At 40.8% G+C, this 132,061-nt stretch overlaps 2 protein-coding genes across 2 annotated transcripts; both read right to left on the bottom strand.

Moving 5' to 3' along the window:
- Window positions 1-26,412: 26,412 nt before the first annotated feature.
- On the bottom strand, window positions 26,413-111,650 carry MIPEP (mitochondrial intermediate peptidase). The gene is made up of 19 exons (XM_075714177.1): window positions 111,462-111,650; window positions 105,203-105,376; window positions 102,300-102,388; window positions 100,060-100,146; window positions 99,062-99,125; window positions 97,054-97,236; window positions 94,250-94,406; window positions 93,749-93,797; window positions 93,051-93,111; window positions 92,321-92,373; window positions 75,162-75,315; window positions 74,135-74,212; window positions 72,912-73,116; window positions 69,242-69,351; window positions 61,641-61,715; window positions 55,646-55,765; window positions 36,350-36,471; window positions 35,495-35,568; window positions 26,413-26,632 (listed from the first exon to the last, which is right to left on the bottom strand). The coding sequence occupies exons 1-19, from the start codon at window positions 111,648-111,650 to the stop codon at window positions 26,538-26,540; spliced, it is 2,139 nt and encodes a 712-aa protein (XP_075570292.1). The 3' UTR covers window positions 26,413-26,537.
- A 2,024-nt stretch (window positions 111,651-113,674) lies between these two features.
- On the bottom strand, window positions 113,675-119,939 carry LOC104024514 (uncharacterized). Its single transcript, XM_075720483.1, has 3 exons — window positions 119,719-119,939; window positions 116,182-116,244; window positions 113,675-114,480 (listed from the first exon to the last, which is right to left on the bottom strand). Exons 1-3 carry the CDS (start codon window positions 119,882-119,884, stop codon window positions 113,675-113,677), a joined length of 1,035 nt encoding a protein of 344 aa, XP_075576598.1. The 5' UTR covers window positions 119,885-119,939.
- Window positions 119,940-132,061: the final 12,122 nt, after the last annotated feature.

The following is a 132,061-nucleotide window of genomic DNA, read 5'->3' as shown; positions in this document are numbered from 1 at the left end:
GTACTGGGGTTGTTACTCAAGGGTTATGCAGGCTGTGGCTGGAAAGCTGAATTAGTCTCCAGTGCATGTACACAGAGGCAGGAACAGAAGCCACTAATATTAATAATCCACCAAACTTAATTAACAAAATTACGCTATCTGTAATTATGAAAATTTTGGGTCATCTGCAGAAATAAAACTGCCTTCCTTTGATCCTCTTCCATTTGGTTTGCATGCCACTTTCATATTGTTCTTAAATGAGAAGTAAAAGTAATTAGTATTTAACACAAAATACACATATTCTGAAAACATGTAAGTGCAATAGTTAATTCTTTGTAAATCAAGCCTTAATTCTTTAGGTGATGTTTTCAAGAGGAGGAAAGGGAGGTAAGCAGACTGCTAAGTCAAGAATTTTTTGCCATTGACTTCAATGGAATTTATGTATCACCCTGAAAATCTACTGCTGTCACTGAAAATATCAACCTTATCTAGGTCACACATATTTTTCTCAATATGTTATATACAATATATAGTTTGGTCTGTAACAACATCTGGTACTAACTGCCCATGTGTCAGATAGCAGTTGCCATACTTTCATTTTGGTATATGCCAAATATCATTAGGTGATAGTCGTATTCTCTAGGTATATATAGGATGAGACAAGGACATGGTTATGATGCTGCTAATTCCCAGTTTTTCAGCAGTTATCAATGGAACTTGAATGCTGTCTTGATGTTTTAAGGGAATATATTTCCATATTAACAAGATGTAAAAAATCAAAAGTTTGTGGGTTTTCTTCCACTAAACCATGTATCAGCTTCCGAAGTATGTGATTAATATTACTTAGAGTTTTTCTAGATGAAAGGAGCCACAGAATTTCAAAATATCACTATAAACATTAACTTACATTTCACCATACTTGTTATGGTATATAAATTGTAAATTTTGCTACTGATTCCTATGTGTATGTAGCCATCTTTTCTGACATTTCAAAATCCTGTATTCTTTGATGGTTTTGTACTGTCATGTATTACTACTGAGATTTGTGTATAATTCTGAATAAGCAAGATGGTTTGGGATGGATAGGTTTTTCTTCTTTTTTTTTTTTTTCTTTAATAGGCTTTACTGATTCATTTTATACAATTTCTCCATATTCAGACTCTACACTGCATCCTTATGTATGCATCTTTGGTGGAGAAATTTAAGTAGCATTTGAGGGACAGGACCAGGACTGGCTTACCTGAGATGTGTTTTCAGGCTGAACTCTGACCAGCTGTACAACTCGAAGAAAAATATTTCATCTCAGTCTACCCCATTTTTTCCATTTGCCCTTCATCTTTCTTGTCTTTTTGAAATATTCTGAGGGAAGGATCATCTTTTTAGTACGGGTGGATACATTACAGTCTTGCATAGGGCCATACTTCATTATTATATGACAAAATAAATAATGTGATAAAATCAGAAGACAGCATATTTTTGTTTATTGGCACATAAATACAAGTTTTTTAATGGGTGTTTTAATACAGGGTCAGTCTTCAGGTTTAGGTGAATTTTTACAGTAGCTGCAGAATAGCTGTATTTTGTTAGTGTGTAGTCAAGTATAGAAGTGTATCCACATTTTTATGAGTTTATGTAACCACTGTTCTATCACTTTCTTTTAGGAAACCAAGCTATTTCTCTCAGCACTAAAGCTGAATGCTTCCCTTATGCTCCTCTGATGATTCTCATCAAACTTAGTCTGGTCTTCAATGTTGCATGGTTTCAAAATCAGCTGGAAAAAAATGGCATCATTTCACATCTTCTGAGCAGTTGCATCTGAGCCGTAACAGCTGTAAAGTGAAACTTCAAGGAGCATCCTAGGAGAACCCTGAAAGTGGATTTATGACCTTTTGCATCTCTCTAAAAAAGAACCTTCTTTTCCCTCAGATTCTTAAAAAGTCTAATAGAGTGAGCTTAAAAGTATATGTAAATACAGCGAGAAATATAAATACTTCAGTGTGTTTAGGTGGGTATCTTAAATATGGCTACAGATGTCAGAAGGCGTGGGACAAGACGTTGCCAGTAATTCTGCTTGCAGATTTATGCATGCATTAGGATTTTTTTGGCTGGTTCTAATTTTAAATCAGTTTCCTGCTGTTGAAGGACTTAAAAAATAAACATTTCTATTTATGCAAGGATCATCTATTGCTAAACTGAAGTTTTTGTTATATATTACACTATAGTCAATAAGCTAGTTTGGGGAGTTAAAGAATTTGCATGTTACAGCATGTATGGTTGAAGTCCCCTCCATCCAATTATTACATTTGTGGGAGGGGGCATTGTTTTGTTAAATATAGCAGGAGATTAGCTTTAAATTAGATTTAGTTTAATGAGAGTCAGCCGTATAGATAGGGATGTTGTGTTTAATTGGTAGTATCAGTATTGGAATACAGCACTTGTTCTTATAGCATGTAATTTTTTTTTAAATAAATGTAATCAACTGTCACATCAAAATGTCAAATTATAGCAGGTGTGCCATGAAAGTATTCATACAATGAGACTATTACTAATACTTTTTAGTAATGCATTATTTTTAAGGGTCAAGCTTCATGGTGCCCTAATTTGTTCATTTAGCAGGCCTTTTCATTCATATCACTCTGTCCTTCTCACTGTAGTATTGTGTAAATTCGTTTTTTCCACACAAAATATAAAAATCAATTCATAACATTTTTTTAAAATACCTCTGAGTTGAATCCTCAAAGTTGCATGCATGCCTAGTAAATTATCAACTCTCTGCCTTCATTGCTGTTCTTTAAGATTTTTTTAACTGCAGTTTGTTGCACCGCATCCCATAATACCATTTGTTCTGCTGCCATTTTTATCCCTAAAATAGTTTCCACTTCTGTGAGTAATCCCAGTAACCTCTGCTGATTCATTCCATTCAACAGGCTCCAACTTGTCAGTGATGAACTCTAGCAATTATTCTTTAAAGTACCCGATGTGCCTTGACAAAAGCAAAGCAATCAGCAAAACAAATGCAAATTTGCTATAAATATTACTCATCTTTCAACACATGGCTTGTGTGGCAATGGAAATGTTGAGACAGTATTCATATTCCCTAATGGAAAAAGACTTTTGCTTTGAAGCACCCAGTAGAAGGTTGAACCTGCGCAAGAATAGCTAAAGCCAGTATAGGCAGCCAGGGCAGTTAAGATGCTTCAGCTAAAACTAGTGAGATTATTCACATATGCAGAAATCATGAATAACAGTTACCAAATTCAAACCAAAGTAAGTGAAGAAATTAAGTGATTTTTTTTTAAAGTAGCAAATACCGCCATTTGGTCACTGGCAGAAGAATATGCAGTTACACAGGGAGTACAATGACTCAGCTAAATACTTAAGAGTATATAGTCAAATAAGAGTAGTTTTGAATAATTTCTTTGGATACTTTAATACATTTAAGAAATGACAAAATGTTATTTTTCACTATATGTGCATGAAGAGATGTGTGCTTCTTTGTATATACTTTGTAAATAGAAAAAACCCAATGTGCATTTCCGTAAATGGCAAGGTATTTTTAGAACATATGGAGATTTAACTTTTCATTAATAACAGTTCTTTGAAATGTTACATTCAAAAGTTTTGCCAGCATCTGCCACAGTAAGTATGTTTTCCCATTGGAATTTACACTTTGTATAATTGGTTTTGTCCAGCAACTCTAGAGAAAAATACTCATTTCTTTAAATGAGTGACAGATAGCTTGAGAGCAAATTGGGAGGAAAAAATGAAGAGAGTGCTTTTTAAATATATGTGTATATTGTGTATATACTTTTTTCCTTAATTTAACCAAATTGGTCTTTTTTATATTGCCTGTGGCAAGCAATGTTGTACATGCCAATAGAAAACATACACTACCACTGCATTTAGACTGCCCACATCTAGAGACTCATAGTGCTGTTTTAAATGCTCTTTTAAGGAATGTAAATTACAATTTTGTATAAATCGTTTTGTAATACTTTTTCTACTTGTGAATAAAATGTTACGTGAACCAGTCTTGGTTTGTTGATCTCAAATTAATAATAGCATTCTATACAAAGTTAGTGATCAATGCTTTTATTATTTTTAGAATTCCATAATGGTTTAATTGTATTAAAATTATGGTATAATTTGGTACATCTTTGTCTTGAGATGCATGCTGTTTAACAGTAGCATCATTCTTCAAGCTGGAGGAACTTGAAGAAGCAGTAAGTTAACATCAATCCTTAATGTCATAGTGCTTCAAAATCTTTGCAAAATTTTGCTTCTCAAGAAAGAAAAAAAATAAAGCTGGTGAGCACAACAGATTGCTGTCTGTATAATGTCTTTGAAAAGAAAACCAAGTACTCCACAGAGTAGACTGCTTCAGACAAGATAGGTACATAAATAGAGCAGCTGTATTTTTGAAACAGAAATGGATGCCCTAATCATGGCCCCTGATTAGTACCAACAGAGCCTGCACTCGTGTTGCACTGCAGCAGCCAAGAGTGGTTTCAAACCTTAGTTGAAGAAAGAGGGAATTAGAGAATACCAATAGAGAAGACTAATTACCTGTGATTATTTAGGCCATTTTTCAAACATTGTCCAGAAGGTTTAGATGTTGAAAAGATTCAGGAAAATGTTACTCAAACAGGATGCTGTACAATTTAAATGATTAAGAAAGGGATGACATGGTTTGACTGACAAGTAGAGGACTGCAAAGAAAGAGTAATTTGATAATTGCATATAATTACATGACTTCTTATGGTAAAGACATAAGAAGCAGTGACTGGAAATTGAATCCAGATAAGGATGGCAGGTAACATAAAGCCAGGTTGTGGTGGAGAATTTGTAGCACTGCTGGTTTTTTGGGGAAAGTTTGAGAGAAATTGAAAGCTACTCTGTCCCTGTCACTAGTTTATTCTAGCAAATTTCACATTAGCTTGTGTCTGTGTATTGCTGTTATTTCTCCAGTCTTTAAGTACATAATTCAGAGCTTACCCAGCGAACGCCTTCCCAAATAGCAAGGTCTCCTTATATGACTGTGTCCATGTGCTGCATTCCTGAGTAGTCTTCTACTTGTCTTCTGCTGAGTGGCAGAAGTCCACATCCCCAGCCCACCTAATCACCCTTCTAGTTCACTTAAACGCTTGCAGGTCTGCAAAGCAGTACATGGCATGTTTGGTGGTTCACTTCGTGTCAATAAAGGTAGCAAGTCTCAGTGCTCCTAGGGTCACGATAGTGTGCCCCTGCCAAAAATAATCAAGAAAAAATAGGAATTGAAAACCAGGTATTTATTCTATTTTATCTGGAAACAAAGTACAATTTAAAACAAATTAGGTATGTGATCATAAAACTTGCATAGACATTTGATCATATTAGATATAATATAAATGTCATTAGCAGGGCTGCAATTTTCTATCCAACTATCTTTCTAAAAGAATCATAGAATCATAGAATGATTTAGGTTATAAAGGACCTTTAAGATCATCAAGTACAGCCCGTACATACAGTACTGCGAAGTCCACCACTAAACCATGTCCCTAAGCACCACATCTACACGTCTTTGAAATACCTCCAGGGATGGGCACTCACCCACTTCCCTGGGCAGCCTGTTCCAATGCTTGACCACCCTTTCAGTAAAGAAATTTTTCCTAATATCCAATCTAAACCTCCCCTGGTGCAACCCGAGACCATTTCCTCTCGTCCTATCGCTAGTTACTTGGGAGAAGAGACCAACACCCACCTCACTACAACCTCCTTTCAGGTAGTTGTAGAGAGCGATAAGGTCTCCCCTCAGCCTCCTCTTCTCCAGACTAAACAACCCCAGTTCCCTCAGCCGCTCCTCATAAGGCCTGTGCTCCAGACCCTTCACCAGCCTTGTTGCCCTTCTCTGAACACGCTCCAGCACCTCAACGTCCTGAAAATTCTCCTAAGTATAGGACAGAATATACCTAAAACTTGTCTGTAATCAACAGTTTAAGGGAGAGCACTGATTTAAAGCTTAGAAAAAATTAAACCATTGGAATTCAAGAAATCACCTTGATTTGCCCAAGATCTATATCAGACAGTTCCTTGGAGCATAATGATAAACATTTATAAATACAGAACGTATATGTGTACATGAAGATACATTCTACAGTAGAATAAAATGATAACCAAATTTAAAAGAACCAGTCATCTTGCATGCGATCTGAGGCAGGGCATTGTCCAGGCCAGTTAGTAATTTTATTCCTAAATCCTTAAACATGAGGAAATTACAGAATGCTATGGACCAATTCAGATGAGACCTTTACACTACACAAGCATTTATTCTGCATGTGGCAGAGGTTGCAAAATTAATTGAGATTTTTTTAAAAAAAAAAAAATAGGAAAGGCTCTATTTCAATGTTTTTTAAATGCCAGTACTCTATGGCTTCCTTCCAGGATTTTTAGAGCTGCAATTTCTTGCTCTTCAATAGCAACATACTGGTATATTCACTGAGCGAATGCAATTTCTCTGCTGGGTCGGTAGCATCTGAAGGCCCTGGCTGGCCCCACCGGAGGAGCTGAGAGTGCAGCAGCAGCTCTAATGCTTTTCAGCTGGTGGGGATCTCAGCAGGACATTTTGTAATGGGGATGCTCTGTGCACGCATGCGCGTGCACTTCCATGCAATGGCCATTTAAGAGAACAATATTCAACAAAACAGGAATGGTAGAGGTTATTCATTATGAAAATAAGAATAACGAGGAAAGGACATTTAGCTATTAGTGCACCAAAAAAGAGCAAAACCAGCCATTATGTTGCAAAGTAATCACATTTTAAAAGCCAAAATAAAGATCTAGTCTACAGCCACCTTACTTCTCTAACTTCATTTTCACTTAAACTCACATAAACTCTGCACCTGGCCAAAACAAAATGAGGAAGATCTGGAATCAGCAGAATAATAGCATTTACTGCGCCAATTCTGTTCACACATTGCAAATGTGCTTTCTTGTATATTTATGTTGATGCCTGCAACTTATGGTAGCTGAGTGTAACCTGAGGCAATTCAATGGCAAGTATCAGTTTGGCCATTTGGTTCACTCTGTTCCAAGAGAAAAAAGAAAGTTGTTGACCAACCTGATGCCCATTTTATGTTGTTGTTAGACACAACAACAGCTGTGTTCCTTTATCACAGCTTCAGCTTTATTAAACCTTATTCCTAAGGATGTTCAACTATAAAAGTTAAGGGGACAGCACACCAATGCAAGAGTGAGACTATCTTTCTGACTGAGATACCAAAACAGAACCATAATGTGCCACCAAAAAACACTTGCAGTACATTTTGTCAAAATTAATCACCTTTTTTTTTTTTTTTGAGACTACAAATAGAAAACAATGACAAAATGCTATGAGATCTCACATGAGAGTATTTTCTCCAGGATGGTTTGTGCAGCTACCCTCCATGTTAAACACTCAATAAATTGAAACGCTCAAGATTAATTTAAGTTGTTAATCAGATTTTAAACTTTGGAGGATTTGTTGGTTACTCAAGGAGGACTAATCCATTTGTATGGGCAAGAACTACCTCAAAGTTATTTTCATACACTGTTTTTTAACTAGCAGGACAGATGGATTCAGGCAGAAGAAACTCTAAATCCTTTAGATGATAAAATACCTATTTTATTGATGGGTTAAAAAAAGCAAGCCCTGTGGGTTTAGCCCTCTTCTCTCATTAGTTCAAACAGGCTACGGGATCTGCAGGGAAGAGCTGAAGAATGCCATAAATTACATCTCCCATGGCTTTCAACAACAAATAGATAGCATTGGAGTTTACTTAAGGTATTGGCGAGTGCTGTAATAGGGATTCCTGAAAATATCTGTCTGCCAGATGATATTTCCTAATACACAGAATGTCATTGAGGAGGTCTTGTTACATTTACAGCCAGATGCTTTCTCTTCCTAGAGAAGTTGTCTTTTTATTGCCTCTCTGCAGTAGGTGGACTGGGGGCGCTGGGGGAAGCAACGCCTGCAGAAGCCAGAGGAGAGCAGGGTGCAGTGCTGATACATCCAGCACACACTACAGCCTGTTACAGCTGATTTCCCTCTGCAAGGCTCCCAGCTGTGCAGAGATTAGGTGTAAATGTGCTTGGAAGCCTAAAAAATCCCCGAAGATGCAATATTGCACCTTCTGCACATGGATCAGTGTTGTAACTACAGTAGCTGAAAGCTATAAGTAAAAAGAAATTAATATCATCTGTTAGTTGGGGGGGGGGGGGGGGACCAAAAATAACTAAAAGGTTTGGGCTCAAGGCCTTCTTGGATCTGCTTTCTAATGTTTGCTTGCACACTTTGCATCAAGTTAAAGGTCTACAGCTGCTGTGGCTCTGAGGATGCTCCTGCGATTCTTACCTGATCTTAGGGAGCAGAAGTTACCTTTCAGTTTGGCTTTGTTCTACCTCATGCTGCAAGAGCTGGAGGGTTTAAGTGCCTGACAATCTCTGTTCTTTTCCCAATTACCTCATTTTTTGACAAAAAAAAAAAAAAAAGATTCTATTGAAATTTTGCTTAAGTTGCAAAGACTCCGATTTCATTTTCTCATGGAAAAGAAATGCAGTTACACTAATACCACCCAGAAGACAGCCCGGGAATCCGATGCTGATTCATGCTGTTGCCAGTGTCTCTCTCGGCTGCTCTGTCCCCTAGCCCAGGAAGCAGGCCAGAAGAAAATCAAAACACCTCTTTGACGAGAGCAACCCCAAGCCACACCAGCAACGCATTCTTTAAAAACCTGTTATTCAATCGCAGCTTATGGGCAGTTCAAACAAAACAAAACAAAAAAGAAGACAGAGACCGGAGAAAAAAACTGCATAAAGAATTATACTGGAGAGTCATTTGGCAAAATTCCCATTTGTGTATTAAAAGCTTAGCGGCACAGGAAAACAAGTAGGAAGGAAAACTCTTCTGATCTTATAATCACCCTGCCCCTCGAGCATACCAGGCATTTTATCTCTTTAGCCTCATTAAAAATTGATTTTGTGAAGTAGACGTGCAGCACTTACCTCATTCTTGATGCAGGAGGGTTTGCCCTCCCCATCCCCTGCCCAGTGTCAGAAATAGTAACACACGACTGGCACTGAAGGCTCTTTCCAGTCAGGAAATCTCTTACCCCCTCTCCTCCTGTTTTATGGCTCTTCCCTACAATTCTGCCTTATGTATCACTGCTGCAATTTCCAGGTATTTCTTTGCCTTCTTTCCTCCAGGCCCATGTTTCCCATTCTCCTGCCGTCACACGCGGATCTGCTCCCCCGTTGCCACGTGAAAGCAGAATTGTGGATTTCATTTCATGAACCTGGAAGATGTAACACAACGTATGCAAGCATCTCTAAGGCTTTGCTCTGTTCTTACATACAAGCAAAGGAAATAAAAGAGAGGGAAACAAAAGTACCCAACCATAGTATGCAAATGCTGGCCAGTGCGACACTGGGTAAAGCTTACCTTCAGAAAGGCAGTGAGCTCAAATTCAAAGCCAGCCTACCCAGGAATTTATTTGGTGGGATTCCTTCCTGTGGACAGCTGCTTCTAAAATGGAAGATAATGGCTGAGTGCTTAAAACGGTGATTTTTAAGCACATGCCCTGATGAGGATTTTTCTGCAAGAACCCTCTGTCAAAACTAGAGACAAGGAACTGGTCACAGAGGCAAGTGAGACAGAGCTATCCATGACAGTATGTAAAAATTGCTGATAATGGGACTTATCCTAAAATGCCGCAAAAAATTTATCTATTGAAAAGATTACAGGCAGGATAGTTGGGAATTACAATGGTTTAAATTGACTGGAAACAAATGCCTGCCTTCTTTTTTTTGTCTGAAACAGTCATTTTCTCTTCCCTGACATAATCTTACCACAAAATATTATAACAAAATAAACAATCATTCATATCAGATCTACTTTGCACACTCCTGACCTGGTGTTCGATTTAATTTCCTGAATGGGTGAGTCAAAGCACCTTGGACTGACCTGTAAGTTGAAGCACGAGGGCATTCCCTGCTGCGTGCTTAGCAGGTTGGTGGAAAACAGCATCAGCGTGGCAAAGGAGTTACTGCAGAAAGGACCACGCAATTAGACTTAGTCTCCTGCTTAGAACTGCCAATTATAAATTAGCCCAAATCACACATAAGTTATTTGCTCAACAATGTATTTGTTCAACAAGTTATTATTTGGTTCAACAGAAAACTAGAGTCAAGATTATTTTAACGCTAATGTTTTGAAACACCTTAAAACTTACAAACAGCAAGATGGAAGAGGTGGAACAAAGAATCCCATATAATTTGGTCTGAAACGGGCAACGGTCCCCACGGGCGCCGGGAGGGGATGCCGGGAGGTGGTACACCCACCACCCCCTCCCCGCAGGCTTGCTGACAGCACCGCCACTCCCGTCTCAAATCCTCACCTTTGGAAGCTCACCAGCTATTGCTGGTTAACAGATCAGCCGTAAATGATAGATTTTTTTTTTTTTTAATATTATGCTGTTACGATCTTTACATTCGCTTATGGGAGAAAACTATAGGGCCCTACAAAGGGCTTTCAAGAGCCCCTACAGCTGCTCATCAGGGCAGGGCTCTGGCGGATTCGGCCCCTCTACAGCGCGGTGCTCCTCACCTGCGTCCAGCCGAATGCAAAAGTGATGCCATGGCCATTGCACACAGCGGCCCCTCCATCCGGCCCTGCAGCAGAAGCAATATTGTACTGTATTGACGTCTGCCCACCCCCATTTTGTTTTGCTAAGTATTTTGTTGGTGTTTGCTCAAAGTCTTCCAGTAGGTAAATGGATTTTATACAGGAAACATACACTATGTTACAATGTACTGCTGCATTATGAAATTTGACCATAAAGAAGCATTTGCACTTGGGTCTGTTTGGCTCTGGCTCTTTATTAGGTGATGGAGTGGGAAACTGCAGACTAGTTTCAATGAGTGAGCCATTGCTTAGCACTGCTCATGGACTTCCAGCAGCTGAAGGATATATTCCTGGCTGCAATTAATTCATCAGTTTGCAGTATGTGAAAAGCCAGATTCAGAAACAGATGAAAACACTGCCACCATGGTGCTGCAAGCTCTTGCAATACTGTTCTGGATGGGGATTTCTGTCTAACAACTTTTTGTTGGGGGATCCCAGCTGAGGACCCATCAATCTATTTGTAACATCCATGAAGCGGGCAATGATGGTGGCCAGAATGACTGCGCAGAGCCCTGAGTTCAAGCCAGGCTAAAGAAGTCCCTGCCGGTACCCTGCCCAGTGGAAAAGCCAGAGAGTGCACCAGGAAGAGACGCGAGACAAGAAGGTGATGTATGAAGCTGGGACTGGCCTTTTAAATCCCATTTTCTCCTTTAGATTGAGAAGGTAAAATTCAGAGGTGGCGAATTGTATTGGGTTTGTGTAGCAAGGTTTTGGTAGTGGGGGTCTACAGGGATGGCTTCTGTGAGAAGCTGCTAGAAGCTTCCCCTGTCTGATAGAGCCAATGCCAGCCGGCTCCAAGACGGACCCGCCACTGGCCAAGGCTGAGCCCATCAGCAACAGTGGTAGTGCCTCTGGGATAACATAGTTAAGAAGGGGAAAAAAATCCTGCTGCGTGACAGCAGCCAGAGACAGGAGTGAGGATATGAGAGAGAAACAACTCTGCAGGCACCAAGGTCAGTGAAGGAGGGGGAGGAGGTGCTCCAGGCACCGGAGCAGAGATTCCCCTGCAGCCCGTGGTGCAGACCACGGTAAGGCAGCTGTGCCCCTGCAGCCCATGGAGGTCCACGGTGCAGCAGATATCCACCTGCAGCCTGTGGAGAACCCCATGCCAGAGCAGCTGGATATGCCCAAAGGAGGCTGTGACCCCATGGGAAGCCCACGCTGGAGCAGGCTCCTGGCAGGACCTGTGGCCCTGTGGAGAGAGAGGAGCCCACGCTGGAGCAGGTTTGCTGGCAGGGCTTGTGACCCTGCGGGGGACCAACGCTGGAGCAGTCTGCTCCTGAAGGGCTGCACCCCATGGAAGGGACGCCACGCTGGAGCCGGGGAAGAGTGTGAGGAGTCCTCCCCTGAGGAGGAAGGAGCGGCAGAGACAACGCGTGATGAACTGACCCCAACCCCCATTCCCCGTCCCCCTGCGCCACTCGGGGGGAGGAGGTAGAGAAAACTGGGAATGAAGTTGAGCCCAGGAAGAAGGGAGAGGTGGAGGGAAGGTGTTCTAAGATTTAGTTTTTATTTTCTCATTATCCTACTCTGATTTGATTGGTAATAAATTAAACTGATTACCCCAAGTTCAGCCTGTTTTGCCTGTGACAGTAATAGTCAAGTGATCTCCCTGTCCTTATCTCGACCCACAAGCCTTTCATTTTCTCTCCCCTGTCCAGCTGAGGAGGGGGAGTGATAGAGCACTCTATCGCTGGCGTCCAGCCAGGGTCAGCCCACCACGTGAGCAAAGGATGGGCAAAGCCACAGATACAGCAAGTGTGGGTGTAAAAATTCATGTAACCGGAATGATTTTAACTTTAAGGAGCCCAGAAGAATATATAAATTATATGAGCTTAGCCTCACCCCTGAATTCGGTGCAACACCTGGAGGCTAATTTGCCCTATGTTGGCTTTCCATAGAGCTATAGAACAAAACGGGTTGCGATACCGTGCTGCAGCAAGAGGTCCGTGCCGGGCAGCACGCCTGTCCTGGGAGGGCTGGAACAAGAGCAGGTCAGAACCTAGTTCTGGCTTTTGCTAAAACCGGTCCTGGGACTGCACTAGAGACCTGTCATCTTGCTTTTCCTTTTTAATATTTGTGAGCACAGGGAGCACTAATTCGCAGGATAGCAGACACTTTTCGAACCAAGGCACCATCAAAAGCTGAGAAAGAGCACATTTGCCAATCAAAATATGCTGAACTGTGAAATGAAACTGTACTACCTGCCCTTTAACCTTCCCTGCACAGAAAGGAATATTCTGCAGCCTCACAGACTGCAGCACGCATCCTGGGTGCGATCTGCAGATCCACATACCTCAGTCCTCTCTTCATTTTTTTCCTGCATGCAGTTCTGAGTGCAAAATACAGCCTTACCTCCTACCTGTGCAGGCACAGCAGCCATGTGTGGGCATCACTGTACATGAAACCCAAGGCCAAAGGCTGCCCACACTTCTGATTCATTCCACACTGGGCTTCAGCAGCAAAACGCGTGCTCTGCGAGAAGCAACGTTTAGCACAGCGCATCCGGTTAGGAATCACACTCCTCTGCTCTGTGTTCACCCGCACTGATGACCTTGCTGGGTACATTGCAGACCTCGCGAGGTGCGTGGTGTGTAAAGCACGCTGGGTACATTCACTGGTGGAGACAGAAGATAGTATTTTTAATTTCATCCCCTAGAGAAAAATGCATCCCCCCACTGATTCACGCTGCAGTTCATGGGGGCTGCAGAGAGACGTAGGCAGCATGGGGTGGGCAGCAGCCACCCATCATGTGTGCCACAGCCCCACTGGCGGCACGGGGTCCAGCAGCGTGCTGGGGGGAACTGTGAAGCCCCTGGCAGGGCTAAGATGCTGCTTTCCACTGTCACAAAACAGATCCCCTCTTCCCCATACAGCTCTACAGCATTTGTTCACAGGCTGAATTGTGCCTGTGCAACTGGGAGTTGTACCATAGAATCATCGAATCGTTTAGGTTGGAAAAGACCTTTAAGATCATCCAGTCCTACCATTAACCTAACACTACCAAGGCCAACACTAAACCAGTTAAGGGTAGAGTAGCAATTTCATGTTTCCTGGCTTGGTCACTGGACTATTTTTTAATGGAAGTAAAAACTAGGAATCATCAAGGTTGGAAAGGACCTCTAAGATCATTAGTCCAACCATCAACCCAACACCACCATGCCCACTAAAGCATGCCCCAAAGTGCCACGTCTACACGTTTTTTGAGCACCTCCAGGGATGGGGACTCCACCACCTCTCTGAGCAGCCTGTTCCAATGCTTGACCACTCTTTCAGTAAAGAAATTTTTCGTAATATCCAATCTAAACCTCCCCTGGCACAACTTGAGGCCATTTCCTCTTGTCCTATCGCTTGTTACTTGGGAGAAGAGACCAACACACACCTCACTACAACCTCCTTTCAGGTAGTTGTAGAGAGCAATAAGGTCTCCCCTCAGCCTCCTCTTCTCCAGGCTAAACAACCCCAGTTCCCTCGGCCGCTCCTCATAAGGCCTGTGCTCCATACCCTTCACCAGCCTTGTTGCCCTTCTCTGAACACGCTCCAGCACCTCAATGTCTTTCTTGTAGTGAGGGGCCCAAAACTGGACATAGTATTCCAGGTGCGGCCTCATCAGTGCCAAGTACAGGGGGGACAATCACCTCCCTGCTCCTGCTGGCCACACTATTCCTGATCCAAGCCAGGATGCTGTTGGCCTTCTTGGCCACCTGGGCACACTGCTGGCTCATGTTCAGCTGGCTGTCAACCAACAACCCCAGGTCCTTTTCAGCCAGGCAGCTTTCCAGCCACTCTTCCCCAAGCCTGTAGCATTGCATGGGGTTGTTGCGACCGAAGTGCAGGACCCAGCACTTGGCCTTGTTAAACCTCATCCAGTTGGCCTCGGCCCACTGATGGTTCAGCCCGGTGGCTTTGGGCACCTGAGGCAGCTTGTGGCAGGAGATGCTGCTCTGTATTTGGGAGGATACTAGCACAGGCCCCACCAAGGGCTGCAATAATGCAGAAAAGCAGATACTGGGGAGGGGCCTTGGTCCCTTGATGCCAGTGTGTTACACCAATGCTACTCTTCCACTTGAAATAAGCCAAAGCGCAGTCTCAGGCAGATCTGAACGAGAGGTGAGGATTCCCAACAGAGCAGACAGCAAGGAAAGCTCAGCTGGTGCAGCCTGAGAGCCGGCGGCCAACGCAGCACAGCACTGAGGGGTGGAAGCTGTGGGAATTTGAAACAGATGCATCAGCAAGGCCAGAGGGTGGGGAGAGGACACAATGCAATGCAGAACGTACAAAACTGCCCAAAGATCAGCTAAAGAAGGTAAACAGATCCTAGAAAAGAGTATAATGTCTATCATGCCAGCTAGGAACATATGGGGACAGTGACAGCAGGTTGTGCCTGTAAAAACACTTCTGAAAACAGTTTTTAAGTCTGACTCAGGTATGCAGGTGATTTATATGTTTTCACTCAAAATAAAAGATCTCAACATTTTCTTGGCTGGCCTCAGCAACGTTTAATTCCTTCCTTAAAGCTTAAGATATTTTTCCTTTTTGAATGAACACATTTTAGTTCAAACTGACTCGTAAGAACACACTTCACAATCCCTGAATTCAGAAAGGCAGCAAACCTGCCAGGTATGGCACTCTCCTAGAAAAGCCACCAATTATTGACCTCTTCATCCCCTCTGTGCTGCCAATGCCCAGCTTCTTACGAACATCTTCCAGCCACCGCAGGAGGGATGGTATTTCAGCAGCCCCACTGGTGATGACCCTGAAAGTGGAGCAAGACATGGAGGCCGCAGCTGCTGCCAAACACTCCAGTGTTCCTGAACAGTAAGAAAATACCAGTTTGGCTGCCACATGCCCTGCCAAGGGATGTTACGTGACTACTAATTGCCCCAAATGACCTCTGGGCATATTAACACCTACTCTTTTCTAAACAGTGGTCACTGCCAGATCCAGTGCCTCCTTCCAGTGCGAGCTGGTTTATTCACATTTCAATTGCTCAGAGATTCATCTACGGACAGTAATTTGTAATCTGCCTCCGCAGCTGAAACCACATCTTCTCAATCCCGCTGGCAGGTGCCAGCAGCCTGTTGGCAGCGTGCTGGCAGCCAGCCCTTGGACAAGCAACGTAGGTCTGTGGCAAAACGCTGCCTTCTTGGGGATTCAGGAAGGAGAAACTTGGATCAGCCACCTCATTTCATCGCCTGAGTATGTTGCCACTGTAGAATTACTCCTACTAGGCACATTCGTACTCATCTGCTGTGTGCATTGTCTAACAGATGGGACGTGTCCTACTACCGGTCTGTTCTGGGATGGTCTAATGCGAACCACAGCATACTTGCAGCGTACTCCAGCCAGCCGAGCTGCTCACCCAGGGTGCATCCACAAAGCGTGTCTGCAACTCTTTGTCCTTTCATTCTTTTCTATATTTAGGAGATTCAAGTGTACGCAACAGGCAGGCGAAGCGTGGGAAGGGCAAGCAAATATCAAGACAAGTTTTGAGTTCAGGAATCCCTTGGGACTGTCAACAAGTCACAGGGAGGTGCTACAGGAGCAGCTAAAATAATGAGGGTGTGATGGCAGCTGTATCTGTAATGGTTCTGTCCCAAGGAGCAAATGGTTATATACTTTGACTTCTAAAGACATACTCGAGCTCATCGCCTCGGGTAGTGTTTTCAAAGTCCCACCTGCAGAAGCAACCCGGGCATTAGCAGCTCTTTAGGCTCCCAAGTCACTCACGCAGTCCTGAGCGTAAGGTAAGAAGGGACTCCTCTCGAGGTGCGTGCTTAAATAAATGACTCTCCATGAACAAGAAACCTCGAGTGAGTTAAAAACCCCATGGCTCAGTTATGCCCATTCTCCGGCAGCTGCTTGAGCGACCTCCCAGGGCCAGGAATGAGTGCCAGAGAAATGCTGCGGCAGCCTTGTTGCCAGCCGGGGTTAAACCATGACAGTGATGTAGCAGGCGAGATGCAGCAGCTCCAAAGAGGCCGCAGGGCACTGCCCGGGGCAGCTGCGCCGATGTGCGCACAGCCTGTGGGGCAAGGCTGGCTTGCAGCACAACTTCACCTGCTCCATCGCACCTATCTGCTGGGAGTCAGAAATGGCTGCTCATATAAACAGGCCACCTGCAGGTGTAGTCAATCGGCTAGCCCTGCACAGGTAGATACGGTGCAGCTTGGTCACCATAATGCTGCTGAGTTTCTCTGTAGCTTCAGGCAGGCTTTGGCTGCAGTAGGAAATTTGCAAAAATGTTAAGTGCCAACAAAGAGTTAGGATAGATTTCAGGGAAAAATAAAGAATCAACTGATCTATCATTTTTACAAAAATAGTTATTAAAAATTTAATTTTAAGAACACCTCATATTCTACAAAAGTACAAATATTGATATTACAGTACCTTTTGTGTTACACAGATAGAAATAATTCCAGTGAATTTCACCCAACCCACAGTTTTTGACTGCAAATGCTTCTACACACGTACAAAGATAATGCAATCATACCTCCACTGAAGTGAAATTTTAATGCATAGTCCCACAAGCTTTCATAAAAATGGGACTGCATCTTGCTCCATCAAGCACTGAACTTAATACACATCAAATAGTTGTCATAGAACAGCATCCACAGTATCCTCACAATCAAATATCAATACTAGATCCTCATTATTAAAATCCAAACATTTTCAAGTGCAAAGCTGGGGCTCTCTGAAGCCCCACTGCAACACCTAAGACACCAACCTCCTCATTTTCTGCAGTACTTCTGAACTGAATGTCCCCCGCATTACCAGAAGTCAGAATACCAGTTAAAATTTCTTTGATACTCTGTACATTCCTTGTTTAATTTTTTTAATAGCATTTACAACATTAGGGCAGTACGACCGAAGAGAGAGATTACAGACAGATGCACATCGGCCCTGCCAGACACTCACCTACCCTTCTGTTAGTATTTGTACAAATAGCAATGCATAGGAGGGTGCAGGATTTATGGTGCAGGTAGAAAAAAGCAAATAAAAGGTGGGAGAATGAGTTGCCCGCAGAGCCAGTTTGTCTCTCTCAGCGTTAGCCTCACCAGTGGGGTGGTGGGGCTGGAGAGCAGCACCCTGAATCCTAATGGGATTCCTCTGTAGATTAAGTCAGCATAAATGGAGTTAATCTATCCAGGGGATTTCCTGCACTTGGGGTATTCCTTGGCAGAGAGAACTCAGATCCTCTGAATGGATTCTGAAAGAAAACATACTCAAATCTAACCTAAAAGATCAATAAAATACAGTTTCCGGGTCAGCGGAGAGTGGTGAGAAGCAACAGCAGTATAAAAGAGAGGGCCCAAAGCCAGCTCAGATGATATGGCATAACGAGAACTTTTCTCCAATACGCAGAAAACAAACTTTTCACCCACCCCATCATTTGCCCCAACATTTAGGGGGAGATAAAATGAAGTTCTGGGATGTCAGCCAAGCCACCAGCTCCAACTTCATATGTCCCCCATTTCCATGTTCATACTGCAACCGTTGTTTTGGGTCTTGATAAATAAATAAGCTATCCAGGCGGCTCTCGCTTTTAACAAAGCCTCTCAAGAAATCACAGAAGCACCACACTGACTTTGGCACTTAAATACTTTTTCAGAGGACCAGAGCTAGTAAAACATACACGTGCGTGTCCCTTGGTTGACTGAGAGCACTGATGGATCTTCCACCCAGAGCTGGAGTGCCAAAGGGGACCCTGGCCAAGGATAATGTCAGGTCAGACTGTCACCTTTCCCGGTCCCGACATTGATACAAGGTGCACAGCCTCACTTCTCCAGCCTAAAAACTGAGGTGAATAATGAAAGAGTAAGAGAAAAACTCAAGGGTCCAATATATTTAAACAAGACCTGCACTTCCTAACAGGTTACACCGAAGTGACTTGTTACGTAGGGTGGGGTGACTGGGATATGAAGTGTTCTCAGCTGGCACAAAAAGGGTCCCAGCACACAGAAAACGAGTTATTAAAAGCATTTAGCTTTTACTGAGAAACAAACATGAAGCAGGGACAAAATAAAAAAATCAGAGTAAAGCCAGCGAGGCACAGGCGTCAGATCAGCCAGCAGATACTTCCGACAGACCAAGGGAAAGGCGTGGAAAACAGAATAGCTCACAAAGTAAGAAACTGAATGTCAAATTAGCTATTTCCCTGTACTCAGCCAGCCTACATCAGTTTTTCACACACATTTGAGACCATCAGAAACCAAAGAAAGAAAAAATAAAAGCAGACTTCCTTGGAAAACAGAGATTACAAACCGAACAAACTACTAAAACCGCCTTGTCTTGGGAATTTGGCTTAAACACCAGATTGAATCAAAGATAACTAATTTGATTAAGTAGAACAAGTTATCTAAATCACTATTTAGGGAAAACACCACCAGCAATTCAGCACTATTTTGCAAAGGGCCTTCCATGTTAAATACTTTCAGTGGGAGCAATACCTACAGATGCATGGCACTTCTCAATGCATGAAGGACACATTTGTTGGGCAGGCGTCAAGGCAAGACAACAAATCAAACTTACAGAAAAATAAGAAGAAAATTTGCCAGGACGGCGAGGAATCGGGTCTGATCAGAACTCACCTGGTCTCTGACAGCTGAGTTGAGTTACAGATCCCAATAGCACTGTCTCTTTCTTGCAGCATGCAATTACATCTCCAGTTCTTAGAGAATTCCTTTTTCAACCTCAGCACGACTGTGTGTGCTATTTGCACAAATGTTAAGAGACAGTGAACTGTGATTTCAACTCTTATTTGTAATGAATGGGATTTACTATGGCTAGCATGAATCATTTTGATAACACATTTAATTAGTTTTATAGAAGCTTTGGTGTGTTAGAAAAGTTGCTGTATCACTTGTATTCCCCCAGGGCTCGCTTATAAAATGATTTTGTTACAGCTGTATTCTTCTGGGAACTAAAGTGTAGACAACTGAGCACATCTGTATATCAAGAGAAGCATTGTAAGCCAAGACATTCGAGGCAATTTTGCTGCCTTTGTCGTTTCTAAAATACATGTGAAGAAATGCACTCACTTCTGGACTCCAGCATTATCAGCTGTTCAAAGCTGAAGATACTCGTTTCCTCCCAGGCCGTCAAAAAGCTGCCTCCGTGCAGCTCATAGCTGCCAAGAGCAAATGCTGCGGCTCAGCTACCAGGAGCTGCGATGCCTCTCAAATGACCCTGGGGGAAAATGCTCCCCAGGTATAAATAACATAAGTCTTTAATAACTTCATTTGAGCTATGGAAATTTATCCTGGATCAGGATTTGGCTCCGTACAGAGGGCTGCAAAGTGAGTTAACTCGCTTCCACGTTCATGAGGAAGAAAAGTGGGGTTGGTAGGCATGTGCACTATGTTCCACCGGCAACCCCTTCTGACTTTATAAGCATTTTTTCTTTCATATGTATTTTGAACACTGAAAATAGGCTATGACTGAGCCCTTGTGACTACTTCTGAAGGGTACCGTTAATAAACGGACTTTAGTTTTAACAACTGCCCTGCTAACCTGCTGTGAGTATGCCAGAGGAGCTCAAAGAGCTTGCCCAGCCCTTACATTAAGGACTGCTGCAAACACCAGCCAAACACAGGCTTCTAACCGTGCTTAAGGGACAACCCAATATTCAAACACCTACTTGATAAACTACTATTATTCATGAGGTCCAGCTGCCTGTTTTGGGAGCTGCTGCCCCGTGGCGTGCAACCTAAAGAAGCTCGTCCATCCCAACTTGCCCCGGCTTGGCAATGCTTCGACTTCTGAGTGGGTCACGTTTGGGGCATTTCCCCACGGCCCCACTCTCCCAACACCCATCTCCCGTGACGCAGGGAAGGTGGGTGAGGAACGCTGTTCAAGCATGAGATGCGCTCCAGGCTCTATGGGCACGTGTCAGTGGCAGCTGGGGGCAGGGTGGGAAGAACCGACCGTGCTGCCATTTTGCTTTTCCTCTGACATGATCACAACCACCAGGTCAGAGTCACAGTCCAAATCGCCCCTCGCCTCCTCCTACCCCTTTGGGTCATGCCCCGCTGCAGCTGTAAGAGCAGAGGGAGAAGGGAGACATTTGGAGGTGTCTAAGGAGTAAAGTAAGGGATCTGTAAGGAGTCAGAGGGACAACTGCCAAACGCCACTTCATAAATAATACACTAGGATTTCCCTGGGAGAAAGACCAATAATATATATCCTGAAGATTAATTAAAAGTATCTTCTGCAACTATTTTAATATTGTACTACATGATACCATCATTAATGCATAAACTCAAACTCAGGCATCTATGACAGGCAGGAAAAGCAAACAATGGTGGCATTTGACGACTGAAAAATGGTACTGTCAAAAAAAAAAAAAAAAAAGAGTACTTTTGGTGCTTTGAGGTGTTCTGAATTTAAAACAGGATTTCTGACACATTCTAGCCATCTGTGCTCTCTCTATAGTTACTGGAGCAACAAAAAGTCATGTGCAAGAGCTGCTTCATCCCATCCTAAGACAGGTAGGATATGTCTCATTTTGAAGGCGCCTGTTTCTTCTCATCAAGTATGAAGGCACCCGGAATGGCAAGCTTTAGCCATCTACAAGTTGCCTTAGAGGCTACAGGCTCATAGGCAACTGCCTGGCAAGAGGCGCCCCATTCCCTTTCCTCTGTGTTTTTAAATCTACACACCAGCAGAGCACCAAAGTTATCCTGTCAGATCTTTATCGGCACTTTGCTTCTGGTTTAAGTATTTTGTCTTTAACAGATTTTTTTTGGATAATTCCTCTAAACAACAAGCCATAATGATTTCCTACAACTGTGCAGCTCCGGCATGCCGCAGCGCTCCATTTAAAGAGCCATCTGTTGAAGAGCAGCCGCAGCAGACTTAAAAGGTAAACAAATCTCAGCCTGGGGAAGATCAGAAGGGCCGACAGGCAGTCCTGCTGGTGCTGATTTATACTTCCTTATCTTTTATCTCCTTCCCTCTGCTCCCCGAGCACACTAGCTGTTCTCCCACGGTCCTTCTCCCAGGGAAATCCATGTGCTTGCTGTCTGCAGTCGTGCATTTTCAATTCTCGAGTTCTTCTAATTCTCAAGTTCAAGTTCTCTAGTTCTCAAATCTTCTAATCTTAATGTAATATTCCCCTTTTGGTACACTGCAGATCTGCCAGGGTAAAGCACTCACTTGAACTCACTCCCAACACCTCGTAAATAAATCCCTGGCTCTGCGAACAGAAAATCTCCAATACTTTACCCAGAAGCAATCTGAAATAGCAGAGGCACAGCACCTCCCACTTAACAGCAAGCAGAGGAGGCACTTTGGCTCACGCCGCTTTCCCAGCTCTCCACTCACGAATTCCTCCCTAGCCGTGAAGCCGTCAGCAGGACAGTTACCCAGCGAGCGTGGACTTGCTGCCCTCATGGCAAAACCTCCTTCCAGAGACACTCTCTTCATTCATAGCTCATAGGACCAGAAAAGACGGCTGTCCCCTCATGTAACTAAAGCTGTGGGGCTTCTCTGAATTAATCTGAACTAGGGCATATTTTTGAGAAAATAGTCCGGTTTTGATGTATATTTCTAGTGCTGATCAGTCAACCCCAGCACCACCCTCCACGTGTGTTCCAGTGCTCAGTTGTTCCTGCTGTTTCAAAAAAATAAACTAAAAATTAGGGGCAAATATGTCTAATTTCAGCTTTTAGCTACCGGCTCTTCTTAAACATTTGTTTTCAGACCAGTGTTCAACCTTTCAAATTTCTGCTTCTGTATCACAATTAAGATATTTTAATCTTCTGATAAACTGAAATGCATGTTTCAATCAATATTGCTGTGTTACAATCATCTATCTTCATTTCCATCTTAGTATCATCTCTGATACTAAACTCCATTACCTTGATATATATTAATTTTTAATTTTTGCACACTGTTTTAAGTCTGACCCACTGTACAAGCTGGTATTTAACATCTGTAGAAAGGAAAGTATTTTATCAACATATGATATAAATTCTTCCATCTGGCTTCCCACTGAAGAGAAAGCAGAAATATTTTTTAACATCTCTGCCTTTGCTGTTACTGACAGTGCTGTAATTTCCATTTTAGACTTACTGCTTTGGAAAGAAAACCCTCTTTCACTCTCCCCAAGTTTTGAACTCAGAGGTCATTTTGCTTCTGTATCAACCCTTTTTCATGCCTGGTTTCTAATCTACATTCAATTCTTCCTTGCCCTATTTCCCTTCTCTTCCCTGCCTTCTTCACTGAACTGCTCTCCTCTGCTCCTCTCATCTTTGTTGGTAAGGTGTTTAGAGAACTCCATGCAGCATCAGCTGCATTTATGTCACCAGAAAGCAATTATTAAGCAATATTTCCGTCTGTCTTAAGTTAATCAGAAGAACAATCACATCAAATGTGAAAAAAAGCAGAGCTGACACCTCAGACTATCAAACGTAACCCACGTGTGTTTTTCTGATGTCTTAATTATGTGTTATTATTTCAGGATTGCATAAGGGCATAATTTCTTCTGAAGATGGTCACTGCTTATTTTCTATAGCAGCTAAAATCCAAAACATAGCACAATTTCAGATTAAAAGCATGACCCTGAGTTACAGTATTATAAAACCAACTTTTGGATAGCTGGCTCAGCAGCCCCAGTGGGAAAATATGGAATGCTGGAAAAGGATTACAGTGGTTTTTACACTGAAGAAGAGTTACACTGCTGGTCACAAGCGAGGTCTCACATTACTGAAAGTATACATATTTGCTGGAAAATAAAGTCTCTCAAAAAGAAAAGAAGAAAGGAAAAAGCACCCGACATTTGAACAGCTGGAAGCATTTTTAGAAACTACCAAAAAAGACAAAAAATCATTTAGAATAATATTTCCCTTTCTGTAGTAAGCATCGTAGTGGTGATATAATATGTTCTCAAGAGGCTTAATCATGTCTACTGTTAAATCCTCAAAGGTTATTTCAGAAAACAAAAATTAGTGGAGTCAACAAAGTTTCTTCACAAAAATAATGAAGCTGTCGTTCTGAGTTATATTTATTTTTCTACAGCTCACATCTTTTTCAAATGTCCCAAGAGCTATGAATCTATGACAGTAAGCTGAAGTCCACTGTGCTCTGGAAAAAGACAAGATTTTCTTCCTTTCTTTGCCTATATCTGATTTTAGTATTAAGAAGGTGCTGTTTGATGCCACTCTGATAAAAACTGGAAAAGACTGTTACTTACAGAAGGATCAAATGAGACCGTGAATTAAGGAAGTAATTAACAGCCATGGGCATAAACCAGTGACTACTACATATATTTTGATAAACTATCTACATTCTAGAAGCAACATCACTTGAATTTCTTTCACATTAAAATAAAGAGGCAACCTCTTAATTTTAAATGCTCTGCTTATTCTGCTAATTATGATGCTTTATTTTCTTTACCGTAGTGCTCCCATGGTTGTGTCAACACTAGGATTTCCTTTTGCTAAGCTCTTTTTGTCACAATGAATCTTTCAACATGTGCCAACCCCAGATAAACGTTATTGGTAGCTTGCTCCAGTACAAAAAACAGGCAACAAACAACACAAGACTCCCTTAGCAACACCTTTGATTTCCCTTTAAAACATACTTCCATTAAATACTCTATGAGGCGTTGTTAAATTTACATACATGAGCTATTGCATCCTTTTAAGAACTTCCCATCTTCACATGTGTTTTTACTGACACGTAAATTTAAATTTGTTTCATTCTTGTGGTTTTTTTAATCACTTAACTTACAGCAAAATACCCACCTAGTTTGTTAAGCAAAGCCATTAATTCTTTCCTCGTAGAGACGAACTGAAGATGCAGAGTGTAGCCATTCAGACGTACAGCACAGAAGCCTGGTTGTGGTACATGTCTGAAAATATGCTTGCTATTGTTTAATCAAAACATTTCATGTCTAATAATGTCTAAACCCAGTTCCAATAGAATGGCAGTGCTATTCATACAAGACAAATTCCCACCATGCAAAAACAAAGTGAAAAAATAGGGTAAAAAAATCAAACGATACCCAATAGCCCAAATTCTGCTAAAAAATAGGGCCCAATCATCCAATCAGCTCTTACTTTTCTTTATCCCTTCCCAAACATCCACTTTTTCTGGCTCAGATTTTATCTTTATTCTTCACGTGCTTCCCTCCCAGCTATTTGCCCTCATCTCTTAGCCTTGGTTCTCTTGTCTCTTGCTTCTTTCACTGCACTTGTGCTGAGCAGGACATTTGCGATACCTTTTGCAACAACCTACAGAGGACCCCTGAAAGACAGGGCCATTACTCTAGAGAAAAATTAATCTCTTTTTTTTTTTTTTTTAAATAGGCACTCAAATACCATTTTGTAATTTACTTCAAGAGAAAAATAAAACCCCACTGATAATGTTTCCTTTGTTTGTCACCCGCTATATAATGTGCAACCTTAAACTACTCCAGCCTATCCTGGAAAAACGTCTCTGTTTCAAATGATTTTTGTCCCCCCAAACCTGCTCTCCTGTACTTTAAACAGCTCCCCAACACTTGTCCGCTCATTATTAAAAGGAAACTATGTGAACAAACACGCAGGGAACAGATTCAGGCTGTCCCTAAGCAGCCAAGTTTGTCAACATATTTCCACAATAATTGTTCTCTGTGATGGAATCATCAAAATGCCTGCACACCCATATTCACCGAAACATGATATACTTCATCCTGTAAAGCCCTTAAAGTAATGTGGGCAAAACTAAACCGCCACTACACAATAAACCAAACACTCCCAGATAACAGATAAAAGGACAAAAGGGCCTGGTTAATGGGAGAATACTCCTCAGAAAAAAACTGCTCTATTCCTGAACTGTGAGTGCTGAAGGTCAGTGAAAGACCTCCAAAATATAAGCCTAGGAACAAAAATTCTGACACTGTTGAATAAAACCTACTCATTCAACAGCAATACCAGTTTTATGGCACCTTGTAAATTCCACTCCTCCTCCCAACCATTTTATGCACACGATACAATGAACGGTCCATCTTCTGTATTTAGCTTTAAAGTTTGCTACTTTTGTTCCAAACCTGAAGAAGACCTGCTCAATGGCTTTGTGTAACAAAAGATGCTACTTTTACTTACAAACGTGGCCATACATATACCCACAACTGGGTCATCGCAGCTACAAGAGCATGACTACTTTTCATGTTATCCTCCACTAGGAAACATTTGTGGGGTACCTATTTTACTCCTTTGTCTCTTTTTGTGTTGCAAGATATCCCTTTCCTCCACACCTTCATGTTTTCCATCACCTACTTTTATGACTACCATTCTTCTTCTCCCATCTGTCTTTTTGTTCCCTATCTCAAATACAGTTCCTAATTTTCCACTTCGTCTTTCTTTCCAACTTACCCTCTCACTTGCAAACACAATTTGCTTTTCCCCAATGCAGAACTCCTGCAAGGGATAGGATTAAACAAGTTTAAAGAATATCCATGAGCATGTGAGAAAGACTCATGCAAACAGTTCTGGGTCATGACACTTTTCAGGTATGTCCTAATACTGAATCCAATGTGCATACCAAAAGACCATTCATACCACTCCAACCACCCTGAGGATGAGTTCAATTCCCATTTAACCAGCTGTTCCTACAAGATGAAATTTTCTACCAGTACATGCTAGAGGATTTGTTCTCTCAAATTCCATGCTTAAGCTCCTATGCAATGGAAAGCCATCATCTTCACAAACAAAACAAGGTGATTCAATGAAATTATTTATTACTGTTCCACCAACATGAATATTCAAACCTTTACAAGTGTCCACCAAGAAGCAACACCAGTCACAACAATATTTTATCCACAATTATTAAGATGTATGCAATCTTCCATAAAATAATTCAGTTCTGTTGAACATTTTTATGAGTCCATGATAAATGTTTCGAAGTCCTGGTCTAAGTCTGAAACAAGGGCATCCACAAAATCTTCGACTGAAGGTGATTTCTGAAGCATACCTATAAATCCAAGACAACAGACTCTTAGCAAGAATACTATGACCTTGAAAGCTTTGTCAATAATAATGCTTATTGCCAACTAACTTTTAATGTCACAATGTGACAGAAACACCTATCATGTTTCTTTGCCAAGACATAAATGCAGCTATAGTGCATAGGGATTATTTAATTCCTTCAAGCTACCTGTTACGCATTATCACAGAATTGACAAGTTTCAAGACTGTGAACTGATTTTTATCATTACAGTCTTGCTTAAGCCGGGAAATATATTCATTTTAAAGCAATGTAACCATAGACTCAGTCATTTCCAAATGACTGAAATAAATCAGTGATTGAGTGGGTATCTAAATCCTTATCTGCTGAGTCTCAGGTATGACAGAACCAGAAAAACCAACATATTTTCTCAAAGTGTTACACACCTTAAAAGCATTTAATTTAGTAGTTATAGTACAAATACCTCTAAAATGTATCATAAGGCATGAAACATACCCAAACAAATGCATTTTCAGTGCACTGCAGGTTTAGTTTTGCTTTTTTACAGTACCAGGATTTACCTTTTATTAAGAATTTTAATTAGTGTGTATGTTAGCTGTAGCATATGGCTACAGAATAACAGACAGAAAAATTAGCATAATGCATGCTCAAGTACTTTGTCAGGTAATTCTACAAGCAGACCAACTAAAAATCTCACACCTTCCTCCCCAGAATCCCAGATTTTAGAAAGCATAAGAATATATCTTGTAAATTATTTTCAGATGTTTCTTTGTACTAAGTGTTACCTTAATGTTGGTCTTTTCACTGTTATTAACATTTTCAAGATTATATATGGAAATGTACTGCATTACTTGTACCAGAAAAAAAACCCCAGTATAGCTGCCAAATAATGTAAAATTTAATCTTCATACTTCTTTGAAGTGATCTGTTCTTTCTGACAACTGCCAATGTAAATATAACCTTGTTCTACCCTTTCTGATCAGCGTACCTACTGAACATAATTTTATATTCTTTCACATCCCCAACAATATTTGTTTTCAGTGGAAATTATAATTGCATGCTGCTAAAAGACCAGAATCTTTTACTATAACACAATGATTCAAAACCCACCAGGAAACAGAACAGCTCGAGGTAATTTTGTGTGAGCAACCAAAAAGAATTTTCCTGCTAAGACCTCACAGAATCCCATTTCAATCTGATTTAAACATGTTGCAAGTGTCAACACAAACTGCCATGACCCAGTAGATTAATACTGAGCACCAAAAGGAAAACAAATCTCATACTATATATAGGTTGACTGAAATGCTGTTAAAATGAAGTTTGCATCAAGCTATTTTCAAAATGGAAGAGAACAGAATTAGTATTTCCAAATAATTGGTAAACTTGTCATCTACTCTAATCTTAGCAAAATTGCTGTGGAATTACTTCTAGTTCACAATGAAAAATGGCTTGCTGTATGCTGGGCCGAGAAACAGATGTGCCCAGATACCAGCTACTAATCTAACCTCCCCAGAGAGCCATGGCCTCTTGAAGACTCCCTCTCTCAGGTTCCTGAGTGGGCTGGCTGGGGGACGTGCGTATTTGCTCTCTAACAACCTTGGAAAAATTCCAGTTTAAACTCATATTATTTTCCTGCAGTTTTCTCAGAAGAGGAGAGAATGCTTTAAGAAAGTGACATGGATGGCAGCCCACTGGAACATGTACTGTCATGCATGACTACATCTTAAACTCAGCTGGAGCAGTCCAGTCCCAACAGTGCAATCCATTTTGCCTTTTTTTGGCCTCATTTTGCCTCAGACATTTACATTTGAACTAACTGGCTCTATTTCTACAGACTGAACAGTAGGAAGACCTTCATGGGTGCCACCCGTGACCTTTTTCAGAGGTCTAATTTATGATGAGTTGTGCCTGTGAAGAGCCTACTTTTCCCTGTATCCCAGAATGGAAACCTGGATGACTAGCTCAGGTATAAAAATTTCAAGTTGGTGAAATCATTCCTTCCTTCCAATTTTTAAGATGTGGCTCTATAAAAGAACCATATTTCTATAGCCAATAATGCCCTTTTCTATTAGATATCAATATGGAGGGATGACTGTAATGTTGCATAGACATTATATAAAGATGGCCATAATAGACATAACCACCACTGCCCAAGCCCCAAAATACAAAACCCTCTTCCAATACTGACTTTATAAAAAACAGCCAGCCCAGGTGATGTTTAGCCAATTCTTTTGGCACACTAAAATTTATTCTGCTGTGGATAATTCTTAAAACTATGATTATCAATACATTGCAAAAGAAGAAAAGCTAACAGTATAATGATTAGGGGGAAGAGACTGATGCTGGGATTATCTTCAAGTAGACTTAATTTCCCTGTTACATAAAAATGGCAAATCATGCAAAAACATTCCAACCCTGGATATTACAAAATGAATAAAAGAAACATAATTAACTACAGTACACTTGGATGTATTTTAGTGCAGCTGAACAGTCTTACCAAATCTCACTCAAAACTTGTCACAAATTACATTCATTTAGACTCCACATGGTTTGTTTTAAATATGTAGGAGAATTCAAAATCGTTCTGGCAATAGTGATGTCAAATTACCTCCTACACAGTAGTTCCAACTTTTGATAATACAGATTTCAGTTTTCTTGCATTACTATTTTCCCATCACTGACATCAAAAGCAGACACTAGCAGAATTTGCTTTTGCAGGGAAACGATGAAGAGTAACTGAGGTCATTGCTTAAGAACTCCTACTGTAGTAAAATGATCGTGCCCTTATGAAATAAATAACTACAGATTTTAGAGTAGACAACTCCAAAGAAACAGACATTGAAGGTATTTCCGTGTTCTAACCTCTTACTCTATACAGATGTGTTAAGAATGGTCATGTCTCCCTTTAAACTCCATTAAAATATATCAAAGCAAGATCAGCTTTGATATATTGTAAGTACTCAGCACTTCAGTCTAAATGATTTAGTAAGAAGTCCACAAGGTCTGATGGTTACAGTTTTAAAATCTAGGAGTGTATTTTATATGTTCAGCCCAACTCCTATTTCAGCTCAGTCTCTCCCAAGCCTAAGGCAACTGCATAGTTTATCTTCTCTGCTTTGAAGTTTTCTTTCACATTACAGCACTGTGGTTAACCACACCCTTTTGAGAGATGGCTAGCTGTAACCTACAATCACTGAAAACTGGGAGAAGAATAAAGCCTGCGGCAAAATTTGGCCTCTGCCCCTTTGGAACACTAATTATTTTGGGTCCGTGTAGTTTGAGTTAACAAATAGTTGCCATTCACATCACCTTTTAGGATTTATGCACATTTCTTATACTTTCAAAGAGACATCCAATCATTATCTGAAGATTCTTACGGCCTCTTCAAATCATAATTATTCCACAAAGTACAATTTGAAGCATGGAAAAACAAATTTTCAAACTCCATTGGAGCAAATGCGTGTTTATTTACAGATTCAGTTTGATTACCCTGTACGCACACAGCTGAGTATGCCTGTCTGCAATATAATACAGTATTAAAAAATGAGGAACACAACTTCACATGTATTTTGCACAAGGACTTCTTCAGAGACACAAAGGGCAATGTGACTGCATCAGAACTGCAGGAGAAGTGCACTCCAGGATATGTTCCATGCTCTCAGTTCCCAGATCATCCAACCCAGTACTTTTCACACTGCAATTCACTTTCTGCCTATGCACCTGGCGTTCTTTCCAGTCAGGGAGTGCCAAGGGAGAGAGGGAGGGATGGTGCACACCTGAATCTTGTTCAGACCTGCAACCAGCACACAACTGGACCTGGAAGGGACACTTGGGTTATGTATTTTTAAAGGAATTTGGAATTCCTAATACCACGTAGTCCTGGGAAGAAGAGGGTCTGAAAGAGCCATGCAGCCAACCCAAAATGACAGAGGAATCAAGTTCTTCTCAAACTGTATTTCCTCTCTAAGGAAAAAAAAAAAGCCAGCCTCTTGGACAAAGCATTGTTCGCTCATTTTCAATTGTTCCTGCTATCTGTATTTGTGACTATTTCTGTATTTTGGAGGTTATCAAAGGGGTAAAAGGGGTCACTTCGGAAAATGTCAAAAAAGGTTTCATAAAGCCTTTATGTTTTGGTTTTTTTAATGGAAACAAATGCCAAGAGAATCAAATCCAAACAACAAAAAACGTTTATTGTGTTTTCTAATTAAAGACTAGTCCAAACAGGAATCTTGTCAGTAACTCCACTGGATGGCAGGTCAGATCCTTTATCTTCCCTAATCAGTACATCTGCGGAATCATGTGGGAGAAAGATGAAAAGCTAGGGTCATATCCAAACACAAAAGACAGACAATAGATAGCTTCTGAGAAGAAAATCATAACAAAGAAACTGTATAAATGAAATGCGCTTGTGAAGTTATCTCTTATAAAACAGTCAATGAATACGGCTAACTTCACAATGAGATACGGAAGCACTTCAAGGGTGAGGCTACATACGTGCATCCAGAAGTCAGACTTGTACAAGCGCATTTCTTTATATTAAAAAAAATGCCTGAAATAACAGCCTACGAACTTAAGGTTTTTGAAATATGGCACTAGTGAGCAAAGAATCTGGACTGTTTTCCTGAAGAAGAGTAAAAGCAACAAGCTTTTAAGTTTGGTGGAATCTGTTTCTAATCAGGAATCTGTTCGGTTATCTGCTATGGGAGCGCAGTTTTGCAACTGATGAAAACCAACAAAAGATGGAAGTCAAGTATTCTGGAACATCCATAATGAAAAGGAAAAAATGCAGCAAAAGGAGTCAGAAGCTGACTGAACCTAAACAAATTAAAGAACAAGTAACTTCTTACTTTTCTTCTTAAATTCTACATTTTTGTAATAAATACGGAGCAATTAAGTATAAACATATAATAAGCTTTTCCATCATGTGTGTTCTATGATTTAACCTCAAATAATCCCAAGCAAGCAATCAAATTATAAACTTGTCAGAAGACCTGAGTCACCTCCATTTCATTTTTCAGGGAGTCATTCAAGCATGGTTGTCTAAGTTTTGCGCTGTCTACTGATGAACATCACAATATGCACAGGCAAGGAATCTACTGATGAATTCTGATTATTTTTATTATTTTGAATCCATCTTCTAAAACTTCTCTTTAAAGTAATATTAAAGAAATTCAGACTATAAAAGTGGCTAGTGTGATAATCTGAAGCAAGGAAGATGTACCCTTGGTGACAGAGGATCAGATCAAGGAATACTTCAGAAACCTGGACATACATAAGCCCACAGGCCCTCATGGGATGCTGAGTGCTCAGGCAGCTGGCAGATGGCATTGCAAGGTGACTCAGTAATCTCTGATCAATCATGGCCACTGTGAGAAGTGCCAAAACACTGCAGAAAAGCAAATGTCAGTCTGATCTTCAAGAAGGGCAAGAAAGAGAACCCAGGGAACTACAGGCTGGTTAGTCTCACCTCAATCCCTAGGAAGGTGGTGGAGCAGCTAATCCTGGAAACCATTTCCAGGCTCACAAACAACAAAAAAAATCATCAGGAATAGTCAGCATGGACTCACCAATCGCAAGTCATGATTAACCAACTTGATAACCTTCTATGATGAAACAACTGGCCTAGGAGATAAGGGGAGAGCTGTGGGTATTGTCTACCTGGACTTCAGTGAGGTTTTTGACACTGTCTCCCATAAGATCCTCACAGAGAAGCGGTTGATGTATGGGCTGGATGACCAGACAGTGAGGTGGATTAAAAACTGGTTGAATGGCTGGGCCCAGAGGGAGGTGATCAGTGCCACAAAGTCTAATTGGAGGTCAGTGACTAACAGGGGTCAATAGTGTGTCCAGTCCTGTTTAACATCTTCATTACTGACCTGGATGATGGGGCAGTGTTCAACACAGAGAAGTGCAAAGTCCTGCACCTGGGGAACAACAACCCCAGGCACCAGTATATGCTGGGGGCCACCCAGCAAGAAACCACTTTGGGCGGAAAAGGACCTGGGGGTCCTGGTGGACACCAAGTTGAACATAACCCAGCAATGGGCCTTTGCAGCAAAGAAGGCAAATGGCATCCTCGGCTGCATTAGGCAGAGCATTGCCAGCAGGCTGAGGGAGGTCATCCTTCCCCTCTACTCGGCACTGGTGAGGCCACACCTGGAGCGCTGTGTCCAGTGCTGGGCTCCTCAGTACAAAGAGAGGCATGGACATACTGCAGAGAATCCAACAAAGTCCCACTAAGATGACCGAGGGACTGGAGCATCTCTCCTATGATGAAAGGCTGAGAGAGTTGAGACTGTCCAGCCTAGAGAAGGGAATGCTCAGGGGGATCTTATTAATGAGTATCAATACCTGAAGAGAGGGTGCAAAGACGACAGAGCCAGAGTCTTCCCAGTGGTGCCCACTGACAGGACCAGAGGTAACGGGCACAGACTGAAACACAAGAGGCTCCCTCTGAACATCAGGAAACACCTTTTCCCTGTGAGGGTGACTGAGAACTGGCACAGGTTGCCCAGGGAGGCTGTGGAGTCTCTCTACTTGGAGATATTCAAAAGCCATCTGGACATGGTCCTGGGCACCCAGCTCTAGGTGGCCCTGCTTGAGCAGGGGGTTGGACCAGATGACCTCCAGAGGTCCCTTCCAACCTCAACTATTCTACGATTCTGTAATTCTGTGAAAACAGCTTGAAAACTTCTGCCAGTTTTTGTAAATCATAGTCTGTGCTCTTATCACCAGTATCACTCATGCTAATGCTGACATGGAGGAGTTACTGCTGCCTGGTTCTCCTATTAAACATGAACAAACACACCAGCAGGTGCACTACAGTTACTGACCTTAAAGTGACACACAGTTCTGTTTAGTGGTGTATGGATTTACTGATTTAAAGAAAAAAATTAAAAATCAAACTGAATATCTTTTATATGTAGATTTTTTGGTCACATCATAAAAGATCCCATTATTCTACCATTAACGTCAAGTTCATTGCCCTGCAGTATGCACAAGTATTCCTTAAACATAGCTTGCTCTCTTCTTTAAACACAAGACTGCACAGCTATCGCCTCTTCATCACTCACCATTGGTCCTGACAACTCACTGATGAACTATCTGCACTAAATGAATTAAGGACTATAAGCATGAGGACTATGAATATTGAAATGCCTAAAACATTTAATTACTGCATTACAAGAGTTAAACTTGTTTGTGTGCTTTCACTGTACCTTGCCAGACTTCTTCATATTTGGATTTCCTTTAAACTTAAAATAAACTTAAATATTTTTTTTTTTCTGGACTATGATGCTACTTTTTCAGATTAATTTCAGTAACAAGTTTTATCCAAAATAACCGATGCATACTCTCAGCCCCAAACTGATTGTACCATGTTCCACTGTGTTCTCTCACATGCAAGGGGAAAAGGCAGTTGTACTTCCATAGATTTTATGTAAGTCCATCCACAGATGAATTTTGCAGACTTCGCTCAAATATTTGGTTCAAGGGAGCACACTACCAGCAACTTCAACATAGCCTCTAAGACATTCCAGGAGGATTCCATGCTCAGTAAAATTAAAAATACATCCCAGAAATAGAAGAGATGATAAGCATAACTAGTGTTTAAAAACATTCTTTCTTTCTCTACCATATGACTTACAGTACAATAATTGGATTTGTGTCTAAAGATGTACGTTCCTGTCCTGCAACTACTTAATCCACAATTTTGTGCTACAGTTTTTTGAGGTTACAAACACAGATGCTTCAAGAACAGTAAAGAAAGGCAAGTTTGCAAACTCAGGCTGAATGAAAAGTAACTCTGCAGATCAGAAATATAAAAAGACTAATCTAGAGAATATATAGTTGCTTAATATATGTTGACTCTGAGGAGAGCAGAGGTTACAGCCTCAAACATAAACAGATGGGTCAAAGAACTGAAATGCTCTATTTATGAAACTGTGCCAATCTCATAATGAAATACAGATACATATTACCACTGTCGTCTTTATCTGTAGAAAAAAACTCCACAACTTCCAGTCTATCAAACTGGAGTGGACAGAGGTCAATGAATTAATATTCACCTTTAATATTAAGACTTTCAGAGTGAATTGAAAGATGCCCCATTGGATGAAGTACTTACCAAGTGCTCATATGAGGAACAGCGACACTAATGCAAAAATATTTGGTCTGAATACTGCAACATTACAGAGGAAAGTCTTTATCCTGATCCCATTGATAGATTTGAGATAAAGTCAGCAGTTTCTCAAACTTGTTTCATTCTCCTGACATTGTTTTAATATATGAAGTATAATATTTTTGCTATCGCTATGAATGATTTTTAAAAGTTATTTTTCAGATTCAAAAGGCAAATATGGTATCGAGAGGAATAATGAACGATGTCTCTTTATTACAGTCTTCAGACTTCCATTTCATGAGAATGTATACTCAAAGTACTGATACAACCAATGCTATTTTGATGATGCTAAAATGATGTGGTCAAAACAAGTTCAAATTCTTGTATGCAAAATAACCAGATCTATTATGAATTCCATGTATGTAAAAGTTACTCATTTTTTCTATCCAAAACCAGTGTCATCTATCTTCCTTCAAGCATGTGATACTCTTATTCTGAATTCTTTAGACAGCCTTGTAATACAACCCCTTCCAATACTTCACCCCAATTATCCGTGTGTTTTTTATTCTGTGCATCAGAAGTTCTACTGACCATGACACAAAGTTGATGACCAGTCCTCTTAACTAAATAAATGAGCAAGTTTTCTTTCAATGAAAATCATAATTAAACTAAAAAGACCAAATTGGGAAATGCAGTTAAATTATTTCTTTCTTGAGCAAGGGAATAAAACAGTTCTAATTTTTTTCTACCTTGAACCATAAGTATGGGCTCTTTTCCACCGCCGTGTGCCAGCATCTCTCTACGATAACGCTCACCCATTGCCCTGGAGAAACACAGATGTTAGAGCCATCTGCAAACACAACCTATTCAGCTTTCAGTCAATTTTCTTCTAGGATCTTTACAGAACTCAAGAGACAGAGATCACAGGAAATATTCCACCCTGAAACAATGACTGCCTTGATGTCATGTTGACTCCTCAAACTCAAATTACATTTAAAATTATATTATGAGTAACTGAACTAGACAAATTTTATACATATGAATATGTGTTGGTGTTTATAGAAGTTAATTTGTGAACAACATTTCAGCCTTCATTGCTCCAAGGGGAGAAGTTGCTCTGTTACAATGCTCTGAACATTCACCTAAGGTACAAGAACACTTACAATTTGTGATCTCACAATTTACTTTTTAATTTCAGAAAGCAAAATAAGTAGGGTAGCTATACTTAGCTTTGAAGTTGGTGACATGAAGCTTGTTTAATACCCACAGTTGTTTTGATTTCAATAGAAAATTACAAGTAATTAGGCATCTGTGAAAATCAGCCTCTCTAATTACATCTAAATATGGATTTCAGTGCCTCCTAACTGGCACACCTGTATTTTAAAACATTGACACGATTTTTTTTGCACCAATGAACATGTCCCAAAGTACACGTTATACCTGTGGTTATTTCCTGTTTTGTAATCCTCTTAAAATCAAGAAAAAGGCTAAAAACTAATTGTCATTAAAAAAGCCCATCAACCTACATGGCCCCATTTGTTTCATGTTTTCCAGAAGCAAGTAGCATGACACTTCATTCTACTTAATATTTTCTCTGTTTTTACCTATCAAATGGGTCCTGAGCAAAACACTGTTTCCACACCATGGAGGCAACAGCCCTAGACATGAGGTAGGAGTAATATTTGGCACCATAGCCCACAAGATGACTAAATCGCAGCTGCCAGGCCTGTAAGGAGAAAACAAACAAAAAACAGAACAGAAGTAATCTTTTAAATCCTATAAATTGTTCGGCATTTTCTGAACTATGACGGGAGAAATCTGATACTGCTAATGACAAACAGTTATAGAAAAAAGAAAAAAAACCCAGTCACCACCAGAAGTCCCAGAACGAACACATTCCTTATTATAAGAAGCATTTTTCAACCTAAATACTGTATATCCAATATACTGATCATCACAGTTGAAATTACACATAATAGGGTCAGAAGGAAAGAAAACCAAGCAGTAAAAAAATGTATTCATATTCAGTAATAGCTGTGTTGTTCTAATGGCCTTGAAAGAAAACCACAATTAACTTATTACAAGTAACACCACGTTTTATCATTTTCCATGTGGATAAGTGCAGTGTCACACTTGGAAAAGTTCAATCTATAAACTTTTGCCACAAACAAAATAATAGGGACTTGCATTTAATACTATAAAAAGATACAGCTTCCCATAAGCAAAAAGACTCAGAGGTAGACAAATTATATCCACATGCAATGTCATTGTGCACAGATTTGTTTGCACATTTTTAAATGCATATATATAGCAGATTATCATCTGTAATTATATTGTTATTCATTTATGTATTGTTACTTGGCTTTATGACTCACTGGACTCCTTTAATGCTGTTCGGTGTTGACTGTTTACTTCTGTTTTTTTAGTAGAGAAAGTCAGAAGTATCAGCCTTACTTTCACAGAAATAAAAATACTTTTTTATTATTTCCCTGACTGTAACAGAGTAAATTGGGAGACACCTCCAAAGGTCATCTGGTCCAGCCCTTGCTCAAAGCAGAGCCAACTTCGATGAGGTTTCTCAGGACTCTGTCTAGAGTCTCAGTATCTCCAAGGATGAAGATTTCATCACCCTTCTGGTGCAATGTGGAAAAGCAAGCAGGTCCAAGTTGAAAAGACATTGTTTCCCAACAGATTTGGGCATATTCTTTGAACTGAAGACGGATGAATGTATAAATGAATGAGTGAGAAAGTTACTGTGCCCTTTCAGCTCTCTGAGGAAACCACAGAGGAGACAAGTCCCATATCTTATTTGTGCTCCTATCCAAAGTGGAAGCTCTTAACAGTCTTCTGATATGACTGTTGTCAGTATTTTTGTAGGTACTATAGAAAACAGAGTTTTAAAGAGGAACTAGAAGATAAACAATATAGTAGCATAACAGATGTTTTAAATTTAAATCCATGGGCTGTCAGATGCTTGTTCTCATCCTAGAGTCAATGACTGAAATTCTGAGGCAGAGAAACAGAAAAGTGAAGGGGTGTTAGCAACTTTCCAGAACTAGTAATCTTTGACCGTGATTCTTTATCACACTGTAACAGTCTCCTGATTTTTGACAGCTGAAATAAACTATGTTTCTTTATTCAAGAAAGTACTGATCATCATCTTATTCTCCATTAGCCAAGTCAAAGATGTATGTGTATGTTAAAAAAAAGACCAACTGAGAAAGTGGAAAAATAAAGTATTTGGCTTTTAATCAGTCTTTTTACCTTAAGAAAGGTAGCAAACAGTGGCCTATAATCTAGATCACTGTGAACAGCTGATGAGACACAACATTGTTAGCTCCCTTTTCTGAGCAACACCTACAAATAAAGTTCTCAAATTTAGCTGTAATTCACCCATTCAAAAGCTGCTTTTAACAAGATGGTTATCTCCACCCTAAGACTGGTCGCCAAAACAGATGGAATTTGCCATGGGTGAGCAATCTAGCCTCTACTGGTAGCCTACACAACTAGTTTAAAGTAGGAGCAGCAAAGTTAGAGGAGATGAAAAAATGTCTCCAGTCTTCAATTTTCCTGTGGGACTTGATGCATGATGCAAATTCTTGAGAATTATTACTTTTTTTTTTCTTTTCTTTAAAGTAAATGCCAACTGTACCATATCTCATTGTAATGCAAGTATGCAAAAACATTCAGCTTAGATACAGATTCTCCAGCTTCCTCTGAAAAGTATTGTGGTTGCCATGTTTATACTTTATAGCTACAGTTTTTCTAACTAGTCCCTCAATTATAACCATAATCACTAAAATAAAAGCACATTTTGAAACAGATCAGAGAGCCTACATTTTTAGAAGACTGAGCAGGAAAACATGTCAGTTTTTATTTTATTGTACAGTAAGTTTTCAAAGTTAGGATTAAAAGTTTCAACTTGAAAGTACAACTCTCTCATGAATGTGGAAAGCTTTACTGAACTCATACTCAGAAATTTAAATAATTTCCAAATAGATCATTTCAGTGAAAAATCCAAGTTGCTTTTTCTTCTACAAACAAAAATAATTTCTATGAGCTTGACATAGGGAAAAATATTTCCACCTCTCCCATCAGAAAGAAATTATTTTAATGCATCATATAAGCTGTAACTAGGACAGTATGTCTTCCTCAACAGCTCAGATTACATTGTTCGCATCAAATGCTCTTGCATTTAATGGTCTGCACCTAAAACAGCTCATATGCGCTTCCAGGAAAATTGACTATTCTATTCATCAGGTTTGTTGAAACTCTATCACAAGTATGCAAGGAGAAAAGAACATCTCCTCAGCAACCTGTCCAAGACTAAAAGCTTGTTTCAGAGTCTGCACCTAACACAGGCCTCAGTACCCTCTGTTCAAATATAAGACATTTTGTTTGACCTTGTCTTTGCTAATATACTTAAGAACCTTCACATTGCTTCCTTTCAAAAGAGAAAGGGAAAGGCTATAGAAAGACCAAGGAAAGACACCGCTCATCTCTCTCTGCATTTGGGGAGGTTCTCAAATATGATGAAGTTGGGAATTCAAAAATCCATTGGCAACAGTACAGTCTCCAAAAAAGGAAACAAAAATAGAGGATGAGTCAATCCATCTTAAGATAGATGCCTAAGACAGATAAGGTATAGATGACTGTCTCTTCCTTCACTGGAATACATAAGGAACACACTTTTAGGTAGCTCAAGTTATGCAAGATGACTACCATCCTCAAAGGCATACTGCAACTGAGATTGTTTTCATACTGCAAACAGCAATCAAGGAAATCTGATTATAAACACTGCTATTCCCTAGTGAAGTTTGAAGCCTATATTCGATTTTAATTTTTTTTTTGAACCAGTACAGATTTTCCCCACTCTCGAGTATGAATAACTCGAGCATGTCATCATTCCCTGTCACTACTTTTTTCTTAGTCCTCACCCAAAGTTTCTGATCAGGAACTTCCAATCTTCAATATTTCACCGTTACCCAGTACCTATTACATTACTCAAGTACATTTTCTGATTCTATGCTGTTCTAGCAATTAACTTTCCAGAACTGGACTTTGCTATCTGTAAAGTAATATTTAAACATTAAGACACATCCAGTACCCTAATTCACAAGGGGCTACCTGCCTGCATTAAAAAACTCTTCCTACTTTATACAGATGAGATTATGATCTAGGTAATAAAATGTTCAAAAAGCCAAAGAATATATAGGCTAATACCCCTTTAAAAATTTCTATCATCAATAAAAAAGAAACACATCACTGTAAATGTGTTTAAAACTAAATGGTTCACCTTTTTACACAAAACTGCATTTTAATAACATTAGCTATAGATGCAAAATGACTTGATTTCTTGTGTTATTTCCAATGCCGAATGATTTCTCCACATTAAAAGAAAGAAAAAAGACGTATCAATTTCCCTTTTTGGAAACAATAAAGGCTAGACATGAAGAACTAGGGCACTCTCCTTATTAAATGTTGTATTTTTGGTAAGCCGCTAGAAAGTTAATGAAGACTCTGAGTAATCACCTACTTCAAAAAGTTCCATGAACCCATTCCAGGGGTTTATAAAACAGTGCATTTTACAGCATAGCTCATGGGTTATGATAATAAGCCATCCACAGGTCGTGTTCATGCCTGCTTTTTATCCAACACAACAAACTGAAATAAAGGTGTGCGACTGATCCGCTGCAGTTACTAAAGGGGCCTTTTTTCCACCATCGTTATCAATCTTCCCTTATAACCATGTCTGAAATATTTCCAAAATTCCATGTGCAATGGTGTTCCATCCAATCCCGTAACAAACAAAAATACCTCACTGATACTTTTGTATTCTTATACTTTATCAGGAATTTTTTAAAAAGTCCTTGTAGGATACATTCTTATGGTAAGATTCAGTTCATTTTACTTTAGCTACCTTAAGCTAGATGTCTTGCCCAAATTAGTCACATAGGCTTCCTTTGTAGTCAGAGGACAGAGGTATTTATCCTGCTATCTTTGGAGAGGATAGGACTACTGCTCTAGGAGAAATTTGAATAATTTACTAAAACTTCTATCTTCTATTTAAAAGTTAAGCAAATTTAACAATACGGTAGGATCAGTTAAACGAAACTGTTTTGAAGACTACATAAACTAATTTAGGATTCAATTATTTGAATTCTAAATTTAGAACTGTTTAGATTATCATAAAAATAATCTGATATAAAAATTTAGATGCGATTCTAAAAGAATACAACCAAAGACAAAAAATGCAGGTAGCTTAATATATACTACCCTAGATCTGTTTCCATGGAGCTCCATATGGAATCAGTGCTACAAAATCCTACTACATCTTTTGGAAAGAAAAAAGAACCCTACAGAAAGTCTTGACTAGTGCTTGGGACTTTTCCAAATGCTCTTCCATCAGTTTATTCTGTGACTTCAGGTACTTCAAAGTATATTTAAGTCCATTTTGCTTTGCATCTTAAGACAAAAAACACAAGTGAGAACCTGAAAAGACCCAACACTAAATTAAGAGAAGTATTTTCATCATTTAAGTGTTCTAATTACAAAATGTGTGCTTCAGTAATTACATCAATGAGCAAGTTGTTGAATAGTTTCCATGAGGAACAATATTTGATGGAGATGATATTTGGCACCCTCCCCCTTCTTAATTAAATTCTTATTCTGGCAGGAAAACCAATAGAGGAGCAGCCAACTTATCTCCTTCAGGGGCTACTGGGTGGAGAACCCCTGGGTCTGGCACTAACTAGATATTATTGCTCCTAATGCCCTTGAATTTAGCTATCAGCATGGGTGGAAAACTGAGAGTCAGAAAGAAGCTCCAGGCTCTGGTAACTTGGGAGCCAGGAGAGAAACGCGATTAGCATAGAAGTCAGTACAGGCTGTTTCCCTAAGACCAAGTTTTATCAGGGCTAGTGGAATTCCAGGACAACACCGCTCTGGCATGCAAATAAGCACACTGAAAGTTAGCACAGGCAATGTTTTCTTGGCACTGTGTCAGCCACTCATACAGCAAGAGCTGGAGGTGGGACATAAAGAGCTGCAAGTTACAGGTCAAGAACTATGAGGCCATTTCTCAGCAGAGAAAAATGGTAAATTTACTATGGTGTGCAGATCGGAGTGATGCTCCACATTTAGCTTAGTAAGTTTCCCATTCCGATGTACTAGCTGCGCAGGCATCATTTTAAAATGTCAGAGGGAAAAAGTGCTTTTAGCAAAAGAAAAAAAAATGTATTATCTGACGACCAGGAGATCTGGTCTCACTTTTCTCCTTCGACTCCACTTTGCATTTTCATGCTCTTCACACCCATGTTCTGTCCCAGACGGAAGATCACTCTTCTCAAAATTCAAGGAAGATGCTCAAGAGATTTCACAGCACAGAACTGCAACAACATCCAGTCATCATGTACAGAAAATCTTAGTCTCATTCCTCCATTGCAGTGACTCCCAGAATTAGTGTGCTAATCTACTTGAATTAAATGCTCTTCCCTGAACCTCTTCTATGCTCCTTTTCCCAAAAGAACTGAGCCTGCAGTTAGACAAGCTAAGAAGCTTCCTCGTAACGCTCCTCTTTTTTTCTTGCCCCCGCACAGTAATGGGAGCAAGCAGCCCAGCACTGCTAGCAGAAGCCTGGGCTGTGGCTGCCAGGCTCTGAAGCTCAAGCTCTGCCACTGGGTGCATTTATTTCAGGGAGGCCAAATTGTCATATAGCAGAATTTATTCTGCTATACTCATATATATTACTCATTTACTTTATGAAACGAGAGAAGGATTTTCATATACGCTCTGCAGCTTAAAGAATTCTCTCTTTTGTTCTGTAACAAATCACAGATTTTTTTTCCTTATTGTACTGGTTTGTTACATAAGTTTACAGTGTGCTTTGAAGACATCCTCAATTCATTCTCACTTGAAGAAACAGTTTAATGAGTTTCAGAGTGCAGCGTTTGCAAACTGTGCCAGTAGCCACCTCTGGGGAAAAGCTAGAGCACTCCCTGACTAGCAGAAACAACTCTCTCCATAGGTATGTAGCAGCTTGCTCGGTCAACTTACTTTCTGTATTTTTGGCCTGAGCCCCTCTAAGTTTTATAGAATTACATCATCATCATTCTGGAGTTTCACAATAATAAAAAAATCCAATAAAGAGCTTTAAAGCCACTTCCTTTCCTGCAGTTTCTAATCTTGTTTAGAATAACAGAAAGTTAATTTCAAGAAACCACCCCTAACTTGCTTAACGTCAATACTCTTCAGTTTTTCGGTGTCATGCATTTCTGTGTCAGGGGTGGGAGAGCACACAAAGTAAACCAACCCAGAGACATCGCTGACATTTTAGAAAGCGAGTCAAGCAAGAGATTAAGATTTCAATTTATAACACTTCTGTGTTTTTATTATAAAATGATAAATAAATCTAGCAAGGCAGGGAATGTAAATATTTTTGCAGTTGTTTACACTAGGGAAGAGGAAAGGAATTTAACATGCAATTAACCACTTAGGTGATTCTAGATATGTACCATATGGTCTTTGAATTACTTAAAGACAAATATTTCATTTTTATTTATAAACTATTAATGCATTTGAGCTGCTTATAGGAAAATCATTTAAAACTACTTATTCTTCACGCTCTACTCTCCTCCCCACAAAGGGAGTGGTGGAAGGGGGACATGGGAGATAACAAAGAATACTGACATCAAAAAGCTGTATGTATGATCTGCATTGCTTCACAATCCTTAAAACTTGGATTAAAAGACACAGAGATATGAAAATTGAGTCTATATTGTGTCCTTTGACTGACCTTATTTGGACAAGTTGAGAGACAGTGTTATTTGTAAACATTATAACTAGTCTTTAAAGTAAAATATAAGAAATATGCAATCAGACAATTTCCAAACAAGTCCTTCATGTTGTAACACGTAACTCTACATACACATGCAACACACACACGCCATTCTATTAGCAATTAATAATTTCTATTACTGCCTAAGCTTTAAAGATTCATAAGCCCAACATAAATAGAATCAGATCATCATAGTTTCCTTCAGGTACACGCTCACACTGAAGCCCAAGGCTTTTATTCTACTCTACTGATTAAACCTCATTTTAAGTATTGACCTATTCTTTTAAAACAAACATCATGAATGCTGCTTAAGGTAAGCTCTTAAAAAAACAAGAAATATCTTAAGCAACGTAGTAACTGCAAAACATATTTGCCAGTACAGCTTAATCACATAAATTATCTGTACCTACACTGGAAGATGAAATAGCTACTATTCTACAGTAACACTCATTTACTACCTTTTGCCAGAGCCACTCCACACAGGGATTTAGGGGATCATGATTCTAATCCTGAATCTGCCACAAACTACAGCATGAACTTGAAGAAACTACTTTTTTTGCCCTCTCAGTCTAACTGCCACCTCCTGTTAAGTGACGGTGATAACAGTTGCTCTCTCTCTCTTGTTCTTTTCTGTTTTGACTTCAAGCTTTTCATAGAAAGGACAATCTCCCACAACATTTGAAGAGCATTTCATTACAGGCCCTCTAGCCTGTGTTTATGGCAATAATATATTCAGTTATATCTATCCCTATCAAAGACAGCTCCAGTACTGCAATCCTGGGGAAAAAAAAGGACATGTGAGCTGTGAGAACAGAATTGTATAAAACTAAACAAAGCTATCTGTGTTTTTACATATATATATATATATATATATAAAAAAAAAGATATATCTAAAGCACATATAGCCACTTCAAAATGTTACCAGGAGATGTATGCAACTACTTCCTGCACTGTTCCTTAAAACACTCTACTACACGGTAAATACCATCACTAAAGTTTGTTTGAGTTTCATGAGGCTAACACTTGCAAAAAGAATTTCCCTAAAAGTCCTTCATATCTTATGATATCTGTAAACACTCTGCTGCTGTAGATAGTTGCCCAGTGAATAGTCTCATATTACCACCAGGAAACAAATCTTCACAGTATTTGCTATCAGCATTTTCTTTATCATAAAATGAACTCAACTCCAGAAAGACAGAAACCTAAACAAACCTTGAAGGGTGACTTTAAAAGCTTTTGAAAGTCCCAGCATCTACTTTAATACTGACCTCAGCAGGGCACCAATCTTTTTGAAATGGCTTTTAGCTATTAATTATTTATACAACTATCACTTCCCCGGAGTTCACTGTGCACTCCTTTATTAATCTTTTCCTCAGACCCAGACTCTTCAACTTGATTTTATAGTCTACTTTTAAGAAGGTTCATATGAAAACTAATCCAAGGATTTGCACTTTGTGTAAACAACTTTCGTTGCCAACATGGCAAGGTAAAAAATTACTTTGAAGGAGTTACACAAACTTCAAGAGGTTGAGTAATGACTTCATCTCTCTTCAAAACACTCCAAAAAGTGGAATATGAGCAACATCAGTGTCTCTTCAAGTAACTGAAGAGAAAGAAAAAGTGGAAAAGCAATCTTCTATGAAGGGTCTCTGCCTTTACTATGAAAATTATGCCTCTGTGATGTACAACAGTGGTTTCTCTAAAACTCCCTTTAAGGGACATCCTAGACCTACTGGGTGTCTGCTTCCCTCTTTAACAAATTAGGGAAAAGACTGACAAGAGTTTAAAACATTAGGTACTACCCGCCATCACATTTGCTGTAAATTAAACCATTTTTTCCTCCTACTATCTGCTCACTCATAAGAAACAAATGATCCCAGTCTCAATTCCAATTATATTTTCATAAAGGTTTTCAATACCAGAATATACTCATGTGTGCCCACATAGTTTTCTCTTTGTTAGCCAAAAAACTCCATTTCCTCAACCTTCCTCACAGGCCATGTTTCCAAACTTGTTATCTGTCTGAAACTGCTTCTCTGTATTTCTTCCAGTTTTTCTACATCTTTTTAAGAGGTAGACACCTACTACAGGACACAACACTACCCACTGCAAAGTCCCCAACACTAAATACTAAATTATATAAAAAAAACCCACATATGATTTTCTTTAACAGCATCCAATGAATAAAAGCACGCTCTTTTGGCATTTATTGTTCTTTAAATACGTATGTATTTAATTGCTTTTCTAATGCAAACTAGAATAGAATAGACTATTTCAGTTGGATGGGACCTACAACGACCATCTGGTCCAACTGCCTGACCATGCCAGGGCTGACCAAAAGTTATAGCATGTTATTAAGGGCATTGTCCAAATGCCTCTTAAACACTGACAGGCTTGGGGCATCGACCACCTCTCTAGGAAGCCTGTTCCAGTGTTTGACCACCCTCTTGGTAAAGAAATGCTTCCTAATGTCCAGTCTAAACACCCCCTGGAGCAGCTTTGAACCATTCCCATGTGTCCTGTCACTGGATACCAGGGAGAAGAGCTCAGCACCTCCCTCTCCACTTCCCCTCCTCAGGAAGCTGTAGAGAGCAATGGGGTCACCTCTCAGCCTCCTCACCGTCTCCCATAGCATTCTCCTTAGGAAGCTGGCAGCTCGTGGCTTGGACGGGTGTACTCTTTGCTGGGTAAAAAACTGGTTGGGTGGCTGAGCCCAGAGAGTAGTGGTGAATGGAGTTAAGACCAGTGGGTGGCTGGTCACAAGCGGTGTTCCCCAGGGCTCAGTTTTGGGGCCAGTCTCATTTAATCTCTTTATCAATAATCTGGATGAGGGGATTGAGTGCACCCTCAGTAAGTTTGCAGATGACACCAAATTGGGTGGGAGTGTCAATCTGCTGGAGGGTAGGATGGCCCTGCAGAGGGACCTGGACAGGCTGGACCGATGGGCCGAGGCCAACTGGATGAGGTTTAACAAGGCCAAGTGCCAGGTCCTGCACTTTGGGCACAACAACCCCATGCAATGCTACAGGCTTGGGGAAGAGTGGCTGGAAAGCTGCCTGGCTGAAAAGGACCTGGGGGTGCTGGTTGACAGCCGGCTGAACATGAGCCAGCAGTGTGCCCAGGTGGCCAAGAAGGCCAACAGCATCCTGGCTTGGATCAGGAATAGTGTGGCCAGCAGGAGCAGGGAGGTGATTGTCCCCCTGTACTTGGCGCTGGTGAGGCCGCACCTGGAATACTGTGTCCAGTTTTGGGCCCCTCAATACAAGAAAGACATTGAGGTGCTGGAGCATGTTCAGAGAAGGGCAACGAAGCTGGTGAAGGGTCTGGAGCACAGGCCTTATGAGGAGCGGCTGAGGGAACTGGGGTTGTTTAGCCTGGAGGAGTCTGAGGGGAGACCTTATCGCTCTCTACAAGTACCTGAAAGGAGGTTGTAGTGAGGTGGGTGTTGGTCTCTTCTCCCAAGTAACAAGAGATAGGACAAGAGGAAATGGGCTCAAGCTGCATCGGGGAGGTTTAGGTTGGATATTAGGAAAAATTTCTTTACGGAAAGAGTGGTCAAGCATTGGAACAGGCTGCCCAGAGAGGTGGTGGAGTCACCATCCCTCAAGTGTTTAAAAAAACAGGTAGATGTGGCACTTTGGGACATGGTTTAGTAGGCATGGTGGTGTTGGGTTGATGATTGGACTGATGATCTTAAAGGTCCTTTCCAATCTTAATGATTCCTAGTTTTTACTTTCATTAGAAATAATCCAGCCACCACGCCAGGAAACATGAAATTGCTACTCTACCCTTAACTGGTTTAGTGGTGGACTTGGTAATGTTAGGTTAATGGTTGGACTGGATGATCTTAAAGGTCTTTTCCAACCTAAATGATCCTATGATTCTATGATGTTCTCCAAATTAGACAAGCCCAAATTCCTTAGCCACTCCTCATAGGACATTCCTTCCAGCCCTTTCACCAGCTTTGTTGCCCTCCTCTGGACACATTCAAGGACCTTCACATCCTTCTTAAATCGTGGAGCCCAGAACTGCACACAGTACTCAAGCACCAATGCTGAATACAGTGGGATATTCCCCTCTTTTGACCAGCTGGTTATGCTGTGTTTGATGCACCCCAGGATGCCATTTGCCCTCTTGGCTGCCAGGGCACACTGCTGACTCCTATTGAGCCTGCTGCCAACCAGCACTCCCAGATCCCTTTCTGCAGGGCTGCTCTCCAGCCACTCCTCTCCCAATTTACACTTGTGCCTGGCATTACTCCATCCTAGGTGCCAAATCTGGTATTTGGACTTGTTAAATTTCATCCCATTAATCATAGCCCAATGCTCCAATCTATCTAGATCCCTCTGCAAGGCCTCCAGTCCCTCAAGAGAGTCAACAGCACCTCCCAGTTTGGCATCTTCAGCAGACCTGCTAACGGTACATTCAAATCCTGCATCCAGATAGTTGATAAATATATTGAACAGAACTGGTCCTAAAACTGAACCCTGAGGAACACCACTGGTGAGCGGTCACCAGCCAGATGTAGCCCCATTCACTACAACTCTTTGAGCCCTGCCCTTCAGCCAGTTCTTCACCCAGTGCACCATAAACCCAGAAGGATGTCCAGAAGGATGCTGTGAGGGACAGTATCAAAAACCTTACTAAAATCCAGAAAAACTACATCCACTGCCTTCCCTTCATCCACTAGGCAGGTGATCTTATCATAGAAGATATTAAATTAGTTAAACGGGACTTCCCTTTTGTGAACCCATGTTGACTGTGCCTGATGATTGCATTATTCTTTAAATGCCTTTCAGGAGTACCCAGTATAATCGTATCCATAATTTTTCCAGGAACTGAGGTTAGATGAGCAGGTCTGTAGTTTCCTGGGTCTTCCCTCTCACCCTTTTTGTAAATTGGAGTAACACTGGCTAGCTCCCAGTCAGCAGGGACCTCCCCAGACTCCCAAGACCTTTGGTAGATGATCGAGAGGGGTCCTGCCACAACATCTGCTAGCTCCTTCAGAACTCTGGGATGAATCCTATCAGGCCCCATGGACATGTGAACACTCAGCTGATACAGCTGGTCCCTTACAGTTTCAGTGTCCACAAATGGAAAGTCACTGTTCCCACACTCATGGTCCTCCGCCTCAGGTGACTGGGCAGCCCAAGGTCTGTCAGTATTATTAAAGACTGAGGCAAAAAACACATTGAATGCCTCTGCTTCTTCTTCATCCCTGTTAGATGACCACCTTCAACAAGTATTGGTCCAATGTTTTTTTCCAGACCTCCTCTTGCTACTAACATACTTAAAAAAGCCCTTCTTGTTATCTGAAACAACACTGGCCAGTTTCAACTCTAACTGAGCTTTGGCCTTTCATGTTTTCTCCCTGCATGAAAGAACCACAGCTCTGTACTCTTCCTGCGAAGCCTGACCTTGCTTCCAAAGATCATACAGTTTCTCTTTCCTCCTGAGCTCCACGAGGAGTTCCCTGTTCAGCCAAGCTGGTCTTCTGCCCCGCTTGCTTGATTTACAACACAGTGATCCAACGACTTTGGATCCAAATTCTCTGGATCATTTAAATTCTACTTTTCATGATTTCTGCATTCTTTGCCAACTGAAGGAGCTTCTATTAATATTATAAATAAATTCTCATCCAAATCATTAACTAAAACACAGAACTGCAGCAATTCCTGGGCAGACCCCTGGTGACTTCCACTTGAAATGTCCCAGTCTGAAACTAAACTTTCACCTGCTCTGTCAGCATGTTTTCTACATGTTGCCTCAGCCATAACTCCATGGTTTGCTTGCAGAATTACAAATTGCAAGTGTCAGAAAGCTTGCTAAGTCTAAAGTTATGCTATCAACCACCTCCTTCCTATTCCTAAGGTCAATTAATTTCTTAAGAAGAAAAGTGGATTTTTCCATCTCAGATGGTTCTTAACAAAACCATAGTTACTTTGCTCACTTGATTGTTCTCAATGTATTTATGAACTGCTTAATAATTGGTTCTACTACTTCTTGACTGACAAAGTCTGAACAATTAGTCTACAGTTCCCAAGTTCTCCTCCCTTCATAAGAGTAGTTATCATAATAGCACTACCACTTCTTCATGAGTTTGTGAGTGATAATTCCTCCAGGTCAGTAACTACTTTGACAAACTTACATATTCTGACAACGTCACTATGTCTAATCTAATTATTCTCTCTCTTTCTCATTCCTTAATCTCAGTTGTGTTTCTATCCATCTCAAAAATTATATGCATTACACACCTAATCAGAATTCACTTACTTTTTAAAAAAAAACCACCGAGGCAGAGGCATGGAATATTTCCGCTTTCTCTGACATTTGTTATCATTCTCTCCCCCACTCTCCTCTTATTTCTTCAGTGGTTGTGGAACTTTATTACCTTCACTACTTGCATTTTGCAACTCAGCATTTCTAGCCTTTTTTGTTCTGAATTCTTGTATTCTTTTAGCAATTATCTCTAGCCATATAATGATTTCTATTTTTTATTATCTTAATAAGGTCTTTAAAGGTCTTGGTCCCTTATTACCAAACCTTTTTTGCATCAGTATAGTTTGTGTCTTTGGTTCAGTGTCTTTGGTTCAGTCTCTGTGGTAACTACATAATGTCTTTTGATTCATCATACTTAGCTCTGTTCCAGTTCCAGCAAATATTTGGCAGCCTTCCTCTTTCTGATGCATTGTTTTTAATCATTGTTGAAGTTTCTGGTTTTTAAGCAGCTCGAAACTTCCACAATTTTACTTTTGGCTCATTAGAGCTTAACCCGTCTTCTGTTTTTCACACTTTTATATGGCTTCTACTTTTCTAATAACTTCCTTTTCTCAGGTATTCAAATGTACAGGCTTTTTCTCCCACTCAGTTCTTTTCAGCATCTTATTGATTAGCACCATAAATTTCATTCCTTCATCCTCAACCCAGTTATTGGTCATTTAAAAGCTCTTTTCCAACAGCACCAATTCTACCTTTTAGCTGTTCTTTTCCATTTCTTTTAACCTAGCTTTCAGTTTTGCTTAGGTTCTAAAGTTACATTAGTTTAACTTAATAAATCTAAGACAAAATTGGGAATATTTTAGATAAAATAAATATTAAGTGACATCTCAGTTTAAAATTTAATTGGCAGCCACTATTTAGCCTTCTTACCAATAATTTCAAGATTTATGTTCACGACTTGAATAAAGTTCTCAAAATTCAAAACCACTTTTACCTTCAGAGGTTAAGGGTTATCGCTTATTTATTTAAAGACAGCTGCTTCATTGCTTGCCCAGTCTGACTATTTATTCTTTTTATATGGTGTTACTGATATTCACATGAAATGTTACACAGGACCGTAGTTATAACTACACATTAGTAGTCACTCCAAAGTCCTAACAAAAAACCCTAAGACAACAGATGCCACAACACCACAGATGGCAGATTCAATACCAAGATACTTCACTCAAACTGCAGCCAGCCCTCAGTAGGCTGAGGAATAGGCCTGTTAAAGACGATACTCTCCTCTTCACTGCGGCACCACTACTGACAGCAATCACTATCAGTACAAGACTGTGATACAGAACTTCAGAAACCACACTGTCTCCATTTTTGGCCTCTGGCTTACCTAACACAACTAAGCATGAGGTCAGGTCACCTTCAAATTCCCAAGAAAAGGCTCTTAAGAAGGAAAAAGAGGCATACAGCTGCTCTTTTGCTCTCACGTGTTCTCCAACAAAATAAAAGAGGGCTTGGGCACAAGGTGACAATGTGTGATGCAGAAACTATTTTCTCTCTGCAGAGAAGCTAGTCCTCTCTGTCTAGTGACACGAACTCCTCTTCAGCTGACCAACCTCCCAGATGCCTTTATATGTGCCCTGTTAATGAAATCCTTGTGTTCTCAGCACCCATGGCAAGCCACATCTTCCTGTAGTGTCTGACAGCCTCCCTAGGCAAGCATTCCAAATGTTAGGTTGCATCTCATCCATTGATTTCCTTTGTCAGGAACACAACAGACACAATCCTAGCAAGTTAAGACAAGGACCTAAGTGGAGCCTTCCAAGGTCAGGATCCCTGTCTGGGCAGAGTCCCTCCAGCTGCAGGAAGAAGACAGACAAACAACCACACTGGTGATACACCATTTTTCATACACTTCTTCCCTTTAGGGTATCTATAACAATACCCGCCTTGTTTTCTGTTGGCAGACTTGGCTGGCTAACATATTTGGTCTCACAGGTGTTTTGGTCTCTCCAATCACTAGCAACCATAGGCCATTAAGAAGTCCTCATACCACCAAAGGAACCTGCACTCCGGACAAAAGTATATAAGCATAGTTAAAACTGTAACCTGATGTAAATTTTAGACCACCAGTAGAGGTGGTCCTTCTGAACTAATATGTACTTAACATGCTAGAACAAAAAGGTATATAGCAAATCATTTAGTGTTCCAAAAAATATCAAAAGGCTCCCTACATACCAACATGTTCCATCCTATCAAATGTAATTATAATGATGTGTTAATAATGTGTTAATGTGGGTTAATACCAACATTGCACTTTTTATTCAAGTACCACAGAATAAATTCTTCTGTTTCTGGAAGAAAAAGCTTACTGGAAGGCCCCGTAATTTTAAAAAAAGCAAAAGGGACTATTTGGCAGCAATCTAAAAAAGAACCCAGATTCACTGTGCTTCACTCTTCAAAACCATTTTTCCTCACAGACACAAGTCAAACCAGCATCTCCCACCAAACTTCCAGGTTAGAATGAGGAAAGGTTACTATGACAGACAGACAATTACTATGTTAAGTCCATAATAATTTTTTGAAAATAAGAATCAATAATTCAAACTAATTCAATATTTCACTAAGAAAATTCAGGTATGATGATTTGGGCAGCTGGTGTTTATCATAAAACCACTTCATTATTGGGAGCTCTTTCCTATAACTGCAGGAGGCTGCAATCCCCACTATCACTGCAGAGCCTGTTTACCCTGTGTCTCATTTTTTGTTACGATATTGAACCGAAACCCGCAGCAGGGGACAGGAATTATTATGCTTGGCAAAGGACTAACAATGGCATATCATTAAGTTTTGATGACTGTCTCAAAGGAAAGTAGTTTTCAAGTCTGAACTTGGGGGACAGGCAGGGGACTAAGCAACAGATCATGGGGAGAAACTTTGATCATGTCTCAGGTTGATCAAAGGGTCACCTGATACTTTTTAAAGTCTCTCTGGGCATCCTGGAGACAAAGGTAGAAGAGAACAGGGAGATACTCTAAAAGCAGGCAGTGTTATCAATTGCAAGGCAGGCCATAGTAAATGGAAACTGGCTTCACAAGAGATGAGAAAAAAGCTATGATTTAAAGAAAAGTTTGGAGCAAAAGCAGAATACTGAATTCCCCACAGCGCACAGATTTTGACACCAAGTACATTCAGGAAGAAATGGCAGGAAAATGTGTGGTCCTTATTATTTGATTTATCTTGCTTTCTTGTAAGAGTCAAAATGAAGACTGATTGCTTTTTAAAGGCATCACACGGATTCAAGAATCCAGCCTGTGCAAAATTTCTTTTCATTTTCCAAACTCAGTAACACAAATCTCCTCTGGTAACAAAACCACCAGACACTACAAAAACAGGCAGATACATTTCCTTGCCCCCTGCCTGGCAGTTGTCAGCTTCTGGATTTGGTAACAGAGCAAAGAAATCCCAGTGGAATTTCATCCTCCAGGAGCCAGCAGCAAACTCTCTGTACTTTTGAACAGATAAGCAATGGCCAGCCAGAAATCAAGATTTGCATTCTTTAGGAAAACAAAGTCTCATGGAGTGCTGTTTCTCTGTCCTTCCGTCTGTCACAGTCTGCTCCATTCTTCCTTTCTGCCTTGCATGTGGCACTAGCTTCTGCAACCGTCTGTGTCAACGCAGCCAATGTAAATACTACTGCATGCAGCGCCAACTGCCCCAATGCCTGTAAAACCTATCTGAATGGCAAATACAGACTTGGACAGGATTTTCTTCCCACTACCCCTCCTACAGTTGGCACATAAGACATGATATTTGCTGAGGATGATGCTTTGGTTTACCTTAAAATAGGTATCACCACATAGGTACAGCAGCATTTACTTATTAGGTGTAGTTTATGTGCCTCATTTTGAAAGTGCTGTAACAAAAAGATGCATACAAATTGTCCTGTTATCTGAGCTGTGCCTCAGAAAGCCAGAAATTCATCTGCTGGAGATGCTGTGGCTCTGCTTCAGAAAATGAGTCTGCACAATGAGACTGAAACCCAGGTACACTCAGAGGATATTTACTAAGTTTACTTGCCTGTCAAGAGCAGTAAGAGGGAATTAAGGTTTATCAGGAGGAGATAATAATGGATGCTTGTGCAGCCCTGACAGACAGTGCTACTACAGAAAATCACATTGATGCAGTTAAAATCTTCACTTAGAAAGAATTACTTCTACCCAACACCACTAACTTAAGATATACAAGCCTGACTTAGCAATTCATAATTGAATCTAAACCTATAGAGAGCAGATAAAATTCAAATAATCAAAATACTTTGTTTTCTCTGCCAGCCATATATGTTCCTAGCCAAACAACAGCTGAAAATAAAAGCTGGTCTCTCTTACTATATTTCAATGTCTAGCTCTGAAATTAAATGAAAGGAAGGAATGTACTCTCTTCACGTAAAAAAAAAAAAAAAAAAAAATTACTTTGAAGACATTTATTTTATCTGGACTACAAATTAAACTGGAAACATATCTTAAGTTTGAAAGAAAGACCATCAAAGGACAGCAAGCCGAATTATAGACATTAATTACTCAATGGAGTGCTAATGTTCTTCTAATGTAATTTTCCACTAAGTTTTACTGAAATTAAAAACTGTATTACAGTTCTTGACTAGACACTCTAATTCTACTTTCAATAAATGTAAAGAACATAGACTTTCTAACAATTCAGAAGTTCACAGTACATTTTGCTGGGATAAAGTTCCAGACCAAAACTTGCTGTCCCTCTTCATAGGAGGTTATGCTCATTACGAGATGTTACAATCTTTTGAAGGTAACAGCTAAATAAAAAATATTTTAAATGGAAGAAAAAACACAGGCTAACTTTCAAAGCAGGGAACTGTTCCGTTCACTGGATAACTAATATCTGTGGAGGAACAGTGTAAAACAACACTTATAAAAATGCTAAGAAGTCAGACATCATACTCTGAAGACATCTTGCTTCCACTTCTCTGGCTTTGCGAGGCCAGCAGAGGCACTACAGTTTCATTGAGTAAAGAGCTAAAGCATGGATCTCCTAATACCCTTCTCAGAGAATGAAAGTCACATTTTTGCTAAGGAGAAAAGTATGTTTCCTGAGAAGCAGAAAGCAGAGAAAGGATTTCAGTATTCTGACCAAAGTGTCAAACAGTGATTCGGGCCATGCTCCGGCTGGGAATTCAGCTCCAAACAGCCCAGGAAATCCCGTAACTATCATCTATGCAAACCGCACCTTTGGATGTCATGTGAAGTACAGAACAAATGCACCACTAGTCATGATGAAGATCAAAATTACATAGCTCAGTAGAACTCAAGGTTTTAACACTTTCAGATACCACATGAAAGGATAAGTGATGTGCCAAAGGTCACAGCAATACAGTGAGAAAACTCACTTCCAAGCCCTACTTCACACTGACTTGCCCTCAGATGCTGACACTGACAGTATACAAGCACCAACATGCACTAGTGTATTGTTGCCTTTTACAAAGAATCCTTTGCAAAGCTAGAATAAACCCTCTTTCCAATGTATTGTTTCCAGTGCCCTCCTTAATAAGAAAATAAAAGAAAAAGTAATCAAGTTCAGCATGACAAGACTACACCTGTACAAAAATGGGTACATTAATAAAATGTTGATTTTTAGCTGAAAATTTCCAACACCCTACTCTCTGGATAAAGTGGCTGAGAGAAAGAAAACCCTTTCAACATAACAATAGAACTATAAGCATGTGAGTGTGCAAGGGCAAGGGGCAGGGAAAGGTAGGGGCATTAACATGTTATCAAAGAAAAGGCGTAGCTTATACAGTCAGTATGTTTCTACTCACTGTATTAGGTACATATGGCAATCCGTAAAATTTCTCCTGTGTTTCCTTTAAAATTTCTGTGGTTGACTTTTTTAGAGGATGTTTCCCATGGTAGATTTGGTCCAAGGCAGCATAAAATACCTGAAGACATAAAATACATATTTGTCTTTGGCGCATGGCATTGGCATTTGACAACCAAACAACACAAGTAGGAAAAAATGGGAGAGAGTGAATAGGGAGAGGGAAGAGTTTAAATAGATATGGTTTTGTAAATCTTCTATTCTTAGTATAACATACAAGTAGAGAAACAGGTTTTTGGAGTACACCAACCACCACCACTGTGACCTATCATAAATCTGCGTTTAGGTCACTGAGGACACTGGCAGTACTAAATTGCCTGCATTTTTAAATAAAATTAAAACCTGTCCCTAAAGCCATCCAGCAATTCCCCTTTTCAAAAAAGACTATTTTTAACTAGATTTAATAAAAAGACTTAAAGTTATTTGACTGGACACAGCAAGATAAGCTATTCCAAGACGTGTGCATGCAGCCATGAGAACAGATCACACCTGCAGGGGCAAGTTATGGCCCAAGCAGTGAACACAGGCAGCTGCACATGGAGCGGCTGATGCCCCTGAGTTTCTGCTAGAGCATCGAACAGTATAGTACTAAGGCAGACGCTTCCTTTATTTTAGCTCTCACAAACAGAGTAATAAATTGCTGCAGTGTAAACTTAGCCTGAGATCACACTGCACTGGTACATTGCCAGAGGTAAAAGCTGGTTCATGGGCAATTTTTGTGCAGAACCACATCAACTACAGCAGAACACTGGTGCATGACTATATTACTGATGTGTTTGGAGATCAGGAAAGCAGCAGCAATAAAAAGACTTCTCAAGCAAAGACAGCAAAGCAGAGTATCTGGCATTTTAACAGCAAACATGAAATAGCCATGGACAGAAGACAGTGCCAAGGCTCAGTGCGTGCCATCACTGAAAAAACTTGCAGCATTTACTTTTTTTAATATGAAGACTTCCTATTCAGTGGGAGTGCAGGAAAGACAGAAGAAGAGGACACCCACTGCTGTGCAACACAAGATATTTTTGAGAAGTTTGGTGGATCCAGATATTTAAGCCAAAGAGTTCAGGTCAGGCCATCCTGTGGTAGGCACACTTCATAGGAAAACTGATGGTAGGGAGCCTCAGAAAGCTTTTGTGCAGGGGGTGAAGCAAATAATTTGGCTAGAGATGCAGGCCCAGTCACGCTCCCAGGGACACTGCATACATTCCCAATGAGATAAACACACTGTTTTAGGAATTATAACCACAAAAAGCAGAAATTTTACGGAGAAAAGGCTGTTTGGAGGCATTCTCCATCCATGGAGAAAGGAGGTTTTATATGATCTGAGTAACACAACCCCCTCAACCTGTGAAAAGATTCTTTATTATGAAATTTGGGTACAAACCCATTCTGAACCTTTTAATAATTTATCAGAATTCAGCATTTATTTTATTTGGGCTGGATACAACACATACTTTCACCAAAATTGTGACTGTTTCTAAAGGACCATATTCCTTCTGTTTGAATAAGCTGTCTTTTAACATACAGAATCCTTTGACAATGTTTGTTGACAAATGATAAATGTGAAAATTGATTTTTTTCAAGAAAAACTGAGGGTTATAAGGAGAGAGGTGAAGAAGCCATGACTTGCAGGAGCTACTCCTGAATTTCCTGCTTGCTTCCTACATGGCTAATGAGAAGAAAAGAGGTCAGTAAGACCTAAACTTGCACAATCAGCCATTAACGACATTACAAGTTTTGTGTCCCAGATAGCAACATGGAACAAGACATGCAAGCACTTAACATCCCCCATCTACAAACCCAGAGTAGGCAGCAAATATCTGCTCAGAGGATAACTCCATGAAGACACTGCACCAAATGGCAAACAGTAACGAGTACTTCATTTTAAAAAAAAAAAAAAAAAAACTTTGCAAGGGTATTTTAAATTTTCCATCATTATATTGGTAACAAGAAAAACTAAAAATCTAAAGAAAAACCTATACTAGATTGTAAACTAAAATATTTTTTACTCTTAGAAGAGAAAGAGGCTTTGCAATGCCTTTGCTTGTACTTTTCATCCTCAGAGCTGGTCTCTAGAATCCCAGTTCATTTTTTAACAAAGTTTAACAAAAGCTACAGCATTTATGGTAGCAAGGGTGACTGAGAACATGACCAACAGTAAGTCCCATGAAAATTACCTAATGCAACAGTCCTAGAAAACTCACTTTCTCCTGTCACCGTAGGCCTTTGTGACTCTGCAGGAGTCATTTCACACTGACTTCCCTCTCCTCTCCAAGAAACCCAAACCAAATATGAGGAACTTCAGCATCTGACAACAGACTTTAGCATCGTGCTTCAGCCCAGCCTTGATTCTCTTTTTTCTACTTCCCAGCTTTGTTAGGACCTGTTTGCAGTTGCTCTTCAGTGTTCCTCACAAGATGGAGCAGACTGCACTGCAGTGGACCTTCTCTAAAGTAAAATCTGGAGTCAAGTAGTTTGTAGTCAGGGAGCTGGAGCAAAAACTCAACTCACAGCTAGGCAGTGGGGAAATGTCAGCTGAAGGCCAGTGAAATGGAGTGCCTAAAGAACAACGGGGTGATAGGGAAATGAGCCACTGAAGCCAGCTATAAGCTTTCCCCCGATCCTGGCACATGTAAAGCGTGGAAAGAAAGCTATGAGCCAGGCCACCTGGACAGCACAGTTAAAAAAAAAAAAAATCCATCCCTGAAAATAAACTTGGATGAACTTTATAGCCATAAGCATTCCCATCTACAAACCACAGTTCTGTGTGTTTACACAGGCCTTTGAAATGGGAAAGGGAAACACATCCCAGCACCACATGATTTTAGGTGATACTGCTGAGGAGCATGCTAACACTTAACACTAAGCAGTAGCTAAAAGATGATTTCTAATTTCAGCAAAACACATTTCCCAAAAGACCTAAAAATATAAAAAGGCCATCAAATAGTTATCTGTCTTCATACTGTCTCTGTATTTTGCACTGACACTGGTATTTATTAGTTTCACTTGATTCCAGTTCTTTCTAGCTCCTTCTCTGCTTAATCGCATTAATATGTAAACAGTTATGCATTTTCCAGTGAAGTTACTACTGACTGAAAGACTCTGGGACTCAATCTGCATGGCAAAAGCCTTATGAGCAGATACATGGATTCTCCTATCTTTCCTCTTGAGCAACTGATTACATGAGCTGGAAGAAAATGCAGAGGTATTATAGTTATGATGAAAACCCAGCATAATTTCTTATTTTCACATGCCAATAGACTTATTTTCTGAGCAGACCACAGAAGAACCCTTAGGCATTTTCCCCACTGCTGGAAAATTTGTAAGCATTTCTCTTTCTTTTAAAGGTCAAATATGGCTTAAATAGCATCTAGTCGTCAGTGTAGAATATAATCTTTGCAAAGTCTGAAGGAAAGGTCTTAGAGTCATCATTCACGTTTTTTTCAGGTATATATATTAGTAGTACCTATATACTTTGGCATCTACAGATTGAAATACATGTTTTTCTTCAATGAACTATTATACTTTTAAATCTGCATGAGTAACAATACACACTTCTATGCAGGAATGCATGAACTTTTTATTTGCCATGCAGCCAACTTCTCTGGGACATTCTTCTGAATTAATAAACAGAATGGCTCTGCCAGCCTGCCTCTTTGAATTGAGTGTATACTTCTGTGGGTATTACATTTGGAATCTTCAAAAACATGGTGCTGAAAGTAGGAAATCAATATTATTCATTGTGGTCATTTGGCACGGGTTGAGACTGGTTGAACATTAGTTACACAAGAGTAATTTGAGGGCAAGCAGCCTGCTTAATCACTGCATCATGGCCAGCACCAGTCAATCATTAGGCACCCACAGGAATTTGAGCCCACCAGAAGTGGGTGTTCTCTCCCCAGTTCTAAAGCCATGGTGTCTGGAGTCACTCTGGGACAGACCCTACAGTGACCCCAGGAGCAGCTGAGGGCCAACAGCGGCAGGAGGATTGCACAGCCCACCCCATGGGACCAATGCAATGACCCCTCCTTGACTTACATCTGGAGCACACCAACTCCCCTGCCACAGGACAGGGAGGCCATGTCACCTGTTAATATATCTGTCACTTAAAGTGTTCTTGGTATCCAAGCCCATTTAGCCTCCACACGGTCAATTTGGTCTCAAACCTTGACAAGATTATAGCAAATACATATTAAAAGTTGAAAGGAAACCTGTCAGATCTATATATAGCTGTTATAGACACACCAGGAAAGAATGGGTGCATGTGACAGCACTTGACCATCACTGTGGTGGTTACTAGTCTGTACGCCGGCAAATTAATTCTGTGTTGGTGGACTTCATGAATAGAGGTCCACCACTAAGCATTCTCAATATAAGTTTTATTTCAATCCAGAATTGTTTTTTTCCCCAAAACACTCCTATATTAATTAATTATATTCTTGCCCACATTCTTTCCGGATTCTCAGCTGTCTCCATATGACAACTTTTCAGAGCCAGAGTGTGCATTTCAAAATCAGACCTGCAGAGAGGGTGCAGTTATTTTCACGTCACAGAGGTATAGCCACAGGTAGCACCCTCCTTGTTCACACCTGCACACCCAACACTGGCCACTGACAGCCAGTGCTGCACTGAAAGCATAATTCAAAAATCCATTAAGTTTAACCAATGGAAAATACATGTATGCACTGAAAACAGTGTTAAGTCTGGTTTTGATTAGTGTAACTGACACGTATACATTTACAGGTCCACACTCCAGTATTCTGATTAGTTTTAACTCACGATAAATAACCGCACAGAGCAAACTGCAAATATTTAACTAAGTTTTTCTTCTAAATCAACTTCAGTTAACCAGCACAACTCATGTTTGTAGACAGGGTTGCAATCATTTGGGCACTTTTCAAAGTGAAGAATTACAAAGATATGATCTCTAAATTTGTTTCTTTCCACATCTCAAAAATAATAACTACCCTTTATTAAGGTACTAGCAGAATTACCTCACCTAAACACTAGGTCAACTGTAAAAAGAAAAATTATATGCTTCCGGCTTAAGGCAAAACAAAGAAGAAAACGAAATCACAAAAATCACGCAGCAGAAGCCTGTAGCATACTAAATGCAGCCAAACTCTCACTGTAAAAAAACTTGACTGGATGCTGATGCTACTGTTCACGTTTGAGAGCTGCTGTTGCAGGACTGAAAAAACCTAAATACCCATTTTCAATAGAAGCCTAATTTCCTTTACTTCCTTTGAAGAAAAGCAACACTGAGAGTTTGTTTGTGGGAATGACTGATCAATCACATCCACCCACAGCAAATAAAGGTTTATGAATTTAATTACTGGTCCTAACACTGTGAGAGAGAAGCCTTACAGCCTTATAGGTCAGCCACCAATTTTGAGAGCAGTAACAAGTTGCCACACTTTCATAGTGGAGCTGCAGAAATCAAGGAGCTCAAATCACATTCTAGTAAATAAATGAGCTGGTTTGATTTTATTAAGGTGGCTTCTGTCTCTCAGTCCTGCTACATTTTAATGATCCAAAGGTATGTAATACCTCCTCTACTGCATGTTCTCCTTAAATGATTCCGTTAATTTAAGAACTCAAACCACATTTGGGAATTCTGATAATCGAACATTTTCAAAAGCTGTGGTTTTCACAACATTTTCCTACAGATGTAGATATTTAGCTTTAAACAGACAGCACAGAATACGTTCACAAAAACAAATATGAAAATTAATATCAAAATTAATTAATTTTCACTAATTTCCATGTAGTTAGATAATGTGTCTACATTAAAATAGAAATTTGGTAATTTCCTTTTTAGAATTAGAAAGAAAACATTAGAAAGAAAGAAAATGGTAAATTTCCTTTTTAGAATTAGAAAGAATTACAATATGTTCTGTAAGTTCTAGATAGAGACTAGAATGCAAAGAACATACCTGGAGTTGCATATCAGCTGCAGCACACATCTTTTTGGACTCACATAGTCTTGACACCATGTTTTTTGGCAGTGGCTTGAATAAATAAAAAAAAGTCAGAACATACTTAGAATTGTTGGGTATTTGTAAATAGTATCCTTACTACTAGAAAAGGCTGAAGATGCAAAAAGAGAAAAAAAAAGACTCCGGGTGGTAATAAAGACATATTTGAAGTGCTTTGCATTGAGGAAGGAAATCTCATTTGCTAAACAAAGCATTAAATGGCCAATTAAGATATTGACAGTAATTTACATAGCAATCAAGGAATCACTGTGTCGCAGTCTTTGTTTTTCTATAAATTGATCCTACGTTCCTTTATATGCCTGTTAAAAATATTTTTTACTATCTTTAAAGATAAAGAACAGATGGGGCAATTGAAGTCCTCCCAGGTCATCCCAACTAATCTTCAAAAGCAGATATTATAATAAATTCTCCTGTTAGTCTTTGAGCATTGCTTACTTAGATTTACACGGAGGCCCACATAACTCCCATTGAGCTGGTGTGGTTTTTGTAACTTCAACTGGGACAGCACCAGGCCTTCTACCCTAACCCACATAAAAACATTTGGTCATCCTGATCAGTAAATATCTACCCTTTGAAATTTTTAACAAAGTCGAATTTATTGCACTGAAAAGGGAAAGGCTGAAAGTCAGAGACATTTTTCAAGTCATTAAGCAAACTTTTTGACTTTCCATCCAGATGTCCTCAAGTACATCCAAAGACTTTTTAAAACCATACTTTTAAGAGTATCTGTGTATGAATGCTTGACACTTACACTTCTTCCGCTGCTTCCTGAAGCTTTTGAATAGACGTTTTTCCTAGTAAGCATATTCTTTTTTTTTTGCTAGCAGTTTTATTAACTGAACATATTAAATACAGTTAAAATAAGTGGGTTCTTGCTAAAATATTAAGCAAGTTACTACAAGTTGTACAATGTAATACAGGTGTTTGGTATCACACTGAACTCTAAAAGCATCCCTACACTTTTACAGTGTGTTGAAGTGTTTAAGAAATAATACATGAAAGTCTACAGATCCTGATGACAGATCTGTATGTTTAGATTCTGTGCAAATGATATGACTTCCAGACAAACAATGTTAATGTTCATAGAATAAAAACCCAACTCCAGAGAAGTTACTCATAAGTGAAGAAAATGTTATCAATTAACTATGTAGAATCTGGAAGTTAAAGCAGACAAGAAAAACTCAATTTGCACAGCTGTTTAATGCAGTAGCTTGCCAAGGCTTGTAACCTCTTCTCCAAGACAAATGTTAGTGAGTCAAGAATGAGACAGAACTGCACCCACTATTTGGCCTGTCATAAACGTGCACAGCTGTTATATTTCAACACAGAAAAATGAACCAATGAACATGAAGTCTGTCCTACAGTATATCCTTGTTAGGCCAGTATTTACCCTTCCCAAATACAAAAATTCTGTTTCAAATTACATGATGATTTTGGACTACTAAAGTAAGAGTAAATGGGCAGTTATCCACAGTAATAAAGATGTTAGTAGCTGACTACCTTGAGGTTCCATACTGGATTTAGTATTGTTCAAAATACTACTTAATTATGTAGAGAAGTTATTAAGGCAAGAAGCAAAGTAGAAAAAAATTACAAATGGTAAAAAGTATTTTGGTTGGACAATATTTCTCCTGTCTCTATGATCATCTCTTGTCTCATCCTCTTGTACAGAGTGAGGCATGAACTTCAATGACTTTTCATCCTGGAACTAAAGCACATGTGGGTTTGCAATAACAGTTTTAGTTGTCATGCAAGAAACCCTTGTGTAAGGAAACCTATAGAATTTTGAACAGATTTTGTTATTAAGCACCAAACCTATCAGCAATTTTGGCAGCTTTTTGGAGGCTTTCATTTCCTAGTGAAGTAGTACAGTATGGAATTAAACAAAACTGATTTCTTCTAGGGGCACCTGTATTCTGTATACAGTAAAGTATGAGAAAACTGGATGGGAATTCTTCAATTGTAATTTGTCAGTGTTAAAAAAGCCGAAAATCCAAAAGCTTGGCAACAGCAAATATGTATATTTTACACAGTTACAATTTAAGAGTGTTAAAGCCAAGCGCACTCCTACCAGTAAAGTCAAACCAGCTCTTTCAACATAATGGATTTCCAATTTTATATTTTGACTATATTAAATGATGGTAAGAGGAAGTTAAGTGCACAGACTTTCAACTAGTACACAAAATAAATAGAACAAAAGGCACTAAGACTTTTCTAATTGGCATTTTGGTAAACCACAGTCCCACAGATCCTCAACTGAATTGGGAAACCCAAGTTTGAGGTTCACTGGGACACAGAGCAGCAATGTTTGGCAATGCAGACGGACTTTGTATGCTCACTGGGCAAGTTGGTCACATCCAGCCATGCTCAAGCAACAACTGAGGCAGGTCTAATTTTCAGTTCAGAGCTAAGCATTTCTTACAGGCTCTCCACCCAAGAGAGTCTTGCCTTCTTTTGACTGTACTGCAAGTACCTCAAGCCAGAGAAGACTGTTGAAAAGGCAGCCTTTGCATTCACCCATTTCTTCCTTACATCCTGCTACAAGCATCTATGCTATTCTAAACCAAACTCCTGAGAGGAGACACAGAATGATCATTAATAATGTACTAAAATCTCTTTGCACACAAGATGGCTTAGCAGAACCTTCTAAAGACCAAGTAACATGCAGGTAACACCAAAAGCCTCCAAGAAAATCTTTCTATCTTTTTTGCAGCCATATGAATATCAAACAAACAATGTAGATCTACTCTGCTCTGAAACTCTACTGTTTGAACAGATTAAAATCAACAGGAATTTACCAATCACTCTTATGACAATGCCTATTGACAAAAAAGCACAGGAGAAAGACATCTATGTTCTGTTGTTTAAATCTATCAGTGCTACTGATCCGGCTCAAAGATTGTGTTGTGATCATAATTCACAAGCCAAGTGAATTTGGCCCCAGAAAAACATCGCCAAAATTAGATTAAATTGAAAGAACAATTAAAAGGAGGTCACTTATTTTTCCCAAAACACCTTTGGGATTTTAAAATTTAAGATTTCAGGGAAGTACAGTTAGAATCCAGAGGGTTTTTCAAAGATCACCAGTCTTCTCCGAAGTTTGGTGAGCATCAGGCATGCGGATATGCTGAGGTCTTGAATGTAGTGATGAAGATGTACTGTTTCAGGCAATAGAAACTATTAATCCTTGCTCCATTACAATTTCATACAGCCCCTTAAGAAGCAACTGAGTTAAGAAAAAAAAAATGCATAAGCAGGATTATTTTACTTATCCTGAAAGATGAGCTCTCTGATAAAACCAGAATCAAACTGTCATCCTCCTTCTAAAAGACTTCACAGAGCTTTGGCTAAAATGATTTTAATTGAATAACCATTCCATTTTTTAAATTTAAAATACTACATGCTTTACTTTGGGTTCCACTTTTCCATCCTTCTATATTAAATAACTTTAAGATCTTAATTTTTCACCATGTTTGCCATGGTGGCTAAAAGAACAGAATTCCCTGTGTCCCAAAGCATGCTTAACTCCTTACTGCTGCGTAGTACTGGTGACACATTACGACTGTTTACTATCTCTGGGCTTATTCTTGTAATCATGCTAATACAATACTGCCTTTGTAATTCCACCTCTGTGAAAAATTAAGTCAGTTCAAATTTGAACAGCTGAAATACTGGCCTTTATTCAAGAGCCTCCAAAGACACACAACCTTAAAATGATTTAGCTCAACAGACCTACCACATATCTGTGCACTTAACAAAGAAATTAAACAAACACACAGTGATACAGAATTGTACGCATGCACCAGATTGTCTGCTTAAGCACTATTACGACCTCATAGAATCATAGAATCGTTTAGGTTGGAAAAGACCTTTAAGATCATCCAGTCCAACCATCAACCCACACTACCAAGTCTACTCTAAGCCAATCAAGGGTAGACTAGACTAAACCATGTCCCGAAGTACCACATCTACCCGTTTTTTGAACACCTCCAGGGATGGTGACTCCACCACCTCTCTGGGCAGCCTGTTCCAATGCTTGACCACCCTTTCCGTAAAGAAATTTTTCCTAATTTCCAACCTAAACCTCCCCCGATGCAGCTTGAGCCCATTTCCTCCCGTACTATCACTAACTACTTGGGAGAAGAGACCAACACACACCTCACTACAACCTCCTTTCAGGTAGTTGTAGAGAGCGATAAGGTCTCCCCTCAGACTCCTCTTCTCCAGGCTAAACAACCCCAGTTCCCTCAGCCGCTCCTCGTAAGGCCTGTGCTCCATACCCTTCACCAGCCTTGTTGCCTGTCTCTGAACACGCTCCAGCACCTCAATGTCTTTCTTGTAGTGAGGGGCCCAAAACTGGACACAGTATTCCAGGTGCAGCCTCACCAGCGCCAAGTACAGGGGAACAATCACCTCCCTGCTCCTGCTGGCCACACTATTCCTGATACAAGCCAGGATGCTGTTGGCCTTCTTGGCCACCTGGGCACACTGCTGGCTCATGTTCAGCCGGCTGTCTGCCAATACCCCCAGGTCCTTTTCAGCCAGGCAGCTTTCCAGCCACTCTTCCCCAAGCCTATAGCGTTGCATGGGGTTGTTGTGACCCAAGTGCAGGACCCAGCACTTGGCCTTGTTAAACCTCATCCAGTTGGCCTCGGCCTATCGGTCCAGCCTGTCCAGGTCCCTCTGCAGGGCCATCCTACCCTCCAGCAGATCGATGCTCCCACCCACCTTGGTGTCATCTGCAAATTTACTGAGGGTGCACTCAATCCCCTCATCCAGATCATTGATAAAGATATTAAACAAGGCTGGCCCCAAAACGGAGCCCTGGGGAACACCGCTGGTGACCGGCTGCCAACTGGACTTAACTCCATTCACCACTACTCTCTGGGCTTGGCCACCCAACCAGTTTTTTACCCAGCGAAGACTATGCCCATCCAAGCATAATGCATTCTCATCTTTGAAAGCCTGCCCACCAATTATTTTTTCTGCAATGCTGCTAAAAACCAGTTTTCAACAGTTCGTATGTTTTAATAATCAAAACAACACCTCTTTCCCCTCCTCTTCCCATAAGCATAAGCACTGGTCCTCAGCGAGGACCACAGCTCAGGACCAATCCTTCTACAATTGGCTTTTATGGCAAAGGCAATCAGAAGCTGAGACTACCAAGTTTTTCTGACATAATTATGTTCAGGAAGAGTGTTAAAAAAGACACACCACCTAATACTTATATGCAAAAGCTATAGCATAGATGCAGCGATGCAAGAATGCTTTTTATCTGCACTGCGTCCTCAAGAAGCTAGCTCAGTAAAAAACCCTCCTGTCAACATCTAGCAGAGCTATGTTGGTGTAGTTTTTGCAGGAAAGATCCTTCTTGCACAGAAAAGCTCAGTCTCTTTATTCATAAAAATAATGTTAATGGAAGTTCTCATATGGAACAACATTTGGATGAAATAGTTTTACAAATTTCACATTTTAGCTGTTTCATCTACCTTCTTTACTTCCCCTTGAAAAGGGGGTAAAGTGGATTCATTTTTCTTTCAAATAACTAAAAAACTGGATACGAAAATGTTGACTCAGATTTCCATTTGCATAGCAAAAAATTAGTCAGAGAACAAAGACAGAAAATGTAAGCCCCAAAAGGATTTTTGTGAAGTTGTAAACGTAAGAGAGCTGGGATTTTCTATTCAAAGTACTTTGTAACATATACACAACAGATAGAAGTAATTCCTGTAACAGTCACTGAATTTCAAGAACAGCAAAGATGACTTTAATCTATTGGTATTTAAATGGCAGATACAGAAATCTGATATCAGATTCTTAAAATTAGCTTAGATGAACCAACATAAGCAAAAGCAGATTTCTGTAAGTTGGATAATGGCTTAAAAATACATTCTAAATTTTCAAATGAGCAATTAAAAGGAAGCAGTCTAAAACCCTCAAGAGCCACACAGCAGTTTCAGGCTCTTTCTCTCATCTTCCAGCATAATCAGCTCTTGCCCCCTTCAAAACTGAATTTCTACATTAAACCTCTCTCAATTGCTCTCTGAAAGGGCAAGATTTCACCACCAATAAACAGAAGTAGTTTTTGGAAATGCCAAATGGGACACAGTGCCTGGTTCCTAGCTTTTGCACTGCAACTAAACATGGTTTAGATTTGTTAAGCCATTTTGAAAATACAAAGCCATAAATAACGTTCCACAAATCTCTTTCAGATGTTTTAGTCAAGCTTATTGTCTGAACTCATATGCAATCAGATTAACTCCAAAATGTTTAAACACTACACAAACTTTATAGGGAACACTAGAAAGCAGTATTTCAGTATGTGGATTCAAACATACAAATGATGAACACTTGTGAACTGAGTACTTTTAACTCCCAGGTTTCAAGGGGACTTTTCTAGTGCTCTGCAGAACTGACTGCTCTGTAAAAAAAAAAAAAAAAAAAAAAACCAACCCCAAACCAAAAAACCAACAAACAGATTTACAGAGCAAACTTCTCAGACAGTATCTATTAAAATAGAAGTTATGCAACCTATTTTTCTAACTGTTACAGTGGAGGCAGACATAATTCCACTGTCATACTGAAATATACTGAATGCTTAGTATTGGATAAAAAGCTTCAATAAAGTGTACCACTACACATTTAAGAGGCTTTCTTGGTTTTGCATTGATGGGTAGTCTATTCTTCAACCACTACACTTGCGTACACTGAAACCTGCCTCAGTCAAAAGCAATGGAAAAAGATCTTTGGTTATTGTTTACTGATTTGTATTTTTGAAATGGCTGTACACATATAAACCATGTTATGCTGCCATGCACTACAGCAACCACTGAAAGTGACCTTGTTCCAAAGAGCAGTTTTCTAAGATTCCCACAGAAAGCAAAGCCTTGCACTAGACTGGTATAGAACAGCTTTATGTAAAAAAAGATCAGAGTTTTAATGCAGAGATTCGTGACTGCCAGGATCTAACCAATCCTAATCTTAATCTAATTCCAAATAAAGCAGTATTCTTTTCATCACAAAATATTTTAATCACTACCCGACACTGTGCTAAAATTGGAGTTTTTAAACACTGCAGATCATTTTCATTTATTTCCATGACTTGGTACCTGAGCTTTATTTTAAGATAGACTTTAGACAGTATGATGATGAATGACTGTTTTTGTCAAAACTTATCTGTAATTGAATTAAAACATTCCACATAACTTGATTCACACAGAAGGTGTTCACCTACTACACCTACTAGTTTGCGTACTGTAGAAACTACACAATTTTTGTAGGACAAAAATGTTGAAAGTTTTAAATATGTAACCGGAACCTTGGATATAAGGATCTGTTACTCTTTTATAGATTACATTTATCTTTTCTGCAATGATAATATTAACATTTTTTCTGAATAATTAAAATTATTAAAGTAATTTCTATCCATTGTTTACTTCTACTTTAAACATTATTAACAAATAACATGTGAAAATGTGATTCTTTTCCTGAATACATTTATCCCTATTTTCAATATTTTACATATTAATTTGCCCTACCTGTCCTGTTTTATAATGCCTTGCAAACTGGTTAACCACTCGGTAGTCATTTGCAAAGTACTCCATCAGAATTGAGGGAACTTCAGCGAAATCAGTAGGACATCTGGTTCCTAGAGGTAGAATAATTGTACACGTTAGCATTTGCTACCTTCATTAACACAAATAGTTAACTCTTCCCAAAACGTTTTGCAACTTTCAGTTTGGACTTTTGGTGAACTTCAATGTTCTTTTGTTTATTAAGTCAATATTTTATTTCCATTGCATGATTGTACATATTGCCAGAAAAGCTTCATTATAATCCTACACATTTTACTATAAATCACAAAGTAAAACAAAATATTTGAACAGCTGGGTGAGGCACCTTATAAAGCCCTGCATCACACCCTTTTTAAACCAAACCAGACTGCAGCCAAACTGGCCCTACATGAAACACCAAATCTATTTAAACGTCCTAAACCTAAATCAAACTACAATGTAAATAAAACTCTGCCTTAATCCCATTCACAGTTACAATTTTTAGCTTCCATCTGTTTGCTGAGCTTACTTGTGCTTTATAGTAACCTTGCCTTACAATACCAAGTCATTCATCCAAGGAACACTCTTGCAGATTGAAAGCATGTTCTCAGTAAGTGCAATGAGGTAATATCTTAGCAGTCTTTATTTTCAAAAAGCACTTTCCCAAAAGTCTTATTTACTCTATTCTTTATCAGCACCTTACACAATGGAAGTTATTAAGCGGTATAACACATGACCAAATCAAAGCTGCATTTCTAATTTCCGTATTGAAGTTAGAGGTGTACAAAGTTGTTGCTTTAACAGCGGACCCCCTGGGTCATCACCTCTATCCCTGTCTGCTAGAGACAATGTCAACTTTCAAAACTAGTTTTTGCTTCTACTATTCTTCTTGAACGCTATTTTTTAAAATCACTCCTTTGATCTTTACAAATCTTTCTCTAATTTCTAATCTGAATTTATAATCTGTTTATACTCATTGTTTTCAGACCAATACTGCTCTTTAGTATAAACAGCATTTCCCACAGTTTTTTACCTCCTAAATTGAGAGAAACTATATTCTCTCTCAGTGATCATTATCCAAAGGCAAGATAAAGTCTAAAAGACTATCCATTTCTCTTCTCTGCACCTGTTTCAGTTTGAATTCTCCTTCAGAGACACAAAACCATGCCCAAGCATTGTATGAGGTTTCATTGCATGAGTATTTCTTAATCATTCTAATACTTACTGCTGTTAGGTACACCTCTGATGTAATTTCAAATCACATTCGCCCCTTTCACAAACACATTAGCTATTTGTAGTTCTGCATTAACACATAAAACTGTTCTTCTGTTCCTCTAGCACTGTTGAAATATCCATTTGATAGCATAAATTCTCTTTGTACTCTTTAAATGCGCAATCTGCATGGTGTAGTTCTGAATTGCATTTTAGTTCTAACACTGCAGTATCCAGTCATTCAGTTCTTATACAATGCCCCAAATCCCTCTCCTGTGCCATCACATTTCATTAGTAGAGTCTTTTTTTTTTTGTTTTTTGGAAATAATTTTTAAAAAGCCTAAAACAAGGCAGGTCCCAAGACAAATGCCTGCAGAACTACACTGATGTTCCCCTAGCCACTTATGCTTTCTCAGTGCTCCTTAATAAAGTGACAGAATTCTTTTAATAACCATTAAAAAGACTCCTGAAAAATTACAGTATCTGACAGTCAGAAAGGTAAAAGGTTGGGCAGTTATCTGGGATAAGTTAGTCCTGTAAAACAAATGTAGGTATTCTCTACTGCATGATAAACTAAAAGGAATAGAAGCTAGGTTTTAAACAAATCTTATACACACACATATGCATTAAACAACAAATAAATGCATATAGTAAAATGACAGACTAATTTAAAAAGAAACAACATCTTAAGTCAAAAACATACAGTATGATCCAAGTTTTGGGCCCATTAGCAGCAGAATGGGTTCCTGAATATCTGGGAATGTTAATCAGAAAAGGGGGGTGGGGAAGAGTAGGAAAGATGTCAAATACTCAGTGATCTCAACTAGAATGTCCAATTTTTTGTTCTCACAATAGCCTGTAGTCATCCTGTTCCCGCACTTTGCCACCCTAGTGTCTCATGAGAGCAGATGGCCCCTAACAGACATCCCTAGGACGAGCCATTTGATTGTCCCACATTCCAAACCCTAAAAAAAAAAAAAAAAAAAAAAGTTCTCTGCAGAAACAACATGACTGACCTCCGACTCTGCTTTTGCAATGCTAGATCTGGAGTGAAATCCCCTGCGACGCAGGACTGCCTGGAGCTAAGGCAACACTGAAACGATACACAGGGGCTCATGGAAAGTTTGAGCCTCAAAATTAGCTATTTCCTGCCCCTTCAAAGACTTTCTGACACGTAGACAAGTATGATTCACCACCACAACAGGAGAAGCCCACTAAAGCAGTTACTTTGGCCATATAAGTACCCCTCGACATCAAGAAGAGAGAGGCCATATGAGTGGAAGGGATGATGGAGAGCAGTTAACCATCCCAAGGAGTATACAGAGCTTACACTGAAAGAGCATATACAGTCTTCATTTGTTTTATCAATGTCCAGTAGTGACATACTTACAAACAGCTCAGTCAATTTTAAGTAGAAGACTTAAGAAATAATATTTTTTCACTGGGTGCAAAGTATCTGTTGATAACACGTAACTCTACCATGGACTCCCCTTTGTATCATTAGCATAATACAAAAATGGTGAAACATAAAAAAAAAAATCCTTTAGACACAGGAGCTACAATTTCATCTGTTAGGATGTGGGGTTTTTTTAATAAGTAGAAGTCTACTGCAAATTGTATTTCCCACACACTGTTATAGAAGAGGATATACCAAGCTGTCCGCAGATCAGAAAAGTAGCATGTCAAGCAGCTTTAGCCAGAACATGTCTTTGCTCTACTGTGAGCTGTCAGCCAATACACTCATTGCCACTGCCTGAGAAGAGGGACTAAATGAAATAAGGCAGTATTCCTTTTCTGTGCATCCACTAAGCTGTGGCTGCATATTCATTCATGTTCATTTACATATGATAAAAAGGCCTACCAATTAATCATGCTTGCAAATATAATACATTTTTAATTTATCAACCTTGCTTTGATCAGAATCAACTAGAAAATGCCTGGCTTTACAGATTTTCCATATTGCTAGTACATGCTCTTTGCAAGAACTAATTTACTAATTTTCCTTAATTCAATTTCCTGTATCATTTCCAACCTAGGATTCATTGTGCTTTTACACTAGGTACAAGTTTAGCTCAATTTATTTTCAATCCTCCAACTGTTCCATTATTATAAACCCCACATAAGGCAAAGTTGCAAGAGTGGATACCACCACTAGAACAAAGATTAGCAGTACAGAAAGAAGAGAGATAAATGCCTAATTCTTCTTAGGAGAAGAACAACATTCAAGGGTTGTTTGGTTGGGTTTTAGATAGTATCTGGGGATCTGATACTGTATTTTCAAGTCATCAAAGATGTAGAAGTATCAACATGACTCAAGCATTTCTGGTTCATCCTCTTTTTTTCCTTGGGAATTTTTTTTTCTTTCTTTTTTGTTTTAATCTACTCCCTCCTAGAAATTAAACATTTAACTAAAACAAAAAAATCACTATTCTAACTTTCTTACCAGTGACATGTTGGTACCGAGTTCTTCCCAGCATAGAATGCATAGCATGTCCCATTTCATGGAAGAGATTTTCCATCATGCCAGGACTTAGTAGCGTTGGTGCACCCCTTGTTGAATGGGGCAGGCTAAGCATAAGAACAACTACAGGCAGCTGGTACTCTCCATTTTCCCTTAGCCTGCCTCCACGAACTGTAAAGTGACAATCCTTTTCAAGATAAAAGCAAACATATGGACAGCCAATGTCATTAAATCAATGATATTAAAACAATGATGAAATTATTAAACTTAAACTATTAAATCAAACCTAAATATATACTCAATTACACAAGTTGAATTCAATGATCATTAATAGCATTTTCAATAGCAGCATGCTGTTTCTCCATCTTTATTATTTGCTTCATGTTCCTAAGGAAACTACCTCATTCCATAAAGAAAAGCCTGTGTTGCTTTTAGGAAATAAAATTTAGGGTTTTTTGGTTTAGAATTATCAAAACCTCTCAATTTTTCTAAAAAATATCACTAGCTCGAAGAAATTTACTGATGTGCCAAATCCATAATTCATACATTAAGTTCTCCTCATTCTTCAGCAGGAGCTTCTTTACAAAATATACTGCATAGCACTCCTAGTATATTGTGAAATATTAGCAAAACAGTAATATATTAAACTAATGTAGATTTAAAGTTTGTCCACTTACCACCTCACTAAAGGTGGTAATTTGCAGATGCTTCTACAGAGTGAAGTGTCTGTTGCACTGCATCATATAGTTAATATACTGGCACTAGGCAGTATGAGTGAGCCACAACAGTTGGAACCATCTACAGTTTTAAGTAGTATTTTGAATAAAAATTAGTTGTCATTATGAGCTTGCACCTTTAGAGAGTATTAAAATTTCAGATTGTTTTTACCTGTAAATAGTAGGCCAGAAAATAGGTGTTTAAAAATCTACCATTTCTCCAGAGTTCTACGACATTTCATAGTGCCTGTCATTCTGTAGAACAAAGAGTCTGAGTTCTGCCTATCAGGTGACATTTTTTAAATGAAAGGTTACTCACAAAAATATTTTACCTAAAACCACATTTGAAGTTACAGGCTTTCCCTGTTTAAATTTAATTTATGCTAAATTGAGATAACTTTTACTAAACTTACATTGAACGCAAATGGCCCTAACACTACAGTCATTACTCAAATAAAAGCCATGCTGGAATCAGGTCATAAATGTTACCTGATGTGGTTTATCAGGTCGCTGAAAGAAGTCACAATAGATGTATCCTAGCAAACCTTCAGTTTCGTGAACGACAGCCTGAAGAAAAAATAGTATCATTTCCACAGTGAAAGCACCAATAAGATGTGTAAATCAAAGACACAGTATTCTAATCCAAAGATTTATAATGAATAAGTGACAAATAAACTGGGAATAATTAATGTAAAATCTGTTGGCAATTTTAGTTGGGAAAAAAATATATACAAGATTCACAACTTGTCTCAAACTACAGCCATTTCTGCATTTCACTCTAAACTAATTAGTCACAGGTTAGTATTAAAAGTAACTCTGTCTGTAGCTCCTAAATGACTTCTGAAAAGTCAACAGTAACAGAAGCTAATTTACTGTGGAAATAAAAGTAGAAAGAGTAAGGAATAATTCTAAATTGACCCATAGGATATAAAGAACAGCAGCTCTTGCTGGAGGTAGAACAGCAGTGAAGAAGATCTGGCAGTGAATACATGGAGGGAAGACAACAGAGGAACCTAGGAGCCTGATGAGTAAATTATTGCCCAAGTTTTTATTTCCACGCTCCCCTAAAAAACGCACAGAAAAATAGAGACATAAAAACCAATCTGAAACTAAAGATGACATACAGAATAAAAAATGAAGCAAAGACACATGACTGCTAGAATATGCACCTAGAGCGTTCTAGTCATCTACAGTCAATTGAAACTGAAAAAAACAGCAGGGCTCATTCAGAAGGACAGCTTGAAAGGTACAACAATAATCTCTGAACAGAGAAACTGCTTCTGATTCAGGCACCCTTCACACAGAGACATAAAGGCCATAAAATACCAAGCATATAAAAGGCACTTAGAGTATAAAGCCCTTGAGGTCTAACTTCAACTAAAATTAGACAGCTAGTGTGTGCTTTTGATAGGTACCCAAGTAATTTAAAAACAAATCTGATTCATGGCTCCGAGGAACACACCATCTTGTCTATCTTCCCTTTGTCATTTCAGATGCTGGGAAGAAGAATACTTACCAACTTTCGAACATCTTCAGACCAAACCTCTCCTCTCTGTGTCTGCTCAGCATAAAGGGAGATTCCTAGGAGCTGACTGAACAAAGAGTTCAAACCTTCCATGCACGCCCCAAGAGAGAAAAATGGACAGTACAAGCCAGGATCAATGTTATACCTAAGGAAATAGAAGAATCCCAAACCAGTCAGTTAGTTGAGCTACATAAACTACAGTCTTCACCTCCAAATCATAGGATGTGACAAAATACACCAGGTAAACCTCAAAGCCCTTATTGAGCATGTTTGGCTTTATTTTTCAAATAGTGAAACTAAGTCACAGACTAGTTATGGCACAGTGCTTCACAGTAACTCAGTTTCTCTTATATTCAAATTTGGATACCAAATTCAGCAGATGTTGACTATGATTTTCAGAGATGAGGCAAACACATAGCTCAAACAGACCATGGCAACACCATGGGTGGCCAGGTTGTGGCTTTTGATCCACAGGAGGCCACCGGCACTCAAGTACCATTCCCATGCCAAGGCTGCGCTGTGTAACTGATCAGAAAATGGAGCTGGCTTTGGCTGTGGTGTTAAGCCAAATCCTCAGCTAGGGCAGGAAACCAACCAGTAAGCACTGCTGACTCTGCAGTCTTGTCTTTCACCAGAGCAATAGAAACACCAAGGAGACACAGTCACCTCCCACGCATGAATCACACCTCAAGCTCTGGGAACTCTCTGAACCATGTAGAAAGTATCCTACAGCTTTGAGCCACACAAAGATTTTAATATGTGACATGGAGTTCAAACATGGCCAAGCTTCCTGAGCCTAACATCAAACAACTAAGTATGTTCAAGACACTGTAGCACAGAAGACATATGTGGGGAGGAAGATACCATGCATCTGCATGCACACAGATAAACTAAGAATGAACAAGAAGCAATTATAGAAGTAGTTCAGAGATGTATGCAGCCTGTACTTGGGCTCAAACTTCCTGAGACTCTGACCCTAAAAAGTAAACACGCTACAAGTGTATCAAGCAAAGAAATGCTCTGCAAACTTACACCTTCCACAAGCTGCTCAAGGCCACACAACTCTTTGGAGACAACAGCAAAATCAGAACTGGAATCTGCTTGTAGTTGTGCATGCACCCCAAATGGCAAAAATGTTCTTGCTCCCTTGTTTCTCGTACAAAGTCCAAGTGTTAAGTTATTTATACCATCTTCTGGGATCTCAAAGACTGTTTCACTCTAGAGAATCACAGTCCCTCCCTTCTATCTTCTTTTCTCATTAAACATGCATCAGCTAGACTACAATAGCTGAACACCAGAGATGAGAACCATGCTATTTTAAGGCCTATGATCAAAAGGCTTAGTTAGGGACCAGCTGTGAAAGAGTCAGCTAGTCCCTATCCACTTACCTATCCCTTCTTCTTTCCCACTCCCACACACACTCAAAAAAAGACCTAAAAACTAGGGATCCCACTGGGGATACTGCATTTGCAAATATGCTGCTTACAACTGCAGCTACAATTCACCACCCAGCTTCACTGCGCTGTGATGCACAGCAGGGTGGAGTTACTTCTCTAAGCCATGGCACTCGTTCTTGAACATGTCACTGTATTTTTTTTTTATTTGCCTAGTATCCTTTAAATTACCTTTATCACATACTGTAGCAGCATTTTGCAACTACCATAGCAACATCTGTCAAAAATACAGGTACGCTGTTATGGGATTTTGCCTATTTTCACACTACAAATGCAAGAAGCTAAAGCTGATGTATTCCATTCTATTTTTAATTAAACTAGAACATAGAAAATAAAGCAGATTTTGCCTCTACCATACTGACACAACTTCTTCAAGCTGCATAACAACACTTAAATGCACACTCTGCATGCTGCAATACACACATTTTTCTTTTTACTCAAAAAGAGTCTTTACACCAAAAGAACAAAAATAAGCATGATATAAATACTTTAGATCAAGTTAGATAAAAACACTGGAATCAAGTCTCTAAAAGAAAGCAGAAGAGATGAGTTAATTTCCATGTAATAAGCCACAGAAATTTGGAGTACAAAGGATACTGCTTTATACCCGGAGCCCCCAGAAGTACAGAATTACAGTATATGTGTTGAATATCCTGAGATTTTTAAGTCAGTAATTCCTAAGAACTGCAGCTCCTTCAACACTGGCACTTTTTGCAAAGCTGTAGTAAGTAAATCTCAGATGTGTCCAGACTTTCTCTCCAGACTCCAGGTTACCAGGTATCACCCTGTGATCACCTTCTGCTCAGATTGTTACCATGAAAACTTAAATCCACCACTAAGTTCTTCAGTCCTCTTCTCCTGATTCTGCTCTGAAGCTTTCCCTGCATACAGACTGCAAGACCTGTTAAAATGATCCTTTTATTAAAAGGAAAAATAACACCTTTTAGCAGCAAGTCATAAGAACCTCTGTAATAATTTAGGACTGGTTTTTGCCACATCACTTTAAAATCTTACAACATCCTACATACTACTATGAATACTAAGCTGAGTTTCCCATTTGTAATTCAAACAATTGCTTTTTTAACCAATGACTGACCATAAATGAAAAGTTCACTATAGAAGTACTGTCTCAATAGAAGTTTACTATAATGCGAAGCAGGATTTCTCCACATACACCCCTCCAAGCTGGGAAACATGATTATCCTTATTTTTAAAATTACAACATTTATTTCAAAGTAAATCAAGGATGAAATAGTAGGTAATGATACTGTTTTTGTATAGCTAAAAAATTACATGAAAAAAAAGACAGAGTTATGCATCACTTTTAGTCCTAACTGAGCCTTGAGTTGAGTAGTAACCCAGAGCTAGATCTCCTCAGAGCCAATTCAGATGAGCAGCATTTATTAGTTCTGGCTCTGCCCCAATCCTGCTTGTCCCACACTGGTTTCTGCAGAGCCACTCAAATTTACTGTACCTTGGTTTAGGTTCCAGAAAGGTTTATTAATCCAGGTGCAGCACAAAGCCCACCTACAACACCATCTCAGAACCAGGGGAGTAATACAGACATGCTCAAGTGGTTCCATATGGAGGTTGCATAAGGGATCTTTGCAAGGCTTTTTGCAGACCTCATTTCAAACAGCCCTGCCAAAGCTATGCTGACCATGTGGAAAGCCCATCTAGTACCTTCATATCCTCCTCCCCCCAGACATCCAATACCATCCAGGGTTTCCCTGCTATTTCCTTCCTGTCAACTGGGAGAAGAGAGCTGAATGTATGAGATATTTTGAGAAAGAACCCATATGATACAATACTACAAACACACAGTTCAGTAAATCAAAATTTAACTCCACCAACAGCTCACAGTTATAGCAGCCCATCAGATTTTCACAGTTGCAGAAAATTAAAACATGTAATTCCTACCAGTGAGTTCAGCTGGAGGAAAAGAGAATATGAAAACGGTAAGAAAATCAAGAACAGCAATCTTGAAAACGCTTCATGAAATTAAGCCACATTTACACAGGAAACAAGAAAAATCAAAAGCATGGTATCAAGAGAGACCAGACTGCTAAAAATTTTCTGAAGAGCAGAATTTTTTTTCTGGTGGACCAGCTAATCCTGGAAACCATTTCCAGGTTCATGAACAACAAAAAAATGATCAGGAATAGTCAGCATGGACTCACCAATGGCAAGTCATGCTTAACCAACTTGATAACCTTCTATGATGAAACAACTGGCCTGGTAGATGAGGGCAGAGCAGCGTACATCATCTACCTGGACTTCAGAAAGGCCTTTGACACTGTCTCCCATAAGATCCTCACAGAGAAGCTGTTGATGTATGGGCTGGATGACCAGACAGTGAGGTGGATTAAAAACTGGTTGAATGGCTGGACCCAGAGGGAGGTGATCAGTGCCACAAAGTCTAATTGGAGGTCAGTGGCTAGCAGTGTACTCCAGGGGTCAATAGTGTGTCCAGTCCTGTTTAACATCTTCATTAATGACCTGGATGAGGGGGCAGAGTGTACCCTCAGCACGTTTGCTGATGACACCAAACTGGGAGTAGTGGCTGATACATGAGGGGGTTGTGCTGCCATCCAGAGGGACCTATGGGCTGAAAGGAACCTCATGAAGTTCAATGAGAAGTGCGAAGTCCTGCACCTGGGGAACAACAACCCCAGGCACCAGTATATGCTGGGGGCCACCCAGCAAGAAACCACTTTGGGCGGAAAAGGACCTGGGGGTCCTGGTGGACACCAAGTTGAACATAACCCAGCAATGGGCCTTTGCAGCAAAGAAGGCAAATGGCATCCTCGGCTGCATTAGGCAGAGCATTGCCAGCAGGCTGAGGGAGGTCATCCTTCCCCTCTACTCGGCACTGGTGAGGCCACACCTGGAGCGCTGTGTCCAGTGCTGGGCTCCTCAGTACAAAGAGAGGCATGGACATACTGCAGAGAATCCAACAAAGTCCCACTAAGATGACCGAGGGACTGGAGCATCTCTCCTATGATGAAAAGCTGAGAGAGCTGAGACTGTCCAGCCTAGAGAAGGGAATGCTCAGGGGAACTTATTAATGAGTATCAATACCTGAAGGGAAGGTGCAAAGATGACAGAGCCAGAGTCTTCCCAGTGGTGCCCACTGACAGGACCAGAGGTAATGGGCACAGACTGAAACACAAGAGGCTCCCTCTGAACATCAAGAAACACCTTTTCCCTGTGAGGGTGACTGAGAACTGGCACAGGTTGCCCAGAGAGGCTGTGAAGTCTCCATGCTTGGAGATACTCAAAACCCATCTGGACATGGTCCTGGGCAACTGGCTCTAGGTGGCCCTGCTTGAGCAAGGGGGTTGGACCAGATGACATCCAGAGGTCCCTTCCAACATCAACTATTCTACGATTCTGAGAAGACATCATATGGACCCTAGGACTAAGACCACACAGCTGCAGTATGAGACAGATTCCAGCTTTATCAGAGGAGGACAACGTTTTATACTAACTGCAAAGGATTACCACATTCAGTTGAAATACTGGATTAACATGTTTGATGGGGGGGCAGAGGGGAAGAACTCTGAAACTACTTTATGTTTCATTTCGTTTTTGTCAAAAATGCAGACACATACTAGCAGGAGAAAGCAGTGATATTTCTTCATGGACAGAAGAGCTGACATCAATATATTACAGGGAGAAGATAAGTACCTATTTCTTCCTCATTCCCAGCACTCCTTGAACATGTGCATTGTCCCCATGATCTCATGTAATGATGAAGAGGAGGGGGAGAAGGCTTTCAGGTAGGTATTTTGTAATACACTGTCACTATCCAAAGGCGGGGCAGGGGGGGAAATCAGTCTGTAATAGTTTTGACTTTTGGAAAAGCACGATACTTATCCACCCACACATGAAAATAGCAGTAACAGAATATACTGGCTTAAGGCAGACTCCCCAGGGAAACTAATCCCGTACCTTGGTGAATGTTTGAAGATGTGACAATCTTGACATTTTGAGTACAATGAGGTTCTGATTAAACAACCACTTTAATAATAACTACACAAAGTTAATGTCAGTCACTTCCGGTAGAATATTGTCAGGATCAAACCTCTCCCACATTTAATGAAAGATGTATGTTAATATTCCTCTTGCCAATGGAAAACTGCAAAAAAGTTTTGAAAACCAACATTTTTTATGCAGAATGTGGAAAAAAAATGTTTCTACTTCTGATCTCACTTATTTCTCCATTTCTGCCTTGCCTACTACACCAATATACAAACAAAGATCAAAGATACTGAAAAATGCTCAAATAGCACTAGTGTCTTATGACACAAGACTGATACTTAAATTACTTCTGGACAATCCTGACAGCAGTCAGTGGTGATTATTAGACCTTAAGTTATCCAGCATCCATAGTGTGTTTGTTTGCTAGCAACTGCAATGTTGTAGGAGTTAAGTGGTTAAAATATGATAATATAAAGAAATTTTCACAATCAGATGATAATAATCAATAACACACTTCAAAATTAGTATTGGGTACTGGAAAAAAGCTACTGCTTCAGGAAGTGGATAGTACGTCTTCAAAAATCTTTCTCTAATACCAGTCTATACCCACTAAGCAGTAATCATTCCAGACACCAAAACACAGATTTAATTCACAAGTTCCTACTTCATGCATGAGCTCTCTTTTCACAAATCAAGTAAAAGAAAGCCTAACCCCAAACTTGCACTGATTCCAGGAAAACTTTCTCTTTGGGCTTATTTAGGAATAGAAATTAACCAAAACCTCAGCTATCTGAAGCTTAAGTCCAATAACCAAAAACTCAGTTCGTGGAATTATTATTAATAGATGATCTTGCCTTTCAGTTGCAAGAGCAAGCATATGAGTGACTCTTTTCTGAGCCCCCACCTTCAAGATTTAGTGCTACTGACTGCAGAATGAAAGGTGTAACACTAGATAAGATTAGAGGACAATGGGGAAAAGGGAAGAAATTAATTTAAAAGACTTGAATCTTTCCCAAAAAAAGAACACTCAATGAGCAGAACAGGAAATCCTACAATCTCTACTAGATCTGTAAAACTGAAGTCTGGCTGGAGGGTGTGGGTGGAAAAAGTATTTGGAAGAGTTTACAGACAAACTACGTGCTCCCTTATTGAAGATTCTTGCTTGATTCCAGGCACCCAAACGGTAGCAGTGATTAGCAACTTCATTGTTTCCAGATGACAGGAAAAAAAGCATCTGTTTGCTAGCAAATGATTACCCAACCTCAGTTATTCAGAGCTTCATCACCTTAGTGAAACTGCAAGAATACATTTCCCAGGCACAGTATTTCAGTGTTCAAATTCATGCTAATATAAAAGACCGTACCACAACTTCTTGGCAGCAATGGGGACTGTGATTGTGACAGCAAGCCAAACTTCTCTTCTCTCAGCCCTTTGACTGAAATTTCTAATGCTGTTGAAGGGTCTCGGCTTGTATCTTCAAAACACTCTCTGACCTGGGCCAGATTAAAAGACCACATAAAACTCCAAGATGAAGACTTCTATCAATATACTCCTTTAGCACTTTAAACTGCCCTGTAACAAAGATAGAGCTTGTCTGTGTAGGATGCAGAGCCTTTTTGAGGGCTGATCCAAGACTGTAAAATTAATTTCTCCTGAAGCTAAAGGTAAAACTCAAAGTTCATCATCTTCTATCCCAGGTGTATGGTGTTTCTTTGATCATTTTTTTCAAATGCGAAACCGAGTGTATTTGAAAATGCACACAAAAGCCTCCCAACGAAACACTACCAAAACAAGGCATTCCACTGCACATTACTTCTCTATTGATAGAATGAAAGGACAAAAACTTCAGTTAATTAACTGATAGTGACTGACTCTAAATAAAAAGGAGCAGAGTTTCCAAAGTACTACAGCTTAGCCTGCCCCCGAACTGCTCACTGGTCAGAGCAAAGCAATCTTCATAATCTACATGTTAATATCTGTTGATAACCCTACTGTGCATATAATTAGTTTTATTATATTACATGTTAAAGTAGCAGCCATTCTAAGAATCACTTTATGCATGATTTTCAAGCTGTTATCAACTGTGGGCTTGGACAGTTGTCTCGCTTTGCTCCTTCTATTTAAAACAAATGGTAAAAATTTCAAATAAAACTGCAAGAAGCAGCTGCTTTAATATGAGCACACTCTTTCTGGTCACTCTTTGGCAAGCTGCCTCTACATTTATTCAGTCAAGTTACAACCTTCATCTCCAGCAGGAAATGCATTCAAGTATTTTTGGGAAAAGAAATCAGAAAGGAAGTTATTACAACCCATACTGAACTATGCTAACAGGCATTCTGCTACCAGTAAGATTTCTGCTAAGGGTTACTGCTACTAGCAAGAAAGGTTAATGTTCTGGAGACAGACAGCTAAAATCTGTGTTGGAAACCAACTGGAGCTCCACTTGGTGACAACAACTGCAGAGAAGTGCCTAAAGACCGGTTTTCTTGTATGCTGTAACTTGCAGCTTGCTTGCTGCACCAGCTAAGCAGACAGGCAGAATTCAATGGGGAGGATGATCCACATGGCATACTAAGGTCACTAGAAGAACATTGTCGCTGTCTCCAAAACTGGCAAATACATGGAAACATGGTTACAGCACTTCCTAAGGAAGAAAAAGGATTCAGATCAGCTAAGCAAGCCAGGGCAAGAATCAAACATCCTGTCTGGATACCCATTCACTTAAAATGCGAGTTCTGGGCCCCAGCAACGTGATACCTGATCTCCTTTTATGACCTGGTGACCCGCCTGGTGGATGAAGGAAAGGCTGTGGACGTCATTTACCTGAACTTTAGCAAAGCCTTTGACACAGTCTCCCATAGCATTCTCCTTGGGAAGCTGGCAGCTCATGGCTTGGATGGGCGTAGTCTTCGCTGGGTAAAAAACTGGTTGGGTGGCCAAGCCCAGAGAGTAGTGATGAATGGAGTTAAGTCCAGTTGGCAGCCGGTCACCAGCGGTGTTCCCCAGGGCTCCGTTTTGGGGCCAGCCTTGTTTAATATCTTTATCAATTATCTAGATGAGGGGATTGAGTGCACCCTCAGTAAATTTGCAGATGACACCAAGGTGGGTGGGAGCATCGATCTGCTGGAGGGTAGGATGGCCCTGCAGAGGGACCTGGACAGGCTGGACCGATAGGCCGAGGCCAACTGGATGAGGTTTAACAAGGCCAAGTGCTGGGTCTTGCACTTGGGTCACAACAATCCCATGCAATGCTACAGGCTTGGGGAAGAGTGGCTGGAAAGCTGCCTGGCGGAAAAGGACCTGGGGGTGCTGGTTGACAGAGAACATGAGCCAGCAGTGTGCCCAGGTGGCCAAGAAGGCCAACAGCATCCTGGCTTGTATCAGGAATAGTGTGGCCAGCAGGAGCAGGGAGGTGATTGTTCCCCTGTACTCGGCACTGGTGAGGCCGCACCTGGAATACTGTGTCCAGTTTTGGGCCCCTCACTACAAGAAAGACACTGAGGTGCTGGAGCATGTCCAGAGAAGGGCAACGAAGCTGGTGAAGGGTCTGGAGCACAGGTCTTATGAGGAGAGGCTGAGGGAACTGGGGTTGTTTAGTCTGGAGAAGAGGAGGCTGACGGGTGACCTTATTGCTCTCTACAACTACCTGAAAGGAGGTTGTAGTGAGGTGGGTGTTGGTCTCTTCTCCCAAGTAACAAGAGATAGGACGAGACGAAATGGGCTCAAGCTGCATCGGGGGAGGTTTACAATGGATATTAGGAAAAATTCCTTTACTGAAAGAGTGGTCAAGCATTGGAACAGGCTGCCCAGAGAGGTGGTGGAGTGAGGTGGAACACCTCCCTGGAACTTTTCAAAAAACAGGTAGATGTGGCACTTTGGGACATGGTTTAGTCTAGTCTACCCTTAATTGGTTTAGTGGTGGACTTGGTAGTGTTAGGTTAATGGTTGGACTGGATGATCTTAAAGGTCTTTTCCAACCTAAACGATTCTATGATTCAGAGTGCTTCAAACAGGCACCTAGGATGCCTATGTCACCAGAGAAAGGCAGACACAATTGTAATGCCACTCTCGGGCTTAGCAAGGTACCAACTAGAACTAACTAGCAGAAGTCTTGAGCTCAGCTATGAGCTCTTGGTCCCCTCTGGAACTTAGGCTTCCCTGACTGGACTGCATGTTGTATACCTGAATCCCAAGAGGATGAACAGCACAGCCTTTTCTATGGGAAGATGCCTTTGAAAAAGCAGGTAAAGGAGATGGAAGAATGGTGGTCTGATGAATCACAACAGAACTTTGCATAGAACAACATAATCCAGTCAAAAAGATTTCTTACCATAGAACCTTTCTTCTAGGGTATCAGAGGTCAAAAAAACAGGTATGGATTGATTTTTGATACTTGCAGTGCTACAAAAAGTTTTCCCAGCTACCCTTGAACTTGAGCACATAAATTTTCTTAAGCCCTTATGTGAAACTAAAGCATGTGAATGCACTTCTGGAAGAGCAGGAAAAGGAAATACCAAAATTTCTATCCATTACAGACATACACACCAGAGAACACAATTATTAATCTAAAAGATGACTTCCTGAAATCAAGAAGGCATTTTCACATGACTAGATATTAAAAACAAAGACTGCTTTTAGATTAGATGTAGGAAATATCATATTACATGTATGTAAAAAAATAAAGGGACACCAATATGTAAATCTCACTATGAACAAATCAGAAACAGCATCAACAAATATATACATGAACTCATCTACAGTGGAAAAGAATATTTTTCTCTGTGCCAAACTGTCAGTTAGCTACTTTGACTCAAAAAAAAGAAAAAAAAAGTAGCCCCTTTTATTGTAATAACGAACCTTAATTTATTTTGTTGTTCCTGTAGAATTGCATAACTCGTATGCTTAAATGTCCAAAACCGTGAAAGACTGAGAAGCACAAAAATGAATAAAAGAAGTTTGCTCTGCTTTCATTTTGTCTTAAAACATATTCCAATAATTTACTTCACTCTGAACATCTGATTTCAAATGCCAAAGCATTTGTATTTATAACAAAGCCCTGGAAAGAATGAAAATTTTCTTATGTACTTTATGTCAAAATGTGAGCTCAGAAACTTCACAAAGAGAAATCTCAGTACCCTCCTAAAGAAAGTAGAAATATCAAAGAAAACAGTAGTTTCTTTGATGTAAATTCCTGCTTTATGTTAAAGGATAAACTATGTTAAAAAATCCAGACACCTTACTTTTACAGTATGCAGCCCAGCACTATTTTTAAAAGAAGTAATGTAGCCAAACCAATTTAAAATCCAATTTTAAAAAGAAGTTAACCGACACAATGAGGTTTGGTTATTCTTCAAGAACAGCAGGCTTCAAACAAAAAGGCTGTGTCCCTGTGAAGAACAAAGATGTAGTATGTGATTATAAATAATTATTTCTAAGCTTGTATGACTTCACTGAGTCTAAATAAAATGCAGACTTCTAAAATCACTTTCATTTAAGCTGTATATTTGGAAGGAAACTAAGACTGTTTTGTGTAGAATGACTTTCATCTATTCTATTACAAATGCTTTTTATAAACTTGGACATTAGGGATATTTGAGTAAGAATCACTGTTCTTCAGAACATGAGCATTCAGACTCTTAACAATTGCAAATTAGCTGCTTGGCAAGAATTCTTATCAGTGGCTATTAAATGTAGTCCTTGATATATCCTGACTTTTTTTTTTTTTTGAGAAAAATTATTATCCCATTGATGTCCACAAAAACATAGAACACTAAGTTAACTATCTCTAATAAAACAGATTCTGTCAAAATTTTCAAAGAAGCTTGAAAAAATTGTGTTAGTGGAAGATAAAAGTGAGATGAACCCCTCAGGTTAACTTAAAGAGATCAAGACAAGGAAAGCCCCTTCCAATTTTCATTACATGCCAGACTATGAAATTTAATTCTTTACCTGAAGGGAGACGCTTAACCATGATTTATAGAAGACTCTGGATTTCTCAAAAATAATAATAATAATAGAAAGCCTTTGTACTCTCATCAACCATAAACTAGAACCTATATCTCACATTCATTTTTTCTGTTAATTGTACTTCATACAATATTTTGGAGGAGGTCAGGGAGTAATTTGGAATACTGGTTTGGTATCGATACTATATGCAACTTTTAGATTTGACTTTTTTTTCAAATCAACAGCAATGTCTTTCTCCTTCTACAATATTTTGAATAAAGAAGTAATTCTTGAAACTTGAATTCTGCTTCATAGCAAGCCTTTACAATAACTTTCAGGTTTTCCTCCAAAAAGCTTAGTCTACTAGCTTAGTGACTGGTAAGTTAAATGGACTTTCTGCACCTACATTAGTTGATTTAAGAGAAAGCATGCTTTCCCTTGCTTATAGAAAGTTCTCCTCCTCTATGAGCACTCTGGTTAAAAGATTTCCTGGTTCTTTTTTAAATTTTGCATTATTTTTCCGCTTCAGCTTTCAATTTGAACAGAGTGACAGTTTTCTCACATATGCCACAAAGGGTCTGGGCTATTTTTCCACGTGGTGTTCCTAACAGAGAATACTCCTTCATAAAACTAAAAGTAATTTAACAAAAAGCAGCCATAAACAAGTTTTGTTTACAACTAACTTGCAGACCTCAACATTAGTTGCAGCTTTTAGCAACTTGAGAAACATCCAGTCATGTTTAGGTACCTAGTATTGAACCTACCCCTCTGAAAAAACAGAAGTGCTGCCCACTCTCCCCCGAAGCTGGCAGCCTGTGTGCAGGCGCAACAAGGAAGCAGATGAATTATTCCTAATTTCTGCTCAGCTGGTCACCCCAAGATCCAAAACGCCTGCAGGTGCTGTGGTGGCTTCTCTTTCCTACACAGCAGGAAATTGGCTTATTTTGGCATTGATTTGTTCATCCCCAAGGCCAGTCTTATTTATTTCTGCAGTCCCAAAGAGATGGACCAGCACAGAGTACAATACCCTGCAAGCACATCCCAGTTGCAAGTTGAATAAAATCTGTGACATTTTGGCAAAAATCCCAACAGAGAATTATAGCCAGCAAAGTCAACCCAGACTAGTAAGCACCAAAGGTTAGGGGAACAGGGGTCAACACCAAATACACTAAGCTCACCACTGATGGTTCTCAAGAACAGTTCTGTGCCTCCATCAGAAGTGGCTTATGCACAGTCAATCCCACTTTCAAGGCAAATAGTTGACCTCAAAAGGTCTCTTCCAGCGGGGTTTGTTGTTTTTTTTTTTTTTTAATGACCCGGAAGAAGTCAGCAAGGCTACTACATCTTTGCAAGATCAGGGCCTTGAGAATTATTTATAACTGCAGCTGCACCTACTGAAAAGTAATGGGATTTAATTAATACTATGGTACTGCACTAAAACTCAATAGTATTATTTTTATAATATACATATTGGACATCTTATTTCTTGTTAGAGGCTGAAGCATGTTCTAGCATTCACTGTTTTATTACCCTTAGCCTGCCAAAATTCTTGAGGTTCTCCTAATTACTCTATCTTCTTTTAAGATACTACTATCATGAATTTCAGACTTTTGTCTCCAGTTTCTCTTAAATGTACATTTATACTGACATCTATTTCCTCTGCCTCTTAAACTATAGCTACTAAAACATTACACTGTCATAAGTGTGGGTTTAAAGCCAGAGAGGTTACTTAACATAATTTAAAAAAAAAAAAAAAAGTAGTAAAAGATCCTGTTACCATCAATGGGAGACTTACACTTTTGAAGCAGGATCAAGTTTCCAGGGAAAAGACTTGGTGAAAGCTGACAAACAAAATTATTGTGGCTAAGTTTACAGAAAGAAAAACATACTCTGCGAATTAAGTCTGGAGCTCCTCCTGCTGTTCAACTTACAAAACAACAGAAATAGTAACAACGGTAGAAGCAAAGCGTGAAAATAAAGGTAGCCTGATATGACAGCAAATATAATCAAAATTCAATAATCCAAAAGCATGTGAATATCCTACATTCTTCAGAAGTAAATATCCAGCTCTTAAAACTAATTACAAGGAATCTAATGAAGGATTTGTTTCCTTAATCCTCTTCTAATACAGAATAAACATATATTTAGAATATAAAAAGTATACATTTAAAATATACAACATAAAGATATAAAACAGACACATTAAAAATAAGTCATGAGTTTCAGTGTCATTTGAGACAAATTAATGCAGGTGGTCAAAATCTGGAAAACTAAAGAGGAAGTAAAAGATCACATCAGGATGCCAAGGTCACGGGTTCAATCCCTGCTCACTGCAGGGGGGGTTGGGCTAGATGATCTCTCAAGGTCCCTTCCAACCCAAAGCATTCTATGATTCTATGATGATCACATTGTCTAATGTTTGCTCACAACATTTCTGTTTTGGTCTATACAACCGTATTTACAAACAGGTAACAGTAAACCTTTTTCAACAGACACAGACACTGTCCCATCTAATATTTCTTGCACCCCGTAGTGGTGCATGTGTGACATAATAGAACATTGCTGAGTTACTTAATCAAGAACTAAACCCCTGCAGACTCTTTATACCTAGGTTTGTAAAGCTAATCTGTATCTTGTGTACCTGACAATATCCAATATCTAGGAAACTATAGTTCTGTACATCATCTGGAGCCACAGTGACAAAAGTAGTCCAAAAGAAATACCCAAAACCCATACATTTGCTTCCCTTTCAAAACAAAAAAAATTACTAAGCAGAAAAAAAAAGGAATTCCTAACAATACAGAAATCAACCACACAAACTACTACTGAGTCCCAAAACACGACAGACAAAAATGCAAGCCATGCTCTGCACACAGCACTATTGCAAATACGACCATGGCATTTCTGCAAAAGACTTAAAGCTAAAAGTACATTTCTTCCAAAAAAGAGAAACCCTTGAAGAACAAAATAATTAATCTACTAAACAAAGAATACTAAGAATGGGAGAAATGCATGACAGGTAAGTATATCTTGTTTGAAAACATACTTTGTCATTCCATGATGCAAAACCCCACAATAAAATAGGATACAGTAAGTAAAAATTAAATAAAATAATTTATTTCTCTTATGAATAAACAAAATGAAACATGATGCAATTAAAAAAACCCCACCAAAGTATAAATTATTTTCCCAGGAGTAAAAGAAAAAACCCAAACCAAGGAAGACAACATCACATTTCCTTAGAGATGTAATTTGATACTACAAGATATTTGGCTCAGTTAGAAAGAGAGTAACAACAAATAGCCAAAAGTCAAACTCCTGCCAGAATGAAGCTTTGTGACACATATGGTTCTCATCTTCCAGTTCCAAAAGTGTTGAACTGAACATACCATAGCATCCAAGGGGCATTCAAGAAAGGATGTGGTCAAACAGAGGTAAATACAAATACAAGACAAAGGATAGTGGATTCACATTTACATAGATAATAAGTGGCAAATAGAACATGTTTAGGGCACAGACATGACAAGGTATATTCCTGTCCTCTGGTTGTTGTATGAATACTCTCTGACTCTTGCCTAGTTTCAGTCATAAAGCACAGCCACTAATACTATGCAGTGGAGAAGTGAGTTTTACTTTTCAGGGCTGACTACCCAGTATCCAGGACCCTGATAAATACCTACAATATGGGCAGAATGAATGTAAATCATTGTTAAGTCATTGCCAGATCAAAAACTTTTCCCAAAGACAGACCACTATACAGAAAACAGGACAGTGAAAGACTTAAGCCCTTGGTTTTTAGAGAAACACTGCTGCACACGATGGAGAGGAAAAGTACTTTTCCTTCCCTGTCTTGTAGATGCTTGTACACCTGCCAGAAAAAAATACTCCTGCCTAACCTGGAGGGAGAAAAAGGTTGGGTCCCAATCCTGCATTGTAATCAGAGAGGCCCTACATAGGTTCAGGAGATTCTTCACACTGATCCAGCTGCCAGCCTTGGTGCCTGAATAAATAAAAAGTAGCAAAGATACAGTGCCAATGTCTTGGTCTGTTTTACCTGCAGTTCTCCCTTCATAAAGCTACCATGCAATTCTTAAAGTAAAGTAACTTTATTGGGTCTTTTACAAAGCCCCACAAGGAAAGGAAATATTTTTCCTCCTAATGCCAAAATGAGCAGAATTTTTGTGATCACCAGCAACTCAATTACAATACGGTTAGCTTCATGAGATGATCTAAGAAGGACAATAAGACAGTTTCAGAAGACACTCCTCCAGGAGGAGAAAGAAACAGAGCCTTCTACACCTAATGCTCTAACCCTTATGGGATACGCTAATTCTGCAAAAAGGGAAAGCAGACACTATAGGAAATGTAGAAAATAAACAGGATATGTAGACAATAAATTTCATCAACATTTGACAGTAATGCCAAGCACTATGTATCAGAATGTAGTTCTTGCTGTTTTGAAGACACTATATAGGCAAGGTAAAGGAGATCTGTAAGCTACAAGATAGTATCTTCAATGAGTGTGACAGAGCTCTTCCACAGACTGCTGTTGACCGCTGTAAGATGGGACTTGGAGCTAGATGGACCTTGACTCTCCTCCAGCATAACCACTACTTTGTTTCCACTTTCACAGAAGCGTGTCCAGTTTAAAACAAAAGCAGCCACTCCCAGGCCATGGCACAAACAAGCAATCCACGTGTACACTGTGGAGTTCTGCGTGCTCCAGCATCGGCTACTGGGAGCAGACCCAGCAGCTGGACATCCCTCTCCTTCCCCTGCACGGCAAGTTCTGCGCACCCAGGACACAAACATTGCTGCACATACATAGCTCACTTCCCATCTGAGCATGCAGTAGCTTAAGACAGGGCCAATATTAGAGCTGCTGCTCATAGAACTACTGCCTCAGTAACAAAGTACAAGAAAGCAGCAGAACAGCCAGGCCAACTGCTGGCAACGCTTCCATGCCATGTCTATACTACCATACCTTTCCGATCCAGAGTAAACTACTACTTTAATCAGATGCATCCAGCCTAAGTTTGTTTAAAAAACAAAACCCTACGAATCTGCAGTGAAGGAATATTTTTCCTCCCCCTCTTGTGAGAGAAGCACAACTTGAAATTGTCTTTTCCAACACAAACCTAAAAGGTCACCACTGCTGATCTAATAAAGGCAACATGCAGGGCTCACATCTTTCAGAGCTGGCATCTCATTATATGCAAAGGTCTTGTGCACTATTTAAGTCTGTATAGAGGATTTATTTCCCAGTCTTTGCAGGAGAGATGTGAATGAATTCTATCCAAAAACCGTGAAGATCTACTCAGGAAGCTGCTATTTCAAGTCTGTAGAAGGGGATGATAGGTGCATGTTCAACAAGAAGTACAATGCAGTTAAAACATGAAGAGCAGTTGGATTGTATTCAGTGATCAAAATTTATTTTTAAACATTACTGCAGCTCAGCTAAGAGCTAAAAGCAAAACAAGAATAAGGATTTTCTAGCTGTTCTGAACCGATGTCATCCTCTTATATCTTCAAAGAGGGCCAATACTTCCCCATAAAACAACAGAGGAGCCAAAAACTTCTACAGGCATTCCAGCAGTAACTAAGAAATGTTACAAACAACTGCCCCACCACTCTTTATTTTTTCATATTGGAGTACATCTTCAAAGAAGGAAATCCTGTTTACATTGCGGACTTTCTTTATCCTTATTGCAAGGAATGAAATAAAGACACTCATTTACATTACAATCACGAACATAAAGAGCTTACCTCTCAGCACGAAGGACACCACTGTAGTAAGGGTGATCCCATGGCATCAGCTTCTGAAAGAGAATTCCAGCTTATAATTACAATGCACAACAAGTGAACCCAAAGTAAAAGTTTTGTTTCCTTTGAATATTTTTGCAGTTTCAACAAGTCACAGAACTTTAAAACATAATGGGCAACATTCAGTGCTAAAAACATCATCAGAAATAGCATCACATATCACAACTTGACACCTGTTTTTTTAACATTTCCTTGAAGATGGTACTTCTTATAGAAATAATAATATATATTATATATTGGGAATATAATGGGACTTCATACCAGATTTCAAAAAATACACTAGTTTCAAATAAAAAGATAAACCTAGTTATGTACAGAATCAGGATACGTATGTATGCAAACTGGACAGGCATCTAACCTGAAGTACAGCCTTTATTTTTCAAGTGAGTCAATTAACTCAAAACAAAGTAATATTCACTTTCACCACTTTATGTTTTGGTTAACTCAGCATCATTTGTATAAACCAACAGCTACCTCGCACTCAGTGCTTGGTTTTAATACAAACAGCAGCTAAGCAGTCAAAAAGCATTTCAAGCCAGAAAGTTTCTCTTTCTAATTATGCTATGCGTTGTACACTAAAATAGAGTTAATTTTTCTTGTAGAACAAGGTTAGCCTATATTATATTTTTAAAAAGAAACAGAACAGAAAACCACAGGTGAAAATTTAACTTACTGAATTCTGGGGGTTGAGCTTCATTTTTATCTTCGTCATCATTTCAAAATCTTTTTGAGTTCTGAAAAATATTTTTATGATGAAAGTGTTAATGAAAGATTTTTGAGCTATGGAATACAGTACACAATATACTCCATCCTAAGAAAATGCCCACCATCGCAGATTGATAGTACTCTGTAAAATGGCAGGCCCATATACTACAGTAAAAGAACTTTTCCATTCTGCTTCCGTCACTCAGGTATCTTCAAATCAAGCCCCTCTTACTCTGGTTGGACACCTCCAAAGCATTTTCTTTCTTAGAATACACCTCATTTATACACAGTGATGAAACTGTTTTATGCTGTGTGGAACTTAGGGAGGCAAGAAGGACAAACAGGGGAATCTGCTTATAGATGTAAAAATATATGGAGTTGTGTGTATGGGGAGAAGAGAAGGAGAGGTGTTCTTCAACACTTAAACTTGGTCTTCTTGTTTGCTGTTGCCTGCATTTCTTGGCATACCACTTGTTGTATTCAGTCCTGGGTGTTCTCAGACAGAATTTATTCTAAGCCAACAGCTCCCCTCAAAACTCTGAGAAAGCCTTGCTTTTTGTTTCATCAGAGCATATAATAAACCACACTGACTTAGTAGCGCATAAGTCCCTCTATTCTTCAAATAAAGAGTATGGTTAGAAAAACAACTTAGTGCAAAAGAGATACCTTTTAGACAACTGGTCAGAAAGCTTCTCCAGAAACTGTCTTACTGTCTCTAGAAGTTAAATGGGGGAAGAGAAAAAAAAAAAATAAGAAAGTGATTTCTTTCCTTAAAAGATGTTAAGTTTACATCAAAATGTTCCTAACAAAACAAGCTCCCTTAGAACATCAAAGTTCTTTTTAGAACAACAAACTACTTCATTGACCACTGTGCCATCATTTCAAGAGAATTTAGTACCACATTTACTTTGTTACATGCTGGTATAATGGCAACTTCATAATCTAAGGAGTGAGCATTGATTCTGAACAAAAACACTGGTTCCTGCTCAGTGAGTATTGCCATTTATAGAAAGCATGAGTATTGCATACGGCAAAAAGTAACTGCAATGAGATACTTCACTGGAAGAAGTATGTGTAAACTTCGCAAAAGAAACTAACAGCTTTTGACCTCATACCTAAACCAGTGCATCTGCTTTCTCAGCATGTCCTTCCACACATGCCTTATACCTGGATTTTTGGCCATTGTTCCCTGAAGAGCCCTGTGGGCAAAGGTGTCATACCCAACCAACTGTGCCAGACTGTTTCGGCTAGCAAGCAGTTCTTCTAAACGGCTCAACTGCTCAGCATTTGGGTAAAGAAAAATCTTGTAAGCAGCTTCTCGCACCTAATAAAAAAAAAAAAATAAAAAGGTCACATTAGTACAGTGCAATTTTTAAGGGAAACAAGTGATGCAATTGAAGATCTGGCATTACAGCTGTATTTCACAGATACCGTTGGGAAAAGGCCTAAAGCCTTTTAACAATAGTAATTACGACTGTCTGACAATTACAGCTCTCTTATCCATTAAAGATGGAAGGAGGAAATGCAATGAGACAACCTAACAGATCAAGACTGCCAAAAAGGGTCCTGTTCACTACTCCTGTCAACAGTCCCCTCTGCTCGTTGCCTCTCTCCTGCCAACATCTGTGCTTCTAAGACCACTCTGTGGGCTGTCTTAACTTACTAAAACTTCTGAAAATAAATGCAAAAGCAAGCCAAATTGTTCTCTGCACATCAGTTAAGCTGGCTTATGGAAGGATCTGATAAAGAACAAGAGACAGGGTCAGGGGAGAGAAAAAAAGAGGAAGAGAAATGCCGTACTTCTTTTGAAGTAGCAAACTATTAGTCTGCCCATCTGCCCACGAACAGTCTTTCTCCTATTTCTGGTTTGTTTGGGTTCTTTCATAACTCTCAAAAAAAAAAAAAAAATCACCTCAAGCCTCAGAAAATTTGGTAAAATGCTTTTTATGTTTCACAAACTGATTGAAAAGAATCTTTATTTTGTACATATGGAATAGGCTTAAGAAATCCATCAACAGCTTATGCTTGTCTTCATTTGAAATAAGCTTCTCTTTTGGATAATATATTCAACAAGAATGCAGGTCCTGGGTTTATAAAAAATATGACTATAATAATTCAGAAGTCATTTCATACCTGTTCTGTTCCACCAAGCATTCATTTTAAAAAAAGCAAATAAAGTAAGTGAGATGATTCCTCCTCCTTGACCACAGTTCAGCAGTGTGTCTTTGTAGCAAAGGCCACCAACATACTGAGCTCTTTTATTAGAAAGACTACAGCCATCTGGTCCACGGACGTGATTGCTTTCCTCGCCATCTTGGTGGCCTCCACTGAAGTCAATCCTAAAGGGTGATGAGTAAAGGGCTATAATCTCTTCCCTCAGTCTCTGGCTCTGCCCCGTTCATGCAGTCCAGGATGCTGTTGGCCTTCCTTGCTGCCAGGGTCACTCACTGCTGGCTCATGCTCAGCTTGCTGCTCAACAACTCTCTGGGCCTTTTCCACAGATCAGACCCAGCCAAGCAGTCCCAGCCTGTACTATTGCCAGGAATTCTCCCTTTCCAGGTGCAGGACTTCGCATTTGTCCTTCTTGAATTATGTAAGGCTCCCACTGGACCATTCCCTCAGCTTCTAGGCCACTCTGAATGTCAGCCCTGCCCTTCAGTGTATCAATTGTTCCTGTCAATTTGCTATCACCTGCAAATCTCGTAGGCAAGCTCTCTGTCACTTCCTTTAGGTCACTGATAAAGATGTTAAAACAGGAGAGGTGCCAGGACAAACCCCTGCAACACTTCTTTCATTACCAGCTTTCCAGTAGAGTACAACACTTCAATCACTACTCTCTGAGTCTGATCATAAAATGAGGTATTTTTACCTGTCTGTTTGTTCACCAGTCCAGACTGCAATCTCCTAACTTGGATTGCTCCATAACCTTCCTAGGTTGCCTGTAGTTCCCCAGTTTGGGCTTTTTTCGCCTTTCTGAAGGTGGGTGGAACATATTTCCACTAGTCATTGTTTCCACTAGATCAGGGCTCCTCCCTGATCATCACAGCCTACCAAAGGCAGCAAGCCTTTCAAGGACAACAGCCTGTTCTCTCTGGACCCTTGGATGTAGCGCATCTGGTCCCAATGACCTGTAAAGGTTGTGTTCTCTCAAGTAATCCCAAACTGGATCCTTCTCTACTGCTGGTTGTTCTTTTCTTTGAACCCTTTCACTAAGCACAGTGGGCTGGGAGAACTCATTGGTGAACACTGAGGCAAAGCAAGCTATCAGCATCTCAGCCTTATCTGTGTCTGCTGCTACTAAGTCACCCACCTTACTAAGCACTGAGCCCACCTTTTCCTTGTGCACTCTTTTAGTACTAATGCAGCAGTAGCTGCTCTTCTTGTTGCCTTTGATGCCCCTTGCAAGTCTCAACTGCAGCTGAGCTTTGGCCTTCCTGACATCATCCCTACGTGCACAGAAAATATTTCTAAATTCCTCCCTTGTATCTTGTACCTGCTTCCACCTCATGTCTGCTACCTTTTGGAAATGAAGCTTTGTCATGAGTTCCCGGCTTGCCAAGCCTGGTTCCTGATACATCTGCTTGGCTTTCTAAGGATCAGGATGCACTGATACCGAGTATCTTAGTATCCTCATGTGCTTGAAGGATGCTACCTTTAAAGAACTGCCAGCTTTCTTGAGCTCCTTTACCCTTCAGAGCTGCATCCCATGGGATCCCACCTCCCAGTTTACTGAACAAGCTGAAGTCTGCTTGTCTGAAATCCAGGGCCTGTATTCTGCCCCTCTTCTTCCTCAATCCATTCAGGATCCTCACCTCCATTATTTCATAGCTGCTAGAGCCAAGGCTGCCCTTGATTATTATGTTCTAAACCAGTTCTTCCTCAACCATATGCATTTGCCTCAATAACAAGTAAAATAACTGACACGCACTTTTGCTACAGAGTATGCCAAAGCAAATTTGGGGAATACACACCAGATCATCAGAACAATCAGCATGCAGACCAGCAACTTGTAAGTAATTGCCTTCAGCTGTAAAATTATACCGAATATGCTCTGGCAAAACATTTTTGTCAATCTTGTTGGGAAGGTGAGCTCCTGTCAGAAATTCATTACATAAATCCAATATTCTGACGTTGAGGTTGACTGCCTTTTTACGCTGTAAGAAAAACAAAGTACAAAATACATAATATCTTGAGACATAGTACAAGCAGAACTCAAAGTTTCTAAAACCTTAAAGGACTTTTCCAGAAATGAAGCAGAAAATACAACATTTAAGATTAGACCTACAGCATCAACAAAATCCTAATGTAGGGCTGAAGTCAACAAGATCAGATGTTCATACAGATCTATAATTTCACACAGGATTGAAATTTGAAAGAAAATGCCTATGTTTCTGCAGTAAGAAAATGTACAGCAGAGTTTAAGTAGAATTAACATAAGCTTTGCTAGCTGCTTGGAAAGCATTTATAAAACTATGCCTAATATGATTGCTATGTAAAACACAGAGCAGAAAAAAAGAAGCATCATTGAGATGGATAAATCCTACTGGCATCCTGAAATAGATACAGAATTACAGTTCTCTTGTTACTCTTTGTACTGCACTATTTTCTGGAGACTGTAAAGCATTTATGGTATTTCAACCTTTCCCTGAGGAGTTTGTATTTAGGGCTTTACCACTATGATCACAGTATTTCACACATTTAAGCTTACTGTAAGATTTGCTTCAATGAATTTGCTCATATTAGTAGAGTATGCTCTCTATTGCCTGCGGGTCCATAGCTCAAGAGAAAAGGCTGAGGGTACAGATACAACATACTTGTAAAGTCCAAAGAATGACAAAACCTGCAGATCTCTGTCTTCCCATTCCACCCCTTACTCTTTAAAACACATCTTTTGAGTTTTATTTTAAAAAGCAGAAATTCTTTCTAGCAGAAGTAAATTTCAACTTACAACAGTGAGGGATGTCTAAAGTCTGAAATGAGAATTGAAAAGAAACACTGAGCAGCAAGCAATAGAAGAAAAGTGAAATAGGCAGGGGAAGAAGAGGAAGATGTGCAAAAATACGGGGAAAGAGAAATCCTAACTGAAAGGGGGTGAAGCACTGTAGAACCAATTTGCCAACAGGCAAATCAGAAATAAAACCTAGAGTCCAAATGTCAGAGTTCTTCTTTGTACAAAGTAATTGTAAAAATATATTCTAGAAGCATTTTCCAGGTCACAAAACACCACCACAACCATGATCTTCAGAGTAACTTTACCACATAGATCTGGTAAAAGAGACTTTTTATGGATCTTTTTGGAGGGGATGACTAAAATAAACAAAGTATTAACTTTATACAGGGACATGAGCTATGAACAGACATCCAACAGAGCATCCATACCACAAAGCATGGTGAAAGCTGATGGTTTTGGCAAATCCATCACTAACTACTGCAAAAGCATCTAAAAGCTCCAAGAGAGGTAATCAGACCATGCCCAGACATTCACTTTTGAACAAGATTTACAACTTCCGGTTATGTGAGCACCAAAGGAGAGCCTGGAGACACACCTGATCCCTTCTAAAACACTCTACTTGATTAACCTGTCGTCACAGTGCATGGGGTGCTGCTTTTCCCCAGTCTGTAAACAGGTTGTTCAGACAGCTAAGCAGCTATTTTAAATATCTGATGCAGACACCAAACAAAGAAAGCAGGATTGCAGGTCTTGCTTATAACTCTTCAGAACAGACAAAGGAATGATGAGGGCCGAACTGGGAAGAACAGCCAACTAATACCTAAAACAACATTAAAAAAACACACCTTAGAAGTGATTTAAAATAGACAAAACAAATCACTTCTGAGAAGACAAAATTCCACAGAGGACAATGGGAATCTTGGAGGACAAACTGGCCCAGAATCACATGACTCATGTCTCACATGTTTCATTATCTGGTCTTTGGTAGTCAGGCAAATTTCTGTTCATATATTGTAGCCAAAAATTACCTTTTCTTCATCCAAATGAATGCCACTGATTTCAAAATCAAACATAAAAAGTTCTGCCACTCGCCTAAAAATACAGTAAATCCCCGTTAAAACAGCCTCATTTGATAGTAAGCATAATTTCTTAACAGATTTTGCCCTTAGTAGTTACATAGGTTTCATGTCTTTTACAGAGAATAACACCACAATTATATAAGTATTGCTATTATGGACACAGACTTCCTATGGTTTAGGTCTTTTAACAGCTTACTCAGTGAAACAGGATTTTTCCTTTATAGTTATTTTAGTCATCTGCATTGAAAATATCCTTCAAAATAATTCCACTACATTAATGTAGATGTTTAACCAATTTGTGCAAATTACCATTTAACTTTGAGACTTCATTTATTCTTAACAGATCAGAAAAAGACCTCTTCAAATCTAACATCCTTGATTGTGAGGAAAGAAGGAAGAAGGAAGTAACTTACTCAAGCATTAAGCTTGTCTAACCATGTCAGCGAAGAAATTATTCAAAACTATAACTGAATAAGCAGCTAGTAAAACATTTTACAGCAATCAAAGTAAGCTTTAAATAAATATACTGATAATCTCATTTTGAGAGATATAAGTTTCTAGAAACTGAAACCAAGTTACATAGTCTGTTCTCTACTTTTATTGCTAAAAACACTGACATATACACCACAGTACAGCACCTCATTTTAATCAAAATGGTGTTATTGCAGAAACTCTTCAGTTCTCATTTTTTTGTTTTTGCAGATCTCAGTTATTCAGCTTAAATATATGTAGTGCTCTACAGTCACAGAGACATCCTCCAAGACTACACAACTACAAACTTCCTAACTCCTATGCAGGTAACTTAGTAGTGACTAATAAATTAGTAACAGAGATGTGGTATGTTTTCCAGTTGTATAATTAATTTAACAAAACACAAAATATAAGCACAATACGGAATGATATATACCATCTAAAAATCTAAATCTGTAAGCATTAATAATAAGTACCTGGTTTCTGGATCTAGGGAACTCATAACAATTTCATCAGCTAGCAGACGTCTCAAACTCTGACAAAGTTCAACATCTGTATTTAATCTGGAAAGACAGAGAGTAAAACAATCATGCATTAGCAACAAACACTACTATGTCAGTTTCTTGGCATTACTCAATCAAAGGCAGAGCTTAATATTTACTGAAACAACATTAAAAACCAAGGAGTGTATTTTCAAAATGCTTTCTGGTTCACAACCACACTTAAAAACTACAAGATTTGTATACAAAGGATGCATGGACAAATTGCCATGGAAACAGGTCTTGTGCATCCAATAGGAAAATATTTCTGGATGGCATTTTGCGCCAAATATGAGTAAGTCTAAGACTGACAGCTTACTTTTTATGCACAAAGATAATCACAGCGAGAGCATAAAGGTGGGAGAACTGTTTTCTAATCCTTATTTTGAAAGGACACCATTAAAGGAAAACCTGTGCTCAAGTTTGCCATCAGATAAATGTGCTGCTGGCTGCCACTGAAGACGACTAAGAGCATACTATCCCCAGAACATTTCCAGATGCACATCACTGTCCCTGTGCCAGACAATACTATATCCATCAGATTTGCTGGCATGCTAGCTACAAGCATGTATGTCAACCTGGATTATTGGGTGGGAATCACAGTGGGGAATGAAACACACACACATACATCAGCATAGCTGTGGTGGGCAGCAGCCTCCAGCCTGACAGTCTTGAGCACTAACTTCTTAAATCAGCTGAGGTGCAGGAAGCCTCTGCAGCCCCATTCGTAAAATGAACTTAATAATTACCAACACCCAATTCAGAGACAGAAGACGACATTACATCATGCCTGTACTTCAGAAAAGGCTCTGTACAGAAGGTGCTAAATAAGGACCCCAGCACTCTGTCAAAAAGTGGCTAAAAGCAGGTATGTATTGTTAGTAGTTCCTGAGGGATACCATTTGCCCCTGAAAATGAACATTCAACAATAGCTAGTTTTGAGCATTTATAATAGTTTATGAACCTCTGAGGTTAATTTGTGAATACTTTCTTCTTTCTATAAATTTTAAATCTGAAGTGGTATTCAATATTAAAGTCGTATTGTTATAGATGGCATGCTCAATCTAAGTCTTGAAAAGTCCAGTTTCAAGTGAAACGTTTCCCAAATACAGTGGCAAGACCAAAGCAACAGTTTCTGCTGAATTTAATCTTAGAATTCTCTTTTTAGCCAGCCGTGGTAGTCACAAGGCTTACTAAGCAAACTGATGCACTGCTGTCCTCCTCAGAGTACAAAAGGCTTCACTGCCTCTGCAATTTACTGTGGGACACCAGGTCAACCAGTCACTGCCTCCACTGTTACTAGGATTCCTGAGGGAAGCAGTAGACTCTGGGTCACCTTCACAATACTGCTTGGTTAAGCTTTCACTTAACAAGGCTACTCCTGAATGCCACAGGAAGGGAACATACTGAAAGGACACTGTATTTGGAGATTAAAGATCACCCCTTTCCACCTTCTCAACAGCAAGAGCAGAAAAGAAGCAAATCAGTTCACTGTAATCAAGGACCACAGAGGTAACTTTCAGGACTTAGGTTTTAAGATATTTAAAAAAAAAAAAAAAAAAGGACTCAAAGAAGAGGCAAACTTCAGACTTCAGAGAAAGAAGTCTTTAAGAACATGTTCTATGAAATGGGGTTTTAAATCAAGCACAAGCATGCCAGGGTAGACCAGGCATATATCACAGCCCTAGACAAACACAACCTCAAACACTCATTTTAAAGGGAGACTGTCCTTTCCGCTTTCACATATCCCACTTACTGGCTGGAATTCAAGGGGTCAGCAAACCAGAAGAAAAAGTATTGTGAAATATAACAGCTTAAATCTTAAAAACAAATTAGCATTTTGTACATATGCTTTACAACAGCTAGTTAACTGTCACAAGTCCTAGAAAAATGTAGCTTTGAGTCTTTGATGGGTTTCAGTGAAATGGAGTCAGTTGATAACTTAAAAACTGTTCAGAACATAAATTGAAAGTAAAATAGAATAACCTTTCATGAGACACTGTAACGAAGCTAAATCCTTAAATATTTGTAACAGCAAGACTGACACTTTTTTCTCATGTGCAAATCCTTCCTACATTTTTTGTTGTTGATTGCTGTTTTCATAGATGATCATACAGTAGTTTTTAAAGATGCGTATGGAAATAGAAAAAAAAAAAAAAAAAAAAAAGAAAACATACTTCTCTACCACAGTACCAATGTTCCTGCAAGCTTCTTCAGCAGCCTCTCTGAATGCAAGGTCAGGATGGGCAATTTTCACAAAATCAGCCTGACATAGTAGAAGAAGAAAACAGTGAGGTAAAAAGACAAATAAAAAAATCTTGAATTATAAACAAAGTTGCACTCAAGTAGTTCCATTTACATTAACATTTATTTCTACTGTTCTGTGCAATGTATTTGCAGAATCTGGGGGTTTTTTTCTAAAAAATAAAGCTTATTGGAAAACTGTTCTGACAACTATTAAACCAGACAGCAAATGTGTCTTTCCAAAAAATATCTTTCATCCATACTCTTCTTAAAAACAGTTCTAGTACGGTGTGTATCTCAGAGTCCTTACAACAGATACTCCAATGTATTTAAATATTATTACAAAAGATTTTTGAAACCAAAATTCACAGTTAAGAAGAAAGCACACCACCAAATGTGCATAGAGGGTTTGTTTTTAAACCCTTTTTACATTTCTAGAGGGTAAGATGGCCCTGCAGAGGGACCTGGACAGGCTGGATCGATGGGCCAAGGCCAGCTGGATGAGGTTTAACAAGGCCAAGTGCCAGGTCCTGCACTTCGGTCACAACAATCCCATGCAATGCTACAGGCTTGGGGAAGAGTGGCTGGAAAGCTGCCTGGCAGAAAAGGACCTGGGGGTGCTGGTTGACAGCCAGCTGAACATGAGCCAGCAGTGTGCCCAGGTGGCCAAGAAGGCCAACAGCATCCTGGCTTGGATCAGGAATAGTGTGGAGCAGGGAGGTGATTGTTCCCCTGTACTTGGCACTGGTGAGGCCGCACCTGGAATACTATGTCCAGTTTTGGGCCCCTCACTACAAGAAAGACATTGAGGTGCTGGAGCGTGTCCAGAGAAGGGCAACAAGGCTGGTGAAGGGTCTGGAGCACAGGCCTTATGAGGAGCGGCTGAGGGAACTGGGGTTGCTTAGTCTGGAGAAGAGGAGGCTGAGGGGAGACCATATGGCTCCCTACAACTACCTGAAAGGAGGTTGTAGGGAGGTGGGTGTTGGTCTCTTCTCCCAAGTAACAAGAGATAGGACAAGAGGAAATAGGCTCAAGCTGCATCGGGGAGGTTTACAATGGATATTAGGAAAAATTTCTTTACTGAAAGAGTGGTCAAGCATTGGAACAGGCTGCCCAGAGAGGTAGTGGAGTCACCATCCCTGGAAGCGTTCAAAAAACGGGTAGATGTGGTACTTCGGGACATGGTTTAGTCTAGTCTACCCTTGATTGGTTTAGTGTGGACTTGGTAGTGTAGGTTAATGGTTGGACTGGATGATCTTAAAGGTCTTTTCCAACCTAAATGATTCTATGATTCTGTATAGACCATGAAGTTATGCTTTGACATCATTACCTAGTAGGAAGAAATATGTCTAAAGAAAAAAAACAGAAGTTCTTCTGGATTCAGAACAGGGTTTTTATTTGACTTACTGATTTTTAGTAAGTCTCCAAATACTTAAAGGAGTTCAGAAGGCTAGAAGGATGCTAAAAGGGAGCTAGGTGCTTCCATGACTGCTGACGTGAATTCAAGGAGGTTCTGGCATTGAAATGATGAAGAATTACAGATTAGGAATATATTTAATTAAAGATTAGGAATACACTGAAGACATTCAGCATGATATTACAGAAAGTACAAGAAACAAGCTTGACTTTGTTTAACAGTATGATTGCAGTTTAACTCAAAAGCCAACCTCACAAATGTTATACACTTAAGATTTTTAATCCTTAGAATCCCTGCTTAAAATCCTGTATAATATTGACAGAATAGGTGCTGAATGGCAGATCTCAAAATTCCTGCCAACAATCACTAAATTGCTTCTAGACAGAGTTCTGCAAGCTTTGCATCTTGGAACATATAAACCTGAAAGTAGTACATCAGTGGTAATTTTAAGTCAGCAAACTGGTACAAAACTATGACCTTTGAATCCTGACGTTAGTGTTTTAGTTAGATATTGATTGATTAAGAGGAATTAGGCATAGTCTATACAAAATGTAAGAGACAGAAGGAGAATTAGTGACTCAACAAAGCATGTAAGTACTTTCAGAAGGAAAAAGTGCCTGGGACAAAAGAAGTCTTGAATCAAGAAAAAGAAACAAGATTTGAGAACTGATATTCAAAGGTGAAAACCAAAGTATTTATTTAAGACTATTTAGTAAGAACTGATTTCAGTATGCAGGTTGAGTCTGCTTCCTTCAAACAAAGTGTGATGCTTTGATAAAAGATATACTTCGGGCAAACAGATTCCAGAGAGTAATATGAAGCGCTCTGTTGAACTTAACATTTTGTGATACAGAGTATCAGACCAAGTAACTCTAATTCCGTGGACCACAGAAACTGCAATCTAGGAAATACCTGCATTTTTTCTTGTGTTAATAAAAGGAGATACTGTTTAGTTTCATCTGCTGCTTTTAATCTGTTCGTTCTTTATGGACCTTCACCTATAAACTTTCATAACTTACAAACGTGTATTGCAACCCCAGCTTTAACTTTGAGAGCAATCCCCTGTTTTCCATAATGTAAGTGACACTGGAAAGCTTATGTATTAATACTACAGCAGAAATACAATTCTGATTTCACTGTTATTTTTCTTGCTGTGGCCTTTATACTATTTTTACATCTGTCTTAAAATTAACTGGACAGTTTGACAGGATTTGTAGTTACCTATCATTCGGTAAAAGCCTTTGTAATTAACTTTCAATCAATTTAATTTTCTGTCTTAACACAAAATTTCACAGAGCTGATCTACTATTTACTGCAGTGCAGAAAACCGTAAGATGGAACAACAGGGTGTAAGCTTATTAAGTCAGTCAGTTTAGAAGAAATTGCTTCAAGTAATAATTAAAACAAAAAGTAACTTACCAAGTCTGCTACTCTGCACAAGCCATCTGAAAGCTGATCAAAGATCATTACGGTCTCTGGCCCAGGTGGTGTTGAACATGCCTTCTGAACTAGCTGTTCCGATTCTTGCAATGCTTTGTCCTGTGCTTCTTGAAATCCTTCTGGACAGCTCAGCTCTGGAACACCAAACAGACCCTGCAGTGCAGAATACAATGAAAACACATCACTGTTACCCTCCTTGATTTCTGCCCCTTTGTTTCAGGATGGAATTATCACCATGAAATTTTACCAAAATGAGCCTAGCTAGCGTATTGTGACACTTCACCAAAATGTTCCCACATGAGTGTCTTTGTAGAGAGAATAGTCACAAAATCAGTCAAAGACACTGGTATCACATGAAAACATCCTCATTTCCCAGAGCAAAACCTCACTGAGGTTCTTTTAGCCAGGATTGTTCTCAGCAAACCTTAAGAGTTCAGCATGAAATTCTCACAAACTCTCTTCTTCCACACCTTCACCTCCATACCATCCTTTTCTCAAAGCATTTTTTACCCTGCTTCCAAAACACAGGCACCAGACAAATCATAGTAAGTACATTTACATTCTGAAATGAGGGAAAATCATCCCTCTGAAGCAAAAGAGACTTATCAAGAAATGCGAGGACTAAACAGGAGTGTTGAAACAATGAGTGAGTTGGGCAGCAGCCCTAGATATCAACGGATTGCTGGCAATAGGACAGTTGTCTCAGGCTCATTAAATGAACCCCAAATACTGGAACGAGATCTCAAAGGAATGATCAGCAACAACTCAAAAATTTTATGGTATGACCATTTTTATTCCTGAAGTTTTTACCAAGTCTGGCCCTGTCCAACAGGGGAGGGCAAACACACTGACTTGGGCAGGGTAGATACAGACAGCAGTTGTGTTCTGCATTTGTGGAAGAGAGTTAGAGGTCCTACTGCAGATCAAACAAAATTGCTAACACTACCAAGTTAGCTAGAGAAGTTCCACAATACAGACCTACAACGGTAAAAAAAATTCATTTAAGATAAACCAGCATCTCTGCAAGCAAGACACTCCCTGTAGCATTGCATGGGGTTGTTGTGACCCAAGTGCAGGACCCAGCACTTGGCCTTGTTAAACCTCATACAGTTGGCCTCGGCCCATCGATCCAGCCTGTCCAGGTCCCTCTGCAGGGCCATCCTACCCTCCAGAAGATCAACACTCCCACCCAACTTGGTGTCATCTGCAAACTTACTGAGGGCGCACTCAATCCCCTCATCTAGATAATTGATAAAGATATTGAACAAGACTGGCCCTAAAACAGAGCCCTGGGGAACACTGCTCGTGACCGGCTGCCAACTGGACTTCATTCACCACTACTCTCTGGGCTTGGCCACCCAACCAGTTTTTTACCCAGCGAAGACTACGCCCATCCAAGCCATGAGCTGCCAGCTTCCTAAGGAGAATGCTATGGGAGACTGTGTCAAAGGCTTTGCTAAAGTTCAGGTAAATGACGTCCACAGCCTTTCCTTCATCCACCAGGCGGGTCACCAGGTCATAAAAGGAGATCAGGTTGGTCAAGCAGGACCTGCCTTTCATGAACCCATGCTGGCTGGGCCTGATCCCCTGGTTGATCTGCACATGCCTGTTGAGTTCACTCAATATGAACCGCTCCATAATCTTTCCTGGCACTGAGGTCAGGCTGACAGGCCTGTAGTTCCCCAGATCCTCCTTCCGGCCCTTCTTGTAGATGGGCGTTGCATTGGCAAGCCTCCAGTCATCAGGGACCTCCCCTGTTAACCAGGACTGTTGATAGATGATGGAAAGTGGCTTGGCAAGCTCCTCTGCCAGCTCCCTCAGTACTCTCGGGTGGATCCCATCCGGCCCCATAGACTTGTGAGCACCCAGGTGGCATAGCAGGTCATTAACTGCTTCCTCCTGGACTATGAGGGCTCCATTCTGCTGCCTGTCCCTGTCTTCCAGCTCAGGGGGCTGAGTACACTGGGGATGACTGGTCGAGCTATTAAACACAGAGGCAAAGAAGGCATTAAGCGCCTCAGCCTTTTCCTCATCCTTAGTGACAATGTTCCCCCCTGCATCCAGGAAAGGATGGAGAATCTCCTTGGCTCTCCTTTTATTGTTGATGTACTTATAAAAACATTTTTTATTATCTTTTACAACAGTGGCCAGATTGAGTTCTTGCTGGGCTTTTGCTTTTCTAATTTCCTCCCTGCGGGACCTAACAAGATCCCTGTACACCTCCTGAGTTGCCCGCCCCTTCTTCCAAAGGCGGTAGACTCTCCTTTTTTCCCCGAGTCCCAGCAAAAGCTCCCTGTTCAGCCAGGCCAGTCGTCTTCCCCGCCAGTTGGTCTTACAGCACACGGGGACAGCCCGCTCCTGCGCCCTTAAGACTTCCTTCTTGAAGAAGGCCCAGCCTTCCTGGACCCCTTTGCCCTTCAGGACCGCCTCCCAAGGGACTTTCCCAACCAGTGTCCTGAAGAGGCCAAAGTCTGCCCTCTGGAAGACCATGGTAACAGTTTTGGTGCCCCTCCTCTTTACATCGCCCAGAATTGAGAACTCTATCATATCACGGTCGCTAAGCCCAAGACGGCCTCCAACCTCAACATTTCCCACAAGCCCTTCTCAGTAAACAGCAGGTCAAGTGAGGCACCTCCCCTAGTAGGCTCGCTTACCAGCTGTGTCAGAAAGTTATCCTCCACACACTCTAGGAACTTCCGAGACTGTTGCCTCTCTACTGTGTTGTATTTCCAGCAGATGTCTGGCAAGTTGAAGTCCCCCACAAGAACAAGGGCTAGCGATTGCGACACTTCTGCCAGCCGCTTGTAGAACGCTTCATCTATCTCTACCTCCTGGTTGGGTGGTCTATAGCAGACTCCCAACAGGACATCCGCCTTGTTGGCCTTCCCCCTCATCCTTACCCATAAGCACTCGACCTTATCATCACCACTGTCGAGCTCTATACAGTCAAAACACTCCCTAACATACAGAGCCACCCCACTGCCTCTCCTTCCCTGCCTATCCCTTCTGAAGAGCTTATAGCCATCCAGTGCAGCACTCCAGTCATGAGTCGTCCCACCACGTTTCTGTGATGGCAACTATGTCATAGCTGTCCTGCCGCACAAGGGCTTCCCGCTCCTCCTGTTTGTTGCCCATGCTATGTGCATTGGTGTACACGCACTTGAGATGGGCTATCGATTTCGCCCCCAACGTTGTCATGCCGCCCCTGGGCTCCTCATCAGAGAGCCCATTTATATCCCCTTCCCCCTTCAAACCTAGTTTAAAGCCCTCTCAATGAGTCCCGCCAACTCATGGGCGAGAATCCTTTTCCCCTTTGGAGACAGCTGATCTCCATCAGCCGCCAGCAGGCCTGGTGCCATGTAAACCTCCCATGACTGAAAAAAACAAAATTCCACCGATGGCACCAGCCTCTGAGCCACCTGTTAATCAGGTGAGTTTTCCCATTCCTTTCAGCATTCTTTGCTGCCATTGACGGGATTGAGGAAAACGCTACTTGCGCTCCCGATCCTGCAACCAATTGCCCCAGTGCCCTGAAGTCCGTCTTCATTACTTTAGGACTTCTATGTGTAATCTCATCACTACCAACCTGTACAACCAGCAACAGGTAATAATCGGAGGGCCTTACGGATCAGGGAGTTTCATAGTAATGTCCCTAACCCAGGCCCCAGGGAGGCAGCAGACTTCCCTGTGGGATGGGTCCGGATGGCAGATTGGGCCCTCAGTTCCCCGCAGGAGGGAATAGCCTACCACAATTACACTTTTTTTCTTAACAGGGGCAGTCGTAATCCATGGGGATGACTGACTGGCCCTCAGCAACCCCCTGGCTGGACCTTCACCTTCACCTCCCTCCCCACTTGCCTGGCCCTCAGCTTCCAGAGCCCCATACCTGTTGTGTAGGGGCAGCTGGGAAGGTGAGGGAGGCCGGGAGGGCATTCGCCTGCCTCCCCGGGCAGGGACCTGTTTCCATTCCTCCCCATCTCTTGGATCCCCTCCTTCTGCTTGCCAGCAAGAGGGCAGGGGATCCTCTGCTCCTTGTGGGGCCTCCGCCTGCTGCCCTGGCCCCAGGGACGGTAGGGTGCGGCTCCACCAGTTTATCTCCCTCTCGCACTCCATGATACTCCTCAGCCTTTCCACCTCCTCCTTCAGCTCTGCCACCAGGCTGAGCAGATCATTTACCTGGTCACACCGAAAACATTTGCTGTCCCCGCTGCCCTCCAGTACAAGCGACAGGCTCAGGCACTCCCTGCAGCCGGCGACCTGGACGGCTGCATGTTTGTGCGGGAGCTCCATCTGGGTCGCCACATTCCTTCTGGCGGAGGCTTTCAGGCAGGTGGTAACCATAGCTGCCAGGTATTCTCCTGGGAGGACAATGACCACTGCCTGCGTTTCACTTTGGAACTAGGAGGGGGGGCACTTGGCCTTCCCCGCACGCCCTGACGGCCCAAACTGACGCGCCACGCCCTGTTCACCGCGCTCCTGGTCACTTTTTGCCACCTTAGCAAGGGTGCCCAGGCACGAGCATCCGCTCCAGAGCCCTTTGCCTCGGTGACTGTAGCTTACAAGTATTTATCTAATTAAAATGAGAAGCTGCAAATTGACAGCTTGTCTGTGAAAGTATATATTCTGAAGCAAAGCATTCCCTAAAGTAAATATTTGGGACATTCTGAGTTGCTTTTTTCCTATTTTCTTTCTGTCGCTGTTGCTAAAACTACTTTTTTTTTTTTCTCCTAATGCTCTTACTATAAGCTGGCTACCCTAAGACAGAAACACTTTCCTCACACTTCCCATGTTCTAATTTATTATTTGGGAACAGGAACTGGACTGAAATGAACACTGAAAAAGATATTTTTATATATATACACATGTATATAAACACGTGCACCCAGACATAAATAAACATGTACCACACCACCCTTCAGTAACGCTTGCTGTTTAAGAGACTCAGGAGTGCCCCTTCACTCAGCTCCTCAGCCAGCTGATGCAGTGTCCTGCAATGTCCCACAGAGCTCCTGGCCTTCCTGCTGCCCTACGTCACCATTCACCCTCCCAAGCAAGCTCCTCCTGTGCACGTAGTCCTCTGTGAACAGGAGGTATCTTCTCTTAAGAGATAAGTTAGCCATGGAGCACCTCTTCTGTATGATACCAAGTTTGACACAAAAATTTAAAAATTACAAAAAAACAAAGCCTGGTGCAGGTGTCTGTGTTCTTTAACATTGTGGCTGCATGGATGCAGCATTATTCTCTTTGCTTGGCTTCAGCATTTACACCCTACCTGTCACAGCCTCTTTGCAAGCCTGAAACATGCATCTCTATTCCCGAAGAACTCTACATCCCCTCCGTGGGCCAAGGGAACCCAGAACTCATTCCCCAGACCAGACAAATGCACAATATTTAACCGGATTATTTCCTGGAGCAAGACTTAGACCAGTGTGCTTGCAGAGGCAGAAGAGCCAGAAGAAGTTTCCCAAAGAAGTGCTAGATTATAAACAGAGGTTAGGTTTGTCCTCACTGAATCCCTTAGTTCCCAGAGTTCAACAGCTTCACCAGCCCGGGCATCATGGGAAGAATAGCTAAGTCAGCAGACTAACACCTGGATTTTACAGGTGTAAGTATTCTGCATGCACTGTGCCACTGAAAGCACACATCTTACGCTGTCCAGGAACTTGTTTAGATTCCTAGGACTCTCATTAACAAATGTACCTGATTAACCCTAAAAAGAAACAAATCCAAAAGTCTGAGTATCAGCAATCCAGCAAACAAATGCTTTTCTGCCACAAGCAAGTGAATGTCAAGAATGACATCCACGCAAGAGGATGTCAGCAGTCTAATTGATTTTGAAGCACTGCCAAAGTGCACTGGCATAACACTGACAGATTAAATAAGACACAGCCAGGTAAGAGCAGGGAGCGGAAGGGGTAATGCATGTGTGTATATATATATATATATATATACACACACCCCCCTATGGTCTCTATTAAGGCTCTAAAGCAAATGTTTCAATGAACAAGGCCGTGATTTTCACTCTTGTGTGTCCAGGAGACAGAACGTTCTGGTTCATTAGAACCAGATCAAACCCTTATAAAGATGTAACCGCCTAACACTCTGGCAACAGCCCGGCTGCCCCCACCGCCGCCATTTAGAAGTTCCAAAACTGCACACAAGAAAAGCAAAGGGCAAGGCTGGCGGCAGCCAGGGCCGCCTCCTGCCCGCCGCAGGCCCTTCCCCCGCCGCCGCTCACCGTCTCCCTGCCCGCCGCGCTGCCGCGCAGCTGCTGCTGCTGCTGCTTCGCATCGAAGGCGGCGCCCACCGGGCACCAGCTGGTGCTGACGGCCCGGCGGCCCGGCCCCGCCGCCCGGCCCCGCAGCGCCCGGCCCCGCAGCGCCCGGCCCAGCGCCGCCGGCAGCGCCCGCCGGCAGCCGGCCAGCATGGCGGAGCGGGCCCCGGCACCAGGCCCAGGCGCTCCCCGCTCCGAGCTGGGCCGCGACCTCCGCGCGTCCGGGCCGAGCGGAGGAGGAGGAGGAGGAGGAGGAGGAGGATGAGGAGGCGGAGCGCCGGCGGGCACAGCGCGGGGGGAGGCGGCGCTGCCCGCCCCGGCCTGCCCTCAGCCCGCCCGCCCGGCTCCCTCGCTCCCTCCGCGGCCGTTCGGGCGGGCTGGCCGGGCCCTGCCGCGGGCCTGCGGGGGCCTGGCGGCCGCCGGGGCCGCGGGCGCCGTGAGAGGCGGGGCCGTCGCCGACTGAAGTTTCTCCTGCGTGTTTTCCGGTTAAACCTATGTCCATTTTAACGCGTTTTTTGGTCTGGCTGCTTCTGTGACACAAACTTAGGACCTGTGGCTTGCAGGAAAAAAATTACCTAAAAATTCGCATAGCCCTTCCCTCTTAGTGCCCTGCTATCTCCCTCACAGTAATCCAGCTCACGAGAAGTGCAGCCATTTTTCCTGAAGAAACCCACCTCGCCGTATTCATTTCGGGCCTGTGAGCCATACTCGGGGTTCAGCAACTGTGGGGATGCGTCCATGTTTCCTTGCCTCCCCAGCAGTGTTGGGAGTGATGGGAAGGCGGGCCTCACGCTCCTACATGGCGTTTGTGCTGAATTCCATGATGCTGACCCGTGTCCATTAGCATCTCTGCTTTTTTCTCGTTTAAGGGGAGGGAGTGAGACTTAAGCTTCTTTTGTTGTATTTCTGAGTTTTAAGGGAAAAGGGGAAAAAAAAAATTCTGAGAAAATTCACAGAAATTAAAGTTTTATGGCACAGGAAATACCTCTCGGTCGGTTCTCCAGTATGTCTGCTTCAGTGTTGATTAAAGATTATCCTTCATTTGGGAGAATTTGTTTTGCACCTGCTAATTCGGAAGTACAGCAGCATTATGCTGTATTTTTGTACTGACATTGAACATCTGCCCACATCAGAGAATCCACATGGCACTTCCCCCTTTCATTCCATTTTGCTCTATTTCAGACCTTTGGCTACACAGAGAGCAAAGAACCAGATTTAAAAGCTTTAAAAACTACCCAGCTACAACAAAACTCACTTGTGCCACAGAGCAAGCAGCCCCTGTGGAGGTATCAAACTACACTAATGCCAAGTTTAAAAATTATTTTTGAATGGTTGGGTGCAAACTAACCAAGTTTCAAGTCCGTCTACGCATGCCACCTAGAAAGATATAAACTGGCTTGGAAGTAACTGCTGCTTAACGTTTATACAAAATGGCAGGGACACACGTCATAATTCCAGAACTTGAAATTTTATCTTTTATTTCATCCCACTTCCTTTTAAAACCTTTGTCCTTCAGAACTGGTGTTTGCACCCCTGTATAACTACAGAAGGTCACCAAACCGGCAATGTGTCAAGCCCAGCACTGTAGATTCTTAAGAGTTGTCATCTCTTGTGCCAAAGCCATTCTTGAAACCAACTCTCCTGCAACTGCAGCCATAAAAATCGTTTATGCATATTAGGAATTTTTTTTATTCTGAGTTCTAAAAAACAAAGCTGACAACAGTAGATTAGGACAGTTTAATAAATAAACACCTGGTACCTTGTGACTGGGACAAGAAGGCATTTAATTCAAACTCTCCTGAGTATGGCTCTGAAGCCTTGAGCTCTGTTTTAGCAGCTGGTCATGAAAACTTCAGCACAATTAAGTTGTGTGATGAGCAGTTGTGTGCATAATGAGGCCTGGTTTCCTACAGATACAAGTAGTGTGATCCTACACATTCCCACTGTGATGACTTCAGTAAAAAAAAAAAACAAACCAAAAAACTTTACTCAACTTTTAGGGAGATGCCTAGTTGGTCCCAACCTGCCCTGCAGTCCTATGTCTCCCTTCCAGCCCTTGGCGTACCTCCCTGGATTTCTGTTTTCTGTTGAATACAGTGGAAATTGGCCCATAGGTAACAACTTTATTAGGGAGGGCTGAAGGACACAGACATACAGCATTCACAGATAATGTGGAATTAGGTGGCAGGCGACGGCAGCGGCTCCAGCGGGTCGGAGGTGCTGAACAGGAGGAACCCAGAGAAGGTGGTATCATCATCAGCATCTGCAAACAACCCATTGAAAGTCTCTCCTTGGTGAGCCTGCAGCCACACCTCATCTCCTCCCTGCAGCTCGAGGATGGCAGCTCCTGAGGCCTGGTCCTCTCCACTCTGGTACCTGTCCACCGTGTGCAGCATTTTGATGCCATTTTTAACTAGAGCCACTCGGACGTTCCTCGAGTAGACAGTGATGTGGTAGGTGAAATAGTAAACGCCGGGGTATTTGCAGGTGAATTTGCCAGTAACTGAGTTGTAGTCATTTAAGCTATTATACAGCACCTTGTCAAACTTGATCGGGCGATTCGGGGCGGGGAATTTGGTGGTGGTTGTAAGGCCGACACTGAAAGCACTCCTTGGCAGGACTGCTGGGGGACCTACGTTCCCCTTATCTCCTCTGTCTCCTTTCAAGCCTCTTTCCCCCTGAACTCCTGGATTACCCTGTGGCCCCAGATCTCCAGTATTACCTTTAGGACCTGGATTACCAGTCAGGCCAATTGGCCCTGGGTAACCAACTCTTCCGGGATGGCCCATTTCACCCTTTGTCCCTTTTGGACCTATGGGCCCAATGTCTCCTTTTAACCCCTTTTGTCCTTGCAGTCCCAGCTCTCCCTTCTGACCTTTGTAACCCACTGACCCCATAATTCCTTTTGGTCCCAGTTTCCCAGGTTGTCCTCTTTCTCCTTTATCTCCTTTGTTCCCCTTCTCTTCAACAGTCCCATTGGCTCCTAAATGAAAAAAAAAACAAAAAAAAAAAACCAACACTTTCTTGTGATCTTCCACCGGATTAGTGGGACACAACATGAGTTTCAGCACGAAGACATATATGTGTAGGTCTGTGTCACCACCGTACATTCTGTGCTCACTGTACATGCAAATTCTCATACATTTAAGTGCAGGGCAAGCATAACATCTGAGGAACCTGCTATTGTGTTAGAAAACAGGTGCCCTGACCGAGAGCAGCAAGAACAAGCTCAAAGAAAGGAAGGTGTGATTTGTCTACAGGCTGATGGTAGCAGGCACAACAGCATCTGTCCAGACACCTGTTTTCAGCCTTTGGTATACGAAATGGGGGAGATGGTTCACAATTTAATCAGAGGAGGGTTCTATTTGGACAACACCCAGAACTTGCTTGCCGTGTGTTTCTGTAATTTCTACATGATGGAACTTTGCTTGGGTTACCTAGATTGCTACTGCAGTGCAACTAAAGGTTTTTTGTCCTTGTTATTTGCTACCACATGCTCCATTTATCCTTCATCCACTCTTGGACTGAAGCTCAAAGCCTTTGAAAATCCCCTGATTGCTGCACAAGGGTTTGAAGGTGAAGGTCTGATGATGTGAAGGGCATGTTAGCAGTTGATAGACAAAAGATACCATAATGATCATGTACTCTGTTAATCAGGAAAATAAGCTGATAATTTCTGCATAAGAGCCTCTGGCTTCTGATGTTGGGAATAATGCTGTATTTGCAGTTTACTGTTCTCACTGTTCTCAATTTACAATTGAGAGTATTTAACAGCAGCAGTGAACTGGAAACAGGTAAGGTTGTATGGTGAGCCTCTGGGAAAAGCTGCAAAGGTCCATCAGGACAAGAACACAGGAAAAGAAACTAGCTTTGATAATTTTAAACAACATTTGTGGCCTCATGTCTCACGCTCCTTCAAGGACTGGGGTCATTTCTAATGGACTGGAGAAAAGTCTGAGCTTGTAATTACTCCCATGCAATGCATATACCATATGTTATTTCTCAGGGTCATCTTCAGGATTTTGGAGAACCTGGACACTGCCTGGCAGGCTTCCATGCTTTCGGATATAAACATTGCCTGTGTACATTTACTCTAAGGATACACAAGTCCAGCATCTCAAGGTTATTGAATTTGTGCAGAATGATGTGATGCCACTTGCACAACAGCTGACTCCCTGCTTTTATGCACAACTCACTCTGCACATGTACATCCATATGACACAGAAGACATGCTGCATATGCATGGGTTGGCTAAATAGGTGAAGTATACAGGATCTACTGTATTTTTAGGTGTATAACTTGTGTCTTCTACAATTTCTTTTAAAAGAAGTCCTTTTCCCTGAAGTTGCATACATAGCTACAGGAGCCTCACTTTCCTGAGGTAGCTGCAGATGCGGTGTCTTCCTCAGCAGCTGACAAAAGGATCAGAGATGGGAAAAGTAGGATAACACGCTGAGTGAACAAATTGTAGGGCATCCATCAGAGGCAGTGGGATAATTTGAGGTGGCATATTCCTCTTGTATTGTCAGCATATGTGTGCAGCCTCTACTACTTCTGGAAAAAGGTTTTTTTTAACCTTTATAGTACTTTCTCTACAGCTAGAATGTATAGCACGTCCAGTGCTCACAAACACAAGGAGAGCAGTTGATAGACAAATAATAAATTGAAACACTTCTTCTCTCACCTCGTTCTCCTTTCTCTCCATTTGCACCATCTTTTCCTGGACTGCCAGGAAGTCCTGCTTCACCTAGTACAGAAGAGAAAAACAGATTTTCATTAAACAATTAAATTACCGGAAAACTTGGGATTAAGCCTTCTCTAATCCTTCCTCTTCAGGCCTGGATAAACAATAAAGTAAAGAGTAGTCTTATTCCTGGGTTTTAGTGGGTGCCGCTGCTGGTATTTTTATCTTATGGAAAGATTGACAGAGAGCACAGAAACTGCTGGAGGACGGTGCTTTTTTGAGACAGAGGGAATCCTTGGCATAAAGAGATGGGTTGTTGAGATATGTAGAGGAGCTATACCCTTGTCAGGACCACCAGTGTGAAAATCTCATGTCCTGTTGTTGCCTCCATCCATAGAAGATACTGTCAGGAAAAAGAGTGAGGAAGCCACATTCAGCAAGAAGCTTTTCAGGGACAGGAAGCCTAGTAGTGAAACAATGGTAAACTCCCCTCTCAAGAAGAGACATCTGCAGGGGTTTGGCCAATGGTAATGAAACATACAGTGGAATAGTATTGCCTGTAGATCTGAGGACGGCATTTGCACTCCTGTATCTGGCATGACATGGACTTTCCACTGCTCTAAGAAGAGCTATTATAGAAGTCATTTTTGTAGTAACATCACAGGTGACCAGGAGGTGTGTGACCAAATACCTGGATTTGCATCCAGAACACAACAGATGAAAAAAGAGCTGGCAGTTTGGATGCAACCGTATTCCAAAAGTAGCTCTCCGGCCATATGTACTGGAGAACAGGTCTTTAGCAGTTTTCTGCACAATGGGTACAGTCCAGCATCTGCTGAAATTTCATTGACTTGGTAAGGAACAAAACTAAGTCTTATGTATTTTAACTGCAAAGGTATATGTATATACAATATGAACATACAATATAAAGAATTGTATAGCCACCCCAATTTCTTCAAAGAAAGAATAGTTGGTATAGTCATCATAATAGCTTAATTTAGGAAAAAATGTTAGGGACTTTATCAGAAACCAGAGGTATCATGTGATAACTCACTGGAGTAAAGTGAGGACCTTTATAAGATACATGAAAGTAAGTAAGCTCTAGATTTTCCATTTGTCAGATTTTCCTGGACCCCTGCATATAGAAAAAGAAGGCAGTTACTTGTATGTGCCTATTAAGAAGTTAATGGATTTTTTTTTGTCTGTTTCTAGATTTTAAAAGGTTTTGGTTTTAGCCAGGCTAGGGCACTGAAAGCAGAAGGAGCACCTAAGTGGTTAGAATCATAGAATCATAGAATCATCTAGGTTGGAAAAGACCTTTAAGATCATCCAGTCCAACCATTAACCTACACTACCAAGCCCACTCTAGACTAATCAAGGGTAGACCAGACTAAACCATATCCCGAAGTGCCACATCTACCCGTTTTTTAAACGCCTCCAGGGATGGTGACTCCACCACCTCTCTGGGCAGCCTGTTCCAATGCCTGACCACCCTTTCCGTAAAGAAATTTTTCCTAATTTCCAGTCTAAACCTCCCCTGGCGCAGCTTAAGCCCATTTCCTCTTGTCCTATCGCTAGCTACTTGGGAGAAGAGACCAACACCCACCTCCCTACAACCTCCTTTCAGGTAGTTGTAGAGAGCGATAAGGTCTCCCCTCAGCCTCCTCTTTTCCAGGCTAAACAACCCCAGTTCCCTCAGCCGCTCCTCATAAGACTTGTTCTCCAGACCCTTCACCAGCTTCGTTGCCCGCCTCTGAACACGCTCCAGCACCTCAATGTCTTTCTTGTAGTGAGGGGCCCAAAACTGGACACAGTATTCCAGGTGCGGCCTCACCAGTGCCGAGTACAGGGGGACAATCACCTCCCTGCTCCTGCTGGCCACAGCATTCCTGATACAAGCCAGGATGCTGTTGGCCTTCTTGGCCACCTGGGCACACTGCTGGCTCATGTTCAGCCGGCTATCTACTAACACCCCCAGGTCCTTTTCGGCCAGGCAGCTTTCCAGCCACTCCTCCCAAGCCTGTAGCGTTGCATGGGGTTGTTGTGACCGAAGTGCAGGACCCGGCACTTGGCCTTGTTGAACCTCATACAGTTGGCCACGGCCCATCGATCCAGTCTGTCCAGGTCCCTCTGCAGGGCCATCCTACCCTCGAGCAGATCGACACTCCCACCCAATTTGGTGTCGTCTGCAAACTTACTGAGGGTGCACTCGATCCCCTCATCCAGATCATTGATAAAGATATTGAACAGAGCCCTGTGGTTGCTTGACAGAGAACTCTAAATCATCTTATAAACAAAAGAGTTCAAAATAACTCTTTAGCAATCACTGAGGTAAATACGTAAGTGGATAGACTTGTCTTTTGGTGGTCCGGGGAAGGCCATAAGCAGTGCATGACTCTTCATTGCCCAAATTATAAGTGCTGGTTATTTTTCAGCTGATCTAGTTTACTGTATAGCCACACAAACCGTTGTGATGAAAGAAGAATCAAGTGGTAGGAGAAAGATCTGGTAGAGGATCCTGCCTATGCCAGCATAGCCATCAAAGAACCACACATCAAACCACATCTTCAACACTGGTTCTGCAGCACACACTGTCTGCGGAGGCATATACTCTTCTGGTGGAGCAGGTGATTCATTAGCTGAGCAACCTGGTCTGTTAAAGGCAGACATTTCCACTAGCTTGAAAACTAAAACTCTTTAGCATGTTTTAAGTTATTTTCTTTTAGACTGTTGACCTCAGTTTGGTTTATGTACTAGATCATATGCTCCACTGAAAAGAGCTGTGATTCACAATCCTTAAGATCAGCACTCGGTAGAAGGGTTCATCTGGTAAGTACAAGTTTGATTCAGATTGATTTGTGCAGATGAGTTAGCCAGGCCCACAATAACTGTGTTTGTGACAGGTTTATGCATTAAGCCATAATGCCACCTGCATGATACCACACAATAACTGACCTAACATAAAGCCTGTTGGGGAAAAGTCCCCCCCCAAAATTTTGTGAACAAATTTGAAGCAGTAGATTTGCACTTGTCCTCTGCTTTGCATTCTGGGGTTGTGACACCTCAGATGAAGTGTTATATGTCCACATGCCCACAGATTTATCGCCTTGTGCAACCCTGGCCTTGATATTCCAGCATGGATGCAAGGGCCATCGTTATCCTGAAGCTTAAAGCACATGGAAATTATTAGCTTTAGGATGCTGAGAAGATTACCTCTGTCTTCAGTATCACACACAAATGTCTATTATAGCCTGTTAGAGCAGACATGACTTCTACACTGTTTTTCAATAGTCTCCATTCTTGAACTTCCCTCTAATGGCTCTTGAGTTACAGCAAGTAGGCACACTCAGAAGCAAGTCCTACAAATGTAAAATTTAGGTAAGAAAGAGAAATCTTCTTACCACTGCACGCAAATGTCTGAAATGTTTTCTGAAGGCTAGGCAGAATAATCCCATTAACGCAGAGTGACTACAGACAACTTGGGGAACTAACAGCATTGCATTCGATACACAAAATCATTTATTCTGAACATAGTACCTGTATCTCCCTTGTTGCCTTTTGAACCGTCACGTCCATCACGACCAGGTATGCCATTGTGCCCAGGATTGCCAGGAATGCCAGGATACCCTTGGGTACAGACGTCCTGTTTTTGTGTTTCTGCTGTGCTGACTACAATAGCCAGCAGTATAATCCAGGTTTTCATTCTTTAGATAGGTTATATGATTTTGGCTGAAAGATTTAAGAAAGCAAAAGTACATCTGCCTAAGTCTACCTTAGAAGGGGATGTGGGGTGGGGGAGGGAGGAAAAAAAAGGAAATGGGTTTTCAGGTTGTCTGTTGTTTTGTTTTGTTTTATTTATAGGTCTCTATATAGCATTAAGTACAGTCTTGGAGACTACTGAGTGCTATTCAAATAATAATTTAATGGAAATATCAGCCATAGTGTCATTATGCACTTGACACATTAACCAGCTTTACACAATTTAAAATATTCCTTAATTCCCTGTGATTTGGAGCATCAGGTTCTGATTCACATTTTCTTATGCAGTATGACTTGTCGAAATAAGTGACTCTGCAAAGGGAAGTATTGATGCAAGTAGATGGTGAGCAGCTGAAAGTCACAAAAGCTCTGGGGAGGTTTAGAGCTACCCTAGATGTCCTCAGGATCTAGCCAGCAAACAAGAAAACAGCTCAGTGCATCCCATAGAGTTTCACACTGTTCTATTTAAACTATGAGTGCATTGACAAAGCCCAGATTTCATGGATTTGGCTGAACTTAACCCAAATTTCAAGATCATAATAAAAAGGCAACTTGGGCAAAAGTTATCTTCTTATTTTTTTTTCTTTTTTCTTTTTTCTTCTTTTCCCCCCAGTAATTACAGCAAGGAATATACAGTTGCAGCAGCTATATACCAAAAAACTTCCAGTGACCTATCTTAACTCCAAGCAAAACCATGAAAGCCCAATGTCTGGCAAGTCTGCAAGGAAGTGTGCTAATAATAATGTTGTTGCTGTCCTAAGCCCAAATCAACAGTCAAAATTTCAAGTCTTGGGGGGTGATTCAGGTAGGACCAGTGATCCCACATTCATACACAAGGATTCATACAATGTCCTGTTTCTCTGAGGTGTAGTTTTATTTACTTAACCTATAGGCATTCTCCTTGTTCAGAAATCTCCTTGTAAACTCCTCTAGCCAGAACAGTGCCCAAAAAGGAGCTATTTCATGGCCATTGCTGCCTTTCAGAGCCATGCAGAAGTCTGTCTACATCTTCCAGCTTCCTCTTTCCTATTTCAAAGACTTCGTACCAAATGGCACCTTACGCATTTGGAGTCTGTAAGGAAACCTTCTTCTCTCTGATCTCTAACATTTTATCAATGTTGGTCATTAATAACCCAGTATCTAACAGCTTCTTAAGAGAAAAATGTTATAAATAAGCCAGTCAAACAGCTCATAACCAAGAAGAAGCAGAGGTCTTAATGTCCATCCACATTTCTCCCTGCATCTACTCATGACTGCACAATTGTACCTCTCCCAGGAGCTGGCTCTGGTTCCACAGGAGGTGAGCGGGGGCAATTCAACCCCCTAATTCAGCACAAAGCAATCATAGTTTTCTCTTTTTTTTTTTTTTCATTGGAGTTAGTTTTCTACTGGGTTAATAAGTTGAATGACCTCAGAGGGGGTCAGAGCTGGAGCAGAGTGAGATGAGGGCAAAGATGTGAGGGATCAAGTAAGAGAGGTTTTTGGCAAAAACAAGTCTTCAGTCTGGTTTTCCCCCTTCATGTAACTATGCTACTTAAAGTCCAGGTTCTATTTATCCTTTCATTAGAGTATCCCTCCTGTGTAATGTCTTTTAATATAGGCCCACCAAAATACATTAATACTTAATTCTGGACACAACTGGTTTAAGTGAGTGTAAGAGAAATTAATGGGAAGAGATTAGGCTGAGGAACAAAAATCAAATAGCAACAAAATTAATGCCCATTTTATTTGGAATTAATATTCATAAATGTCTAATCCACAGAAGCTTGGGCTATATAGGTTAAGTACTTCTACAGGTAAAAGTGATAGTCAGAATGAGTAAATTTTACATAATTGGCTTTTGAATTGGTTCATTCATTAATGAGAACTTACTACTAAGATCAGTATTCCTTTTGAAATATTAACTAGCATTGACAAAAAAATTATGTCTTCTGTTTAATCTCTTCACCACCATTTCTCAGTCTTATGAAACAATGCACACAAATACTATGTAGAAAGAGACTAGTATGTTCTCAATAAGAATAATTACACCCTGTTAGCAATATTTGATCTAAATATTCTTTTAATTTAATTTATAGAGGAAGACCTTAATTTTTGGACATGTGCCTTAATCTTTTTATTCTGTCTTCAGAAATGTTTCCCATTTTGCAACAATTATTGGAAATGTGATTTATGGTGCCTTTGTCAGTGGTCTACAGGGAGATGTTTGATCACCTACCAGCAAAATCCCACTTTGTCTGCTGCTGCTGCTTGACACTAAAGAAAGTTGAACATAGATTAAACATTTGCTACTTCTGAGCTGTATAAATATTTGCTGCCTTAGTCAAAGGACTCCAGAGGAGTGCAAAAGGAAGAAGTGCTCTGTATGGTGCTGTTAGGATATGATGCACCCCATGGAGAGGTCTGACAGTCCTTGTCCACTGACAGAAAACCCCATTCCCAGTTAAGGGAGTGTTTCTTGCCTAAGGAATAGACAGTGTGGTCCCCATACATGCACTCCTCTCCACAAACGGCCAACATCAATATCATCATCACCACCACCACCGCCACCATCATCACATATACAGGATCTTTGGTCTTACCTCATTCACTCTGGACTTGCAGTGCTCTTGAGCATCTTCAACCAGAGTATAAAAGCTTCACGTAAAGGAATGCATGCTTCAAATACGTGCCTTGAGGACAAGCGGTTGTTTGGTCACTAAATTCTCAAAGGTCAGTGATTTAATTTTGAGAGCTGTTCAATAATTAAAACACAGGTTTAAACTGGAATCTTCCTATTTATTCCAATACTAAGCTGCAGTGCTCTGTACTTTGGCTTTTACCACTGTTACTGTGAAAGAAAATTGTTAAAATGGATTCATAAGGCTTTGATTTGCTTGTTCCATTATACAAATACATTACACAAATGTTAACCTTTTACAGCGTGGTTGGTTTGTAGGATGGAAGGCATGTTTCATACCATTATTGTGCTGCAAAAACATGTAATAAAGTTAGTTTCTGTATCAAGCAATTTAAAATGGAATTAGGGACAAAAAGACTGCAGAAATTAAAAAGAACAATGCTGTGAACATCGCATTACAAATATTAGGTGATTATGGAAAAGAAGTAACGAGGTTGAATTAAAGTAAATAAATTGCATGACAAAGAGAGCTTTTCGTGTGTAATTAGCAGGCTCCCCGTCTAGCCACCCAAGCATCAGTCAGAGTTAATGCTACTAAATTGTATATTGTTGGTAACTAAATTTGAAGAAGCCATAAATTGATACTTAACTGTGTCGTCTTGAAACTACTAAAACTACTGCTGTCTAAGGACTAGTGGAAGTAAAGCCACTGAGCATATCATCAACTCCTTAAATGCTGATCGTGAACAGTGAAGGATAAAACCAATAGTAACATGAGTTAATGTGTTATAGGAGGTGGCCTTAATTCACCCCTGTTGGTGCAAGTGACTGAAAACACTGTGTCCGAGGGGGTTCCCACACTGCAAAGATATGACGTGTGCGGGCTGCATATCAAATCATGTACCCTCAGCAGGGCTGAGCAATGAGTATTTTTCGCTAAGGTCTTCACCACCACCCTGTGGTCATAAGAAAATACTGCAAACGTTATGGTGCCCTGGTTTGTACCTGGGACATTGTACCTAGCATGCTCCGAGGAAAAGAGAGGACAATGGGCAGCACTTAGCTGCTCTACTTGAACCGGCTTCTCTAGCCAAATTGGCCTCGCTGCTGTGCTGATTGAGAAGACGAAATGAGAGCCACGACAAACAGTGCTTTTCTCTTTACCCGCTAGGCACCATCTGAAATGTTCTAAGGTTGCTTTAGCCTCAGCCTCCTCTCACACTTCAAAAGTTTGGGTCATTAGAAAATAGCCCACCCTGCCAGTTTAGTGCTGTGCCCTCAGTGATCTGTCCTGCCATGCAGAAAACCTGGATTTATTGACAAACTGTCCTGGCTGCAGGGTGCTGGGAGAGCCGGCGGCTCTGGGGGGACAGCACTGGGGGCAGCGGGGGCTTCTCAGGATATGGCACCGGCAGCGGCAGCGGGGTCCTTACACTGACCCAAAAGAGGTTGTGAATTTTACACTGACAACAGTCACGGTCTGTCTATCCCAATCCTGAGGTGAGAATGACATAATTCATTAGGTGCATCTACCTTGATGGACTCTGCAGTTAGTCTGGTTTGATGCTTTTTTAGCAGAGAACTAGGAACGGCCTTGAAGACAAACTTTCAAGACAAACTTGAAGACAAACTTTCTCGCCCAAGAGTTGGCGGGACTCATTGAGAGGGCTTTAAACTAGGTTTGAAGGGGGAAGGGGATATAAACAGGCCCGCTAGTAAGGAGCCCAGGGGCGGCATGGCAACATTGGGGGCAAAATCGACAGCCCAGCTTAAGTGCATGTACAGCAATGCACGTAGCATGGGCAACAAACAAGAGGAGCTGGAGGCCCTTGTGCAGCAGGATGGCTATGACATAGTCGCCATCACGGAAACGTGGTGGGACGACTCTCATGACTGGAGTGCTGCACTGGAGGGCTATAAGCTCTTCAGAAGGGATAGGCAGGGTAGGAAAGGCGGTGGGGTGGCTCTGTATGTTAGGGAGTGTTTCGATTGCATAGAGCTTGACAGTGGTGATGACAAGGTGGAATGCTTATGGGTAAGGATGAGGGGGAAGGCTGGAAAGGCGGATGTCCTGTTGGGAGTCTGCTATAGACCACCCAACCAGGAGGTAGAGGTAGATGAGGCATTCTATAAGCGGCTGGCAGAAGTGTCGCAATCGCTAGCCCTTGTTCTTGTGGGGGACTTCAACTTGCCAGACATCTGCTGGAAATACCACACAGCAGAGAGGCAGCAGTCTTGGAAGTTCCTAGAGCATGTGGGGGATAACTTTCTAATGCAGCTGGTAAGCGAGCCTACCAGGGGAGGTGCCCCGCTTGACCTGCTGTTTACCAACAGAGAAGGGCTTGTGGGAAATGTCGAGGTCGGAGGCCGTCTCGGGCTTAGCGACCACGACATGATAAAGTTCTCAATTTTGGGTGATGCTAAGCGGAGGGGCACCAAAACTATTACCATGGACTTCCGGAGGGCAGACTTTGCCCTCTTCAGGACCCTGGTTGGGAAAGTCCCTTGGGAGGCGGTCCTGAAGGGCAAAGGGGTCCAGGAAGGCTGGGCCCTCTTCAAGAAGGAAGTCTTAAGGGCGCAGGAGCGGGCTGTCCCCGTGTGTCGTAAGACCAACCGGAGGGGAAATCGACCGGCCTGGCTGAATAGGGAGCTTTTGCGGGGACTCAGGGAAAAAAGGAGAGTCTACCACCTTTGGCAGAAGGGGCGGGCAGCTCAGGAGGAGTACAGGGATCTTGTTAGGTCCTGCAGGGAGGAAATTAGAAAGGCAAAAGCCCAGCTAGTACTCAATCTGGCCAGTGCTGTAAAAGACAATAAAAAATGCTTTTATAAGTACATCAGCAATAAAAGGAGAGCCAAGGAGGATCTCCATTCTTTGCTGGATGTGGGGGGGAACATTGTCATCGAGGACAAGGAAAAGGCTGAAGTACTTAACGCCTTCTTTGCCTCTGTGTTCAACAGCCAGACCGGTCATCCCCAGGGTACTCAGGCCCTTGAGCAAGAGGATAGGGATAGGGACCAGAATGGAGCCCTCATAGTCCAGGAGGAAGCAGTTAATGACCTGCTATGCCACCTGGACGCTCACAAGTCTATGGGGCCGGATGGGATCCACCCAAGAGTACTGAGGGAGCTGGCAGAGGAGCTTGCCAAGCCACTTTCCATCATCTATCAACAGTCCTGGTTAACAGGGGAGGTCCCTGATGACTGGCGGCTTGCCAATGTGACGCCCATCTACAAGAAGGGCCGGAAGGAGGATCCGGGGAACTACAGGCCTGTCAGCCTGACCTCGGTGCCGGGGAAGATTATGGAGAGGTTCATCTTGAGCGAACTCCACAGGCAAGTACAGGTCAACCAGGGGATCAGGCCCAGCCAGCATGGGTTCACAAAAGGCAGGTCCTGCTTGACCAACCTGATCTCCTTCTATGACCTGGTGACCCGCCTGGTAGATGATGGAAAGGCTGTGGATGTCATCTACCTCGACTTTAGCAAAGCTTTTGACACCGTCTCGCATAATATCCTCCTCGGGAAGCTGGCAGCTCACGGCTTAGACAGGCATACTCTTCGCTGGGTAAAGAACTGGTTGGGTGGCCGAGCCCAGAGAGTAGTGATAAATGGAGTTAAGTCCAGTTGGCGGCCGGTCACGAGCGGTGTTCCCCAGGGCTCTGTTTTAGGGCCAGTCTTGTTCAATATCTTTATCAATGATCTGGATGAGGGGATCGAGTGCACCCTCAGTAAGTTTGCAGACGACACCAAATTGGGTGGGAGTGTCGATCTGCTCGAGGGTAGGATGGCCCTGCAGAGGGACCTGGACAGACTGGATCGATGGGCCGTGGCCAACTGTATGAGGTTCAACAAGGCCAAGTGCCGGGTCCTGCACTTCGGTCACAACAACCCCATGCAACGCTACAGGCTTGGGGAGGAGTGGCTGGAAAGCTGCCTGGCCGAAAAGGACCTGGGGGTGTTAGTAGATAGCCGGCTGAACATGAGCCAGCAGTGTGCCCAGGTGGCCAAGAAGGCCAACAGCATCCTGGCTTGTATCAGGAATGCTGTGGCCAGCAGGAGCAGGGAGGTGATTGTCCCCCTGTACTCGGCGCTGGTGAGGCCGCACCTGGAATACTGTGTCCAGTTTTGGGCCCCTCACTACAAGAAAGACATTGAGGTGCTGGAGCGTGTTCAGAGGCGGGCAACGAAGCTGGTGAAGGGTCTGGAGAACAAGTCTTATGAGGAGCGGCTGAGGGAACTGGGGTTGTTTAGCCTGGAAAAGAGGAGGCTGAGGGGAGACCTTATCGCTCTCTACAACTACCTGAAAGGAGGTTGTAGGGAGGTGGGTGTTGGTCTCTTCTCCCAAGTAGCTAGCGATAGGACAAGAGGAAATGGGCTTAAGCTGCGCCAGGGGAGGTTTAGACTGGAAATTAGGAAAAATTTCTTTACGGAAAGGGTGGTCAGGCATTGGAACAGGCTGCCCAGAGAGGTGGTGGAGTCACCATCCCTGGAGGCGTTTAAAAAACGGGTAGATGTGGCACTTCGGGATATGGTTTAGTCTGGTCTACCCTTGATTAGTGTAGAGTGGGCTTGGTAGTGTAGGTTAATGGTTGGACTGGATGATCTTAAAGGTCTTTTCCAACCTAGATGATTCTATGATTCTATGATTACTGTCATCTGCTTTCTAGTATGCCTTGGCTCATCACAGAATGCTGCCTTGGAAGTAATTATACAGTAGCAAAAGTTCATCATTTGCTCTTAAAAACCGTTGCATCTGAATGGCAGGAGATGCAGGGTTTTTTTTTTAGATTGATTGCTGTGCTAATTACCTTTGTTAGGAGCCGAGTATGGTGATAATGACCGTGAGGTGGATGGTTAATAAAAGAAGAGATATCCAACCTTATTAGGGGAGCACCTTCTAGACACTTTTTCAGTCCTTCATGAGTCAGTAGCTCCAAAGTCTGGGGGATGTTCATAGATAGAGGCCAAGGTTAACTGTGCCTAGCAAATCTGCCTACTGACAGTTCACTTCAGTGTATATATTGGCCCTTCTGCCTTCTTATTTCCTATGTGCCAGAAACAAGAAGGAATTCAGCAAGTGCCGGGTTCCGCCAGCAAAGTCCCTCAGGAGCACCTGGAGCTCCTCCTTCCCCCTGAAGCCGTTTCCGCTTTCCAAAAATCACTAAGAGAAAGAGTTGATAAATCCTACATCACGTGTTCCTCTTCTGAGTGAAACTCAGCCCTTGAAGGGCAGTGGTGCTCCTTGCTCTGCTGGCCTCTGCCCTCTCGGACCGGCGCTGCCGAACTTTGCTGACACCAGACTCCAGTGATTGTGGACACTTTCCAACCTTTGCTTGTCTGCAGAGTGGTTTGTCCGTCATTGCCGTTGGCCCACGCTGAATGCTTAGAACATTAAAATGACTCAGGTAAAACCTTGCCCAGGTGCCGTGTGTCCCCTGCCAAGATGCACAACAGGAATATAAGCTGTAACATAAATAGAGGGAGGGTGTGATGGGTGTGGATCACTTGCCTGGTGCAGCCTGCTGTGGGTGCCATATGGAGTCTATAAAGGGGGGGAAGTGTGCGTACACATATACGTATACAAACACACACACTTTCTCATACACATGCACACACACACACATCTTTTTTTGAAACCAGAGCCTAAACACCTAATAGTGTCAGTATGTGAGTTTTCAGCCCTAGGTACTCACCTGGACAACCAGACGTCAGTTCTGACTACAGTGAACTAAACCTAACACAAACGTAGGATTAAAAAAAAACATGTTGTGCTGACAGTTTTTAAGGTTTTGAAGTATTCTCATAATTGCATGTTGTCTAGCTAGTTAGAATAACTGAATTTTGAAAAATATTCAGAAACACACTAAATATTTGTGTGCTTTCCTTACAGGCTATACGATGTGCAGTTTTCCATTGCTGACTTTTTCATTTCTCCTTTGGTACTGTAACATAAAAAGGCCCGAATCCTCGTCTCTCTCTTACCAAGCACAGATCATCAGGTAGCCTCTAAAAAAACCCCACCAAACCAAAAAACCCCAAGACAAGCAGTGCTATTTCTGTGCAAACTAAAAGCTCCACCTGATAGATCAGCTCTTGAAGAACTTAAAAGCTGACAGCATGGAACAATATACAGGATTTAGCCTGACTGCCAAAGCATGAAATAAAATGCACAAACGAGCTCACCATGGCCAGATGAATTGCAGGCTCCTTAGAAAGCCTATTGATCACAACGTCCTACTCCAGTGTTAGCTCAAGGTATGTTTTTCAGTCATCTGATCTACCTCACTAAGTGCTCAGACTGTGCCTGTCACTTTGATATTGGAGCACTCGGCACACCTCCCGCTGCAGCAGCAGCACTTGGGAGGCCTGGGAAACTCTCAGCTTTGAGGTGAACCAAGAAACAGAGGTAAGAGCTTGGACACTGGAAGGAGGGAGAAAGAACTGGCAAACCCAACTATTCTGCCAGCATTTGAACTCGCCAAAGCATTTTTTATGTAAAGATTTCAGCAAAATATATTATTTTGTTAAAGCTAATGTGTCTCAGCGAAACATAATTTTTGATGCAGCTTTGAGCAAGGAAGGACACACGCACGCCTTTCAGATGCGGTCCCGTGATCTGTCAGAATAATGAGAAATTAAAAACATCCCTGAATCAGAGCAGTAAGTTGAATCTCCAGCAGTGTTGCCCATTGCTCTAACAAGCAGGGGGGTAAGCCTGTTCACACATATTTACAGAACACTCTTTTTGGGTGAACCCTTTCAAAAGGTTTTGCTTTTGTTAAAAAGAAAATAAAATTTAATCTCCCTTACCTAAACTACAGTACTTAAGTCACCATCCTCTGTTAGCAGGAGCTTTATTAATACAGAAGCTGCATTTGCATTTACTTCCAAGGGGTACCGTGGGAGCTGTCTGCCAAGACAAGGTAAAGCAGAGTGATCACAGATGCATATGGCTGGGACAGTAACAAGGATGGGTTTTGTCTGAACAATAAAGACTTCAATCCTAAAATCAGGTTTAGTAGTTGTTAAAAAGAACTTGTGCTGGGAAGGACTGTAGCTGTTACTGGAAAACAAAGAGAGGAAGGTGTGATGTTTTTTGCTTTAAAATAATAAAAATGACAGTAGATACATTTTTGCTTCACAGAGCATATTTTGTAGCCAATAAAAAAACCCCACAACAATTTCAAAACTGCACAACAAAGTTTTATAAGACACAGCTGAGGAACTTCAGCTTTGTACATTATTTAATTCAAACACGTACAATAAGAGAAAAAAAATGGGAATGTAAGTTTGTACTTATTTCCAGAAAATAGATTCATTTGACAAAAAATGTTCCAAGAGTAAATAAACCTTGTAATGCAATTACTTCAGAACAAATGCACATCAAGCTACTGCAGTCCTATACATTGTATGTCAGCCGTCAACAGCCAATTCATCTGCTCCGTAGCCAGGACACTTCATTTACAACACGTGTAACAGCACACAGATGATAAGATGCACAAAGCAATGTACGTAAGATAAAATGTTACAAAATACTTGTCAAAATAAAATATATATGCAAGTCATCCCTAGTATTTACAACAAATAGTTTTAAATTAGAGATCGTTCAGAAGGCATCTACATACAAATGTCACACATATAGAAAAAAAGGTAGACAGGCAGTCAAAGAAAGGTACTGTGTTAGTTATGGCTAAAGACCTTTGGCTCCAAAACTCCGCTGTAATTATTTTCAAAAGACAACTAAAATGTGGAACATTTGAGTAGTCTGCCTTTGAATGTCCTTATTACATTGACCACTAAAACTCAATGTGAAATTTAGCATGGCAAGAGCCACTTGTAAAACAATCTTATTATTTTATACATCAAATGCTCTGAGTTAGATGCAATTATGGTTTGGCATTTTCCTAACTCAGTGGGAACACATTTGAGGACAATTATATTTTACTGCATCTCATGCATAGTCTGAGGTTATCTGCTCAGCAGGCCATCGGGAAGGCTCTGGCTGTGCTTTATCTAAATGAGGCACGAATGTGCTTAGTAGTTGCCCTAGAACCTTTTATAGTAACTTAAAGCATGCAAAAGCGAGAGGAAAAGAACGGGTGTTGCCATCACAACTTTCTGATCGTATCTAAGTTTTGTCATCAGAAGGAAGATCAGGGCAAGAGCTGCTAGAATAAAAACTTTTACATTTTATTTGCAAGTCTTTTTCCCACAGACTCTAAAGTCAGGCTCAACCCCAAGTAAGTATTTGTCTTAATTGTTGCATAAAGTAATTGTGTGTTTTCATTTAACTATAATTTGTTTAGAAGATTATGGTGTAGTCTAAATTTGGCCTGTCTTGTTATATTTTATCTTAATCTGTTGCAAGGTCAGATTGCAAAGAAAGACAGAGAATATTATAAAACAACCATATCTATATGTAGGGTACTATATGTAAAACTGTCCTGAGTAATCTGCACCATGAAACATTTGCTTTTTACCTCTCTGAAATTCACTTCTTGAGAAAAAAACCTGCTGCGTCCAAAACCATATGCAAACATTTCTGTTCATTTTTAGGGCTAAGGCACCAGCACTACTACGTGGGAAGAGCCTTCATGGGCACTGACATATCAGAAGATACATCCCAAAACCTCCTTTTTTTCCCAGCACTCCACAGAACTGAGCCCTGGAAGGAAGTAGGTTTTAGCAAAGACACAAATGTAAGTACGTGTGGTTCTCATCATGTCTTCAGGTCCAGCTGGGAAAGTTTCTGGGTAAGCACTGTAATCCAACTTCAGACTTTTTTTTCACATCTAGAACAAGTCTGTCAAAATGTGATTATGAAAAACATCTCCACTTCCACATGCATCACTTTGGTTTGCAGGCCTGAGCGTGGCAAGTACCCACAAAAATGGGTATGTAAGAAATGCAAAAGGGTTACTCATTTAAGGGGAAGGGCATGCATCCATGCCTGCGTTTGGAAGTCTGCTCCTTGTGTTTAAATTGAGCATTTAGAATTATCTTTTAAAAAAATCTGAACAGAAATGGCTTGTTTTAAACATCAAAAGAAAAATACAACCCAGTCAGCTTTTTTCACCAACTTTCCTGTGCATTTCCTTTAAGCTGGGCCGTTAAAAATGTCAGTGCATATTTCCAGTTCTTAACTGCTTCGGGTCATCTTCCATCGCTATGGGAAAGCACAAGCAATGAAGTTCACTATGCAGTGAACAATTTGGCTGAGCATCACCAGACTCTGCATTATTGCTGAGCTATATACACAAGGCATTTGAAATGTACAGTTTTCAAAAGATGTCATTTAAAATCAAAACCACAAACCTGGGCTTTACAGAAGTTGCCACAAAGTTATCAAATCACAAAATCTAGCAACTAGTGGGCTTCACAACACTGATGATAAATAAAAGTATAGAGGTAACAATAGTCGTAAGAACAAATACATGTTTAAAATAAGGCTTTTTTACATTGTTGTTAAGATGCCTGGCCTCTAGCCCCTTCTTTGTTCTT

Source organism: Pelecanus crispus, chromosome 1 (genome assembly GCF_030463565.1).
Source record: "Pelecanus crispus isolate bPelCri1 chromosome 1, bPelCri1.pri, whole genome shotgun sequence".
Lineage (NCBI taxonomy): Eukaryota > Metazoa > Chordata > Aves > Pelecaniformes > Pelecanidae > Pelecanus > Pelecanus crispus.
The sequence above is the reverse complement of the archived record's forward strand: the minus strand, read 5'-3'. Positions and strand labels throughout refer to the sequence as shown.

What these genes read in the sequence shown, in the direction of transcription:
- MIPEP (XM_075714177.1), bottom strand. Translation starts at nt 111,650, where the DNA reads ATGCTGGCCGGCTGCCGGCGGGCGCTGCCGGCGGCGCTGGGCCGGGCG. An exon ending in TCCCTAGATCCAGAAACCAG is followed by an intron (nt 99,126 to 100,059) that starts GTACTTATTATT and finishes CTGTATTTTTAG; the next exon opens with GCGAGTGGCAGAACTTTTTA. An exon ending in TTCATTTGGATGAAGAAAAG is followed by an intron (nt 97,237 to 99,061) that starts GTAATTTTTGGC and finishes TTTTTCTTACAG; the next exon opens with CGTAAAAAGGCAGTCAACCT.
- LOC104024514 (XM_075720483.1), bottom strand. Translation starts at nt 119,884, where the DNA reads ATGAAAACCTGGATTATACTGCTGGCTATTGTAGTCAGCACAGCAGAA. An exon ending in AGGCAACAAGGGAGATACAG is followed by an intron (nt 116,245 to 119,718) that starts GTACTATGTTCA and finishes CTTCTGTACTAG; the next exon opens with GTGAAGCAGGACTTCCTGGC. An exon ending in TGGAGAGAAAGGAGAACGAG is followed by an intron (nt 114,481 to 116,181) that starts GTGAGAGAAGAA and finishes TTTTTCATTTAG; the next exon opens with GAGCCAATGGGACTGTTGAA.